This window comes from Sturnira hondurensis, unplaced genomic scaffold, assembly GCF_014824575.4.
Source record: "Sturnira hondurensis isolate 20B ecotype Veracruz unplaced genomic scaffold, ASM1482457v3 Scaffold0018805, whole genome shotgun sequence".
NCBI lineage: Eukaryota > Metazoa > Chordata > Mammalia > Chiroptera > Phyllostomidae > Sturnira > Sturnira hondurensis.
Genome location: NW_028091436.1, coordinates 807,023 through 950,011, shown reverse-complemented (window position 1 = coordinate 950,011; position 142,989 = coordinate 807,023). Strand labels below are relative to the sequence as shown.

The 142,989-nt window shown below is 51.0% G+C and overlaps 2 long non-coding RNA genes across 4 annotated transcripts; one reads left to right on the top strand and one right to left on the bottom strand.

Moving 5' to 3' along the window:
* Positions 1–62,651: 62,651 nt before the first annotated feature.
* LOC119003921 (uncharacterized) lies at positions 62,652–65,017 on the bottom strand. The gene is made up of 3 exons (XR_005070077.1): positions 64,940–65,017; positions 63,311–63,411; positions 62,652–62,917 (listed from the first exon to the last, which is right to left on the bottom strand). It is a non-coding gene; the product is annotated as an uncharacterized LOC119003921 (long non-coding RNA).
* An 11,213-nt stretch (positions 65,018–76,230) lies between these two features.
* On the top strand, positions 76,231–124,513 carry LOC119003882 (uncharacterized). 3 transcript variants are annotated; one of them, XR_005070067.1, is made up of 7 exons: positions 76,231–76,433; positions 85,192–85,279; positions 105,926–106,074; positions 110,179–110,277; positions 111,764–111,921; positions 120,472–120,621; positions 124,026–124,513. It is a non-coding gene; the product is annotated as an uncharacterized LOC119003882 (long non-coding RNA). The 3 variants fall into 3 exon arrangements; XR_005070068.1 differs by lacking the exon at positions 85,192–85,279 and having other exon boundaries at positions 76,233–76,433; XR_005070069.1 differs by lacking the exons at positions 76,231–76,433; positions 85,192–85,279 and adding an exon at positions 95,233–95,797.
* The last annotated feature ends 18,476 nt before the right edge of the window (positions 124,514–142,989 follow it).

Sequence of the window (142,989 nt, the reverse complement as noted above, 5' to 3'; positions counted from 1 at the left end):
CGACCCCAGGAGCACGCGCGAGACCGTGGAGTCGGGCTAGGAGGGGCTTTCGGCCCTTTGTCCGGAGATGCGCTGCTGGAAGACTGTTCAGAAACCGAGCACGAGTGTGCCACCAATCCCTGACCCACCGAAGGGGCGTGGCCAGTCTCAGAGCCCCGCCCCTCACCCCTCCCCCAACTCCGGTTATCACCAGGCTCCTCCCCGGGGTTGATCCCCGTGGACTTCTGGAACCACAGCCTGTCTTTGAAGTTTATTAAAGTGAAACGAAATCATACGTAGTTTGTTTTGCGTGGCTTCCCGTCTGAGATCATGTTCGGGAGATGGACCGCTGTTTCCGCCTTGAGCTGTGATTAGTTCCTTTTGCTGATATCGAGGGGCACTGGTATCTTGCACGGTGTGGCGCAGGGGTTCAGAACACGTGTGTGCACTTCTGTCGTGTGTGCCTACTGTGTGCGCACGTTCAGTGGTAGAGTTCATGGCCAAAAGCCTTTCCTAGGAGCTGGTGGGAAGCTCTCTCTCCTGCCAACAACGCAGCAAACTTCCAGTGGCCGGTACCGGGTGCGTGTGTTCATCTACCTACCTGCACCCAACACGGATGCACGCCTGTTCCGTGCGTGTGGGGAGCGGCTGTGCTTCTGTGTCGATTGCTGACCTGTTTTGCTTATTTTTTCATTAGGTTTGCTGTACTTCCTTATCGGTTATTCCTGTTCTTTGCTCAGCCTAGACAGGATTTTTTTTGTAGGGTAGGTGCTTTGTACACTTCTTCCTTTTCTGTTCTGTTGACATCACCACTGGAGGAGCAGAAGTTATTGGCTTGTCTCTTTAAGGGTCGAGCTCTCCGTGCTGTGTTTCGGGAAACTTGACCTACTCAAGGCGGGGAGACGGTCACCGGTGCTTTCACCCGAAGCTGCTGGAGGTTTACCTTCTCACTTGGAATAGGGCCAGTTTTGGTCGGTGTTCGTGGGCGGCGGCGAAGAAATTTTTCTCTCTCTCCCATGAGTAATCCATTGACGTGACGCCGTTTACCGTTTACTGACCAGCTGCGTTTTCCACCTCACCGGCGTGTGGGCTTCGGGACGGATCAGGTTGCCGTATAAACATATACGGTGCATACGGGGGAAAGGGAGGCTGCATCACAAGCACACAGCATTAAAGAAATGTGAATAGTCATTCCGTGTTAATAAACCTACCCCCCCATCACCTTCTTCCAAACCTGTTGGTGACCCGTCACTTTTCACCGTATCAGCACTTCCCACATACCCCAGACAGCACACGAGTTAATCAGGCAGACTTTCAGGACGTCTGTCTGAAAGATAAAGGTCTCTTTTTTATAACATACTGTAACATGATTTTATTACCACTCCTAAAAACTTAAACAAATTCCTTCATATTATAAGATGTGCGTTTAATGTTGTTTCTTTCTTCTCTTACAACATTTTGAAGAGGTCTTTGTTCAGACTGGTATTCAAACAAAACACGTCTATGGCGATTGGTCGATACGTCTGTCCTTCAGTTTTGTTTGACCAGTGGGTTTCCCTCCCTCTCTTTCGGGTGTGTATTTGGAAGACACTGATTCCTTCATCCCGTAGAGGGTTCCATAGTTTGGATTTGGTTATTTTGAGCAGTGACTATTTCTTTATTGAACCAAACGTTTTTAAACTTATTGATTTTTTTCATAGATAGTGCAACAAAGCAGCAGTTACCTCCTTACCAGCGAGGGAAGAGTACCTTTTGAAATCCCCACTAATACTATTTAATGCTTATCTATTTGGGCAAACAATTCGTCTAAACAGATGTCCTTAGTGGGTTTTTACACAGTGGTCACCCCAATCCACAGGATCCCTCCCCGTGGTTTCCGTTACCTGTGGTTTGTTTACCCAGAGATATTCACTGGAAGATGACAGAAATAAGAATTCCTATGTTTTAAACTACACGCCGTTTCTCGTAGGTTGATGAAATCGCTGGTCCTCTGCTCTGACCTGCCCATTTAGCTCACTTACCAGCCCCCTGGTCAGCAGTCCAATTATCAGGGGGAAGGGTGGGGAGACCACGTTTATGTAGCTTGTATTACAGTCTGTTGTGATTGTTCTGCTTTATTATTGGTTATTGTTGGTAACCCCCACTGTGTCTGATTGATGGATGAAACGCGATCACAGGTGTGTCTCATTGTAAAGAACCCTTGGCACCCCCCTTGGGCATGGACACCCACCAGGGATCTCGGAACATCTCCGCCATGGGTGTGGGTGGGCACCTGTATACAAAGACTGTTCACCGGTGGCACTAGTGACATCTGAGGGGGACTGTTCCTGTGTTGTGGGGGCTGTCCTGCACTTGGTGGAGTGAGCCGCTGTGTCCCTGGCCCCTTCGCACCGTGAGCCGGGGCAGCAGTCCTGGGGAGTGCACAACCACCCTTCGCCACCACCCCCACTGCCACCGCTCCTGTTGCCTTTTTGTTCCCTCTCCTCTCTGTGTTTTGGCACCTTGACTGGTGACAGTCCCCTGAGAACGAGTCCAGTGTCTTCATTTATGAAATCGGGTTACTGACAGTTGCCCTGTGGCCCTGGTAGGGCCGTTGCAAGGATCAAATGACATCCCCCTGAATCGAAGCCTCCTGCTGGCCCTGCGGGCACCGGAAAAATGCCAGACAGGTCAGCTGGTCGGCGACCTGTCTTGCCACACTGCCTCCAGCAGCGCCTTGCTCAGGACAGAGCTGGTGACGCCTTCCTTTCCAAACAAGCGTTTTGGGGTAGCCCTCGCCATTTTCCCACGAATTCCTTCTTCCCTCCTTACGCAAAAAGTAACCAACTTTTCCTCGGGACCTCGTTCCCACAGGCTCGAGTTACAGCCTGGAGCATTCTCCCCCGCAGCCCCCATCGCTGCTGCCCCGCTGTTCCCACAGGGGGCCCCTCCTGCCCCTTGCCTTCCCCACCGCTCCCCACCCCCTGTCCCTGAAACACCCCCCCCCCCATTTCCTTAATTTGTGTCTCCTCCTTCCCTCTGTTCTAACAAGAATTCATCAGATAACCTCTAAGCTTCCCCGGGTAGTTCTCTGCGTCTCCTCTGCTTCCACACTCACTCCTTCCCCACACTGTGTTTGGGAAACTAGACCGAGGGCCTCAGCACAAGTAATCTTTCTGCAGATAAATAAGGCACGGGTCCCGCCCCAGAAAAGCCTGGAGGAGACAGAGAGGACAAAGTACGTTCTGTGCCAAGAGGTCAGCTTATCACCACACCTGCACAGTGTGTGAGACTCGCGGAGGAAGCGAAAACATGTTTGCCTGGGGCCCAGTCCGGCTGACAAAGAGACAGCTGCTTCTCCTCTGACCCAGAGGGACCCTCGCACACCTGGGACAGGGAGGGATGGGGGAGGGGGACCCTCTCCCAGCTGGGCAGAGCCCTTTAAGGTGTGTGCCTCTTCTGTGGAGTTGCATGCCTGGACTTTTGTCCCCGTGGGGGGTACTTGGTGGGTGTTTTAAAAAGTCACAAATTCCCTGCAGTCTTCCAAGGACTGAAGTCTCCAAGAGAGTTTGGACTAGCCCACTCTGTGGTGACGTGCCCACCGTCGCAGGGCACCCTCCCTGTCATCTCTGGGAAGAGCAAAGCCCAGGCCACTTTCCCTGCCCCCGAAGAATCGGCGCGCTGTCCCGAGCAGCTGAACTTCATTTTAAGAAAAGACGCCATGCGGAGCTCTCTTTCGCACCAGCCAAGTCCAGTGGGGGAGACCTCGGTCCACGAGCGAGTTGGGACGGTGTATTTCACCCGGGTTGTCATCCGAAGAGAGAAAATGCCACAACTTCTTTTGCTTCTTGCTATTCTTTCTCTTTGTCTTCTTCCCTCCTGCCTGTCCTCCTCTGCTTCTGCCCCCTCCTGCCTTCCCTCCCGCTCCTCCTTCCTCCCTCCCTTCCGACCTAGACACACCTGCGACACTCCTGGCCGGATGTTTCCGGGCTGCCCACCGAGGCCCAGGAGGAAGTGGGGCCCCAGGGGGAACCATAATGGGGCCTGCGCGAAGGCTTCTAAGATTCACCCAAGTCTTCCACTTACGACTCGGTGACTTTCTAATAAAGATCAGACGGCCTTTTGGCTGCACGTTTAGGAGCAGGCCGGGGCTGCCCAGGGAGGCGCGGTAGGTTCCCATCCACTCCGCCTTCTCCACGCCGCCGGCCGGTCCACAGTGCCCAAGGGCCTGTCGCCTGCTGGGCGGAGGCCGCAGACTCCTGGAAGTCCCCCTCCCGACTTGTCACAGGATCCGAGGGTGACAAAAGGAGGCCTTTCACCCTTCTGTGCATATAATTAGCACCCACAAGATGAAAGTTGGAAAACTTGTCAGAACCTAAAAATACTTTCGGTTGCTTTTCAACCGCACATCTTTTTTCTGTGTCTGAAGCACACGGGAAGCAGCTGGAAATGAAGTATTGCATTAATTTGCAGCCAAATGTGTTAAGCCTCAGTAAACTAATACATTCTACTCATAGACGTTATTTCTTAGGTGAAGTGTGTTAGGTCACCTGTGTGCTGAAACTCTTCAAAATATTTGCCCTCACTTTCCCTTCCCACATAGCTCCTAAACCAAAATAACTTACTGTGAATTCATCTGCTCCAGTCTAAGAGCTGGTGTGTCCAGAGTGTCGGGGGTAGAAGACGGAGCCCAGATGCAAGGCATCCCAAAACCAGAGCCCGAATTATCTTGAAAATTACAAATTCGGCAGGTTATTTTTAGTGTCGGCCAAGAGGAAAGCCCGGGGCTGGTGCCCGAGAGCCCCGCCCGGTTTTCATGACTCAGGCATGTGGCCGCCAGCCGCTGCGCTGAGAAAGGGCAGGGACAGTGGTGCGTCCCGAAACAGCCTCTGTCACCCCTGGTCGCTGGGGTGGACAGAAGACCCTGCTTCCTCACGGTGACATAAATGCCACAGACGTGTCCTTTACCTATGACAGGAATTCGAACGGTGGTGGCCCTAAACTCCCAACCAAGTTCTCCAGGGCTTTTCCTGGGGGACTTATCTAAATTCTTGTACACTCAGCAAAATTTCTGTAGCTACGCGTTAACTCCTTTTTGCAGAGGGGAAACGAGTGTTTAATGTTGAGTTGTGCGGAGCAGCACGGGGTGGAAACCAGGAGCCTCGTTACTTGTAAACATTTTAAAAATAGTTCAGGAAGGGATGTGAAATTGTTGGGTAGGCCTGGCTGCCTGGTCTCTGGTTTTCCGGCCCACTAATTTGGTGCCGCCCGTTGGCCTGGGCTTCTGCGACAGAAACGTGGCCGGGGAAGGGCGTGGGAGCGTGTCCACGTCTCGTCCCCCTGCACGGCGCCGGTAGGCGGGCTTCCTGAAGCTCCCAGGCTTCCCGGGGAGGCGTCTGGGTCCCGTGGCTGCAATACAGTCATTCCTCCCAGCTGGCCTCCAAAACATGGACGCATTTTCTTCCTTTCCGACGTTTTTTGTTTTTTTTTTTTAAGGAAGAACAAGCTCAAGTCCAGAGTCCATTTTACATTTTCAAACTCAGTCACAAGGCAAGGGAGGTGACACTCAGACCACCTGAATCGTGCCTCTTGTTTTCAGAGGTTCCCACACTCAAACGCCCTGTGTTTTTATATCTGCGAGGCTGTCGGAGAAAGATACGTCACAGATAGGGTGTGACTCCCCACCATTACCCCTCAGGTGGGCATTTCACTGTGGGCTGAATCCAAAGCCAGAGCCCAAGGGCAGGCAGAGCAGAAGCCGCACGGGTCATTCGGACGTTCAGACGCAGCGCTGTGCGAGCCATGAGATTAAACCGACTGGGAAGTGTCGCTCAGAAAGGCGCCCTGAGTGGAAGGCAGCCCCCCTTTATTCTGTGGGAATGCTAATTTGGAAGAAGCCCCAAGGAGCAGCCCGGGGCTAAGACGCCCTGTTTTTCAGGGGCCCTGGGAGGTACAGAAACTCCAAGGACACCGCCTTGCTGAAGAGCAAATGGGACCACAGATGGGGAGGCGTTTAGGGATTGAACGTGGAGGGCGCTGTGTCTATCGCAGCTTCTCAGGGCGGCAGACTCGGTGAAATGCACGCACCCGGGGGTTTCTTGGAATGACGGGGTGGAAAAGGGAGCTTGCGGTCATCCGCATGATCTCACTCACCCTGCTACGGTTCCAGTACATTCCCCCCGAGTAGGCGACATGGGGGACATAACATTCGCTGTGGCAGTAACCATGTGAGTGTCGTGACGCACTGGGATCTAGGTGGTTTGGGTTTGACACCGATGAAAAAAACCCAATGACTTCCACGGGTGGTTCGGTTGCAGGAAGACTGTACCCTCCTGCGAGAGGGACGTGACAAATACCCCAAATGTCTACGACACAGAATCGGAGGAAGGGTTTGAAACAGTTTGGAACTGTTGTTTACCTAGAGAGGAAAGGCTAGAACAAACACTTCCTAGAAAAGCCGCCGTAGAGGAAGGCTTGGAAGGGTCAGCGCGGGTGCCATAACATAATAACCACTGTAGATGGTCCCCGAAGTTCGTCCGAGGAAGCCGAGGTAAGTGGATTCCGTGTGTGGGCGAAGAGAACAGGCAGCCCCTCCCACGGGAGCCGGCAGCCGGAAGTGGGAGGGCGGCTGATTGCTGGAGTCTCTCCTAACTGTCCAAGCAACTGCTGGTTAGGTCCATGACATTAGGTCCCGTTTGGAACAGATGCCCTCGTCGGCAAACTTCGCAGCACAATGCGAATGGCAGCCTTCAAAAGGTCAGTGCAAGCTGCCCCCACCTGAGGGTGTCTATCTGACATGATGTGTCAGGAAACGAAGAAGCAGAAACATAAAAGATGCATCGCAGTTTTCCGGTAGTTAATATTGCTAATTATACCTCTGTGTAATCCTTCACACGCTTACACATGTCTGTGATTAGACATGAAACTGAACAGGCTTCCATTGCTCATTCCACGTTACATTGGCCGTGCGGGAATGCCGAACCCAGTTTGGAAGCAGACAGATGTGGAAGGGATTACATTTTAAGCTCTCTAGGCACAGAGGTGATTCTCCTCAGCTACTGCTGAGGGGGAGGCAGGGAAGTATAAAGACGGACGTTCCGTTCCACCACCTCACCGGCCAGCAAGATTCAAGCGCGTCGGTCCCTGCTTCGGGCGAGGGGCTCCGAAGGAAGTTCGCGTAGATAAACCACAGGGAGACTAGAGGCGTGCACACTTGATCCACAGCCCGGCATTCGCTTTCGTCTGCGGGGGCCAAGTGGCTGTTAGAAAACAGGTGGGCTTCTGCTTTCAATCAATGTCCAAAGGCAAACGCAAAGACAAATGGCCCAAAAGTTCTAGAGATTACTTCCTGGCCTTGGACAAACAGAGAGGAATGGCAGGCTGCCGCTCGCAGATCCAACCGGGGACGGCTAAGTGCCATCGAACAAGCCTCTTTTTCTTGGGACTCTTGAGTGGCTTTAAACCTGTTTTCCAGGGTCTCAGCAATACACCCACACTTAAACTGCTAATGATGGTTATGTGTGAGAGGCCCATAGACATGGTCAAGGGCTCGGGAACCCAGTAAATAGAGCCACCAGATCAGTCCCGTAGAAAGTGGCAGAGCTGGTGGGCCCGTCCGTTCCCTGAGTGAGACTGAAAATGAGGCTGTTGAGGGGTGTGGCCTCACATGGGAGACACGTCAGATAAACCGACGACACGCCTTCCTGTTTGCAAAAACAATGGCACACGTCGGCAGCAGACCAGCCTTAGAATTTCCTGTTTTTCTTTCAGACTGTTGGCGGTTCAAAACACATCTGCAACACAGCTTACTAGTCCTCCACTCCCACGTGGTCCATCGAATGCAGTCCATTAAGACTCCCCGGTCACGAGTAAAGTGAAAAGGCGCGAACATTTCGTTTCAAAAAGCGACTCAGGGCTTGCTGCCTATATTTCACGGCTGGGCAGCGGGAGAAGTGTTAGGGCCCGGTCAGTCATGTGGCCGCGGGGGGAAATAAACAGCCGAGACGCCACACTGGCCGGCAGGCCGGGGCGTGTGGGTATTGGGCTTCGCGTTTCGTGGCCCATCACGCCTACGGAGTGCCTGTCGGTGGCTTCTTCTGGTGGGAAGGAGAGGAAGGCATCTACTGCCGAGGTGAAAGCCGGGTAATTGCCCAGGTAGCTGGGGTTTAGCGTCCCGAGCACGTGGAGGGTGGGCCAGGCCGCGCGCGTCAGCTACAGTTTTGACTTAGGTATTTTTACCTTGCGGCAGGCGGATCAGGGGCTGACCCCAACGTGGGGCCGGGAGCCCGCGCCGTGCGTGCGCTGTACCTCCAGGGCTGTCGCTTTCTCGGGAAGAAAGGGGACCCTCTGGATAAGTCTCTGCAAGAATTGTCCCCCTCCACCCCCCACCCCCCGTCGGGGGCTTGTCTGCTCACTCTCTTGACCACGTCTTCGCAGAGAAGTTGTTCACGTTAATGAAGCCCAGTAGGAGTTCTGTCTGTCACGGACCGTGTCTCGGTGTTGTCTCTAAAGGCCTCACCGTGTCCGAGGCCGTCTAGGCGTTTTCCGCCGTTATTTTCCAGTTCTCTAGTTCTGCATTTTTTGCACGTGGGGCTACAGCACATTTTGACTGAATTTTTGCGGGGGCCGTAGGGTCTGCATTTAGTTTCCTTTTTGTGTGCGTGTGGATGGCCAGTTGTTTCATCAGCGCCTGTAGGAGAGACGACAGGGTGGGGCAGAAGGAGGTTCACGGTTGTCCGTCTGGAAAATGATGCGGTAATGAACAACGGATAACGTGAGAATCGACCCTGCGTTTTTTGGACTGGCAACCCTAAGCCCACCTCGGCCCCGCCCCGCACACGCACTTCGTATCCGCGCCCTGCTAATGGGGATGCTGGGGTCTAGGACATCTGGAATGGATTTTGCCCCCCGCCCCGAGCTTTACATAAATAGCCATTATCTGACTGAATGATTTTAGGGGTTTCGGAGGCCGGGATTGTCTGTGGTCTCGGCGCAGCAAATTTGGACGAAGATTACATCCCCATGGGCGATTTCTCGAGGGAGAGCAGTTTGAATCAAAGAGGAAAAAAAAATACCTGGCCAAACTCTTGATCAAAACTGGCTAATGATAATGGCAGCCTGTGGGAAACCCCAGGCGAATGGCACGTATTTCTCTAACGACGGAGTCGGGGCTGTTATTGCAAACCGGCTCTTGTACTCCACCCCCCCCACCCCACCCGTCTCTAAAACCTACCCTGCTTTGTCACGACTCTGGACGCGGCAACGCAATGAGAAGNCATTATCTGACTGAATGATTTTAGGGGTTTCGGAGGCCGGGATTGTCTGTGGTCTCAGTGCAGCAAATTTGGACGAAGATTACATCCCCATGGGCGATTTCTCGAGGGAGAGCAGTTTGAATCAAAGAGGAAAAAAAAATACCTGGCCAAACTCTTGATCAAAACTGGCTAATGATAATGGCAGCCTGTGGGAAACCCCAGGCAAATGGCACGTATTTCTCTAACGACGGAGTCGGGGCTGTTATTGCAAACCGGCTCTTGTACTCCACCCCCCCCCCTCTAGACAAGTTTCTCAGGGTGGGTTGTGGGGGAGTCCTTTCTCCTGAAACCTATCCTGCTTTGTCACGACTCTGGACGCGGCAGAGCAATGAGAAGGTAAAACCAAGGAACGAGGTGGTTCGGACAGACCTTAATACAAAGGTTACCGGGAGGTGTGAACACTCATCGCCCTTTGTCCAAACAGTTCAAGAACGGTCGCCTCTCCGCCTGAGAGAGAAGAGGGGCAAAGCCGTCCTGACGATTCCATTTGGGGGCGATTCGATGTCCTTTAATCTCTCCGTTTTAGGAAGATACCCAAGAAGAACAGCGATAAAATAAGCGAGCTAAGATCGCAGGAGAACTTTTCATTTTAGATAGCGAATGAACCCTCATTTCACCGTTTACACCGCGCAGGTGATTCGTTCTGGGAGGCACGCCGTCTGCCCGGCAGGGAGCGGCCCAGCCCCCGACGCAGGGGCAGGGAAGAGGTCTGGCCACCGCCCGGCAGGAAGCCAGGAAGAGCCCTCGGTCTGAGTGTCGCGCGTCTGCCGATGCGGTCGGACCCTGAGTCCGCTCTCGGTGAAGTCACATCGCAGTTCAGAGACCCGTCGTGGCCGAACACCCCCCACACGGTTTTCCTTCCGCCTTTGTCCACCCTGCGCATGTGAAGCCGTTTTTGTCTTGGATGGAATACAGCATCCCACCACGATCAGCGCGGTTTTGACGCCGCTTGGCAGATGAGAAGTGATGTTCTGCAGGGCGTTTTGAGGCTGTCTGAGGACATTACAGGTGAGAGAGGACAAAGCCGTGTGGACTTCTAGCCGGCCTCTGTCACACTCCACCTCGGGGACATCACGTCCCCTCTCCGGACATCACTTTCCTTGTCCATAAAATTAGGGGTTGAACCGCGAGCCCTTTCAGAACGTCGTGCTAACGTGGTGCGCTGCTCCAGATTTTATCCTCTTCATTTCGTGCCCTGATTTCCATCTGCCTTTAATCCTAATATTTTCCCCTGCCTCTCCTTTGATAACGAGTGTACCTTCGTTTTCACTTGAGCCATTGGTGAAGCTGTTGAAGGAAACAGTGCCCGGTGCCTGTCACCCGGCCCTGGGCCGACAGTGGGTTAGAGCCTGACAAATTTGGGCGGTTCCTTCAACCCCCCACGGGGAGCTCGTGGTCACGTGCCCACCACTCACTCCCTGCCTTCCACCTGCGAGAACTTCCGGAGAAACCCAGCAGGTGTTTCTCAGAAATCGATGGACCTCTCGTCGTGTGCTGCCCCAGATGCCACCCGACTCGGTCACAACCGGACACTGCGGCGTCCGGTGGTCTCGCCCCCACGGAGTAGAGATCGTCAACCTGGTCCCAGCACCTCTGTATTTATTAACAGTGTGACTAGTTATTAACAAGGGAAGCACATTTCTATGACACACTCTACTGATTTTTGACCCATGGTGGTGAGTGAGGAACAGAGAGAGAACTTGAAAAATACAGTCCCTACCCCAATGTTCTATTTTGAAAATAGTGAAAATGCAAACGTCAACAAAACTCAAGAGACCATTTCGTGGGGAGCGTTCTCCTGGAGTCGTGCACTGCAAACTTGCGTGTAGCTGAGTGTAGCTTTCTGTGTTCATTTCTGGTGGGGCCGTAGGCGGTGAGGGTGCGGAGACATGAGCACAGGTGTGTGCGGCTCGGCCCGTGGGAGTGACGGCCCTGCACAGTCCTGTCCCTGGTGCTCCGGACTGTGTGACGACTGCTCTCTCTCCCCTTGGAGTGGACATCCAGCATCAGCAGGCCGCTGGCTTCTCTGTAAATGCCCCACTGGAGACGGAGCCTGTGGACGCCCCCGCCCCGGGGGCAGCCCGGCCTCGTGCTGGGCCCCCACTCTGCTGTCTCGGAGGGGCCGCTGTGGTGAGACAGACACACAGGCTGGGGCAAAGGTGGGTTAGGGTTGTTCATAGGGAACACCACACCATAGCTGATAAGTAATAATGCAAGGACGGAGTGTGTTTCGAGTACTCCCACGTGGAAACCCACCTTGGCCCCGCCCTGTGTAAGCAGAGCCCCCCCTTAACGATCTGTACTGTCCTGTGAGAGACCAGTGGCACCCAACCGTGTTTTACAGTTTCAGAAGGGGTGTTAAGGGGTCTGAACTGGGTGCTGCTCTGGAATGCTCTTTGTGTGGACAAATTAAAAGTCCTCCTGAAGTGCTGCTGTACTTTAATCTCAGCAAGAAATTCCCGAATCTTATCACGTCGTAGAATCTTTGGCGTGTCGGCCGGGCAGGGACAGACACGCAGGCGATTCTGCCTCCCGTGGTCTCCGCATCGCACCGGCTTCTCGTTCTTACTCCTCACAACCACCGCCGCTGATCACTGTGTGTGTGTCCTGGGGGAGAGGGCTAATTCGGAGCCATAGAGAGTTCAAATCATCACATACAAAGGCTTTCTAGTTTGGCTTCAGCTGGGCGAAACCCACCTGTTTGAAAATGTCTTGGAAACTAGTCATAGAAATGGAAAGAAAGCGCTCTCGACCCAGCAAAGACCACAGGAGGCAAGCCTTCTGTAGCTCCTAGATTCATGAAAGATGATTCAAATAAAATTTGCATTTTAAAAATCAGCAGGTAAAACAATTAGAGAGCCCAAGGACTGTTTAGAATACTCTATAAAGAATTAAAATTAAAATTCTGTTACAGCCCAGGCCTGTGAATAGTTCATTTCTTCAATTAGTAATTTTAGTTTTAGATGAAAATTTGGGGGGCATGTAGAAGAAGGCTTGTTTTACTAAAAATAAGATGCTGAAATTCTCTAATTTCTTATAAAAATTTAAATTTATGTCTTCATGTTTGTCAATCCAATTTTATCTTCTGCTCTCAGGTCTATATTTGCTCCTTAAAAATAACACATTTATCCATAAAGCACACAATTTACAGCCTAATTATATTAAAATTCTATTCAAGTTAGCCAATAGATAAAAATAAATCACTTTTTATTTTTAGAAACATGTAAAGAGTTATATTTTCCAAAACAGCAGAACAAGTAACTGTCTCATTGTGACTGTGAGAGAGAAAAAAGTTTGTTTTCATTTTGGGTATTATCTGCTGATGCTTGACAGTTGCATTTTTTTTAAAAAAAATGAGACTTTATACATCCAAGTTCAAGTCCCAAGAGATACTATCAGCCTGAGCAGCCCAGCGAGCAAGTATTTGTGAACTTCCTTCCCAGCGACGGGTTGCAGAGAAAGGTGGAAGTGGTGAGAAACCGTTGAACCAGCGGTTGAGAAGGTAGGTCTTTGTGGTGCTGATGGGAAACAGTCGTTAGGAGGGGCGGCCTCGCCACACAGGAAACACGGAGGCCCTTGAAAGAACCGTGTCCAGCTGCGGAGAAGATTCTACACCGATAACACTTGATAGCTGGAGGGAGTTTGTACAACTCCACTGGTGACCGAGGAGGGGGGAGGTGCACGGGGGGGTGCAGGGAGAGAGGAACCCAAATATTTTAAAGCCGCGAGAGCTACTCACTGTGCTTTTCACAGAGTGCAGAACTACGGGTCTTCCCAGAAACGGTGTTTCGCGTAAAGACCCACACTCGGTCATTTTGAGAAAGCAGAGGAGTGTCAGTGGGGCACTGAAAACCAAGTCCACAAAACAAAACAAAACTCCCGTTTTGTAATCCAGCTCTTCCTGAGTGCCTTCGAACGGAAGTGGTTGTTAGAAATAATAAAACTTCTATTTTGTAGATATTATGTTATGGTATGTGTTTATTTAAACACGTGGTAGGTATTAAGAATAAAATAAATGCAGATACTTACAAGAAGTGCTAACAATAACAGAGTGGCTCTCTTTCACTCACTTACTGAGTATTGCCTTACTTTTACTCAATGACACTGAAAATCCTGTGAGCCTGGAACAACAGCCCACGTTCTCCCGGTGAGCACACAGACCCGACGGGGCCGACGCTCTTGACCGGCGTCACGGGACTGGGGGCTGGGATCCAGGGATGTGGAGTTTGTGTTTGTTCAACATAGGTGGCTATTGCCACTAAAATATTTGGAGCCAACGTCAAAATAATTACATTCTGGTTTCGTTGAGTTCTCGCTTCTATTTTGAGTTATTTTTTCTCCCAGTGTTTCACAGCTACCCTCCGCATGCATCCTCCTATTTCACCCCCAGAGAAAAGTTTGGAAACGCTCTCCCAGAAAGGCGTGGCTACCGGTACCGTCTACTAAATTATTACTCTGTTTTTAAACTCTTCCTCTCCCATAATATTTTGACATACCAGAGCGATTTCAGGTTGAGCGCTTTGAAACTAGACATGCTCCGACAACGCCACGATGGCTGCGAGTCAAGGGCCCGCTCGCATGCGATAATTACGTGTTTTTGCATGGAATGTGGGGGAGAGGAGCAGAAAGCAGAGAGGCACCTGAGGAGTGGCAATGAACCTCGGGAACAGCTTGATGCAGGGGCCCTTCACGATGTGCTGTTCATCCGGGTTCAACTATGTCAGTCATTTGCGCAAGCACTTCGGGTCCCACTCCCGGGGTGGGGGCAAATCCCCAAGGCAGACCCCCTGGTCTGTGACCTCGGACTTGAGGCCATCCCCATGCACAGAAAGCTGTTCTGTGTATTCTTTCTGTCTTCTTACCCGTTCAGTAGATTCCCTGTTGGGAGGTGCTCTGGTCTAAGAAAGCCACTCCCGTGGACTTTGTACTTGGCCTCCAGAGCCTAAGCAGAAGGGCCGTCCACTCGCCCTTCCCTTCCCCTTCGCCCTGGTCTCCTTCAGGCAGGGGACCTGTGACTTGTGTGCATGCTGCACCACCAGGCCACCTCTCACGAGCAGGTGGCCTGGCTCACCCACTCCCGAGTCCCCTGGCACTTCCCGTCACTTCCAGTCCCTTCTCTCACACACGACGACAAGTTCGTGTGCAGTCCTTTCCCCATGGAACGGTGTCTTCCTGGTCCAGACTCTCATTGAACTGACATCAGCTTAACAGACGATTTCAACGACTTTCTCATCGACTCTGTATCATCTTTGCTGACATGTGTCTAGGAGCCCATTTCTGTGTGATGGACAAGCATGCCCCAGTCCCTTGGGGGTGCGTTGCCAGGCTGGCTCCAGTGTCCTTTGATGGCCAGAGAGTGATGACAGAGCGGCCTCAGGAACAAAGCTTTCTGCTGGGAACAGCGATGCAGGGACTATGGGATTCGTGTCTGAAACTTTCTGCGAGTCCGTCCACAGTTGCTCTGGCGTCTCTTCCTTTAACGTGGCTCCTTGGGGTTTTGAAATGTCGCTGGTTCCCAGGATTAAAGCATCAAAGGACCACCTGCGCTATCTGGTGCTCTCATTTCACGGCTCAGGGGAGTGCTGCTCGGCCGGGATTGGCCAGGGGGTCCTGCTGTCCTCTCCCTTCCAGAACACTGTGCTTCATTGGTATGGCCGAGAGTTGGCCTGGTCAACGAGGCCTGGGTGGCAGAGGCTCAGGTCAAATGGAAAGTGAGTGGTGAACGTAGTTCAGATGCCCTTTGAATGTCCAACGGATCCTATTTCAGGAGGAAAATATGACATCAGTGAATTTGCTCAGGCCTGAGAGGTAACGGTTGGACCTGCCCATCCCCACCCATCCACACCTGTTCCGATTTTGAGGGCTCAAGACCTGAACTGTGTTTGGGGGTGATGACCCTCCTCTGGTCCCATTGGATCCGGAGGGCGACTGCTTCCAGAGCGAACCCCCTCAAATCACTTGATAGAACCAACGCAAACTCCTAGGGAGGGACTGGGCGCGTGCAGCTGCGTGTTCCTCTCCTCAAAGAGCGTTTCCGAGCTGCCCTGCAGGTCCTGGGTGTCGCTCTCCCCCTGCACCTTCCGACTGCTGCTCTGTGGGTGACCTCCCTCGGCCAAGCTCTCTTCTCCTTCCAAAGGCTCTCGGCCCCAGCCTTTGAACCCCGGGGCTGTTTGCTCTCAGACTCCTGCCTGGGGTGTTTTCCGAGCTTCTCCTTCAGCAACACTCACAGGAGGACTCCCTGGAAAGGTAGGGTTATTGTTCAAGTATTTAACTGGTTGAGCTAAAACACATACTCCTTGACATCCCCATTGTTGGGTCAGCTGACTTCAAGGTAAGTTCGGCAGCAGAGTGAGCGTGCCCCTTGCTCTCCAGGACACTGACGTTCAACCTCAAACTCAGTCACTCTCTCAGTCTCAGAACTGAAGGGATTTCATGAAGGTCACCGAGCATCTGTTGTTTCAGTTTTGAAAGGGAAGTTGTGATATGAACTGAAATATTTTGACCAATTAGATAAGATTCGTGCAAGCCATCAATTCTATAAGATAAATGAGTAATAGCTACTGTAAGTAAGAATGTATACATATGTTTCTTTGTGCTCACTTGTCTCGACAGGCTAAAATTTATTAAAAACTGTTTTATTTTAAATACCATGTTCTGGACATCTTAAATCTGTCTCCCGTTCACATTTACTTAGGGTTTGCATGCTATTTCATGGATGGGGTTACATTTCAAATACTGCTAAGCGTTCCCATGACTGTAGCATATCATACACAATGTTAATACTTGTAAAGGTACTTTTAATAAAATATTATTTTCAAAAATATGATTTTTATGTCAACATTGGGGCTGCTATTTGTTTGTGATTTTTTCTGAGTGCGAACAAGCATGTAGCTCTCGTTGAGAGATGAACCCACTTTTACCTCCTGGTAGAGAAGGTGCTGAGACATGAGGATGTGCTTGGAGGAAATACTCCAGGGGGTCTGAGATCACAGTCCCTGGTTGTGAGTCTGCTCCGTCCCAGAAGACACAAATGGTCACACCGTGACTACGTCTCTGTCAGGACGTCACCAAGTATCATTCTGACTGGTAAGGTTTAATGTCAGCCGCGACCGAGTCTAAGGACGTGTTTTCATGGGCACCGCGATGACGCTGTTCTAGCTGTTTTCTATGATGTTGCTGTTGCCTGGAAGCTTTTGGATTTTCAAACTAAAGCAGCCAGAAGAAATACGTGATGCGTTTTCCTTAAAGAGATAGCCTGGCAGGACTCGATTCTCATGCGTCAGCCAGAGCCCTTCAGATTTAAATTTCGGTAACGCAGGATGAGGGCAGAGAACTGGGCAAGGTGTTGAGCTGAGAGGCCCTCGCTGTGGGCACCGAGTCACACGCCTGGTTCAAGTGGCCAGTGGTGGGAAGTCCTGCGAGGCTGCCGAGAGCGTGGGAACTGGCCCCCGAGGAGAGAAGCGTGGGGAGAATAGGGAGGGGCCACGTCACAGCGGCTTGTGTGGCTTGGGTCGTGGGTGAATGGTTTCTGGGGAGAGAGGAAGGGCGGAGGGGGCCGAGAGAAGAATCCAAAAAAGCTGTCTTTCTCGTCGCTGAAATAATTAAAGAGGCATCACAGGAAGGTGGGGACCTCACCCCCCAGTGTCCCGCGATGGCAGTGGGGCACTCCCTGAACGCGCGGCTCAACCTCGACGACATTTCTGGGGTGACAGCGGGGCTCCCGAGAGAAACCGTGAAGGAGACCACACTCTCGTTTGTCCCTGGGCCTACTGCTGCGTCCCCAGCTGCCACTCGGGCCAGTTCAGGGCAGGGGGCCTGGGGAGTGTGCCGTCCGTTTTCACCGCAGGAGCAGAAGGGGAAAGCCGGTCTCTCAAAATTCTGCGCTCTTTCAGGAGAGCAGAGATGGGAAGAGGGTGGGTGACCCGGTAGGTATTCAGGCTGCACTCGCTCTTTTTCGTGGCGCTGGAACCCGTGTGCTGCAGGGACAGCAAGCGGTGTCAGAGGAGGCTGACCTCCCCACACTTCCACTGGGCGCAGCGCCTGGTGGGTAGGCCCTGCGTCCGGTGCATTCTCCCACGCCACTGCCCCCAGAAACCCTCGTCTCGCAGGTTCCCCAAAGTCACCCCGATTTCCACTGCTGATGAAACACTTTGAGAGTCAAGGATGTCCCNAAGAGGGTGGGTGACCCGGTAGGTATTCAGGCTGCACTCGCTCTTTTTCGTGGCGCTGGAACCCGTGTGCTGCAGGGACAGCAAGCGGTGTCAGAGGAGGCTGACCTCCCCACACTTCCACTGGGCGCAGCGCCTGGTGGGTAGGCCCCCCGTGTCCGGTGCATTCTCCCACGCCACTTCTTGCAGGTTCCCCAAAGTCACCCCGATTTCCACTGCTGATGAAACACTTTGAGAGTCAAGGACGGTGCATTCTCCCACGCCTCATCTTGCAGGTTCCCCAAAGTCACCCCGATTTCCACTGCTGATGAAACACTTTGAGAGTCAAGGATGTCCCAGAGACAAAGACCGAAAAGCACCCTTTCAGAGGCAGGGACGCTGCCTGGGGGGAACTGCAGGCTCCGCTGGGCGCTCTCCGGTTTGGGAGAGGACGGGAGGACGAGAGGGGGTCAGCACCCGTGTGCCTGGGCGCGTGTTTGCCGTGACGATCTTCATCCACGCAGGGACTCCCCACGTAGTGCGCACAGTGTGAGTGTTCCGGCCATCTGGGGGGCATGAAGGAACACACACAAACAAGCGAATGATAAAGGCTGTATTCGGTATTACTCCGCAGGCCAATTTCATACTGTGGTTTCCCTGTGATGTTTGCACCAATAAATATATGTGCATATGTACAAATACATATGTCGAAGGAATCTATATTGTTTAGCTATAGTTCCCTCCAACGACTTCATAAACATCCTCAAGTTACCCAGCACACGAGGTTGACACAGAATCATTTCCTTTAGTAGGGGATGACAAGCGGGAACCAAGGGTCACCTGCCCACAAGGGCAGTGGCAGCTGCTTGCTGTTGAGCTGGGCTTGGGACCCGCTGTCTCTCTCCTGGTCAAGGGTCTGCTGGTGCGTCCCCGTCATTGACACGCAGGGAAACGTTGCCCGGACGTCCGACGGTCTAAACACAGAATCACTGGCCGGGAATCTTAGGCCTCCGTGCTTGGTAATAAAGCGTTTTGTAATAATAAAATTAAAAAAGAGAATCGACTAGTTCGTACTCTTTAGACCTCCCCTCCCCTCCCACAATTCTGCTTTCGAAACCAGAATGCGTTGGACGGACACATCCATTTTGTCGTTACCCTCGGGGTGACAGAGCGCTGATGAACAGGGTTCAGATTGGTTCAGACCTCATTGTATTTGTGCGTACGGGGTGTGTGTGTGTGTGCGTGTGTGCGTGCGTGTACACGGATCTCTAGAGGTCTGCTGGAGAGGGCAGGCCCAGCCGGCGAGAGGTGGCTGGCTGCTTATCTCGCCTGCCACGGGATCACAGGAAGTGTCTCTGTTGCAATCCTTCAGTCAGCCCAGAGCACTGTTTATGGGGAGTCCTTTCTACATTTCTTGTGTCCTTTCCATGTCCAGAGGGGGAGAGGAGCCCCCAGTTTTCCTACTGAATTTGCTTCCCCTGAATCTGTCTTTTTTGCATCGCCGCATTGTTTGTTGAGTGCCTACTGTGTGCATAGGGCTCTGCGAGGTGCTGCAGGCTGTCTCCCATCATATCCCTGAGCGTCTGGGACAGAGCCTGACACCTAGGAGGACTAAAGGTTATTTATGGAAGAGAGTAGGAATGAATATGCAACGAAGCAGGACTTGGAAGGCGTAGGCACGCTCTTTGAATTCTGAGGTGTTTGATGGCGCGGCCGGATGTGTGGTCTGGGAAAATGACCCCTGCTCAGCCGCGTCTAGGGAGAACAGTGCGCACCTGCGGTCGCCCCTCACCATCACACCTGGACGGCGTGGAAGCCTGAGCTCAGTACGTGCCAGAAGTGTCTGTTGCTGCTGAGGGAGGGGCAGAGACCCAGGCTCCAGGCACCAGGACACACGTTCATCCCTCCTGAATTCTGTGCCGGTCTGGAATCCGAGTCGAGTACACCGCAGATTTGCTGTTCGTTCCTCCCACACTCTGATGCAGGTCATGGGGGAGCAGGGTTCTGCGTCCCTGTGGCCCAGGGGGCCGGCTGCCCAGTGCATCTCTGCCCTGAGGCCTTCCTGTGTCCTGTGGCCCTGGGGACTGACTCCCCTGTGTGTCTCTGCCCTGAGGCCTTCCTGTGTCCTGCAGCCTTCCTGTGCCCTGTGGCCCCAGGGGCCAGGTCCCCTGTGTGTCTCTGCCCCGAGGCCTTCCTGTCCTCGGTGGGACCCCTCCACCTAGTGGGTGATGAGCCAGGAGAGAGAGCAAGGAACCCAAGAGTGTTGAGGCGACGGATCTGAAGATGGGGTCCATCGGTGTCACTCCTGGCCTTCTGGCCGAGGGCCCCGTCCGCCTTTGGGGTGATGCAGGAAGGAGTCTGCGGAGGGCCCAGGCGAGGAGGGAACAGGCTCACTGAGTGCCAGCGTCCTCTCCCGTGGTGGGCGACATCCCAGTGGGACCTACCCATTTAGGGGAGAGACCAAGCCTTTCAGGTGGTGCCTAGCAGTGTAGTTTAATATTCATCTGTCACTGCTAAGCTGAGAAAGAAGACAGTAAGGAGAGAAATGATGTACAGTCTGTTGGCAAACGGGGGCCGAATTCTCCTCCTCCCCAGTGACGGGAGCCGTGGTCCTAAGTCTGGGGGAGATAGAAAGGAGACCTACAGAGTCTCCTGGAAGGAAGTCCTCCACAGGTCCACAGCTATGGAAAATGGCCTAAAGTAACTTACAGTATGTGAGCATTTATAATAATCACATACACAGGCACATGTGAGTGAGCACGCACCTCGGTTTATCTGTTTCTCTGTGTATCCACACCCCCCTTGCGCCTCCTCCCCAAAGTCGCCCACTTCTCGTGCCGCTTAAGGAGCCGGGCAAGTAGGTGCTTTTCCAGACCAGGAACCATCGGTTCCGGAGAGCGCTTCGCCTCCCACTCAGAGGCAGCTCTGTACCCACTTCCAATCCAGGGCAAGCTCTCCCCCACAGTCTGGCGTTTCCCCTGGGATTCTTTTCCCCTTTTTTCTGTGGGAGGGAGAATGTGTCCCCCGGAGGCATTCTCACGTGGGGTGGAGTGACGGCCAAAATGTCTCACCCTTGCCTTCTCGAGGGTGGGGGCTCGAAGCTCGAATCTCCAAGTCCAGCGGAGTCACAGAGGGGGTCTGTGCGGATGGTCCCGTCCGGCGACCCTTCCTTTGCCCTGGGCGCACAGTGGGGTCGCGGGGGTTCGAGGTGAGTGGGTTGTATCGGAAGTGTCCTGGAGACTGGACGGCGGGGAGCGGGGAGTCAGGGGGGAAAGCCACTGCCAGTCACCAGGCAAGGGTTTGCCCCGGCCCAGCGCCTCTCTGCTTTGGCTGCCAGGCCTGTTCTGCAACTGTACCGTTCACCTGCAGAAATTTCCCCTGGTAACTTGTTTTGAATTCCTGTTATTCCTCCCTGTTGATACCCAGATCTTACAGGCGTTACAGTGAAACCTGTAAACATACTGAGATGTCTAATACCATCCCCCCGCAAAATGATTCAGATAACCCTCGGAATTAGTTTGCCATGTATTCGCTTTCCTTTCCTTGGTCAAGTAATACCAAATTTTAAGGTTTAACTGTAACAACATTCAGTGTGGAGGGAGAGGACGATGCTAACATGTGTTGTGTATTTGTGCGTGGTTTCAGGCAGTTGAAGTCAAGAAAGGCCGTTAATAAAGTTATTCTAGCAAAAAGTCGAACTTCTCCAAGGCCAAAGCTGTTGCATCATTTATGACCCTGTTGACGTGAAGTTATCATACTGCAAAAATGTTAATGAAATATCTGCACTTGAACTATAGTAGACATTTTAGTTTTATAACTTAAATTTAATGTTATAATTTAATACTTACATGTTTAAATAGTTCGAATGCCACAACTACTTACATAATATCAAATATAATAACCATTAGAAGAGCCGCTATGAATTTATCGCATTTATACATTTATCAAATATTTATTGATACCCTATTGCACCCTAAGTATTACATACTTATAATTTCTAAAATGACATATGAATCATTATAGTGTAATGGAGTTGTCCTTTATAGTGTTCAGGGAATTTTTATAGTATCTCATTTGAGTTTCAGAGGAACCAAGTGAATTTCTTTAAAAACTTCTGGAACCAAAAACTATGATCTTTTCTCCTATGTATCAGGCTGTGTCTCTGTGGAAAACCCCCAAATACCTATAACATTTCATGTAAACCATCCTCCAACTAGACCACATTATTTAAGCCATACTTTTTCCCCTCCCCTGTCTAGACAATAAGAAGTTTTATAGATTCGAGAAAGGGCAAGACTCAATAAAATCACCCCTAGGAGCTGGGTTTAACTTCATCACAAAATCCATCGTTCACTGTCTACTACATGGTGTCGTAAAAATTTTATCAGGGGAAAAAAACTGATGAGAAAAAGAGTTTCGAGCTCACTCACGGGCTCGGCACCCACTGCGTGGAGGGGCGGAGGGAACACTGCGCTCAGAAGCAGGTGGCCTGGACTGGAGTCCTCCCCGTGGGTCAACCGCGGTAACAGACACGTCGCTGCACCAGTTTCCACCTATGTGACAAAGGTCATTTCTGTTCATCATGACAATAATGGTGGGGTGATGGTGACAGACCAATAGTTATGGGAAGCTTACTTCCGGAGGGTCCTTCGCCTTGGTGCTTAAAATGTATCTCATTTAGTAAAACACTTCGTAGTGAAGTCATGGTGAGAGAGCAGACAAGTAGATCAGTGGAGCAGAGTAGAGAGACCCTCGTAAACAGAGGCAGCCGACCTTCAACAAGGGAGCGAAGCCATTGGACGGAGCGGAAGTAGTACAGATTCTCGCATCTGCCTTCCTGGAACGGACTTGCTGGGGGAGGGGCAAGTTCAATGGCGGAGTTCTCTGGTATTGTAGCACGGAGTCGAGTGTTTCCTGAGTGAGCGAGCGTATTATCTGACCAGCTCACTCTTTTAAGTGCTACAGAAGTAGTTGTCGGGAAGAGGGACTCAGGCTGCAAGACTACCTGCTTTTCTCTGTCATCTCCCGTTGCAAGCTTTTGGGCTCCATTGACTAAAGCAATCTGGGAACTCGCGGACAACCGGCCTCTGCTGGGATCCCAGCAGAAAGGACCGGGGTGTGGGAAGCTGCAGGAGAAAATACTTACTGCCTGGTAGAAAGGAGCATAAAGAATTAACTCCTAGGATGAGCCCGGTGTTCAGAAAAACAAAACAAAAGTCCTTATTTCAGAGGAAGCAATGTATCAGTTGCATTGAAAAGGAAGATGGGCTAGCATAGGAATCAGAGTAGCTGGTCTGTGAGACCCAGTGCCATTAATGTTTCAAATAACAAAGCAAAATGTATGGAGAGATGGCAACTGTTTGGGAAAAAACAAGGAATTTAAGTCCAGATCCAGCAGATACAATATACATGAGAGGGTTTCCAGAAGGAAGAACAGAAAGGACGGGCAGCGATGGAGTCGTATCAGAGACATCTCCTGGCTCGGGGAAGCAAGTCTGTGGGAGAGAAGCTCCCTCAGAGCTGTGAACAAAGTTGGTGGCTGTGGGAACCCACCTAACACATAAAATTCTCAAGTCAAAGACTCACAAACACATGAGCTCCCAAGAAGAAATAAAATGACCTACAAAGGGGCAAAGTGCATTTCGCATTGTATTTTTTATTAGTGATAGTTGAAGCAGCCAGGTGTTCTTAAGGATCCCACAATTACCTGAGATAGTGTTTATTTAAAAATATACAAGAATTTAGAAGACGTATTTCCTCAATACTCTTCATGAAGAAAATACTTGAAAAAAGACTCTCACCGATCAAAACATTTCAATAAAGAGAATGATGAAGAAGAAAGAAGGAGGTGGTGATTTATATACCTGTGCACCCATCCATCCGCCATCCAACCATCCACCATCCATCCATCCATCTATCCATCCAACCAACCACCATCCATCCATCCATCCACCATCCAACCAACCACCATCCATCCATCCATCCGCCATCCAACCACCCACCATCTATCCATCCATCTATCCATCCAACCAACTACTGTCTATCCATCCACCATCCATCCATCCACCATCCATCCACCCACCACCCACTAATGTTTCTCTTCATCAGTCTGTAACTTCATATCTAAACCGACAAAGTCTAGTGCAGTGTGCTTTAATGCAAAATGAGAGCTCTTGAAGCTGAAAGGACACACCACAAGGAGTGGGAAGACTTGGTGTCACTCTTGCAAGGGTTGCTATCTCGTCCTTGCTGTCGTGGCGAGGGAAGGGGAGAGGCCAGAGGACCCTGAGTGCCGGGTGAGGCGGCGGGTGTTGCTTTTGTCATATGAGAGTCGAGTCCCAGGTGTCTGAGTTGGAGAGCAGGAATCAGGGACAAGTGTTTGTAACAGAGTGGGAAAATATGATTTAAGTACAGACGAATGAAAGGGGAAAACAGAGAGTAGCCATTTGGCCAACTTAAAAAAGAGACAGAAAGGGAAAAAAAGAATATGGCGGGCACTCGGCATGGGTGTGTGGATCTTTACCGGTGAACAGGATGGCTTTTCCCGCTGCGGGCACGTCACCGCATTGAGCACAGAGGCAGCAACAGGGCACTCGGTGTTTATGACTCACAGCTGAAACGACTCTCGCAGGGAGCCTGGGTGGGGAAGAGTGTCCCCCAAATAAGGAAAAACACAAAGTAAAAAAGGAACAGGAGACTGGATGTTAACACCAGAACAGGTGTCATTTCGGCACCAGGGAAGGCACGATCCCAGGAGGGGCCTCGCAGAGTGGCAGGAGCCCGCGCACGCGCTGAACCTGTGCAGGCTGGGCAGCCAGCGGGCGCCGGATTCCCGGCCAGCGGGGACGAGACGCTGGTACCGGGAACTGGGAACGAGCGAGCAGAGAGGGTCTGGGCAAGGCAGGCTCCCCGGCCCGCTGGGGCAGAAGCTCCAAACGCCTCGGGGAGAGGTTTCAGGCAGCGAGGTACGTTATTTTCCCTCGCCTGTTCAGTGGCACACAACCGTGGAATGAAAACAGGTTAGAGAAAGGCTATGGACACGTGCCTGGTTGACGCACGCCCCAAGAAAATGTGCCATGAATCCGAGAAGGAAGACCACGCACGGGCAGGGAGGGCCAGCCCGGTTGGGCACAGCAGCAGGGCTGGCAGGCTCCCCTCTTTCTGTGGCTTCTGCCTCCTGCAGCCCGGGGCCTCCGCCCTCACTTGGGTGCCCACCAGGGCACCCCTTCCAGGGCACCCCCTGGAACATGGATCATCTGAAAATTCCCTTCTCTTCCCTACATTGGTTAGAAATCTCGAAAGGAATGGAACCCAATCTGATTAACTAATTACAGCGCAGATTACTCACTTGTCTTAATTCTTATAGTCAGAAAATGCAATGTGATCGCCCTTCTACCTACACAGAAAGTTGCCCTGTCCAAACTGAAGAGGCAGCTTCTATTCCTGTTGTGCTTTGAAGTTGCCCAGACTAAAATAAAAGCATATCCATCCATTCGGTTAATTGCTTGATATAAGCCGTACATACAAATTGAATTTTGTTCTTAAGGAAGAAAACTATGACGATGTAAAACAAGGGGGGAACCTCAAAATAATTTATTAGGAGAAAGGGAACAGGGGAGAGGCAGAGGTCAACTTCTGTCACGCCTCATTCATGAGACTGCGTTTATGTAAAAAATGAACAGATGGGCCCTGGCTGGTGTAGCTCAGGGGATTGAGCGCAGGCCTGCGAACCAGAGGATCGCGGTTCGATTCCCAGTCAGGGCACATGCCTGGGTTGCAGGCTGGTTCCCTGCAGGCCAACTCCCAGCAGGGGACGCACGAAAGGCAACCATACATCGATGTTTCTCTCCCTCTCCTTCCCCTCTAAAGATAAATAAATAAATAAAATATTTTAAAAAATCTTTAAAAAAATAAAAATAAAAAAAATGAACAGATGTATTTACCTTCGTGTTAGTTATTTAAGGTACCATTGGAGTCTGTTCACCTGCCAGGTGCCTGAGACCAGTGATGGGAAGGAAGATGTACTCGTTATATTAACTCCAATGACTTTAATTACGAATTTTCCTTGAAACCATCCAAAGTNAAAGGAAACGGGAGAGGCAGAGGTCAACTTCTGTCACGCCTCATTCATGAGACTGCGTTTATGTAAAAAATGAACAGATGGGCCCTGGCTGGTGTAGCTCAGGGGATTGAGCGCGGGCCTGCGAACCAGAGGATCGCGGTTCGATTCCCAGTCAGGGTACGTGCCTGGGTTGCAGGCTGGTTCCCTGCAGGCCAACTCCCAGCAGGGGACGCACGAAAGGCAACCATACATCCATGTTTCTCTCCCTCTCCTTCCCCTCTAAAGATAAATAAATAAATAACATCTTTTAAAAAATCTTTAAAAAAATAAAAATAAAAAAAATGAACAGATGTATTTACCTTCGTGTTAGTTATTTAAGGTACCATTGGAGTCTGTTCACCTGCCAGGTGCCTGAGACCAGTGATGGGAAGGAAGATGTACTCGTTATATTAACTCCAATGACTTTAATTACGAATTTTCCTTGAAACCATCCAAAGTGATATAAAAATCACAGCCTGGAAACAACGCCATTAGACACCAGTATGTTTCTGAGGTGCTCATTACCTGCTGTGCCTTTTAAGTGAAAGAGAAAAACAAAGCGAGTTTTCGGTGGGAGACAAAGGTGAGTTCTTGCAGATGTACGTGGGACAGAAAGGGGAAATTAATCTAGGTCCTCGTCACGGCCACGTGGACCATGAGCCTTCAGGGCGACCGAGGCCGGGACACCCAGGGAGAAGGGCCGCCCCATGAAATGCTTACAACCTGTGCTGTTTGCGCCCGAGGAGCGGCCCGGAGCTGGGGGCAGGGGTCCCCTCCCGAGAGGCGGCAAATGTGGGTTCATCCTTCTCCCGCCGCCAACTTGCCGGTGGCCCTGGGTGAGCAAATTCCTGTGACTGAACCTCAGTTTCTTCAACTGTGAAATGATAGGGTTGGGCTGGAGAAAAACTATGGTTCTCTTCAGCCCCTCAGTAATTATGGTTACAGGGCCATGGCTAAGTAGAGACATCACGCAGCCTTTAATTACCGGCCGGTGACTGGAGCGGCAGCCATATGGAACCTTTTTAGCTGTCCCTGATGCATAATGGGACAATAGCCTGTCGTTTCAAAAAAAAAAAACCTCCCAAAGCATTTCTCATGCTTGCCATTCAAATCTGTTCCCCAAATAAACCAAGAGTCCTTTTTCATTGTTTATTACTAATAAGCAATACATCTCCTTCTTGAATAGTTTTCCTCAACAAATAATCTCTAAATATTTGATAAATTTCTATTCAACAGGAGCAGGGAGCATTGGCGTCTGAATCTTTAGAGTGTATATTTTCTATCTCAGCTCCACTACGTCTACTTATTTGCACCCTCTGGAAATACCTCGCTGTGCTCCAAACCCCACCAGCCGAATTACCACCACTCTTTATTCTTGGTGAGAAGAAACAGAATTATTAGAGCTTCTTAACAAACATACAACAAAGTCAATCTGTCCTCTGGTGTGGTCGTCTTCTCGGCAAAACCTTTCGTGTTTCCTTTGGGGGGGGCGAGGGGGGGAGGAAAGCCAAAACCATGTGGTTCCTCTTCGCTGTAACACACACTTTTCTAAAATAACAAAAGTCACTCAGAGCTCTGCCCGACCGGTGGGGGAGAGCCAGTTAATTGGGATCAGTCTTTCCTTTTACAGCCGTGACTGTCCATTTTCACTAAAGAAAGCCGTAGACGCGGTACGAAGAGCACCATGACTTCGCCTCTTCAGAGCACCCTGAAGCGCCCCCATCTTTTCCCCTTTGGGGGGTCCCCCTGCGTGCCGCCTGTGAGGGGGGCGCGCCTCGCTTGAGTGCCGTATCTCTCCCAAGTCAACATTTGCACACCGGCCCGCCCAGAGCCGCGTAGTCAGTGACTCGGGGAAGGAACCCGTCATTTCCTGTCTCCGAATATTGTAAATCCGTTCATTCTTGTAAATTTTCTTCCCCTGACAGCTCCTGAGGTTACATGAAAGCCCCTATTTTGTCATTTAAAATCCACATTTTAAATGAAGACTCTGAGAGAATACATTTCCGATAATTTTGCGAGACAGGAGGCTCTTATAGAAGCATAGGAAATTCTAAATTTGAGATAATTAAATTTTCTGGAGAAGTGAAAATAATATGTTATATGAAAGTATAAATTCTCCCTCAGTCATACTTCAAAACATTTAAAAAGTACTATTTGCTCTTATCAAATAACAGTTACTGTCTGCCCATCAGTAAGTTAATTTTTTAAGTGATGTTTATTTCCAATACCCCTGAAGTTACAAAAACCATAGAGCGCTTGACTTTGCTTGCTTTTCCGAAAACAGACTTTGTGAGAAGAAGCTGATAATCACACAGTTGGGTTGGTGAGCGCCTTTCGAAGCTTATTTTATGTACTTGTGTGTTCTTTGATTTTTTTTTTTTACATTTTCAATTAAACACAGTTTTTAAAAGTAACTTGAAAAGACGTTGACAAGGTTACTTTTAAATTCAAGTACCTCGCTCCCACTGTGGAGGGGCCTTTTTTTCTCCTAACCATCAAAACTGAGTTTCTTCCTCATAAATGTTATTTTATAGATCCTAGAATATTCCCCACTGACATGAACTATCTGTTTCGGATCAGATATCAGATACCGAGGATGAGTCTGTGCCTTCGTCCCCCCATCTCTCTGCCTGCACACGCGCGTGTGACAGGCACCAGTGGAAAAGCTACCAGCTTTGCGTGTCTTCCCATGGGCAGTTCACAGGTCAAATGCTGAGTACGCATCATCTCATGTGTTACCCCGAGGATCCTTATGAAGTAGACATTCTGAATTCATTTCTGTGGATGGGGAAGTGGGAATTTGAGTAGTTGCCAGTGGCTACCACAAATGGAGGAAGCAGGGGAACTTTCGGATCGGTAACGACCGGGCAGCAAGCCCTCTCTGCCCTGACGCTTCACTCCTTCCTTCACACACACCTGCTGCCTGCCAGGCGACATGTTTCCGGTTGCGTGTGACCGACAGTGAGTGTGGACCCCCCCACGTCCAGATGGTAACAGCAAAGACAAACATGAGCCAGGGCGAGCCTAGGGTCAATGGCTGGAGGAGGGCAGGTACTTTAGGGTGGGTGACTCCCAAAGATGCTCCGGCCAAGCTGCCGTGGAAGCTGAAATTTGCATGTTGCAAAGGCCATGAGCTGAGCTTGGAAGACGAAGAAGAGGAGGCAGCCGGAACCACACCACAGAGGAACATCTTGAGAGATTCTGGGCTTTCAAAGGCCAGAACTAGAGCACCGTGACCGTGGCACCTCCAACTGGGGCAGGACCCTAGAAGACCAGGTGAGAGAGGATGAGGGACCATGAAGAGAACGCGACGAGCCACCGAGCGGCGGGGACGCACCCTCGGCGTGGTGGGAGATACCAGGTACTTGACGTCGCGAACGGTGCCCTCAGATGTCGTTTTTAAGGGATCCCTCCAACCGTTCTCCAGGAACATGCACGCAGGAGCGGAAAGCAGACAAAAATCAAGAGTCCTAAGGCACAATACATCCACGTGCAGATTGGGAGGTGACGACGGCACACCAGCTTTTAGATATTTACCTTTTTACAGGACACACTCATTGTCGTGCTAATCCTGAAACGATCGCCTTGCGGAAGAGCTCAGCTGGGAGCTCCTGCGTTTACAAATCCCCCACGCGAGGACAAACGGTTGAAAAACACAACGGAAGATACTTGCTGAAGATTTCAGCCAAGAGCATTATGGGAGCTTCTATACAGGAATGTAGGACTTAATGGGTTCTGTGAAATGCCGTGTTATGACTCTTTTTGACAATAGCGTTTCACATGCCAGGAGACGCAGACTTCAAAGTAATTTTACAAAATGACAACAGAGACTCCGGCAGGTAAACACGCCGTGGACGTGGGTGGATTTCAGAGCTGTTTCTGAATGCTAATAGTATGGTGCGGGCTGGCAGGAAGCGTTTCAAGGCATGACTTTTTGTGCGGCTTTTATTCGTTTTATCTATTCTAGAGATTTTGGGGATCCAGAATAATACTTCCCAATGTCTGATAGCAAAAGATCACCCCCTCCTAGTAAAACAAGCTGTCTGTAAATAACTTTGAGAACAATTTAATATCTCTCGGTAGACTGGCACTTGCTGCTATTAAGACATTAGCCTGTTGGTGTGTATGTAGATTTGGTCATCACACATCTCGGTACAGGCAGGCTGGTGCGGAGCCGCACAAGGCAAATACAGCAATCAGAACGGTGAATCGGAAACGCAAATAATGGGAGGAGCCCAGCCCGCCCAGTGGGGGGCACCTTGCGGGTTCATGACCTACTTCACACGTCTCAGGCCTTGCCCTGGCTGGTGTGGCTCAGTGGGAGTGCCATCCACAGCCAAAGGGTTGCGGGTTCGATTCTGGTCAGGGCCCATACCTGGATGAGGGGTTACATCCCAGTCTAGGGCACATATCGGAGGCAACCAATCCGTGCTTCTCTCCTGCACGATATTTCTCTCTCCCTTCACTTCTCTTCCTCTCCCTCTAAAAACAATGAAAACTGTCCTGCAGTGAAGACCAGAAAAATAAGTCAGGGTACACCCCACGTGGCTTCCAACACCACCCAGATGTTTAGCGAATAACTTACCTTCCGGGGAAGGGAAGTTGCTCGATGAATAATCATTGTTTGATCAACTCTTTGGGCGCTGAGAGTTTGGGTTTCGTGTTTGGACACGTGGGATTGCACGGTAAACAAAAGACATGATTGACAGGACCAGCCGGAGCAGGGGGGCGGGGATAGAATCAGGCTGCAGGTAGAGGGGTGAGTTTCAGAGACAGAAAACGGCCCTTCTGCCTGCTGCCCGGAGGGATGCAGGGGAGAAGGCAAGAAGATAAGGAGACATCGGTGGTGCAGCAGAGACAGGGCGGAGAAGCCCACAGAGGCACCGCTGGGCTCCTGAGCACCCGGGGAGCCCCCAGACTGCCGGGAAGGGCCGGATCCCAGGCCCCCTGTGCAGGCCCGGGCTGGGCTCTCGGTTGCGTCCTGACTGAGGAAGCGAGGTTTCCATACTGCTCACGAACAGCGGCCGGGGCTTCCCAGTGCGCACGGCAGAAGTCGGTGTCTGCTTGGGCTCCCCGCTCAGCGAGATTTACGGAGGGCCTACCCTGTGGCATATGGCAGAGTTTTTTTCATGTTTATTTTATGGCCAGAAAAGTAATATTTACCCTTTGTGAAACCCTAAGCAAAAAAGAAAAATGAATAACATATCATTTGCCCTGGCCGGGTACCCACAAGCCAAGGTTGCGGGTTCACCCCGTGTCAGGGCACATGCAAGAAACAGTGATGGATGCCTCAGTACATGGAGCAACAGCCCCCCACCTCTTCCCCCTCCTCTGTCTTTGTCTCTTCTCTCCCCTCCCTTCCTCTCTCTAAAATCAATAAATTAAAAATACGGATATCATTTCATCAACAAGTATTTCCTGAGCCAGGACACAGGTTGGGCCCTACCCTAGGTCTGGCCCATAGTTACAAACGGACGTGATCCTCACCCTCCAAACCTTTGTCGTTCTGTGGGGGTAACCAAACCGTCCCCGAACCCCACCTCATCGCCCTGCTCCCTGGTAAACACACAGTAGTTTTCTGTGTAGTTTGCAAATCCCTTTGCGGATTTGACATCGTTTGCGCGGCTTTATCACGCTCTGGTAGTTACATTATTCATCTTCGAGAAGCGCAGTTAGGGTCGCTGCCTGCTCTGTTACGAGACTAATTTTGGCACTTTCGACGAGGATGGCCGAGGAGGAGGTAGGGCTGGAGGGGGTGGCGCACGTGAGCCCCCTCTTTGCCACAGGGCCTCACAGCGGCGTAATCCCACGGACGCCTTTGCGAGCCAAAGCCTGTTCATTCCGGCAGCCCGTCACCGTCCGGATACCTACTCTGAGCAAGAGGGGGTTCTTAATACCGTTCGTCTACCAGAGAACATGTCCACGAAAACGTGATTTTGGGTGGAAAAACAAAACCTGTCGAGAAGCGCTAGCGGTAAATATTGATTGTGAAACCAGGACGCTCCCGGTGAAGAAGGAAAAGGCAGAACTCAGAACGGGAAAGGAGGGGCGGGGGCGGGGGGTCGGAGGTTTCGGCTGCTCTGGAGGCTCCTGGGCGGTGGCGGTGGCTCATTTCCTGCCGCTGCAGCCCGAGGCTGACTTCTGAGTCTCCTTCTTCCTGCCTGGGGGCCGCCGGCCTCTTTAAAGGGACACCAACGTGGACACGGCCTGCCCGGTGTGTCTGTGGGAAACGGGGCATTTGCACGTTGGAGAGCATTGAACATGGGTACAAAAGATAGAGTTCTACAGATTTGTTTATTTTGGGTTCTTGTAAATCCTTCCATCCTTTATATCCCTTCAAACTCCCATTAATTTTTTTTTTAAGTCCTGTCTGCAGAAACGAGGGCACAGGGACGGTGACTTCGGTGACCCTGCTCACAAGGTAACAGAGGAATGTAAGAAGTAGCTCTTGTGTACATGACTGATTTATGACAACGGTGGGGCCAATGGCTGAAAGACGCAGGAGGGGACCCAACGACCCTGAGTTCCATGGAGGGCGCTTTGCGCAGACACCCTCCAGTCCTCACAGAGGAGCGTGTCCACGCGTTCCGGCGTCGGCTGCCGGTGGAGAGGGCCCTGCTGAGAGGTGGGCGTTTTCCTCCCAAAGTGTTTTCAGAAGGGACTTTACTGACGTTTGGGTCTTACTGTCCCCTTTCTCCAGAGACCTCTCTGAATGTCTCTTGCAAGGTGGGCCATAGGTGTGGAGAAGAGGCTGTATTTGCCCTCTCTGGGTGCGCTGGTGGCCTTCAGGCATCTGCCCACAAAATGTTCTCTCACCCTCTGTGTTGAAAGACGAGGATCTCGGGGACAGCGACGTGAGGCTGTCTGGTTCAGCAGTTTCTTCCCTGTGTCCTTCATTTACCCAGCACCAGCGTTGGCTGGGCTCGACCGTGCATGACTTGGGCAGGGGACAGTAAGGCACACGGGGAAGCCCGGCGAGGATGTTAGAATGGGAGCCAAAGGGAAGGACAGCCAGCCGGGGCGCAGACCAGCAGGGAGGGGAAGGGGTGCTGAGCGTGGAAACGCCAGGGGTTGTGTCACTGCCCGTGGTGTGTGTTCCTGAGCATGCGAACAGAATGTGCACAGCGCCAGCAGCAGGCCAGGTGCACGTGGGAAGCTTCTGGGAGTCCATCACCTTGTGGTCGGGCGCCGTCTGAACCTCAGGTATGCAGGGGGGACACAGGCGGGCATCTCTGCAGCGCCAGTCGGCAGGCTGGGGAGCCGGCTTTGCTACGAAACACCCGCCAGCTTGCCCGACATGGGCCACCGTGGGGGAAGCCTGGGTCCCCAGGCACGTGGTTCAGAGGGAGCACAGCCTTTGAGTTAGTGCAGGGCAGGGTGGCCGGGGCACGTTCTGGAGACAGGCGGCTCAGGCCCCAAGCCTGGTTCTCCCGCTTAAAGCATGACATTCGGGAAGTCAGTCCCCGACCTGGACCCTCCGTCCTCTGACCTGAGACTTGGGGACACCGAAGTGCCTAAATGATGACTGCATGGCCCTGACTGGGGAACATAAACGCCTGAGGGTGTGCCCTGGCCCACCGCCTCTGTCGGTGTCCTCCACACCCTCCTCGTTCAGGAACGTGTAGCCTGAGTGTCCCAGGAGAAAGGGAATCCCTCTGACGTGGTGAAAGCAAACCCCGCGTACCTGTCACACTGTGCAGGACGGTTTATTCTTCAAGAAAAAACAATAGTTCGGCAAGATCCTCTTTAATAAAACCAAACGAATGGCAACCTGAGGAACTGAGTTCGCTTTAGCTCCTGGAGGCAAGAGAAAGGAAGCAACGGGACTAAACGGGACCCCGCCCCCGCTTTTTGAAAAAACACCACGCCCTAAACCCAAGGGCTCAGTTCTGCTTGGGAGGGGCAGGGCCAGTTCTAGCAGTTTCACCTTTTATTATCGGGGCCCCCAGAGCTCCCCCACTCTTCCAATAAAGGGGGAGGGTTTATTTCGGAGAAGAACCCGTGTCTGCTGAGCGCGCAGCCAGACTGCGACGGGGCCAAGGGAATTTCTATTCAGAAACGAGGTTCACACCGCGCCCCTGCCAGGCAGAACCGCAAGCCCAAAGGGCTTCGCTGAATTTGGAAACCGCAGCGTTCAAGTGTCTCTGAATCTGACAACGTGAACCAGAAATGAACCAGAGTCGCGTATGAACAGGGAGCTCTTCCATTCCGACAGCCGCTAGGACGAGATGTCACTATCCTACATTTCGGGAGGTCAGACGGAGGTCTCCGTAGGAGTGAACTGAGGTCGACATAGACAGCGAAGGCGGTGATGTCCCAGGATGAGGAATCCCCCTCGGGGGTGCTCTGGAGGGTGTTCCGAGTGAGTCGCGAAGTAGAAACACTGGAAATCCTAGTGAAATTGGGGGTAAGAATACAGCCGTGGCTCTCAGGTGTGTTCTGTCTGCGGTGACGCGTCCAGGGTGAGTTTCCACGCCACCGCGAGAGCCCCTGATGCTCGGCGCCCACGGGTCACGTGAAATCCGAGCCCAGCTCCACGGCTCTGAGAGGCAGCATCGGACCACGGCGTGGGGGCTGCTGCCTTTTCCACATTTTTGAAATTCTGCTGAAAGCCTTCAATTCCCGAGAGGAAGCATCGTGGTTTATTCGTAGAGCACACCTTCGCCACATTCGTGCCGCCGCACCCAGGTCCCCATGTGAAATCTGTGAATTTCCCTTTCCCAGGGCAGAGATTTCGGGCTGAGTCGGGAAAAGTCAAACGAACTGCTAACGCCCTCGTGACGCCCTTAAAATGACTGCGGCACCGTTGTGTGTAANGTGGGGGCTGCTGCCTTTTCCACATTTTTGAAATTCTGCTGAAAGCCTTCAATTCCCGAGAGGAAGCATCGTGGTTTATTCGTAGAGCACACCTTCGCCACATTCGTGCCGCCGCACCCAGGTCCCCATGTGAAATCTGTGAATTTCCCTTTCCCAGGGCAGAGATTTCGGGCTGAGTCGGGAAAGGTCAAACGAACTGCTAACGCCCTCGTGACGCCCTTGAAATGACTGCGGCACCGTTGTGTGTAAATGCAAATAAGGCGATTTCCAATTTCAGTGCACAGGAAAGTATAAGACGCCGCATTGCGTATAAGTTTTCCGACAGTGGACGGATGGGGCCCTAACACCTGTGGCCACACCGGATTCCACTAACGCACAAGCTACAAAGGCAAGTTAATTTGGAGCCAAGTCGAAGGGGAGAGTAATGTGTTTTCTGAGAGGGAGAAACGGCCAGTGTTTAAAAATCACTTTCCTGTCCGAACCCCCGCTGAGGGAAACCATTTGGTTCACGGTGCGTCTCTTCCCCTTTACAGCGCGGACCCAGTGCGCCCAGGGCGGGCGGGCTACCGGGGCTTTGTCTGCTCAGCGTTCCCCTGTCCTGGGGCATCATCGCTGGTAGAAACTCGATTTTAAAGTGGGGGCTTCTTTTCCACGTTAGATTGTTTCTGTTGAGTTCAATTTCTGATTTGGATAAAGAACATTTCCGCCAGAGTTCAAATGGCATCGAAAAGGTTTAAAACGCGCCTGCACCCCCTGGAAGTAAAGATTCAACACGGACACCAGTGCGGTTTGAGGCCAGAAAGACTGAGTTTGGCCCACATCCCGGGAAAGCCGAAACCCTAATCTTTCTGTCCCACGTCGACCCCAGTCCCAGAAATAATTCGTCCTCGTGGTCCATCGACACGAACACATCGTGAGTTAGTTTGGACCATGAATTCGAACTGGAGACAGGCCCATGACTCTGGCTTTCTCTGGTGATCATTTCTCTCTCAGTTTCTCCTCCCGTATATGAACTTGGCACAAAGAACCTAAATTAAACCATACTGAGTAATAGGAAGTAATGGCGGATAATTTTTTATTGCTTCATAATTTGGGGGGTAAAAACATTTCATTTTAGGGTTTAGAAAGCATGGTGATATTTTCGTTACCACAGTATAATCCCTTTTCCTTCTAAGGACTTACAAAACGCAGATGATCAAAGTGACGGTAATATGTCCAGAGGCAAGTGACATTGATCTCGTTGGAGAGGTACGATTTTATTTATGGCTATCCATTGATTTTTGTTTATTTGGTGCATCAGTCAGGGCGCGTCAGGGCAGGCCCACCACACGCTGATCTGAACAGGCAGCATTCGCGAGGAAGAATTCTGAACCGCAAGAGGGCTGGGGGGGTGAGAGCCTCGCCGTGGGCCGTGAAGGGAGTGGAGAGAACACGAGAGGAGTAGCCACTGCCTGTGGGCTGAGGAGAGTGGGGACCAGTGGGCACACCGTGACACAGGTGAGAGGCAGGGGACAATGGTGGCTCCTGTCCACTTTGAGGTCCAGGGGCAGAAGAAGGACAGGTGTCGAAGCAGGAGGTGTGCTGAGGGACTGAGTGGCGGAGTCTCACCTCGCTTCCCTGACCATCCCTCTCGGCCTCTGTGGCGCTGTCTTCCTGTCCCTCTGCATTGCCGTGGACTCCGCTTCGTTCGTCTCCGCTCTCTCCTGGGGGTCTGTTTGTCTCCTGTGGCCGTGGAACCCAGTAGGATAACACGGGAAAGAACTGAGTGGAATTCCCAAGAGTTTAGGAGAGTGAAGCTCTAATTTTCCCCACATCTAAGATGGAAGTGAGGATGTTGGCATCACTCAGCACACATCTGTTGAAGTAAATGGAAATGTGTGCTGAGCAGACAACATAATACGTAAAAAACACATATTTAGAAGTACGTAAATGTTGAAAGTGGTGACGCTTGGGATCACAGGACTGGAAGGATGAGCTCCCAGAGAGACAAGCGGGGTCACCCGGGATGGGAGCTGGGCCATACCATGACGCTTCTAAAGGGAGGTTGATTTCAACCTGGAATCCTGTGCTTTGTGAACCAATCAGAAAGGAGAGATGGAAAAGCCAACTTCAGATCTATCAGGTCTCAAACTACATGATCATGCACTCCTCCTGGGGNGAAGCTCTAATTTTCCCCACATCTAAGATGGAAGTGAGGATGTTGGCATCACTCGGCACACATCTGTTGAAGTAAATGGAAATGTGTGCTGAGCAGACAACATAATACGTAAAAAACACATATTTAGAAGTACGTAAATGTTGAAAGTGGTGACGCTTGGGATCACAGGACTGGAAGGATGAGCTCCCAGGGAGACAAGCGGGGTCACCCGGGATGGGGGCTGGGCCATACCATGACGCTTCTAAAGGGAGGTTGATTTCAACCTGGAATCCTGTGCTTTGTGAACCGATCAGAAAGGAGGGATGGAAAAGCCAACTTCAGATCTATCAGGTCTCAAACTACGTGATCATGCACTCCTCCTGGGGGGGATAAGCTTTACCAAAATAGTGGCGCGAGTGAAAAAAAACCATAGATACTAGAATCTTTTTCTGTTTTATTTTGATAGAACTTTTATTTCTATTTTCTCTTTCCTCAGTCTCCTGATTACTAAGTAATATATATATACATTACTGTGATCGATGGCTTTCTATGATGTCACATGGAAATGAACACTTTTGCACCACAAAACCACATGCTCGCCTTTCCTCTCTCTCTCCTCTCAATAAAATTCTATCAGGAATCACAATTTCACAATTTTCACTGAAATTACACTTTAGTGTTCCCTTTTCATGCCTCTGACGATCACTGCTTTTTGTTATAATCTTGAGTTGTTGATTTCCCTTTAAACTCAAAAGCATGTTAGCTTGATTCTTCTCAAGAATGGAAAGCACGAACAGTTTCTTAATGTAGAAGGAGGCGTCCCGTCCCAGAAGACACCAGGGGCGGGTGCCAGAATCACCGCCACAGGCCCTTGACCCCCGGCCCATCCAACTCCAACCAGACCACCAGGCCCCTTTGTAATGGGTCACGGTCACACATCTCCATTCCGGGTGTGAACAACTGCTTTCTCGTCTCGAAAGGGGACAGCCCTTTCACAGCTCCAGTGGTCCCCACGCCCGTCTCCAGGCCTCGTCTCTTCTCCACCCTACTCTGGCTGCTCCGCACCCAAGACCTGGATCCGACAGGCCATTGTTGTCCCACGTGCACGGGCCTCCTGCCAGGAGCACTTGGACTGGCTGCGTCTCGGACCGCAGGGGGTCCCTAATGTCTGACCGAGCAGCCGTTTTTTCCCGGGAGCGACACCCTGTGACTTGGTCAGATGTGCCCTTCTGTGCGTGATGGACGCACAGCGACCAGGTGCCTGGGAGTGGCCCGTCGGCTTTTACACAAAACGCTTCAACCCTGTTGAGTGCCCGTGCTGATCCCCATGAACTGAGGAGTCTTTCAAAGGTGGGGCCACGGTGTTCCGACCACCACGCGTCTGGTGCTTTGTCAGAAGCCTGTGCCCGGCAGACGATGGTTTGGGGTTACCAATGACCTACAGAAGTATTCTAAAACTATTTATTTTTAACAATTGATTCAGAAACAGTTAGGAAAAGTCTAGTTAAAGTGTCCCAAATATGTTAGAATGAAGAACTAAGTACTTCTAAAAAATTCAGTTTCGTGGGTGATGTGTAGTGGGCTTTTGTTCCCAGGATGACCCACTACATTAGGGGCTACGGGACGGAGTGTATCTGTTTCAAAGTTTGAGACCCTTATATTTTAATGCCGGGATGATTTTTCTCAGCCCTCATCCTTTTTTGTTCTGTTTTTCTAACTCTGTTAAACTTTCTCTACAGTTCCGGAAGGATAGTGATGGACAAATAAGGACATCGGCTGGATTTCCTTTTCTTGGTCACTCATTCTTCTTCTCCTGCCGTACCTTCCCCCTTGGCCGAATATATCCGCCCTCAGGTTGGAGGAGGAACTCTTCTCCAAACAGTGCACTTGGCCTTGTGATGACAGACACAAGGCCAGTAAGAGGAAACTGAGCATTTTTGGGTGCATTTGAAAGCAGCTGTAATTGAAGAAGAGTTGGCGTGCGGCGTGATGTTGATTTCAGGAGGACCACGTCATTGTTGGACCTTTGTATACCCGACGGGGCAATCACTGCCTAGGAACCAGGTGTCCCCACGAGGAGTTGTCAGGATCGAAGGACCACGTGCTGGCGCTGTGCCGTAGGGCTCCGTGGATTGTCCAGCATCTTCCCTCCGCGACTGGGTCGAGTACACGGCTTGCCGCTTCGTGGGACTCTGTGAGTCGAAGGTGTCCATTACAGGGGAGGAGAGAATTTTTCACTCCGCTCACTGTAAAACCTTGTCTCTAAAACCAGTGGGAACCAAGCCCGCGGTGGCAGGCCAGTGTTGAGAGGAGACATGGAAGGTGCTGGGGGTGTGGCCTTTAAAAATTAGGAGGTGATTGTGGAATTCTAGAGGGTACGGAACGCACAGCCATTCCCAAAGCGAGTTCCACTACCCCACCAGATACGAATAAACTGGGACAATGCTTTCGGAAATACCAGATCGCAAACTCTTTGAGATGGGAAAGCGTTTGCCTTCCAGCAATGAAGGGGTGAGCAGCCAGTCAATAATATCAATAAAAACCATCGATCGATGACCATTTAAAACATGTCTGCACCCATTTTCCCTATTTTATAAACACCCACACTGCGTACCATCTGCTGATTTATTTTAATTCATAAAAAGACTGTATTTAAATCCAAATGGAAGTGGCAGAATCAGAACAGAAGAGAGAGGGCCGGGGAATAAACTGAATACGTTTCAGATATGACTTCTAAAGGCAGGCAGTGTAAAGGCTGTAATTTATTGGAAGCACAGAACTCTTAAACCCAGTAATTACAGGCCATCTGCTGGGAGCACAGCGCCGCTAAAGCACATTCATTGTCCTGTAATATTTCCCGGCCCCCCCAAAATACGCCTCGTTGCTGATACTCCATTCACACTGCAGAGCCATTATTAGCTGCTAATTCAGACAATCAGGAAAAAGACAACGAATGGGTGACCTTTTCAGCAACGTCAGTGCGTTCTCGAGAGGGGGACTCGCCCTCCAAGGTCAAGCCCATGCAAACAAGGGCAAAGCTCCTGGCTTAAGCCTGAGCAAGGCCCCTCCTCAGCCTTCTGGGAAGGCTGAGAAAAACCAGCCATCCGTGACGCTTTCCGTAGAAAAATAAAAAATTCCCTCTGTAATTAACACAGACAATTCGGTCATGGACAGTCGTGGATACGTTCAAACCGTTATTTCTGTTTTACTCCAACCTGTGAGAACGGTTAAGAATCACACCGATCGGAGCCAGAAAACACAGTCACTTCTCACGGCAAAAGGGTGGGAGTTGAGCTGACGGCTCCTGAGGGGGCCCCTTTCGCAAAATATTTCCAACCCTGTCTGCCAAGCTAACGCCCCCTCCTCCTTCCTGCCTCTCTGTTTCTCAAGAAATTTGAATTTTGAAAGACATGTGGTACTCTTGGCCTTTTGTAATGTGGAATGCATTAAGAGAAAGCCCATAAATAAACGCTCACATGTTCTCATGAGAAAGAAAGCAGACACCTTGAACTGACCTTCTCGCCATCGGAGGGGCGAGGGAGCCCACCCGTCTGGGGAACAGAGCAGGGGAAGCCGCGAGGGTCATTGTGACCGGGACACTCTCCCTGTGCTTCTGGGATATGAGGGGCAGGTTCTCTCTGGGGTGGTCCCGTCGCCAACGCAGGAAGGAGGGAGAAGAAAAATGGGTCGGGCCGGATGGACGCCCGGTCAGGAGTGGGCGAGCCTTTCCCCCAGTCTGCGAGTCTCCAGGGAAGGAAGGGGAAATGCACACTGATTTCATATCAAGTCCCCGGAAGGAGAAGTGATTCCCTGGGCGACGTGACACCCTGCAGACTAAGAGCCACAATGTTGTCGAAATGACAAAGCTGCTCATCCACCTAAACTAACTTCCATGTATGGGAGCTTCACAGTCTCCTTGCTTTAAAACTTCTTTCTTCTTACGGATTTCCGTGTAGCTACAGGTGAGGATGTGACCGCTGGGCGCGCTGTGTACATTCATTTCCCGTGGTGTGCCGTTCTTCCGTCAACCCGTGTAAGGCCAACCATTTCCAAAGTGTCTCTGTCGTATTTTTTTTTCATGTAAGAAAGCCCCCAAATAGGTTGTGCAAGCAATTCTTTGTACACGTTTAGCTCAAGTGTTGAATTTTCACTATTCCGTCGTCACCCAAAATAACACAGAATTCGCCCCAACAAACCTCACACCACCACGCGTGGTTTCCCGGCAGCTTGCGCGGCTCTCAGGGGCCCTGGGCGCAGGAGCAGAGACGCTCACGTGAGAAGACGTGTGGGATCGCAGACGTACAGACTCGGAGACTGTACTCACGCCTGCACACGCCGCAGAGGTGTGGGGAGTCCGGGGGGGGGGGAATGGGCTGGGGAAGCAGCCCCGAGAGCTTGCTCCCCAGCGCTTGATCGAGGCACCTAGGGAAACAGCAAAACAATAAAAAATAAAAAGTAAAAAATAAACATGAAAGAGGGATGCTCCAAGTCAGCCTAAGATAACAACCTCCCACCGGGAGATTCCCGGGGTCTCTGGGCAAAGCTCCGTACAGAACAGACTTGGAAAGTAACGATCGATTGTCTACAGATTGGACCCTCGCCGGGGGCTGGTCATCCATGAGGGTCCCTATGAAGACTCTGTGATGCAGTTCAAGGGGCAAAGGAAGGCCCTAATGTAACTTGAGTTCCTTTGCCACGGGGGTGGGAGAACACCCTCTGTGTCGCACGTGCCCCACATGGGGTGCATTAGCGCCTGTCTCCTGCGAAAGCCCCACGTGCTGCTGGAGGCGGCCCTGACGGCCACCCAGAACCTTCTGCAGCGCAGAGCACGGACCGCGGGCAGTTCTCCAGGTCTCTGTCCCTGTGGGGTGGCTCCAGGCAGGCAGCTTCCCTGAACGCAAATGCCCTCAGTCCGTAGCACCACGCGGTTGCCTCGTTCCAGGCTCTTCACCTCTCACGTTGATCCACACTTGCACACATCACACGTGCATTCCCGTTGTCACCGCTCCACTGAAACCACGCTGGCGCAGTGAGGCTGAGTGTTCTGGTTAGAACCGGGTGGTAAAGGGGGCCTTAAATATCATGCAGATGGCAAGCCCTGCTCTGAATGGACAGCCCGGAATGGCCTCGGCTCCAAAATGGGCAGGATCCGGGCACGTTGGGGTGTCTACCTTCCGAGGGACGGACGGCAGGGCACAGGGTGGGTCAGACACCCGGTGCCCAGAGCGCAAGGCGTGCGCGTGGGAGTGAGGGACCCCCGAGGGACAGGAGGCCCTGCTCCTCACTTCCCCTGGAATTACCGTCCACTCGTGAGTGTGGCTCGGGTCCAGGGAGCACCTTTTCGTTGCTGAGTCAGATTCGTGGGCCTCCCCCACCGCCCCCGTCTCTGAGAAGCCAATGTGGGCATCACCCTCCTAATCGACGCACACGCGCCCTGAGAGACGCAGCAGAATGACCGGAAGCACAGGTCGGGGGGGCTCTGCTGTCTGGGGTTCCAACTCCGCTCTGTCTACACCCCCGGCCCCGAGCGGCTCACCTCACACTCCTGCGTCCCCAGCCCTGGGCTTGCCCTGATCCCCGTCACGCACCAGGTGGGAGGCGCGACGCTAGGTTTGTAGAGTATTTAGAACAGTATCTGTCTCGTGATAATGGGCCTTTAAGTATTTTAAGGACTCCACGGACAGAGAAGACCACTTGGAGCTGCTCCGTGGATCCAGAACCCATGTTCTCCTCATTTTGGGGGGCTCTGAGTGAGCCCCGCCCTCTGTCATGAGGCACCGAGAGTGGGGGGTACGCATGGGTTTCAGACCACAGGAACCTACCTGACTTTGGAACCTACCAAACTCACATATTTCTGCAGTTTGATTTCCATTTGCTCTTGGCAAAACACACATTTTCCCCCGTGACGAGAAAGACTCAGAAGAGATAACTGGATATCCAATACCCATCTCTTGCAAAATAGCACTCCGATGCAAGGAAGGTAAATGAACCAGGCTCTCGGTGATTAAATCTCTGTGAAATACACAAAGAGACAAACCCTGGGAAGGGCGAACAAAAGTGCCGTAGAAACCCGTGTCCAGCCGAAGCCCTAAACCTCACTCACCAAGCTCCCGAAATACCTTGGGCCTGTTTCCATGGGCGCTTGGTGGGGCCGGGCAGCCCGTTCATTACTTCGGGGACATTTAAACACATTTACGTGCCCTTGGCTTTCGCCTGATTTTATTAAAAGAAGAAACCCTGAGTGGGTTTATTTTCATATTTGCATAATGAAAGTATTAATATCCATTTAAAGGTCAGTCCTGGAGGTGCTCCTGCCCAATTTAAATGATATTTGTGTGCCGGGCATTCAATATGTCCGGTGTGTTTTCTGACAGTGGAATTAAATTGTCTAAGCTATTCTGAACTTGGCCCGTGCTCGGAAACGACCTGAAGTTCAGTGCCGAGCGTTTAGGGCGTGACTATTTCAGGAAAGAAATGAATGCGTTGGCCCGTAGCCTGTATCCCATGTTACCTGGGAAATCGCCTGCCACAGGCCAAGAAGCGTATTTTTTCTTAATAAATGGTTGTACGAAGTCATGATGTAAAGTGCAAGGACACGAAGACGGGGTGAGGGGACTCTTCCTCCCGGGGGAGGCAAAATCCCTGGGAGGGACTTTATAGTCTTTTCCATTTTTGCCTTCTAGAATTTCTTTAGTAAATAAACTAACAGTGTTCGAATTAAACCCCGCCTGCGTCCCTGCAGCGTCCATAGTCCCTTCACGGCAGCCCGTGTTTTTCAGCCGAGGCACAGGCTCCAATTCTCAGCCCAGCTCAGGTGAGAGTCGTTCTTCCTGTTCTTTTTTCCCGTAAAAGATCCCACGAACTCTACATGGTTATAGGTTATGTCTGTTTAGGAAAATTTGGTGGGACTGAAGAGGTAGCCGCCCGTACAACATGACCCTCCCAATTTACCCTACCCAGTTCTCTTCCAGTCATTGCCGCTGAAAAAATTAAAGTAAAAATAATAGGAACCAAGGCTGACATTGGGTAAGTGAACCTATTCAAATGAGGAAGGGCTGCAGAGGAAACACGATTTTTAAGCGAAATTACCATTTTGTATCACAGGACCCATTACTGCCAACTAGTTAGCACGGACCCAACTTCAGTAGCGTGTGATGGCAAAAAAGAAAAACCTCCCCTTGTGAGATCATTTTACTACATATTTACTTACAAAATGGAAACACACTTCCATCTGTTAATTGTGTTATTCAAGTAAAGCTTTTGGAATTACTCGAATTGTACTGTTTTTTCCCGACAGGTAGGGTTGTTCTTTGATCCGCCTCGTAAACTAGACCCGCAGGGATTTCATGACACTTTTGAGAACCAGTCTCACGAGGCTCATTCTCCAAGTGCGATCTGCTTGCATTGTAGGGACTTTGGGTTTCTGTTCTCACCGGGGACCCAAAGTGGCCAGGGGGCCGGTGCATAGGCTGAGGTGGCCCCGGGCCCAGGGGCTCGCTGCGGGAAATGCGGACAACGGTGAGCAGACCCCAGTCAGTGGGAGAACTCGGCGGAGTCAGAGAGGCGTGCCCTGGGCTCCGGTGCCCGCTCTCCAGGTTCCTTTCTTCACCCCCCACTGTGCAGTCTTGGGAATAATTCTCACGTTAAGTCTGAGTCTTAGAGGAAAACTCGTTGAAAGGAAGTCTACAAACATCTGCTCGGGAGAAATGAGGCCGCGGGAGGCTGCCTGGGTCTCCAACGGGCTCAGGAGCCCCGTGGTCCAGATGCCACGGAGAGAGAAGTGAACTCAGCAGCTCTGACCGCACAGCCCTGCTGAGAGAGCAACCTCGATAACAGGGGGTGAGCGAGGAGCCAGGCTCGTGTGGCAATGGAGCCCCACCGAGCTGTGACGGAATCTCCACGCACGCAGCGTGGATGCAAACATCTTTGTGGAGAAAGTGTCTAAAAGCAATAATTACTTACCACCTCTCAAACAATGTCAGAATTATTCCCTAATTAGAACACATTGGCAGGGACAAATCTTGTGAGCTATTATTGATGCAGAAATTCAGAAAGCACTGGGGGAAAAAAAGCACTAAATTTTATCCTGGGACAGGTTTACTGCCTGTACTGGAGGGCAAGATCCGCTCTCCCCAGAGTATGAAAGTATGCAGAAAATTGCATAATGTGTGTGCACGTGCTTGCCTTTCATTTTTCTGAAGTTAGTTACTGTTGGTTTAGTGTTTTGCACACTTCTGTCCATCTGTATTTACTGTGATAAATATCTGTTCAGCAGACAGTCTGTGCCAAGCACGTGTCAAGCACCAGGAATGAAAATCACTGATGTCTGCTCCGGGAAGCGCTCAATGTGCTCGACACAGACAGATCGTGAGCTCGCACGAGGTTACTCTGGGGTGTGCTGGAGACGCGACAAGATTTCCGGACGAAATGTTGTGGGGACACAAAGGAGGAAACGACCCTGATGGGACGAGAGGGGAAGGACCTTCCAAGCAAAGAAGAGCTGCGATGTGGACATTGAGGAAGGGAGAACGGGCCTCGCACTCTAGAAAGGATTTTGGTGGGAAAGATCTGAGCGATTCTTTAGCTCGCTTGCATCGTGTTCAAGACGGAGACCCCAAGGCTGGGCGCTGCCCGGAGACGGACAGAAAAGCCAAGGGCAGTCGAATCCCGGGACCTTGGTTTCCAGGCTCCTGGACTCTTCTCTTCACACAGGACTCTGTCCCCAAATCCGTGTCCCTCTTCTCAGGTCTCACCTCCATGTCCAACCCAGGCCCCTTAACATATGTTCGTTATTGAACAGGAAATACTTAAAAATCTCTGTTTACAGGTGGCGATGATTAAAGCCAAAATCTAGAAGGGGTATTCTTTGTTCTTCTTTCAAGGTACCCCATGTATTTGCTTCACCCACGAGGAATTGCGATATTGTTTATCTGGACACCAGTTATTTGGCACAGAGCACGGTGTCAGACAACACACCTACGTGTGGACTGACAGACGCCCTTAACTGACCAGTGTTATCTATTATTTAAAACGTTCCTTGACACCCATACGCATCTGATGCCTGCTTCCTATACTCTGGCAACTTTGAATCGTGCCTTTTGCCATTTGGTCAGACGTGTAAGTGTCCAAAGCACCAGAGGTGTGCCCATTGGGAAAGTGTGGGGTGGCGGTCTGTGCTGAGGCTCACGGTCCCAGCGTAAAGAGCGGGCGGAGCTGGGGAAAAGGTCTTCCCTCGGTGGCCTGTTACTGACGTGCAAATTCTTCTGCTCCCTGCCGTTGCCTTGGTGGAGTCCTGTTTGTTCTCAACTCTATAGAAAACTGCCCTCAGGGTGTTCGTGGGCCTCCGCATATTTCAAGCATACGCTTGCCTTTGGACGCTCCGCCTCTCCAGCCCAGCAGACAGCGACCTCGGCGCCCGGGGGTGGAATGCGGCCGTGCTCAGCAGGCAGGTAGCATGAGCAGAACATTGCAGCCGTTGAGATTTAGTGTTTTTTCCTGTCACCAACCGATACCACTGCAGGCTGGAATTGGGAGTTTATGACCCAGGTGACTGTGCTGTTGATCAAATGTGTACGTACAGAAGGTTTTAACAGATTCACAGAACGGAGTGAAATGGCCCCGCACATTATTTGGACCATTCGAAATAGTGACATTAGTCTGGCCATATGGTGATCCAATGGCCGTTATTAGCTGCTCATTAATTAGCTGGTATAGTAGCAAGCACGTACAGGTCGACTTGGGAGAGCTGCAGAAATTGTCCTTATTACGTTGTCCCCGCTGTCTTTCTAAGTAAGCCAGTGAATACGCTTTTCACATACCTGATTTCATTACTGCTGGGACTCCACTTGCTCTATTAATTAAATGCCGATACAGTTATCAATATCAGTGGAGGCACTTTGATGCCCGTGTAATCAATACCGCTGTCATTTGAAGGTAAGCTGGAATGCTTATCTCAGATCACAGAAACCGTCAGATCTTACAAGGGCTTCTCTTGGTTGGCGTAAGGGGTGGTTTTTATTTTTTTTCCTTTTAATCATGAACAAAAAATGGTTTAGCCTGTTAACAATGATTCTGACACAGAGCACCTCAGAGCATCTGTTGCTGCCCCACTTTATTCTGGCACATTGATTAAGCTTAAATGTCCATCTTCACATTTGAAATGCTAGGGAATCCGATGGGAAATGAAATGTGGTGTCTTTTGCATTGAAAGTTTTGTGCACATTGAAACCGAAGAGAGGAGTCATTCCCACTTCCTGCGGAATTACTTACACCCAGGACAGTAACCACACTAACCGATGTTCCCCTTCAGGGAAGTGAGGTGGCGGGGGTGGGGCGGGGCACGGCCGTGTCCTTGTCCTCTTCTGAGGGCAAAAGCGATCACTCAACCCCTCCACTTGTTCCCGTTTGAAAACTAGTGTGGGGGGATGTCTGTCAGTTCTGGGGGAACATAAATAATGAGGCCTTCCTTGGTTGGTTGTGTGAGGATGGTGGCCGTTCCAATGCGAATAGAAACCCTGTTTTGGCCCTGAACTCCCCACGACCCACCTCAGAGCCCCTCCCGAACAGGTCAGAATGTAGATGTTTTGGAACCAAACGCAGACGAGCCTAGACGGCCCAGAATTTTGACCCAGAGCCCAGGTCTTCACCAACAGGTGGACGCAGGGTCTCCTTCCACTCGGCGGGCGGGGTACAGCATTGGAGAGAGATTCCAGGGTCTCGGTCTTTTTGCCTCCGGTTCCGTCGGGGGAGGACACGGAGAAGGCAGCTGGGACCTTTGCTCTCCTGTGAGTGTGTGGGCCCGAACGCCCGCCCTGCGTGGGCTGCGGACCGTCACACAGTGGATGCACCGAGAGCGTCTCTGGCCGGACCGGGCTCTCGAGGAACCAACGCTTCCTCGCAGGGGAACTCGTGCGAGATATGCCCGTCCACGCTCATCACGCGTGCGTGCTCACAGGGCCGAGCTCCTAATACATTCTTCCCATCACGCAGGTAGTCTCATAATGCTGATGTATAAAGACATAGCCCGGTATTCTCTCCAGCTTAATGATTTTACTTCTTTGGGTATAAAAACATAAGGAGTATAGGCGTACCGACCAAGCTTTAAATCTGACTAAAGAAACTTCAGGGGCTTCCTCGTCCATTTGGAGCCGAGCTGATGGTCTCTCCCTGCGGGGAGTCAGTCCCTGTGGGTAGGGCAAGGGACACCTGAAAGGGCGACCACGCTGGACCGTGTGAACACCGTGCAGTGTTCTGTGACAGATTTCAGGGGCGTGACCTTCAGCTGGTTACTCTCCAGACGAAGGGGGAAGAAGAGGCCTGTGAGACGCGAGATAAAACAGAAAAGGGGGGAACGGTCACCGTAAACACCCCCTATTTCCAGATGACCTCTTCAGGCTTGTTAATGGCCACGGTTTCTCTCAGCCCAGCCAACGACACAGCTCCAACGTCCACGTGTGAAATTCACACGTGCGCGATGCCACATCTGGGAAAGGGGGGCTTGGCGGGGGGAGGGGGGCTTTGGGAAGTCGTCTGCGAGCTCAGAACCCTCATGTCACCAGCATCACAGAAACGCCACTCTCCATCACTTTGTGTTAGTTACAATGTGAAGCTCGGAAGGCAAACTTCTGTCCCAGCTGGGAAGCAGTTTTTGTCTCCATTTCCCCTCTGCTGGCGACAGCCCTAGATTGCTCCCATTAGTGTGTAACAGAGAACAGTTATTATTGCGGACATCCAAACGGCTGACCTTCTGCCGATGAGGGTCTCACCATATATATGTCTATGGACTTCGTCTATGCACAGGTGAGATGAACTTCATCAACGCTTTTGCTGTTGACCGTGTCCTGTGTGTCGTGTGGATCTGCCGCGAGGAAAGACACGGAAACCTTTTTTGAAATGGGCGCTTGTGTTTGAAAAGTTTGGAACCAGGAAACACCCCGATGGCCTTGGCAGTACGTCGCTGTGAGAACAGGCAGAAATGTCTATGTAATTCGTTTTTAATAAATGCATGTTGAAAGTAAATACGAATAAATTAACTCCAGTCTCCTGCGCTTCCCACGCACTAGGTATTTCTGCTTTAACGAGGCCTTTCGAAGTGAACTCCAAGCTCCGAGGCGTGTCCACCTCCTCCGGCGGTGCCGTGCTGGTCTCTGGGTAATGGAGTAGCGAATGGACACTTTCTCTGAGAACTGGGCATGATTTGGGGGTGAACCTGCAGAATTCATAAACTGAAGAATGTCTTAAATTTTATATAACATAAACTGTAGCTGTGTAGCTGCGTGTATATATATATATATATATATGTATATGTGTGTGTATGTGCGTGTGTATACGCAGTAATACAGCTACAATTTTAAACTGGAAATTGATTTTAAAATCACGCTGAGAATCAGCCAAACTTCTGTGTCTCCTCCTCATTTCCAGCTTTGCTCATCACTGCACAGTTGTCTGCTCCTTCCCGGGTGTCCTGGGGGGCGTGGACACCTCATGTCCCGTGCAAGGACTCCCCGGCCTTTGTGGAAACTTGCACAATGACATGCGTGTGTGGACACCCCTGGCGTGATGTCTACACACTTGTCATTTAACCTTCACCAGCACAATTTTAAAGGGCAGAAAAAAACACTCCCTGAAGTTTGGATTCAAAGCAGAAACAGCTTCACACATCGACACTTCTCTTCCTGTGGGTGGAAAAATCCCGTACAGCAGATGCTCCAACCGCAGAGAGCATCGGACACGGTGCTGAATTCAGTCTTCTTTCACGGGAGTTGCGGGGTGGGGGGGCACACCTTCCCAGCAATGCCAGGCCCCCCAGAGACACCTGGCTTTGCTCCTCCCAGGTCTGATAAAATGCTGACGTGATACCTATCCAAGCACTTTTTCCTGAGCACCTGCTACGTAACCCGGGTCACCTCTGTGCGAGGGACGTTTGTGTTCCCGGCTTCCCAAAGGAGGGAACTCGACCTTTGAGACGTTGTGTCATGTGCGAACGTGAACGGTACCTAAGGGACATATCAGGAAGCTATGCCAGGTGGCCTGGTTCCGAAGCACACGTTTGGGCCTCTTTATCACAATGCCTGCTCGATATGTCCTGGGTTCGAATCTCCAGCCTCACCCGTGGCAATTTTCCAAACCATTTTTCTGTCTGGTTTGGACTCTGGTAAGTCACTGTGCATTCTACACGCAGTGACTGATGGCCCGCTCGGTGTCCGGCGGGACTGGTTCTTCTGGCCCGATAAACACCTGCTCTGTGTTACTCTCACATAAAGAAAACAGTCGACTTCCTTTTTAAAGGCCACACGTTTGTGTCCTTCCCATATTTTCTGAAATCCAGCAATAAAAGATAATGGATATGAGCTGAGCGCACTGAATATTTATGGCAAATTCTGAAAAGAGTACACTTTACCTTCTTAGGTTGTCTAATTGAGATGCTATAAATCACAACTGTATCAAATATTTTAGCCATAAAAAGGGATGTACTGGTGTCCTTAAGAAGGTAGCTTGTTTTTCTAATAGAATGATCCTTTATGATTTTATTAGGAGTTTATTTACAGAAGCGAATCTTCTTTTCTTTTTTCTGCTAGTAAAGTGCTTTCAGAAATAAATTACTTCAGTTCGGGTGTGATGGATGGAGACGTTAAGCGCAGTCTGGTGAACTGTGCCTCATAAGTCGTAGTCACTTAATTTTCTGAGGAATTATCTCATAAATTTTGAAATTGGGCAGGGGCTGCTAAATATGGCCACGTTTGTCATCCCGCGGTAAATGGGCACGTTGTGGGGATGCTAAACGGAGCCCGATGGGTCTGCGGTTCTTCTCTGCCGGCAGTTTTCCGTGTTTAATTCCGAATGGGCGCCCCGCTAACCCTCCGAGTTGGATTGGCCCGTGGATCCGGTCTCAGCGAAGGAAACAGGCAGGTCTCCGGGGCCCAGGAGAGAAGCCTCTTTCAGAACCGTGGCAAGTGCCGCGGTGATGGGTCCAACGGTGACCCTCCCAGAATGATTGACAGGCCACGGTGGTCTGGATCTCCCAGGTGAGCTCCAGCTGCCAGAGTCGGAGGCGGGGGTGGGGGGGGCTTCAGGAGGCTGTGACCGCAGATGTCAGCTGGAGGCTGCGGTGTAGGGACTGGGACACCAGAGTCAAGCCCCAGCCCCAGCGGCTGCCTGGACCCTGGAAGCGGAGTCTGGCCATCGCCACTCCACTCCCACAGATGTCCCACAAACCGGAGACTTGATCCCGATAAGTCAAAATCCTCACCACCACCGTGGTCCCCCGCCTTCCCCAAAGCTAAGTCTGGCATCTCCGTGAACTGTCAGCAGGAAGGGGCCGCAAACCTCGGTCCATGAACTTCAGCCTCTTGGTGTGTCTAGTTTGAAAGGCGTCCCGGCGGCTTCCTCCCACACCCGACCGTTTGGGCGCCTCGGACGGCGGTGTCTGTGTGTCTGGCTGGCTTTGCAGATGATACTCCTGGCGTTTAAAAACTCAAAGCTTCCCAAACTGGGCAAGGGATGAAAAAGGCTCTGGGACTAAAATAGGGGTTGAAGATACCACGAAAATAAAAGCAAAACAAAGAGGAAAACAGCAGCGCAAAGCCTTTCCCTATTTAGAGCTACTCGTTAGTGGTGGTAAGATGTAAAAAGTCATGACAATTGTTTAAACAGAGGCAACCATGTGGACTGCCCAGGGGGATCATCTGAAATGTGATTACTTACCCCACGGCGTGTTGAAATTCGGTCGAGCATTCTGGACCTGTCCGTTCATGGTCCACCTTGGAGCCCATGACGCTGAGTTCGGTTCTTCAATCTTAGCAGATCCTTTATGCAGTACACAGCCGGCCCTTTTCTCTCGCTTGCTTTACTGTGAGAACACAGTGTGTAACACATGGGACATACAACATACGTGTTGGCTGTAGCATCAGGAAGGCTCTGGGCTACCAGCAGTTGTTGGGGCGGCGTGGGGGGGCGTCCAAAATTTTAAGAGAATTTCTATGGCGTGAGCAGTCAGTGCCGCTAACCTCCATTGTTGAAGAGTCAACTCTCATTTTTCTGACTGAAAAATGAGTACATCTTCACCAGAAATAGGGAAAATTGAAACACACGTTAAATAAACCAGACGTCAGCTCTAACTTTACCATGTGGCGATAGCGTCCATCAAACGGTCTTGTCCTCACATATCCACTTGCCTACATTTTGCAAACATGAGATGACTTCACACTGGTCGATGTGTCCCTCCACATCTGGCAGATTTCTCAGAAAAGCAGGGGACACAAAGTGACAAATAAAGGTAACTACAGGTTCATGTTATCCATCTTAAGTAGACGATATTTATGGAGTGAGATAACTTCGTGAGATGCTCATTGCAGGCAGGCATCCTGCTATGTGTTCCATTCGCCTGGTCCTGTTGCCCTTGCCTGTTTGACACACCTGTTCACTGTTCCCATCGCACGCCCGCGCCGGCAGGTGGGCTCCTGAGCGCAGGGCAGGCTCAGGGTGCCTGGTCATCCTGCGAGCGAGGCTGCCTGGGAGCAGCGCCGGCCAAGCCAGTCACCTGGGCTGGGAGACGAGGGGTGTGTACTCTCTCGTAAGGAGGGCAGGGACTGGGAAGTTCAATCCACGCTCGGTGCTTTGGAGGAAACGTCTTGGAAGTGGTAACACACGCTGGTTAATACTCGTGGTTGCCAACGAGGCAGCGCGTGGGTCCCCACTTCGCAGACGAAGGAACTGAGTCTCCAGTGCGTTACGTGTCTGGCGAAATGCCGAGGTCGGCCCCTCCGTCCCGTCCCTCTCACCTTCATGAGGACGTCTTTCCAGCTCACCGCCGAGTCGATGGGCCACCCAGGTTTGTGTCCCTGTGAGTGCCGAGCGCAGTGGCTTGCTTGTGGCATTGATCGGTTAGATTATGTGAGCCGTAGTAGCTCAGTTCTTTGTCAGCTATTCGCTGACCATTCATCTGGACCCGGGGGCGTGAATGGTGGTGGACACCGGGGATGCATCCACGCAAAGACAGCTTTGTCTTCGTTGCCTCTACCGGGAGTGGGGATCACTCCATTCCCGAAACCCAGAATTGTACCCCCTTTCTCTCGCGCGGTTTGAGATGTCCTGGTGAGTTTTTGTCGCCCTAAGTAAAGTTGCCCACAGACAGGAGTGTCGGAGGACATTTTATCGTAGGTGTGATGGACCAAGATGGGAGCCAGAGGGAGACTCTGAGAGCCTTCTGTTCCAGGATGCGTGGGGGTCCCTCCCACAGAGTCACTTTTGGGAGTTTATAGTTCCCCCCCGTCTTTCCAGCCCCTTCCATGTGAGCCTTTACAGCGGCAGTCCTTCCAGAAAAAGGTGATTAGTATTTCCTTCCGGACCCTTGGAGGTCAAGAGGAGGAACTTGTGACTGTGAAGGTGGACACGGGCTGCCTTGGTGCCTCGAAATGGCTGCGTGTGTCCTGCATCAGGGTCAGGAGCCATGTGCAGACTGGGCACCCGTGGCTACCCTGTCACCCCGGGGCCCCAGGGGCGGAGCGCCTACGACACACCCCTCCACAGCGTCACTGCCTTTGCGTTTCTACCTTTTCTGCCTCTGGTCTTTCTTCGTGGCTCACAGTGGCTGTTCTTCCGCGAGTGCTTTCTGCATACATCATCTCCACAGTCTTTTCGTCTGGTTCATGCTGCCGTCAGGCCACCGTGTCCCAGCTCCGTCCCAGAACGAACATTTATGGAGACCCAGTGGACGTCGGGACTCGGGAAGAATCAGACGTGGCCATTACCCTGCACACACGGTGTGCTCGTTTCAAGCTCTCACTCCGTCCCTTCACTGCTTCGCAGTGTCCCCCGTGGCAGAGTCCCACAGATACAAACAACTCATAGCTGCGCTTGGTTCCGGTTGTCATTTGTTAAATTGGTCACCTTCAAACTTTTTAGTGCGAATATTTCTGATGAATATTCAAGCTAAGATAAACACGACTAATGAAGAAAAATCACCGTTCCAACTTTGAGATAAAGTCACGGCATTCTATGTCAAAACCAAGATTTCAGGCAACTTGGAGCTTGGTCAGAGGGTTTGGGGGAGAAGGGAGAACGAGGTGGTCTGACACGGTATCGCCAGGTGTCCCCTGTCCCCTCCCCCGTCGTTCTTGTCTTTCCTTGTGGAGAAAACACCCCCCTCCCCCAGAGTCAAGGTTAAGTCCTCTGGTATTCGTGGCACGCCAGAGGCTGCACCACCCACATTCCCTCTTCAGAAGGAAGTAGAATGTCAGGAACATAAACAGAGCTTCATATATGCTTAGATGAGCTTAGTACGTTTACAAAGGAAACCAAACATTAATCTAGGCTCTGCTCGACGTCACTCTTAACTTGGATAGATATAGAAACAGAATAGCCGTTGGAAGCTGAGTCGATTTTATGTTTCATATTTTACCTGAGAAATAAATGGAACATTTGCGTTATACTTACACATATATCTACATTGACCTCAATATAAAGAGGATTCATATTTGCCCTGTTGCATAATCAAAAATGCCGTTCATCTTAGCTCAAAATGTATTGCAAGGGCCTGCCCTGAGCACTTCGCCGGGGACTAAATAAGGAGCAAACAGCGGCACAGTCTTCGCCGTAACGAACCTTCGAGTCCACAGTGGGGGCAGAAATGAACTCACACACGAAGGCGGGAGGAGAGAACGCCGACATGCGTGCCGCGAAGCACCCTTGATCGGGGGTTCCGCGTCCTGGTGGTGGGCTCTCAGCACGCAAGAGCGTCGCTCTGGTGCAGGTTTTGCAACACAATTTCCTTTTCGTTCTTCTGTGTCCTTTTACAATAGTTCTAATGTCTTACCAGTCGAATCTACAAGCACTGAATAATTTTGTCCAACACACCCAACAGCGGCCCTCAATGCAGTGACCCTCTTGTTCTCCTGGGTGTCTTGATGGTAAAGATGAACTCGGCGCAGCCTTAAAGCCACGCCCTAAGACGGCATTGAGCAGCACCTGTGGAGGAGAACGGGGCTGTTGCCCTGGTCGGTTAGCATTCTAAATGTGACAAGCACATAAAATAGGTCCTTTGTAAAAACATTTTATTGCCCCGAATTAACTCATTCGAGGGTGACTCTATCCAGCTACTTCTGTGGCAACCGCGGGGAGAGTGGGGTGCGGAGTAACCCCCCCCCAGAGCTGAGTGCTTTCCTCTGGCCGAGCGAACTCGGGGAGGTGAAGCCCTCTGTCCCCTCCCTGGGCAGGTGGCAGGCACACCAGGGACCTCGTCACCTATCCGTGCTCCCTTCCCTGTCTCTCTGTGTGGATTTTACCTAATTTCCTGTCTCTCATCCTTTATAGTATTTCCTTACCAATTTCACCTTTGCTTACATCCTCTATGATTTGGCTTATCAATGCTTTATACTCACACCCATGGGGTGCCTTTATGTTCCTGTCTGTATTTTGGAAAACACCGGGCAGCCCCTCAACAAGACAAGGAAACACGGACTGTGGGTGTGATGGAAATTGCGGGCAGGGGGCCAAACAGAAGAGAGCGGTTCTGAGAAAGGCACCTGGAGACCTGCTTCGGGGGACCCTGTGCTCTGGGGCAGGTGCCCACTGCGCATGGGTGGGGGTGGAGGGGAAATGCCAGGAGCTGTGAGCCAGGCAGAGACCCCAGGGCGCTGGGAGAGGGGAGACGTCCAGTGACCACCGTGGAGGGCACGAGCTGACAAAGCAGGCTTGTCACCGAGCGTGGGAATAGCTCTACAGATAATACAGTTGATTTATTTATGACCTGAGGAGGCAGGATCACAGGTTTCTCCTATAATTTAGAAGATTGTTGTGAGTTGCTCAACTTCTTCGACCCCAGAGGGCCTCCACGGTTACTCGAAGTCGGCCAATGGGAGCCAGGCAGTGAGCAGGCTCGGCCCGTCTGTCTAGTTCCCGGCTCCCCTGAGTGACAGTTTCCAGGCCACCGCCCGGCAGGCCCAACATCTCCCATCTCGCTTGAAATAAATCTACTCCAGAGTCCCCTGCCAGCATCCGGGGTAAACAGAACATTCCCACGGGATTACTGTGGAAGCGGACCATGCACCCTTCCCCATTTTTTAAAGTCAAGTCTGGCTGAAGGTGAAGTTGATTCTTTGGGGGTTTTTTTTTCTTCCATATTAAGATGAATACGTTTCTGGCATCTCAGCTCTATTGAGTGTAGCCCGCTTTTGAACTCAACCGAACTAGCCAATCCTTCGGGGGACTCAGTACTGGTGCCAACCATCGTGCCCCTGTGCCCTGGCGAGGGCAGCGGCGCTGATCAAGGCAGCCCCCCTCAGCATCGCGCCTGCCTTCCTTGTTCATGGACGCAGAATGCACGCAGTTGCTGGAGACGGGCCTCCGGAAAGCAGCGCCTGCTTGCCCGCCCCTCCTGCGGAGAGCTCGCGGTCAGCCGCTGCCCGGAAGCGTCGGCGCCCATCCTCACAGCCTCTCTCCGGTGTCAGAGCCCCCAGTTCGCACAAACGGGTGGCGTTTGTTCGCACAAACGTGAATGGCGGCTCTGCTTTCCCCACTGTTTTATGGGCTTTGTCTGGGGACTTAGGCCACAGCCACAGCCAAATTCGCGGTCTGGTGCAACATTTATAGCTTCCTCTTCCTGGTTAGTTATTAATTGAATATTTGACCCTGTCATTGTAAAACATCTGAGGAGCCCCTATTGATCACAATGGAAACAACGCAATCACTGTTTCTAGGTGGGTTTTTTGCCCCATCGTGGTTTATTTCCCCCAGGGTGAAAACCAATTTAATCCTGAATTAAATTGCACCCACATTTTCTGCTCAGAAGGCAGAATCTGTGTGACCAGCCGAGCAAGCTTCCAAAGTAATTAGTTCTCCCCCGGCTCTTGCTCCTTAGTGGGTCTCCATTTGACCTAAACCCACAAAAACCCAGCCTTCCTAGGCCCACGTGGCTGCCACTGGAGGGGAAGCCCGCCCTTCTCCAAGGCTGCCTTGTACCATCACCTTCCTACCCAGAGCCCCAGGGTGCCCAGTGCCACCCGCTGCCTCCTCGTCCGTGCACGCCCTGCCTCCACTCTCTGGGCTGAAGCACCTGGGCCCTGGCAACGGCCCCACCGACTGGCAACCCCTGATCCCCTCCTGACGCAGGGCAGCCTGAGCCCGCTCCTTCTGTGAGAGCACACCCAGTTTCAGTTGTCTGGTTTCTGTCTTTGTCCACTTTCAGGTTAGTGCCCCAGAGGTAACACTACAGCTTACGTGAGGCAGGGAAATAAGAAGCAAAATGAAACAGGAAAAGGAGGGGTAGCCTCCTTGAGATCTTACCATCATTATCATAAAACTCATTTTTAAAAATTCAAGGAGAGTTCACTAAACGTCTGCTTCCTTCCAAATCCTGGACCCGTTTCCGTGTGGCTTCTGGAGCAGAACCCAGTGGGACCCACCACCCTGACAGGGGCTGAGCGCCACGCCGGTCCCTCTGACAGCCATTCCGTCTGGCGTGGCCCCGGAACAAACCCCTCTCTGCCCCTCCTCGGCCCCGGAGCACGGGCTGACCTCGGACGTATCGAAGGCTGCCCGGTTGGCTTCTCCCAGTGGGCTTTGGCCAACGGGGCTCATGGGTGGAAGACCAGGGACAGGAAGAGGCAGAGATCAGGGGCTTCGGAAAACCTTGTAGGTTCCTTTAACTCTGCGCACACCCTTCGCCGGGAGTTCTCAGACAAACTGAGTTGTGTCTGTTCCCAGCCAAGGTCATGAACGATGCATGATGGTTCTGGTCGGTTCCTGGCTTGTGGTTCAGCTCAGGCTAACAAAGGTAGGGGGAGCCTTTCCTTGCGCTTGTTCAACACCGAAGTGCGTTAGTAATTCATCTCTGTGCTCCTGAAATGGGAACAAATGTTAACGCGATTAATTTATTTATGACTGGAGGAAATACGGTAATAATTTATAGCTCTTCCCCCCCTCCCCAAATCATGACACCTCTCTTAGGACAAGTGGAAATGTGGATGGCTCTTTTTTACTTTTGTTCAAAATAATACATCATGACGTTTGCACGTATCTTTCAAAGCTTAAGTGAGGCTTCCTCGAGGACTTCCACTTTGGTGTTGAGTACAATGGTTTCCGATTAGATTCCTCCAGTCAATACAGCTCATGTTAGCGTGGCCCTGCTGCGCCCTGGGGCTGTGACCAACGAAACCGCCCCAGTTCTTGCCCCTCGAGGAGTTCGTGGCCCGGGGGACAAGTAAGCCTGGAGCAGTAAACACTTCATTACTAACTCGGGTGGAAAAGAGAAAGAACAGGGTGAGCTGAGGGAATGAGAGAGGAAACCCCTTCTAAATAGGGTGTTTGGTTAGCCCCCGTGAGAAAGAGACACACGCTGAAGACCGAGGGGAGAACAGGACCTTCCTTCGGAGCTGGGCAAGCGCATTCTGTGCGAGGAGAACCAGTGAAATTAGGCAGGTGGGGTCTTAGGGCCTTGGGGTCTTAGGTCTGAGAATACAGAAGGCCAAATGGCCGGGGACAGGGAGGGACAGAGAGCCGGGAACCCGGACGTGAGCAACCCTGGAAGTCATGGGCTTTATTGTCAGCACGTGAAGAGGGCCTTGGGCGGGGTTCGTGAGGACAACAGCATGACCTGGCTGACGTTGAGGTGATGAACCTGAGCGTTTTGTGAGGGGCATCAGGGAGCCAAACAAGTGTGTCCCCTGGGAGGGGAGAGGGGACAGTGGAGTGTCGGGGGTGGGGAGTCACTGATGTCCACTCTGGAGAGCGTTGGCCCCCCCCCACCCGGTGGCTTCGGTGGGAAGAGCAATGCTATCATTTCATCTCTGAGGTCGGGCGGCGGCTGTGATCTTGAGCTGATTTCCGGGCAACGGTGGGCTTCCAGCTGGCGGGGAAGTGGCTGAAAGGCTGGTGTCTCAGGAGCCGTACATGGTGGGGGGTCAGATGCCAGCATTTCCTACCAGGCGCCTCCAAGGACAGTCTGTTACTCCATGTCCTGGAGGCGCCTGGGATCGTCCCTCCCTGCCACCGGGTCCGTGCCCCATGCCGGGGCAAGCCCAACCCTGCGACCGTATTTAAATTGCAGCCTCGTCTTCCCACCCCTCCCACCAGTCCAGTCTTGCCATGGTCTGTCCTAAATGTTACAGTTCCCGCATCTCTTCAAAAGTGTCTGGGGAAGGGGGGCTCAGCTGCCTCACTGGAATTCTGGGCAAATTCTCTGTCCCTCCCTCCGGGTGCACCCCTGTAGGGAAGGTGCGTGCTAACCTGGTCTGCCTCCCTTTTGGTACTTCCGCCTCCGTTTCCCTCTCTGGCTCTCTAAACACCCCTGGATGTCCTTTTCTTGCTGTTCTGATACTACATAAATACAGAGATTTTTCCATTCGTTTGCTCCAGTTGGGATCATTCCAAGTGCCAAACTCATGTCTCACTTGACATAGCCTCGTAAATCAATGCCTCAGAAGCATCTCAAACTCCATCTTTATATTTGCTCTCCCTCTGGTCACCCACCAAAGCCCCCCAGCCTGTTCCTCCCTGAATTTTGTCTCTCTGAAAATGACACCAGGACAAGCCCGGCCGTTCAGCCGTCGATTGTAATGACGCTTTGCCTTCTGACCCGCCAGAGACAAACGGGGACACTGCTGTGACTGCATTGTCAGGGATCACCCAGAACGGGCTCGGTTTTCTCCGTCTCATCATCTTTGTTGCCTTTTGCTTTGGCTCGCTTCCCTCCACCAGGAGCCGGAGGAGACAGAGCCCCCGGGCGTGCAGGCTGTGGACAGAAGCCCCCGTCCACCCCCAGGGAGGGGTAGCCACGAGCGGCTCTCCCCTGTGGCGGATTCCAAGTTCATTCCCTGCTCATTCCAAGTTCAAACCCACTCAGAGGGAAGGAGAGTGAGGGACCCCCTGGTCGTTCCACCGCGTGGCCGGGCGTCCTGGGATTCCGTGGACATGTGAAAGTCTCCGCCCTGTTTTTTCTTTGTGAGAATATCCAGGTCTGCCAGAAACAGCTTCAAACCCAAGCAAGATCAGCCTTGGGCCTACGGCATGTGATACTCACATTCCTTCCCTGCTCCTTGTCAGAGAGGAAGGAGATAAAGTCAAGTATTTCCATTGCCTGTGCCTGTCCGTGCAAAGCAACTGGACAACAGCCCCTGACCCAGCCCCGCACAGATGGAGGGCAAGTCCACAGGGTTGCCCTCACCTGGCCTGTGCCTGCGGAGTCATCACCAAGATCTCGTCAGTTTAAGATCTTGCCATCCAGGCCGAGTGACTAGAAACAAAAATGTAAAGGGCGAATTATATTTGGTTTTAAAAATGGGACAGCCAGAGTATTCTCAGGAGCGAGAAGAAGCTGGCGTGGGTTTAAATGAGAATAACCGACAGAGCCTGGGAAGGTTTTGGGGGGCTTGGGGGAGCTTTTGCTATTTGAGAACATGAGGGGTGCTCATCTAACCTATGATTTAACTCCAGGTGGCCGGGCGGTCCTGGCTTTTGTAGCCCTTACATTTACAAGCGCCTCAGATTCCCGGGAAACCGATCACCCTCTGAGCCCCAGTAATTTGGGGGATGGTCTGTCCCCCCAGAACCACGTGGGATCTAACTAGTTTTCAGTGTGATCTCTTTTCAGAAAATGTCTTCCTCTGCGTCCCCAATGGGCAAGTTTTCCCTGTAAACCAAAGTCTCCCGGCTTCTTTTCGGTCATTTCTCACCTGCTTCCCCGTCACTCTGCTCAGCCTTCTCCGGGTGTTATTCTCGCCCGTGGTCAGGAATTCACAGCCACCCTGTGAGTCTCTAGTTTCAGGAACGTTTCATTATCGACCCTTCACAAAAACCTGCACGACTCTGTTTCTTAATTCGTGCGGAAGCATTTCCACCCTCCGTAGGTTTCCCCCAAGTTCCTGGAGGCACTTTGGAAAGTTCTCGCAATGCCTTCGTGCGTAACTCTTCTGACCGTTCAATTCTGGGCGTATTTAAAACAAGAAGGACTTCCTCCTTTTTGTCCCACGGCAGCGTGAGCCCCTCTGACAGCAATGACCAGTCCCGCCCGGACGGAAGCGGGTCCTGGGGGACGGGCCCCTGGAAGCACGCCGAGCAGCACCAAAGCTGCCCAGCCAAGCCCCGTCACTGCCCGCGTGCCTTTGCTCTGCTGAGATTTAAAATAACCAGATAACCTCTTTTGTCCAGTGTCTTGTAATCCTCACCTCGAGACATGTTTACTGATTTTAGAGCGAGAAGAAGAGGAAAAAAGAAAAAACAGAGACAGAGAGAAGGAGAGAAGCATGGGTGTGAGAGACAAGCATTGGTCAGCTGCCTCTCGTACGCACCCCGACTGGGGATCGAACCCACAACCTTTTGGTGCGCAGGACAATGCTCCAACCCATTGAGCCACCCACTGCCAGGGCTAATGTGCCCAACCTTATGGACAGGAGGGTGGTGGGGTACATCCAAGTAAAGCTACCTCCACCACCTGACATTGTTTTCTCTCTGGAAATGGTTCCCTCATTTCCCCAAATGCAAAGTTGGATTCTAAGTAGTTTCATCTGTCTTGCCATGGCCTTGACTGTATACTGTTAACCGAGAAAGGGGGGAGCCAATGAAGCACACACTAGCCCGCAATTCGTGGCCCTGTCCAACCCCCCAAGTCCCGAAGGGCTGGACTTCATTTTCCGACGTGGCCCCCGGGGGTGGGGGGCAGGCTCACGGGGAAGGGTCCCGGTCACTGGTTAGTTATGTTCCACGTGAAATGGAACCTTCTCGTCATCTTGGTGCAGTTCCTACCTGATGGAGTTTCAACAGCTTTTTTTCCTCTTTCTCCTGCTCATTACAGAAGAGACATTACGAGGGCTAAAAGGGTCATCCATTAACTGAATGAGATCCAATTATGGGGAAGCCAGAGCGGCCCCCTTGGGCGAACCGAACAGCCCCGCTCAGGTGATCCCGTGAGCACACGTGTAGAAGCCTGAAGATGTTCGTTTTTCTCCAAGATAATTTAATATATGGATGTCAGTGGAACTCTGATGAAAGGCCCCGTCCACTCAGTCCTAGATGCCAAGTGACAAGAATTCCTAGGAAAAAAGTTCTTACCATCAAAAAAATCATTTTGTAATAGATACCCACTATAGGAGTGCACATTCAGGAAAGACAAAATTGTTTAAAAGAACTCAAAGGATGGTTTTGGGCTTTCCCCTTATATTCAAATTGTCCTTAAATTTCAGTTACTGGCATGAGTATTACGGGGAAACCATGGTCTCACACAAATTCTTAGAGAACCTGAACTGATACATTTTGGATATAGAAGTCATACATCATCCTGAGTGATCACCAAGACCCAAGTAGACACTGATGCACAGAAGTGCACAGATACACAGCAATGCACAAAAGTGCACAGACACACAGTGATGCACGGAAGTGCACAGACACACGGTGGTGCACCCAGAAGTGCACAGACACACAGGGATGCACCCAGAAGTGCACAGATACACAGGGATGCACCCAGAAGTGCACAGACACACAGGGATGCACCCAGAAGTGCACAGACACACAGGGATGCACCCAGAAGTGCACAGACACACAGGGATGCACCCAGAAGTGCACTGATACACAGCGATGCACAAAGGTGCACAGACACACAGTGATGCACCCAGAAGGGCACAGATACACAGAGATGCACAAAGGTGCAGACACACAGTGATGCACCCAGAAGGGCACAGATACACAGCGATGCACAAAAGTGCACAGACACACAGTGATGCACCCAGAAGTGCACAGATACACAGCGATGCACAAAGGTGCACAGACACACAGTGATGCACCCAGAAGTGCACAGATACACAGCAATGCACAAAAGTGCACAGACACACAGTGATGCACGGAAGTGCACAGATACATGGTGATGCACCCAAAAGTGCACAGATACACAAGGGTACCCACTCTGGGTACCAGAGACCCAGCATTATTTATATTTCTGTTTGAAGTGTGACACATGTGGAATGTGCTATTTCAGCTGTAACCTTTCTAAAGTAAAATATTACTTGAAAAAAAACCCCAAGATGTAAGTGGAGCTCCAAAAAACACCACTGGAATCCTTTTTATGTATCTGACATGTATGAATTTCCCCCCAAAGTGTTATATTCAAATGAATAAGCCAATGACAAGTAGATATTTACTGGAAATGAAAAAAATAAGTTTGTTTTCAGTTTTGTTACAAATCAGGCAAGAAGTATCATAAAACTTACCTCGAAAGTATTTTATTGTAAACGCTTTTTTACAGGGACATTAGAAAGTATTGGGTTACAGCTCCCAAACCGTTGGAAATACTAATGTGATAAGGGAACACCATGGCCAGAGGGACGAAAGTGCTTCCATAAGGCCTCTTCTCAAAGCAGATTCCCCTGGAAAACAGCCAACCCCCCCGCGGAGTTCCAGGCATCCCTGCGAAACAGGACACTGAGCCCAGCGGGATGGAAGGCTCCAGACTCATCCGGTGCTGGTCAGAGAAGATAAAGACGTTAATTACAAACAAAAACCGAGTTGGGTGGACCATTCGGAGACCCCGTTCACGCTGAACAGCTTTGCAGGAAGGAGGCCCTTTCTGGGCAGGACATTTGTGTTTTCGGTGGCCCCCGGGGGCTGGAGGGAGAGGACACCGGCTTAGCCGCTCAGTTCAGCTGCATCACCCCTGACAGCCTACGGCCAGATTGCCCCCTCGCCTGTCCTTTGGGCTGAAATTAAACAGGAATAGCTGGAGAGCGTTCCAATCTGTTTCTCATTAGGGCAATATGATGGTCTTCAGACAGACGTGGTCTCTGTTGGACGGATAGTGTCTCAACCCCAGCCCTGGGCCTCCCCCTACCCCAGGGTCACTTACGACATCCATCACCTTTTCAAGTTTGGGTTTAGGGCCTGGGGGCGGAGGGCTGGGGGCAGTAGTCCTGGTTTTGCTGCCTCCGTTTTTCTCCTGGTGTTTCCCCACTCCAGTGTCTAGGGGAGAAAGGTCAGTTTCAGCTTTTGCATTCCTTGTTTTAAAAGCCAGATACTGGGATCCCTGCCTCCCTTCCTTCCAGAGGAAAGAATGGTTTCCCCATTCTTTCTGGCTGGGCATGAGTCTAGTTCCCAAGCTCTTCCTCTCCTCTCTGTGCTTTGTTACTGGGATGGACTGAACCTATAGACACTTCCTCAACGTCACTCTGGGTTTGCAGGCAGCCCCACCTGGGCATCCCACCTACTCTTTTTCAAAGCTCAGGGTCTCCCTGCCACCCCTGTCGGGGGCGGGCTTCCACGGTTTCCATTTCCACTGGACAGTCATGGGGGGACGTCCGGTTCCCAGCTCAGCATGGGAGCTGCTGCGAGTTCTCCACTTTATCTGTTTTACAGCAAGTCAAACGCTGGGCAGACTCGACGATGAACATGTGTCGTCGGATGCAGAGGGGCGAATGGTGGGCCCCAGAGACACAGGGGAACTCAGGGAGTCAGAGCTTACAGGGGCAGCAGCGTGCCGGCAGAACCCCCCCCCACCACCACCACGGGAACCAGAGCTGGGGGGAGGGAATCCTGAATGAGAATCAAAAGGTTCCGTAAGACTTAACAACTCCAGCGGGGCCCCATCACGGGGGCCCCACCGTGCGTGACATTTAACTCCTGGAGCTCAGCCAGGTTCACCCGCCCCTCATCACCCCATTCGAAAGGTCTCCCTATAGGCTGCCCGCTTCGAAAAAAAACATCGTAAGGCATTGCAAAAGGCAAAAATACACAATTCCAAGAGACAGAGCAAACATCAGAATCAGATACGGCAGAAATGCTGGAATTTTCAGACCAGGGCTTTAAAACAACAGTCATTAACATTCCAAGGGCTCTGAAGGGGAAAGCAGACAGCAAGAACAGATGGGCAATGCAAGCGGGGAGCCGCAGCCCTGAGAAAGGCCCGAAGAGAAATGTGGGAGGTCAAAAGCCCTGAAATGGAGCCGGAGGACGCCTCTGAGGGGCTCGTGGGTGGACTGGCCTCCCAGGCCGAGGAGACAATCTCGGAGCGTGGAGCTAGTGCCACAGAATCCTCCAAAACCGAAAAGCAAAGAGGAAAAAGACGGAATTTTAAAAAAACAAACACACCAACAGAACAGAATATTCATGCATTGCGGGACAACTAGAAAAGGTAGCACACAGGCAACGTGCGTGCCGGAAGGGGAAGAAAGGGAGAAAGGAACAAAAGAAATATTGGAAACAGTAATGACTGAGAATTTCTCCCAAATTAATGTCAGATGCCGCACCACAGTTTCAGGGAGCTTGGAGGATGAACTGAAAACAAAACAAAATAAAAAGCAAAATTAAAAAAATAAAAAAAAAAACCCAAACCTTCACTTGGGCCTATCATTTTCAAATCACAGAAAATCAAAGATAGAGAAAAAAAATCCCGAAAGAAGCCAGAGGGAAAATACATCTTACATGTTGAGGAACAAAAATAAGAATTAGGTCTAACTCCTCAGAAACCTGGTGAGCAAGTAAAACAACTTACAGCTTGGAGAGAACAAAGCCACCAAGCCAGAATCCTGCACCCGGAGAAACAGTCCTCCGAAAGTGAGGAGAAACAGAGACGCACAAAAATGGAGGGGGTGCGTCTCTAGGAGACTTGCCTGGCAAGGAGCACTAGAAAGTTACGACATTTATGCCCTTGTGGCCTGTCCTCTCTTCTTGCTGTTAGTTAGTATTTCCCTCCCTCTTTGTCTCCAGAATGGCTCTCACTCCCCGACTCAGGGTCTCCCGTGTTCCTCCCGCCATTTTCTGGGGTGTCTGAGAGATTCTCTAATGCCTTTTCCACTCTTTGGGGACACACCCTCACCCCCCTTCTCTGCTGGGACAAACCAAAGCCAGGCAGTCCTGCTCCCTGGCCTTCTGACCCCCCCCCCCGCCCCCGGNCTCACTCCCCGACTCAGGGTCTCCCGTGTTCCTCCCGCCATTTTCTGGGGTGTCTGAGAGATTCTCTAATGCCTTTTCCACTCTTTGGGGACACACCCTCACCCCCCTTCTCTGCTGGGACAAACCAAAGCCAGGCAGTCCTGCTCCCTGGCCTTCTGACCACCCCCCCGCCCCCGGGCTCCCCTGATCAGCCCGCCCTGTCTCACTCTGTCCCACAGCACACACCGCGCCGTACACCAAGCAGAGGTTAATGGCAGTTTCTATCCTGGTTTTTTCCTGCCCCAGCCGTGTTATCAGGCCTTTTTGCCTACTGAGACACACAGTCCCCAAGGCCATATTTACTCACCACCGGACAAGGACAAATTCCACCGGCAAGGCACACATCACACAATGCAAACACCCCGGTGGGCCCCGCAGCGGGGTCTCGCCCAGAGCAGCTCCGAGGCTCTTTGATCTTAACTTTTTAGTTTAAACCAGTTCTGGGGCCATTTAGTCTGCATTTAAAACACCCAGGGGCCGGTCAGGCCGCAGTACCTAGGAACGCTCCATCTCAAGGCTTACTAAACAGAAATTAAGTTTTCTAAGGTATAAAGAAACTGAGGTTTGTCAAAGTAAAACGAGAAATCTGTAGACAAGCAAAGCCCGAATGCACGTCCCAACAGGAAGGCGAATTACACCAGTTCAATCCTCATGCTGCCCCCCGAGCTACTACTGCCCTAGAAATAAATGAACAAATTTGATTTGAATGTCTTACTCTTTTACTCAAAGCTCCAAGCCCTTCATTTATAAACCACTATAGCCTTTTCTGTTTTCTTTTAGACCATCTGAATCTACAAATACCCCTTCCCTGAAGCCTTCTTTGAACCTGCCTAGAAAATAGTCACTCCTGTGTGGGGGCTCCTCGGAAAAGCACGTGACAGAAGAACACGACCTTTCCTTATTGGGTTGGTTTGTTATTTAACTCTCTGCAGAGCGCTGCTGGAATTTTTTTTTTTATGGCACATAGATAATTTCTTACAAAGTCAAGTAACTTGACGCAGGAAAAACTGAACATACGCAACCACAGCGAGCAGATTCGCAGCAATCTGCTTTGAAAGTCTGGTGTAAAAGTGAAAAACCTCTAAGGGCTGGCGCTGACGCCCGCTGGGAGGGTTAGCAAGCGCCCCTGCGCGCCCTGCCCCCAGCTTTCCGGTGACGTCACTCAGTGCCGTTAGCAGATTTGCGTCATAGCAGCTTTGCGTCATAGCAGCTTTGCGCCACGGAAATCAGCAGAGGCGGTGAACCGGGGCTCGCTCCCGGCTCCCCGTGCCCCCCTCCCAGAGTCCCACACTCCACGAGAAACCCTGCTTAAAAACCCACTCCCCACGCACGTTTGGTGTGTAATCAGCCTCATCACCAAATTTGTAGTCGGATCATCGGATTTTATAAAGGGCAAGTCTCAATTCACAAGTCTCGTCGGCTTACCTTTCGGGGCTGTCGCCACAAGGCCTAGAGTTCAGCTCAACAACAGATTCAGCGTGATTGATAACATGATTCTTAATTTCAAAATCAATATTTTATATCTTTCTTCTGGGAGAAGAGTGGGGGAAAGCTCAGAGGAGAGTGTACACCCAAGTGAAACATTATTTATAAGGATAAGTGAATGATTTGGATACATCAGGAAATATTATGTAGCGCTGCTATTATTTTTCACTTGTTTTCATTGCCCCTTAACACCACGCGGTGTGGTTCGGAGACCAATAGAGGTCATTCGCGTGCCTGTCTCGTGGCTGCTGTAAGTGACAAATCGCCACAATCTTAGTGACTTAAAAATAGGCATTTCGTCACAGTTCCAGAAGCCGGGGCCCTTAATCAGTGACACCGGGCCAAGATCGCAGTGCCAGCAGGCCACACCCCTCCAGAGGCCGTGCTGAGGAGCCCCCCTCTCCTCCAGCCCCCAGGGGCTGCTGCCCCAAGTGAGCCAGTCTCTGCCCCCCGCCGTGTCCCCATCACTTTCCTTCTGCGTGTGGCAGGTGTCCAGGCCTTGGAGACTTTGCCGCGCCCCCCCCCCCGAATAATCTCGAGACGCCCCATCTGGAGCCACGGAATCACCCCTCCGCAGAATGTAGGCATCAGGGTTTAGCATCAGCCTGCTTCTCTCACCCCATTGCCTTGAGAAAAATTAAATGCTTGCAAACGTCGATGCCAAGGAAGGCTAGGTGTTTCGGCCGTTTTTCAGAGGTGCGCACAGAGCTCCCCAGTCTTGCCAAGTGTTCACGGAGTACTAGAGGCGGCTACACGAGAAACCACGAGAGAGCCGTCTTACTGATACCCGTGGGCTTATTTTGATTGTGTTTCAATGTCAGCCTACCCAGTTCTCATTTTCATGTTTGTATGTAAAAAATATCTTGTCTTTTCCTTCCACAAGTACCGCGCAATAATACCCCGTTCGTTTTTTAAGTCAGGTTAGTTATTCACGAACAAACACATTTCCACACTCACCTTTTGGTAGGTACTTTTTTAGTTCTTACCTGAAGATTTTATGACAGCCGTTACCAATGACGTATTTATTTAAGTTCCAATACACATAAATCAAATGGATTTGCCTAAATTCCTTATAATCGCGGCTCCAAGTCACACACTCTTAATGGGAATGTTTTCTGCTGAGTGCCAAGTACGTCCTCAGCGTTTCACTCCCGTCTGGAAAGAGTAACCGCACGCCGTCCGCCAGCACAGTGGGTCCGAAAGGCCCGTGGGCACTCCTACGGTCTTCCTCCGGCCAGTGCTGCACGCGCAGTCACCGACACAGGAGTGTGTCAATGGAGAAAGTCCTCACGCGACACACAGTGCAGGGACTGAGTGTCCGAATTCAGACATGGTGTTCTGTTGAGCCCGGCACGGCACATAAGAGGGGACAGATCTTTGACCTTGCTGTATTTGTGTAGGCCAAGTGACCAGACAGGGTAAGCCTTTCAATACAGGATAATGGCTCGTAGAAGAAAAGGAAGCATATGAAGACCCATAAGACGTGGTTAGGGACTCGTGTGCCTACACGTGCAGGAATTTTTTAAGATGACCATTTTCCTTGAGGGAGTGAGAGAAGGCTTTCTAGGGAGAAGGGTCGTCGGCGTTTAAGGAGCAAAGGAGAGGGGTGAGGAGGAAGAAGAGGACTGCATTGTTGGGGGGCGGGGTGAGGCTGGCCTGACCTGCTTAAGAGGCGGTGGGAAGCCAGGTTAGGGAGAGTACGGGCTGTACCAGGAAGCCATACTGCAGCGCTGGGGAGAAGCCCAGGCACCGGAGCGCGTGAAAGGCAGGCAGACGTGACCCCATGTGCTGTGACAGGGGACGGGGCGGGGGGGGGGGCGTGACGGTCATTGAGAAGGAGAGCGATGCGCTGGAAATAGTTGGTAATCTGCATATAGAAAGAGTCTAAAGAACACTGATCGAGTGAAGTTGGGAACTGAGAAAAAGATTTCTTCTGAAACAGACGCTTTAATGCAAAATTGTGACAGTCTCCATGTAAATAACATAAGAGGAAAAAGACTGCGGAACATCGATTTGATGCCTCACTTAAGCAAGAGAAAACCTCCAACCTCCATTATCTCTGCTCTAGTTCCCCCTGCCTTGGACCTTGCAGCTGTTAGCCTCCCCCCCAAGAACAGGCTCGTTTTTCCGCGTCGATTGTTTGCTCGTGAGGTACAGCGTTTAACAGTAGGACAAATGGCGCCTCAAAGAGATTTCAGCGCTTTTAGAAGTCCCTCTAAACACTCTTTAATACGCCGTGGATTAGAATATCATGAATAAAAAATGACTGAAATGAAATTCAGACCCGCAGAGGGTAACTGCCGTCCTCGTCATCTGCTGAAAACACGGCCCCGCCGAAGAAATCGCTCTCCGCGTGCACACAAGTTTGTAAATTGCAATCTGACCCCATTGTGGAAATCTCAATAGTCATCCGAAACGTGCGGAAGGACCCATTTAAAATAATTATGTTGATTCTCCGTTGCGCATTCCAATGACAGGCTCAGTTCACAAGCTGGGGATGGGAGTGGTGCACATGCCGTAACACCGGGATGAAAAGCCCAAGTCAGAGAGCAAGCCTATTGTTCATTTTTTTAGATGCACGTAAGAAAAGCATACCTCTGCAACGTAAGAGGGCGAGTCAGAAAAGCAAGCACACCAACCGAAGTTGTGTGTTTATTTCTGCATAGTTACTGAGAGTAGAGATAAAATTAGCCTTCGTTACAATGAAAACTCCTTGGAATTCTTTTAGGCTAAGAAAAATAAAGTCATCCCCCACTGCAATGAAGCAAACGCCTTATTTGGTCAAAGCAGCATGCATAATTTAATTAGATGCCCTAATATTCTGGAAAATGGCATTAAAGGGCAGCTCAGATGTATTTATTTACCAGTCCCGAGTTGTAGAGACATCTCGACGGCAAAAAGATGCACGTCTCTACGAACACTTTGTGATGGCAGCGTGCCTGCTCAAGAGGACAGGGGACCCTAGCCAACTTCTCCTCCCCTAAAACAGCAGAGCAGATCGGACCAGGAAGGGAGGGCTGTCGGAGCTGGGAGTTAGGGGCTGCACATCTCACCACTGGCACCTGAGCGGAACTCGGTCTGCGGTGCCCTGGACCTGCTACCGGTCCAGAGGACATGGCTTTGAGAGGGGAAGGCAGAGGCAGAAACGCGCTGGTGATTGAAATTCACTGGGTGGATGAGAAGTTGGGGTCTCACTCTGGCTTTCATGAGGCTAAGCGAATAAGAAAAGTGATATCTTTTTATTTCTAAAACGCTGACTGTTGCGGGGGAAGCTTCCATTTAGGGTTGGAAGGGAGAATCAGAGGTGAGCTCCCTCTCTCGCTCAGGAGCTGATGTGGCCCCAGTTCAGGGAGAGGACCCCTGGAGGGGCAATGATGCAGATGAACTAGGAATGTTGATGGAAAACTCCCCCAAAGAACTTCAGCGAAATCACGGAACGGACTCGCACCAGAGAACATCAGAGAGCTAATCCCTGAGACGTGCCTGCAGGGCCTGGTCTCGGCGGCTTGGGAAGCGTGTGAACGTCCACGGGACGTTCACATGCACGTCCTGGTGTGCACGCAGGACCCCTTTCCTAACCGATGCTTTTTACTGCTTATTCGACAGCTTAAAAGTGTTAAGCTTCCCTCACAAAACTTCCTTTGTACATTATTAATCCACTTTAATTTAAAATTTTATGTTATTAAAGGAGACTGCATGGGAGTAGGCAATCTTCGGTTTGGTAAGATCTAATTCAAGACAGTGCTAATGTGAAGCCTTCGGGTATTGACTTTCTTTAAGTAAAGCATGAAATAATTTCTTTCATCCAAGACAAAATGTGGATGGCAGATGCTTTTCAAAGGGTTTAATTAATGACCTCAATTTTCGACCACCCAAGAGTTGGAAGTGGCGTGGGGAGTGAATGTAGTTGCAGTTCAGAAGCACTGTGATGTCTGGTCGGCCTACCAATTTCCCTAATTGGAGACCTCCACGGCCAACTCGCCGTGTCTGTGAAAAAGCCACGTGCCCACCCAGGGGAAGAGGCTCGAGTCTCGGAGCGCGCAGGCATCCCCGGGCCTTCTCCATTTTATTTTCTAGGGTCAACACGATAATTTCTCTAAGTGAATAACCTTTATGGTGCTTGCTTTCATGAAACAGACTCTCCAGGCATTTTCATGGCATGAAGAATATTTTTGAAGCTAAGTTAGAAAAACAAACAGAAACCTTTGTAAGAAGATGACCCAGGAAGAGTAAAAGAATATTCAGCAGAAGTGTCCATGAATATTTATGACGCTCCAAATAGGGTGACACGTGCTTTGACCTTGACACGCCATGGTGTTACGGCCACCTGGATGCCCAGTCTACACCGAGGGAGCTAGGGCCCCTTCGGTTAATCACAGGTGTGGCTATCAGAAGGACTAGAAACACGAAAACCAGAGCACAGTAGAGAGTCACTTGGGGAGACTACTTCGTGAATCTCCCATGGGGTTCTTTTACCAAAATGTTTCTCTCCAGGTGGTCATTGCCTGGAGTTTTCGCCACCGGACAACCAGGTGGATGAACTCACTTGCGTGGACGCTGTCAGGCTGAACACCTCCACTGAGAGGTTCTCTACGAGATCCGTCCAGCAGACCTTTCATCAAATCTCTCGGTTATTCTCAAACTCCCTTCGGCGTGGAGACAAAGCTAAACCACGCTCTATATCTGAGCCAAAATAATAAAATAAAAATCCAGAGCTGAGCGGAAGCCGACCAGAGTTCAAGCTGTAAATGACAGAGACGCTCCAAAGCTGGGAGAGACACATAAGGCAGGGGAACCGGAAAGGGGAGCCGCAGGGTCGTCCGGCTGCATTTCTGTAGGTTCTGTTTTGCTCTGAGGCCTCTCAGAAAATCAGAGCAGCATTCTCATGGCCCTGGGATTGAGCAACAGCAGGAGGTACCTCATGCTGTCAGGGGATGGAGCTTGGAGGGTAAGAGTCCACGGCAGAGGAGAAAAAGGAACAGGGTCCTGGGGCCAGGGGGGTGGGGGTGGGGTGGAGGCGGGCTGTCTCATTGCAGGTGATCAGAGAAGCCGACTGGGTAGTTGCTCTCCGATTCTGTCCTGATCTTACCACTTCTGAGTGGCCTCCAAGGCAGCACCACCAAGGAGACGGTTCTAGAGACAGACAGAGAGTCCATGACCCCCCTCCCCCTTGCAGATTCTGTCTCTGCATTCGAACAAAGTGCAGGTAATGGAGACATTTCCTGCCCACGTGAATGTGGGCAAAGCGTGGCCGTGTGGGGTCTAGATAGAAACCCTCCGAGGATGTACTGATCAGTGAAATTAGGACTCTGATAAAATTATCTAGCCCGGATCGATAGAATTGTGTTATTTTAACTTGGGGCCAACTAATAATGGTGCTTTGTTTTGGTAAATTTAATTCTCAACATTCAAGCCTCTGTTTGTAGGTTCGTGCTGACTACACAGATGGTTCTGTATGATTGGGAGAAAACAGGACATATATTTTTGCCTTTCATCAACTCAGACATTGGACATTGGGAGATTGAAGACAATAGTAGCTCAACTATTTTTTTCCTTTTCCACACAGAAAATGAAAACCAAAATAGCGAGTTTTTTAAAACTTTCTTCTATATAAATCATACGCATACTTGGGAAGTCCTTTATGCTGAAATGTTTAACTTTTACTTACTTGTAGGAAATGTGGTCTACATGCTCAAGACAAGAAAATAAACCAAGAAAACCCTAAAGTACTTTAGTCACTTAAATGTAAAAACCTAACTTCATAAAAAGGTTTGTCTCTTACAGAGTTCAAAAAAAAAAAAAAACAACCCAAAGAGAGAGAGAGAGAGAGACTCCTTTGGCGTGTTTGGCTCCACTTCCAAAGATCTGACCGCACACCCTAATTTGCGCCCATTATAAATTCGGCCCCGTTGAGAAACTTCCTGTGCGGTTATCTCTCATTCTCATCTGATTCCAATTTTCCCACCCAAGTCTCAGACCACCCATGACAAACAAGCAAAATTACTCCCAAGAGCGAAGTTTACAATGTGAAAGGCGGACATTTCTATGCGTCCTTCCTTTTAGAGTGCGAGGTCGAGGCCAAGTTAGGAGCCTGAACATCATCCAATTGGGATGGACATCCCACCCGTTTGGGAAGTCCAGTTCTGCACTCAGGGAGGCTCGTTGTTGAAGAGGCGCTCCTTCAGAATGGTGAAAGCAGCCACCCCCCACCCCCCCCTTGTGTTCACTGCGTCTCTCGAAGGCGTCGTTTTCTCCCAGGCTGGGTTTCATCCTGTGTTGTTTTACTGGCTCAGCGTAGCCTACGTGCACAGTGCACAGTGCGTAGAGAGTCCATGCCCTGTGCGGCGGTGGCCCACACCCTCATGTCACTCCCCACTCACTCACGGCTCACCTGGAGCAATGCCCACCCTGCAGGCTCCGGTCAGCGTCCCGAGCAGGTGCACCGATTCTGTCCCTCACGGTGCATTTCTACTGCACCCTGTCCACAACGAGCTACGTCTAGAGACCCAAGTCGTGTTACAGTCGCCTGCGGTACTCGGCACAGTGGCCCGCTGCACAGGCGTGTGGCCCAGGAGCAGCAGGCCCTGCCGTACATATTGGGAGGTGTGTGAAGTGCCCTCTGTGCGGTCAGCGCAGGGACAAAAATCACCTAAGGACGCTTCTCAGGACACATTTCTCGGGACCTAGTCCCATTGGGGAGTGGTGCGTGACGGCGAGGAGTCGGGAGGTTGGTAAGAACAGAGCGGGAAGCACCTGGAGAACTCCAGGCAAGCGAGCGCCGCGATGTGTTCATGATTTCAGTGCCTGCCGCTCCGTGGAGCATGCCAGGGTGGGCGTGAGCGTGCGTGCGGAGCCAGAGGGCTCCGAGAGCTGAGTGCAGTAATGCACGGGAGACACTCGTGGTTTGAACGCACACAGCAGCAGAGGGCCTGGCGAGAGGCGATTGCATTTAAGGCCCATTTTGCAGTAAGCTCCCCGCCATATTCAGTTATGAGTGGAATGGGAGGGTGTGGTCGTCTTGGCCTCGCTCTCCAATGACACATCTGTGCTCTTGGTGACCTTTCCTGACTCTCCTGTGGCCGCCCTTCTGGGTCTGGGCCGCCTCTCCAGCCCTTGGCCCAGGCTCCATCTGAATTGACCACTAAGCCAAGGTGAGTGACAGCTCTTCAGTTTCGAGGTCTTCGTCATCTGCGCTGAAGTCGGGTATGTCTTCCGTGGCCATCTTCGTCTCCTCAGTGTTGAGACACAGTTCTGCTCTAGCGTGTCCCTCCTGCACGTCCATCAGAAGCCATTTCAGATCATCACTGCTCTCTCCCAGGAAGATACAGTCACCTGTACATCCTGAGTTGGCCGGGGGGGGCGGGGGGGTACCAAGCACCATTCACTGAAAGAAAGAAAGAAAAAAAAGGCAAGCACTACAAATGGGCTTCTAATCCACCCAGGACTTGCCTAACCTGCCCTGGCTCGCCCTCCCTGCAGTCACGTCCGCAGCGGTCAGACCGCTCCAGGGTGGACCAAAGTTCCTCTGCTTTGCACCAGGTTGGGGGAGGGGGCCACCCAGGCAGCTCCCCCAGGGCTGCTGTGCCTCCAGGCCTGAAATGAAGCTGTTGGTGCCATTTCGGGAAGAGCCCGTGCTTGTGGGCCCCATCGATGGACGGTTTCCAGTCTCAGCCAGTGGGGGACCTGTTAGCCCCAAACTAATATGCTGGGGGACCCCTACAATATGAGTCTTTGACTGTCCCTCTAGCTAACGCCCGTTTACTGTCCAATGTGGGGGTCACTCCGTGGTGTGATCTGGGTCTGAACCAAACACGCTTACACAACAAGAGTGATATTCTCATGTAGGCTGAAATATTCAAATGTGTTACGCCAGAAAAAACAAAAATAACAAATCCTAACTCTACACCACAACGAGAATCCATATGGGGTGTAAAGAGGGAGAGAGTTGGTTTGAACAAGAGCCACCAGCTCCCAGCGTGCTGGGGCTACAAACCCCATTGCCCCTCTGCATTGGGGCTCAGAACAAAGCAGACAGACAGCAGTCCGGCGGACGGGGCTGGGTGATGGAGGGTGCCTTCCCCACCTGGCACGCACAGCGGGAAGGCAGCTGCGGGAGACACGCATTACTGTTTGGGAGAACCCGTCCTCGTGAAAAACGTGGGCATGAGCTCGGTTCCATATGGATTCATATCAGGCTCTACGGTAACAGTGCAGGGTCCATGCCCGTTGGTGCCTCCAAGAAATGGAAGTAATAAAACTGAGTCTCTAGGTTGTTGTGACGATTATAAACCCAGCTCCCAGTAGGTGTGCCAGAGAGAGCCAACTGCTGCTTATTTCAACATCCCCTCTGTTAATTTGGGGTTACAGAGTTAATTTTAATAACTCGGTGGAGACGTGCAGGTTAGCACAGTTTCATTCGACCCAGCCCAGCGGGCTCCCCTTTCACCCGGGGAGGGTGGGGGCTGATGGCCGCCTAGGAATTTACGCCTCTAACCCTTTCGCCTGCGCCAGAGATGGCTTGGACTCCAGTGAATAAAGTAATCTGGAAATCCCTGAAAACAATACCTCCTGGCTGCCGGTTTTACGGACATTCTGCATTACCCAAAGAGATACAATAAGAATGACTTTGGGAAAAATCCTGTTTCCTCTTGATCTCGTCTCCGCTGAAGCCCTTGCTTTGACTTACTTGACATGGCTGCCTTTTAATATTCTCCCATTATTTTCCCCCTGCCTTTCCCACAATGTAATTGCTACTTGAAAAAGTGAATTCCGTGTCTAGGGTCACTAATGAACAATTTAGAACTAAGCTGTTGGTTTAGGGCTGAAATCAAACTTCTGCAAACACCGAAATCCGAGCGGAACTCGCATCCTTAAGAAAAGAATTGCGTTTGTCCCGGAAAACAGGACCGAGTTCCGCCGAGGAATGAGAGTTTGCTTACAAAGTTAACCGAGGAAGGAAAAAAAAAAAATCCCAAACCCACAACTGTGTCTTTTTTTTTTTTTTTCTGACAAGCAAAACGGGCAAATCACAGTACGAATGCAGGGCAGAGGGGATAGGAAGGGGGGAAAAAAATCCTTGAAAAAGCTCAGGTCCCAGTCCCCTCCCCCACCGGCCCCTGCAAGGGCAGCTTCCCTCCCTTTCCGCACGAAGTCTGCCTCGGTGAAATCCTACAGTCATTCTTCCACACATAAAGGACAAATAAGCCCAAGGGGCGGCCCTCCATGCTTTCAGTTTTAACTCCTCGCCAATGCGCGGCGCAGGCAGAAGGCCTGAGCTGGGTGCCCGGCCAATGGGCGGGCGGCGTGCGCCCCACGTGACCCGCCGCCCCTGCCTTTCTCGGGCGCTGCGCCGGAGTTCAATTCAGAACTGCGGCCAGTGCAGCCCTCGCCGGAGCGGGACGCCGGAGCTCCGGGCCGCGTCGCGGGACCGACCGGACCGAGCCCCCCCACCCCCACACCCTTCCCCCCGCCGGGAGCGGGGCTCTGCACCTGCGGCGGGCGCAGTCTGGCTCCGGCCCCCGCGCTGCCCCCGGGGACGCGGAGCCAGCGCCGAGGGCCATCTGCAGACGGTGAGTGCGCCTTCCTCCCCCGCCAGCGCCCTGGCTCCGAGAGTTTGAGGTCATCCGCACCGAGTGCTGGGCGGTTTCGAAGGCTCCCCTTTCCTGCGCGGGGTCGGGAGGGTATATCCCAGGGGCAGGGAGTTCTCCGGGGCCCAATTGTTGCTTGGGGCGGGGAGGGAGGAAGAATGGGAGAGAAAGTCGGGCCCTGCATGGCGCGGCCGCGGGCGCCGCGGTCCCGGAACGGAGCCCCCGCGTGCTGCTTTGTTCCCAAGGAGAGACGGAGGCGCACACGCGTGCCCGCCCTCCGCGCCCCGCCCTCCGCGCCCGCCGTCCGGGCAGGTCCGCCCTGGGCCCCGGGGAAATAAAAGACAAACTTTGCTGACGCCGCTGACCAGAGCCCCCTCCAGGCCCCCAGCCCTCGGGCGGTCGTTAGGATTCGCGGCGAAACGCGGCCGAGGCACTTGGGGCGAAGAGCTCTTCCATTCTGAACAATGGCTTCAGGCCAGGGCTTCTTTGAATTTATTTTTTAGCCCCCACTTAGCGCTTCGTAGTAACAACGATGGAGGCCGAACTGGTTTCGGTGTTTTCGCCCACAAAACGTACAGTCAGGTCCTGGCAGAAATGAAGGGGGGGGGGTCCCAGACGGCCAGTGTGGAGACCGGAGGGAGGAGGCGGCTTCCGTCCCAAGACCCAGCCTTCCCTGTAGAAAGGTTTTTTTTTTTTTTTTTTTGAAATTCCGAACAGGGTGGAGTGAGGGGGTGGGGGTGGGGAGGAAGCACGCGGAAGCTCCTTTATGGAAGAATGCTGGAAGGATGAAATAATTTGGGGTCTCTTCTCACAAACAGGCAAAAAGGTAGCCTTCAAGTTACGTTCACGGTAAGATTTTTTTGGTGGAGTTTCAAACAGAAGCAACCTACAAAGCAGGTTTTTTTTTTTTTTAATTTATAAAATATTTGGAATCAAATGGGGTGGGGGAAGGCGGGCCACTGCTTTTCTTTCACGTGCAGCGAGCGTAATCCAGCCATGTTTGCGCCTTTACTTCTGGAATCAGCCAAAGCCTTGGAAAGTTATCGGCTAAGTCTGGTAAGAAATTAAAAGGCAGACCAGATGGACGCGGTTGTGACTGATGAAGGTTTCGAACAACAAAGCCCCGAGAGAGAGAGAGAGAGAGAGAGAGAGAGTGAGTGAGTGTGAGTGTGTGAGTGTGTTTGGGAGGAGCCGTTGCCCTCCTCGTTTTTAAAAGAAGGATATTAACTCCATCAATTATTGAAAGGAATTATTCGCAGGCTCCAGACATAACTAATTACGGCTTCGAGAGCTCCGCCGGAGCAGAGCCTGGGTGCTCTAATTATAAAAGTCCAAGACGTTAGGATTCTTTCTTTCTTTCTTTTTTTTTTTTCTTAAAGAGGACCCGGACACACATTTTCACATAATCTCAGTGAAATACACCATTTTTTTCTTTGTCTGCTCTCACGTTATCCCCATCCCCCCCAGCCACCACCACCAACCCCCCCCACTCCACTCCCCCCCACTCCACTCCCCCCTCCCCTCTCCACCCCCCCCCCCGCATGTGGGGACACCTGAAGGCGAGACACGTAATGACCGGCAGAGCTCAGCCGCCCGGCCTCCAGCCAGGGCCCCCACCCCGCGGCCAGCAGCCTGCACGCAGTGCCTGCCCTGCCCGCCCTGCCCTGCCCCAGGTCCCCGCTCCGTGCAGAGGGGCTGGGAGTCCGGCTGCGGAAAGATTAAAGACAATATCCCCTTTCTCTTACCCCAGACAGCCTGGGCGCTTAACCCTTTCATGGCCTCGAAAGGCAAGACTCCTTCCCGCTCCGGGGCAGCTCTCAGGGGACCCCGCACACGGTAGAAGCGCGCGCTGCTCCCTGGGCAGCGAGGCGCGGGCACAGACCCACCCCAGACATCTCAGGCTCCGCCGTGTGGCCCCAACCGGAGCTCGGCCTGCTCGTGCAGGGAGGCGCGTTCTTGATGAGCTGGAGCTGTCTGAAGTCTGGAACAAGTCGAAGATCTGGGGAAAGATTTTTGCAAACCTTGCAGAAGGTTGTGCTATTTCCTGACTGCTGTTCTTTAAGCAGCCCCCCCCATCTCTCTGTCTCCCTCTCCCTCACACACACACACTCACACTCGAGACACACTCAGCCAGGCAACCCTATCATGGTATCGCAGAGAAACCAGGTTTGCTGGTGATGTCACCAGAGCACTTCGCCTTTGTGGGCGCCACGCGCACCCCCCTGCTCGCCAGGGTCTGTTGGGTGTGTGCTCAAAGGAACCTCACGTGGCTGCGGGGCCACCCGACCCCCGCAGGAAGGGACTGTTTTGTTTGCAGCGCGCTCTTTCTCTTTCCTGAAGATGCGTTTGGGGGGCAGTGCGGACATGTTTTTCAAGGTTGTACCTCGCCAGGCAGAGTTTGCTGGTTCTAGGAAGCCTTATTAACATGCAGGCGGAAGACGGGAGAGGTGGCTGAATTTCAATGGCCATGCACAGGGTGCAGGAACGGTGAGCGCCTTTGAAATCACTTGGAGGAAACGCTCCAGTGCGGCCCGATGGGTGCGAGGACTTGGTGATTCTTACTCGCATTTAAATTTTTGCAGCCGTGAAAGCTTTTTGACTATTTCTGCTTAAGGAGAGGTTACACACAAATGATTTAAAAGTAATTCTGGTTTCATGGACTCTTGTTTCCATGGTCGGTAGGCTAAAATGTTATGTGCTGGGGCAGCGTTTGGATTTATTTTCAGGTCTGTTTTATGGGTCTTACACTAAACAGTTCTCTACAAAACAAGTGTTCACGTTTTAGAAATATGTAGATTTAAGTACATTGTTTTATTTTACTTAAATAGAAAAAGTTTAATAATTTTACCAAAACATATTACCGTATCTGAGATGTAAATATAAAACAACTGTGTATACAATGTCTCTTAATTACCGAGTTTTAATGTATACATAAATTAATCTTCATTCATAAAGGATCGCTGGGTATACTTACCAGTTCTCACATACCAATTTCCTGATATATTATTTTCTTCATATTGCGATATTTGCCCCAAGAACTTCTTTCTCACATACTTACAAAAGGATTAATTTTGAAAGGATTACGAGGCAAGCATACAGGGACGGCACAATTTTTACTGCACGCAGTAATGAGATTAATTTTGCTGATGGATTTGTGCAGTTGTTTTCAAATAAGTGAGAAGGGTGTTTTGTTCTTTTTTGCTCTCGTGTTCCTATTGAGAAAAGTATAGAGCTTAAAGAACGGAGACATTTTGTCCTTGGGGCGGGGGAGGGGGGAACAAGCTACACGAGTTAGGTGACATTCTAAGGAGGTAAGAAAGCCATGTGGTCGAACAAATAACTTTGAGAAATTCTGGGGCCTGATGCAATGTGCTCATAAACAGTTTTCTCGTCATCCAGTGGGGCTCTTGCTTGGGGATGAATTATGCAATTGTTTCATCAGAGATCAAAAACGAGGGAAGAGTTAGACTTCCAATTTCACCTACTTTTTGAAAACAAACCACGGCACTGCCCACAGGGAACACTCATTACTAAAAAGGCATGTTTCAAAGAAAACAAGATCACGGACTGATCGAAACAGTTGAACTACGTAACGCCCATTTGGAACAAATGGTTTTTCAGAGCCCGATGAGGAAGAACAATTTGCTACAGTCCAGTCCATTCTCCCCACACAATAGTAACAATTTATTGGAAAGGGCTGAACAAAGTAAATACACAAAAAACAGCCAGTGATGTATTCCGCCAGGGACCTATCAAGATCCTCTTGTTCCATGTGTTAGAATACTTAGTCCAATTATTTATTTATCTGAAGACTTTAGTTAAAACTACACTCTCGCTCAGCCCACGTTAATAGTCACATATCCTATTTGCATGTAGTACGTGCAGTATGTAAAAATGCTTATTTAAATATAGCCATATGGAAAAACTAATCATTGGTATTGTCTTACGAGCAGAGTTTTTTTTAATGCTCTAGAGTTAGGATATTAGCATATTTTAATACAATGAGATTTGGGAGCGGCCATCAGCCAGCTGTGTGTCTGCCGGTGGTGGGCCTTGCTCTGACGGTGGCCACATTAATGTAGGGAGGGTGTGATTATTGCAGTTGCCTTGAATCAGAAAAAAACTGAATCCTATCAAAAGACACGACTCTAATTTGGCAAAGAGTATAAAATGTTCTTTTTATTAATATCTCTCTTTCTTACCAGGATGAAGCTGATTTCTAAAAGTGCACTCACAAGCACATTTTCTGTTTGTGGAGCAATTAGGGCTCCCCAAAACTTAGCCTGTGGGCACAGGGCCTGAAATTGTTTCCGGTGCGTGCGGTCGGCCCCTCCGGCCCCTCCGCACTGAGCAGGCAGTGGGATTGGGGTGGGGGGCGGGGTGGGGGCTGCAGCCTCAGTGAGCAAAGGCTGTGAGCTGGTTTGGCTGCTTCCTGCCTCAAATGGTCGTCTCCCAAATCACGCATGTCTGTGAAAACTATCAGGTTGTTCTCACAGTTTTCCAAAGACCCAAGGCCCTGGTGGTACCATGAAGGCAATGTGTTTGCACAGTGATGGGACATTCAGCTGGGTTCCAGGGGGCTCCTGCATCCCAGACCGGGTGTGGAGGTTCAAAAAGAAGCGTTTAGGTTATTTCACCATCAAGGGATTAGGGGTTGATTTGGGGCCCATCTTTTTCGAGAGCCAGCCCCGCGGTTCAGCTGAGACAGCTTCTCTGTGCAGCTCTGACCAGGTGGCCACGTGCGCCTTTCTCATTTAGATGAGGCGCCTCCTTTCAATGCCATCTTTCTTCTTGACCCGCTTAAAAATTCCAGCGAATGAAATCAGCCCAGGATTTTCAATGCTAATTGGCCATGTGCAGGGGGGAGGGGGGAGCTCAGTGGCAGCATTGTGAGGCTGGCGGCTGCAGGGGTGACCCTGCGTGCTTCCCCTGCTGGCCGGCCTAAGCTCATGGACCTCGCCGCCTTTGTATTAATATTAATAGGGCCCCGTGCAAACTGTTGGACTTGGCTGTTTCTGCCGTGTATGATCACAAGTAATAAGAAAACAAAGTCATACACTTCCAGGGCCTCCCGACTAGATACAGAGAAAGCAAGTCATTGGTTCAAAGTACGTGAGCACGTTGGCATCGTGATCGAGTCCAGACAAAAGCCCGGTGATGCCGCATTTCGTTTCCTTGTAGCTGGAATAAGTCATCACTTTTGGAGTGTCTATAAATACATACATACTTTTACCTACACCGTGAAAACGGGCAATACCTAAGATTCTTGGTCCATTATTTGCATAGTCATTATATAAACAAAAAGTCTCTGGGGATTTTATTTGGTCTTGGATTAGTAAAAAAATGTCAGGGGTTTAAGGAGATAAACACGGCAGCCTGGTGCCTGGCCTCTGCAGTAAGACGGGGTGCACCCGTTTGGGGCTGTTTTCTCTCCCCTGCAAGTTCTGGACTCTGATAATTTCCCCCTTGTTTGTTACTGCAAAGACTCAAAAGATATGCTCCTTTTTAAAAAATTTAAGAAACGTGACATTGTGAGATGAAAACAAGGTACCCTTCTGATACATTATTTTTACCAGTAGAGACCTGCGCTGCAGCTGCCTATTTTAAAAATGTATGATCGAGATGAGGAAAACCTTCAAGTTGGGCCTCGCAGCAGCCCTGCCTCTAGTTGGAATTCCTCGTCCCTCCCCCAGTTAACGTCCTGTCTCGGGACAATCTGCTGGGCGCCAAACGGGGTGTCCCACCGGGGGCCTCGCTGGTGCGGATGCCTGGGAAAGGCGTCTCATGACTAGCATTGGTGAGGGTTTCTCTGCATCCGGACTACACCAGATGAACGTGCGGTTGCCCGTGGCCTTCACAGCTGAGAACAAGGCCTGTTCTCAGTCACCGCCGTGGGACCACGGGTAAAGAAGTCCGTTCTTTATGAGCTTTGGGAAATTTACGTTTCTGACTTTGTCCTGTGTGTGTCCCTGTGTGCATGTACACACACCCGTGTCCATTCATGTTACCAAAATAGAAGAGCTCTCCTCATGCCATTAAGAATGTGTTGGTGAACACACCTCACATGTTTTCCCCACTGATTTATGGATGATAAAAATCCACCAGAAAACTGGATATGTGGCAATGATTTAGTCTTGTTTTACTGCCCCAAACGCACAGGACATTATTTCTCAAAGAAATCGAAATGTAAACAGAAAACCTAAGCATAATACCAAGTCTAAGGTATTCAGTTACACATATTTTTACCTTGGTTTTACTCCTGTAACAACAGATATTAATTAGCAGTGAGTCTAGCCCTGGACGTGGGAGGGGATGGACGATGGGGTCTTGGGGAAAATTGCAGAAGTCGCATTGGCACCGCGATTGCAGCTAAGATGCTCGCAAAGAGACGTAAATGGGGGAGCTCGGAGCCTCTCCAGGGTTCTCTGCCTTGGTCTTGGCTCTGTAGGAGCACAGATCATCCCAAACACCCAGGGGGCTGTGATGTTTACATCCGTCTGGGGTCTCGGTGGGGGGGGTCGCCGGTGCTGTGGCCTGGGCTTCGCAGCTGTGTGCGGTGCCTGCCCCTCCTGCGCCCCTTTCCTGTCCCGGGGACTCCGGCGATCCATCGGAAACAGGGTCTGAGACACCTGCTGGCCCCCTTCCCCCTCCCAGGACACCCTCTCTGTTCCCTGGCTCTTCCTGAAGGGATCTGCCAACCCCCACCCCCACCCCGACCAGCAGGCACACCTGCTCCTGAGGCCTCCCCCCCCCACCCCCGGGCGCTGGGTTCTCAGCCACAGCTGCCTGCGTACGGCTTCACCTCGCCCTTAAGTGTGCAGCTTTGGTTCACAGTCAGGGCTGCATGTTTTTTCCACATTCTGCATTTTTAGACTGTGAAGGAGGTGGTGCTAACGGAGCAATCGTGGCCTAGGTGTGAGGGGCAGGCAGCGACCTGCAAATGGGCAGTGAGCTCACACTGAAGTCGCCGAGAAAGACTGGACAGCTCCCCCTGGCGCTGGCCGACAGGGGCCGCCTCGGGGTGGGGCCCGAGGGAAGCTGACTCGGCCGATTCCCTGCAGGGAAATGGCTGTTTTCATGTAAAGGGCCTAACTTCTCTGTGCAGAGCTGTTGACCCAGAGAGGGAAAAACACCCCATCTGTCCAAAGGGACGCGTCCATAGGAATATGAGAGTGGACGGTACTCGGCAATCCAGAGTGAGGAGACCGGTCGGGAAGTCGGTCACAGATGTTTGCGGCACACGCGCGTGGATTGTCTGGAAGCCTGTCCGTGTGACTTCGGCGTTTGGGGGAGCCACACTGGAACGGATAATCCCATTCCAGGTCTTAGGTACTAAAGTTGGTGGCTTAGAAACATGCGTGGAACAGACAGAGTTCCTGGTGTTGGGATGGTCACCCCGTGGTCCTGTCACCGTCGGTCACCTGTCAGGATATTGCTGGGGTGGGGGGTGGGGAATGAGGTGCTCAGCCACTTCCCCAAGGGCCTCTGGCCCTGGAGGGACTTGAAGATTCAAGCTGACCGCGGGCACTAGGGTGAGGCTGAGGGCAGAAAGGGTTAAGGCTTCAAACCTCTGTCGCTGGGTGGGGTCGGGGGAGCGGAGGGAAACCAAGGGAAAGGGGAAGCTGCTGGTGATTTGCTTGTGTTTGTGGGTTACCCACCTCTTGAAAAGGAGGAACCAGAGCTGGGAGGTGACTGGCAGGGGGTCCTGGGGCTCCTTCTGAGTCTCCGGGCCCGGCCCGCAGTGCTTCTGAAGGCTCCCCTTGGAGCTCTGCTCCCCTCGCCCCTCCCTGTTCCAGGGGCAGCATTTTTTGCAAGTGCTGTGAATTCCTGAGCGGACAGAGGGCGCTGAGCTGCAAACCAGCGCAGCAGAGATGACGCCTGCATTTGCAAAAAGTTAAGATCCACAAACTTCCATCTTCTTTTACGATTAATAAACGGTGAAGGCAGTTCAGATGGTAGCTGAGGCTATTCAGGTGCAAATTGCATTTAAACAGCCGGGTGTGGTGGCCCTTAGGATGAACCTTTGCAGGAATTTTCACAATGGTAATTTCTGTCTAAACAAATTCTCTTGGACATGAATTTACAAAAGTGTCTTTAATGATTTTTTTCTGATTTTTCACATACACACTCTAAGGTACACATGATGGTCTCATGTTCTGGCTTTGAAAATTAATTTTACTTTAAAAAGTTGCATTAACTACGAGAAGAAAACACAAAATGCTGTAGTATTTTACCCTGAAATATAGTAAAACATTGATTTTATCTTTTTGCTGAATTTTCTTTAGCAATTCTCTAAATGATATAAATTTCCCCCTTTTAAACACATATTTTTGGACTCTGAAGAAAATGAAATCTCTAACTTACGAGGGAAACAAGGACCAAAGGAATCACGTATAAATGTGTCATTTCAGCCACAGTTAACAAGTAGGAAGGAATTATTTTTAACTCACAGATATTTCAGACCACACCAAAAAGATGTCTTTATCCTGCTTCAGTTAACTTCCCTGGTGGCAGAAATGAAGAAAATAGACCCCTACCTCCCTCTTACTAAGATTCTTTACAATTTTTAAATTCTACCCATGTTCACCTTACACAGAGGATTGGTCATACGGTTAAGTCATTACATTTTAACGTCTCCATTGCTCCCCTTTTACCGGTTTCATACATGAGCACATGTTACAGGGAGCTTCACGCCTGCATGTTAATTTTCATATTTCTTACTTTCATGGTGTCTTGTAAGGATGCTCATTTTGGAACGCTCCGAGGAGCCAGAACAGCCCCCTTTGGCTCAGGGCTGAGAAGGTACCGGCAGCAGGACAGGTGAAGAGGTGAGTGCCACCAGCAGGCGTGGGCTGTGCCTCTTCTCGGGGAATCGCGGCTCTTGGAAAGGAGCAGACTCCTTCCTGAAAGGGGGGTTGAGACCCACCCAGAGCCGCATGCGGATGCGGTGTCACCGGGGGTTGGCACAGACCGTGTGGTCATGTGTCGCGGCCACAGGGACCTGAGGGCGGCAGAGCAGAAGTTGGCGTGGGCACCTGGCTGCCCTGTGTTTTCGTAACATCTACGGAGGGAAAACTCTAGCTCCCCCCCACACGCCCTTTGCCAGTTGGGCAGCGATACCTAGAGATGCCAGCTGTCCGTCAAAAACTAAGTCAAGGTCTTGATGCCTCTTTAAAGGGAAAAGGTGCCGCCACGGTCCCTCGATCAGGCGCCTAAGGTTGCTCACCACCTGGGCTATTTCCAGCCCACGTCTGTGGACTAGAGGCTATTTCAGGAGCGGACAGTAGGTCACCACTAGGAAGTGCTTGCTCCAGGCGATGTGTAGGTGGACGTTGTCCAGTGGTGAAGACAGACGGGTGCAGGACTGTCAGGTTCACACCTGAGGACCGTGTGCCCTCAATCAGTGTGATGTCTGATCTTTTATGTTAGGTGCAAATAAAGATTCCATGACTGACCACACGGTTTCTTAAAGGAAACAGTATTTTTGGATGCAGCTTCTTTAGATCTGATTTCTTCTCTCAGGGCTGTGCACAACATGTTCATTCAAAGACATCGCATTTTCACCCCACAAGTTGAGGGGTGTGGAAAGCCGGTCTCTAAAGGCTCCCCTCTTCCACAGACACAAGACACCCACACTTGGCCACTACATGTTCACAGGAGTCCTCTCCATCTCTGCTGCTCATCTCCTCCATTAGCCGTTCGGCTCCCCAAGCTGCCTAAGATTAACATGTCTGTTTCTCATGACAGTCCCACCGCAAGTGGGAGCAGCGCTGGGTAAGGAGTGAGAAGATGTTTTACTCGTGACCTGGGTGACACTTGACCTCACCAGCAGTTTAGGGAGTCAGGGCTGGTGGGTCTCCCAGGTCCTGGGACATACCTCTCTGGGGTTCACTGAAAGTGAGACGATTCGTGGGTCGCCCCGTCCCAAGAGCTCAGAGCAGTCCAGTGTCAGAGTGGTCCACGGTGGGAACCTGTGGTCGCAGTGACACTGATTTCCGGACTAGTCCTTTTCAGTATCGAGTCTGCACCTTTCACATTCCTTCATGTAGAAACCCCGACTGCATGTGCCCCCCAGAGCGTGTTCCTCATGGGAATCCGACTTCCTGCCCACGTCCTCCTCAAAGTGTCTTAGGGAAACAGCTTAAGGAGGACAAGCTCGTTCTGAGGATGCGCTTTTCCAACAAGCCACGAAGGGCAGGAAACGGCCCAGACGCCTCTCTGTACAGGCCCTTCCTGACTCGGGTACCTGGGCAATCTCGGTAATGGTCTGGGGCCGTGGGGCCGCTCAGCAAAAGGGGGGGTTCACCGCAGGACAGACCTTAAGGGTCATCACTTAGGTCATGTGACTGCCGGGGGCGGTCCCCTGAATGCTGATTTAGACATTCACGCCAGCAGTTTGGAAGCAGGTCCTAGAGATGTACAAAGTGACTGTATTGCGAGGAAACACGCTTACTGTTTTTATTACAGGGAAGTTGGCCACTGAGGGATCTTGCCAACGTTGTGACCCTGAATTTTAGCAATGCAGAGTTACTCAGGTTTCTGGTTTATGAACAAGCTAGGTAAGTCATAAATTCTTCTAATTCAGGCCCAGCTAATCTGTAATGGCGGAGTATGCGTCCCGAACATCCGCAGGGAGCGAGTGGATGAACAGAATTTAGTGTTTCAAATGTCAGAAGCCGAGATGATATTAAAAATCCAAAAATCAAGAGTACAGCCTGGTCATGGGCATATAGGGAGGAATAATAAATACAGAATGAATCCCAAAGACGCACTTTCTATATGAAGTTATAACTACATGGAGACTTTTTTCTACTAAAGTCTGCACAAAAGGTTTAATTTCTTTTCAGAAATTGTAATCAAAAACTATTCAGATCATGTCAATAAAGCAGACAATTAGAAACTAATTTCTTAAACTTACTTGTCCACCCAAATTATCTCTGGCTCTAGAATATTGTATAAACAAAGAATAGATGCAAATGAAGCTGCTTTTGTAGATCCCACAGCACACAGAAATCCAGCCACCAGGGTAGCTGTACCATGAAATGGGGGGAGTGACTGTCATTTTCTCCATCCTCCTTTTAAAAAAAATCGTTTTGTTCAAATAGTCGTATAAGCCCACCCATGAGATGGGGGGAAATGAAGGAGAAAACTGAAGGATCTGACAGCAGATGATAGGGAATCTAGAAAGTAGACTCTTAACTGGAAATGTGAAATCATTTCATTGAAATTCATGTGCATTTTCGGAAGTAGTTATTTCAGGTTTGGGTGTTGTGTGTCCTTGTGGGAGCTGCGATACCTTGTGGACAGGCGCACATTAATAAACACCGGGATATTATTCATGGTGACGTTTGGCCTTGGTAGAAAGAACCTTAATTTCGTAAGTGCTGTCGAGGGTAAATTGAATTTATGCATCTGAATTTTCATTACAATTTTTCCAGTGGGGGGGTAAACTGAGGAAGAACTGACCTAGCAAATAGCAGAGCCTAAGTGCGCAAAATAAAATGCATCAACATTTTTACGATCAAAGTGAAAATTCCTTTTCTTTTAATGTAAGACATTTATTTATAAGTCACACCTCAGAGCTCCAGAGTTTGATTATCTAGTCAGTGAAGTCATACTATTCAACTAGAAAAGGGCCTTCAAGTTCATACGCAGACCAAGAAACGGGCCCGCAAAGCGAGAGGCCCTTGGTCCACATTCCTGGGGTCGATGATCTGGACGATAGGATTCTTTCCCTCGCTCTTTACAAATGGCGGGATAAAGGGAGACCTACACAGATGAAAGCACAGTGGTGCCTTTGGTCAATCACATTAGTTCTGATAAAAGTCCAGCTGCAGATAAAACAGAGCCCACTTGGTTTAATGAGAAACGTCAAACCCCTCAGAAGCACTTGGCCTCCTCACTGGCCAGCCTTCCGCACACGCCCTGCCTGGCTCCTGCCACTGGGGAGGTTTATTCCGTGCACCTTCCAGTGAAGCTCAGCGCTGGGCACGCAGCATCTAGTCTGCAAATATTAAAAGGTGGTCTGTGTCCTATCTCCCTGTTTCTGGAAACGAGGGAACCTAGGAGTAGACTGGCTGAGTAGCAAATTCAGGGGTGCCCTGACGCCCGTCGGGTGGGGCTAGCATTTGGACCCAAAGACCAGCCTCACCTTCGGCATCGAGTGGCTTTTCTCCCATTTTCTTGCTGAAATAGGCTGTAACATGGGCGGGGAAAACGTACGTGCAGTGAAGCATTTTATGAACGTGAGACTTAATTTTAGAAAGGATACCGTGTTGAGTGAAGATAAAGATACAACCAGGCAAAAGCCCATGTATTACCCTTGTTTATGTAAACTTTCTGTGCACTGAAAACTCGAGACAGTCACAATAGCAAGACCTGACCATGTGGGTCATGCACCTTCGTTTTCACACCGACTGTATTTCTTTGAAATCAGTTTGTCCTCGGTCAAGGTCCTTATGGCTCATGACTTGCCTCTTTTCTTAGCTCCTTTACATAATCAACATATCCAGCTATTCCATCTAAACTAAAGTCAGGCTTTCGAAAGTAACCTAACCTGGCGGCATTTTCGTAAATGCAGTGCACTGGGCTGCAATGGCCGCCACCCTAATGAATGCAGCCACCAATCAGTCTTGCGAGGGACGAGGGACGCAGGTTCTCAGACTGTTACAATGTAGCTCCTTCCTAAACCTCTGAGTGTGTTGGAGGCTGCCTCTGAGGGGGTAATTGGACATGAACCTAGTCTGTGTTCTCGGGGTTTACAAAGAAAGTCTGTCCACGATTGTAACATTGGGCCCGGGTCTTTGCAGAATTAAAACCCTGTGCTTAGCAATCTCGCACCTCTCCATACCCCCCCGCCCCGCCATTTCCCCCGGTTTCTGCACACGACCGAAACTTGTTTTGCTCGGAGCCCTGGCTGTGCTCACAAGACCCTCTCGTGATTCTTTAAACAACTGGACGTTTCTAGATGTGAAACTCTCGACTCAAAAATCAACTTCTTTCTTGGAGAAGAAATGTTAAGTCATTGCCAGAAAGTTTTCTTGTTGGTTCTCAGTTTTCTACAAAGAAAAAAAAAATAGTTCTCTCTTTTATGTCAGGTAGTGAAACTCGCTACAGAAAATCATCTATGCCACAAACAAGAGGAAAGCTTTCTGTTTTTCATGTGCCACAGTGGAAGGAATTGCTACTGTCTATGTAGGGTGTTTTATTCTCTTGAAATACCCTTGAAGGCGTTCACTACACTTAAAAACACGCGTCTGGCGTGTCTCGTGTGCAGTCTCGGCTGCGGTGGTGCAGGCTTTCACTGAAGGTCAAGAGCAGCATAATAACAAGTGACCGGAAGCTACTGTGGCAGCTTCCTGTCTGCAGGATCGCTCTGAAATCTAAGGAAGTTTACAGTAGATGGGAAATTGTCTCAAGTCCTGTGGGCTGCCCTGAAGGAGGTTACTGTGTATCAGATAAGGTTTTATTCCTAAAAATCAAGTTCTCTGACCCGTCTTTCAGATGCTACTGCACAGCTGTTGTTAAGGTTTCCGAAGGAACTTTGATTAGGAAGCTTTTGTAGTTGACTATTTGTTCATTGTTTACACCCAGTTTTCTGTCCAGCCTTCATGGACATGTGATTTTTTAATTATTCAGCAAAACATTCATGGGTTATCATAGTCTCTTCTTTTTACCACATGTAAAGAGTAAAGGTAAACCAACATGATGTCTCTAGGAGGAGAAAGAAAAAGATGCTGAGCAAAGTGTGTAGCCCCTGGTCGAGGAGAAACGCTTTCTCTTCACTGGGTTCTTGTTTATTCTCAACACGACGGCTGCGTGGGACGGAGGGCATCGGAACTTGAGAAAAACCCATTCCCCACCCTCGAGGTGTTCCCTAATTAAGTTGATTCAAAATGGAATAACACTTACATTGCTCAAAGTAATTAACTTTTTTAGAAAATCAAAATAGAGGCTGAAATTTAAAAAAAAAAACTAACTTTCTATCTGGGAGAAGAACATTTTATGCAAAACATCTTAAACTTGAGGGTAGCAACGTACAAAGCACTCAATCCAAAGTGAGCAGAAATGTCAAGGAATTACATTTTCAAAATTGTCCTTATTCAGTCATTTTCTAGGATGATCTTCACACTGAGGACCAGAGCACTTTAGAGTTGTGACTACATGAAACAGAGTTTATTCTGGTGTTATTATGCATGCGCTAATTATCACATTATTCATAACCTACTTTGCCCATCCCTGTAAATACACTGAACTCTCAGGATTGCGAAAGCGAACACTGGGTGATGTCCAGTATAACTTTGGGATCATTGTTTCCTTTGATTCCTTGAGTATTTAAAAATGGGGACCTGAGGATTAACCAGATATATCCGTTCGTTTTCAGAAAAAGGCGTACCTGCATTCACGTGGCTCAGAGTACTTCTGCCCCCAGTGACTGCCCTGGGCGTGGACGGTTAAAATCCCAACTCACGGCTGCGACCACGTTCTCTGGGGTTGTGGGGCAGGTGTGTGTCCAGAGAGGAACAGCAGGTGCCTTCTGCCGTGGGAAGAAAGTCTCGGCTGACCCACAGGCTCGGGGAGGAGCCCAGATACCTTTCGGGAGAGGCCCCAGCATCTTCCAGTGCGTGGGTGTCGCCCCGCACGCGCCCCACGCCGGTCTCCGGGAGTGGAGGTAGGCTAAGCTGGAGCGCGGGAGGCTGTGCTCTGTCGGGGGCGACTCGGCCCCCCTGTCTGCTTCATCCATGCTGGCCACGGGCCTGTGCTGTGCTTTCGGCTTCGGAGAGCCCTCCCAGGTAGTCTGTTGCACGGACTGAGCACCAGAGCGCGGTGGCCCCCAGGTTCAGTCCAGGGTGTGAAATGGGTGGGGTTCCCAGAGGCCCGAGGTCAGGCCGGTGGAGACAGTGCTCCACCACACTAACTTCTGGAAGGATCTGGACTGTAGCTCATGGCATCACTGGGTTGAGAGTCGTTGGCCAAGTTGACAGCAGGGCTTATGTTTCTCGGACGCTTTCTCTTCCTCACCTTAACCCCTGCCCTCGGCGGCATCCCTGTCATCACCTGCGGTCCTTTCTCTGTGCAGGAAAAACGGGGGTGGGGGCTTCTTTTGGTGCGGACTCCTCCACAGCCAACCTGACGGGTGCCTGAGCCAGGTGGTGGAATCCACGTGCTAGAAATTGCTAGAGTGTGCGTCCTTGTGGGGGTGGACCTCAGAGGGGACCTGCCAGGCAAGATCACGACTGGAACTGCTCTCTACAGAGAACGGTGCTCCAGGGAGGGAGCGGAGGGGCCCTCTGGGACCCCGTGGGGGCCGTGGGGCACGCTCCCTCAAACACGTGGCGGGGTCACCACAGGTAGCCCCAGCAATTCGTCCTTTTCTCGCACTTCCGTGGAAGTGGCACTCGGGTGTGGGTGGGGGTCGGCTCTGATGCCCCCTGGACGCTCCCTGGGAGTGAGCGACCCCGTTTCCCGCTTGCTCAGCTCCTTCCCTGCCCGGGAGCCTCCTGTGTGGAGGTAGGTGGTTCTTCAGGGCCACCTCCGAAGTGCCGACTGTGTCCCACGCATGGTCTCGATCATGTCCTTTAGTCCACGCGGTGTCCCCACGCCTCCTGGAGGACCAGTTTCCAGTTGCCACTCCATCGCTGCCGTTTTTATTGGGTGAACAGTATGAGTGTAGAGTGGAACCAGGTTTCATTGGCTGAGACAGGGAACGAGAGGGGAGAGTTGTGTTTTACTCTTGGTTTCCGTGGGTTTTCTCACGGGGGTGACACACTACCTCTGAATTAATGGGGGCTCAGGAGTTACCTGGGAAGCGGCCCCCTCTTCCTTGGCGCCGCCTCCTCGGTCTACGAGGCACGTGGAGTTAAAGGTTCGCAGCGGTTGCGGACGTCAGCCCCGCCAGACAGCACCATCGCGGTGCGAACACTCAGAAAGGGAAATCGTTCGGGCTGTTTGCCCCGTGTGTGGCCAAACGCATGTTCCCTGACAGAGCAGAGGCAGGCATCACGATACAGGTGTTTGCCATCAAAAGTCCCAATCTGTATTCATTTGATTTATTATACTAATTTAGCCACAGATTACCATTTAAACGCAGAGAAAATGAAGTGTCAGCGCAACTCGACGGAGAAATTGATTTAGGTGGTTTAAAGAGAAAATAAGATATCACATCGGGTCCCGCGCCGCTCATGGTTCTGAGTCGCAATTAAAAAAGAAAATGGTGTCTCATCATAATAATACAAAACGTGGATAGAATACGTTGGCAATGCTTTGTTTTCCTGCACAAGACAAGCATCCGTGCTTTGGGTGGTGCGGCTGCTCAAGGCACGCGGTAAACGGCGCCCTCCTTCCCGCCCAAGTGCCGAGATAGAGCAAGAAGTCAAGCAGGCGGAGACCGTGTCTCCTGTATTGATTCCTGTTGCTGCAGGTCAGTTTGGAGAGGGTGGCGTGTACCCCCAGCACGGGGGCTGATGTGGCTGCGTGGGGAGGGTCGCCCGGGACTGTGGGTTGTGCGGGCAGACCAGTCCCTGGGGGGAGAAAGGGAGAGAACGGGAGGCAGGGGGGAAACGCAGACACGGGGAAGGGGGGGTGAGGGAGAGCAGCCCACTCGCCTGGCGTTCCTTCCGAACTTGCCGACGAGATGCCTGCCTGGGGTAGAAGGAGTAGTAAGGCAGCCCAGAGACAGCGGTACGATCGCTACGCAGAAAAGTCTAGGGCAGAAGAAACTTCTCTCCGTGAGGATGTGCGTAAAAGTCAGTAGAATATAAAGTAGGTGAAACAATGAAAGACAGCTTTAAAGTAAAAGAATCCCATCTTTGATTCTTTAAGTAAATATTCACGAAGAGAGCTAACAACCTACACAGCCATGGTGGTGTGGGGAGGGCTCCCCACAGAGGAGAATTGTGAGCGAAGGCTGGTGCGATTGCTAGAAACTTCCATGGAGAGCCGGGGTGAAGAGCGCTGGGAGGTGGGCCCCACAGGCATGTGTCCGTCGCTCCCCCGGGACTCGGGGGTGGGTTTCCAAACCGTAAAGGGCAGGGAAGGTCGGTGCTCCCCCCAAGCAGCCCTGGCGACCTTCTGTCCCCCCGCCTACCACTCGGCACTAGCATCGCCGTCGAATTGAGCATGTTCTTTACGATAAAGGATTCCATTCCCCAGGTCTACAGAGGGTCCTTCTCAAACTGCCTCCCTGTCGTTAGTACGAACATAAATACACAGCGAGTGTCTAGGAAAAGCATTTTGTTGTATGAAGAGTCCTCTCACCCAAGGTTCGTCTTCTACCAACACTGAAAAGTCCTGCGTCATAATCTCAAGCCGAAAATATCTGTAGCCAAGTCACCCCAGGAAGTGGAATTAATGAGGTTTTTTTGCAGAGGGTAGAAACGACTTTGCCCACCGGGTTGGTGGGGGCCGCCCTCCTCTTGGTCCTCTGCTCGGGCAGATGTCCGGCCACAGCAGCCTTTTCAGAACTGCCCTTTCGGGGAGGGCGGCCTGGGGAGGGTTTGCGACCCCAGGGACGGTCTCACCCGCGGAGATGAGGGCAGTGCCCAAGGAGGCCAGCACACCGGGCAGAGTCCCCTGCAGCTTCTTGCTCTGAAACGGGAGGCGGCGTGTGAGGGTTGCCCTGAGGAGTCACACGGGCGAACACGTCTGAAGGGCTGGTGGTATCACGGACACTTTGTATTTAAAGCTATTGGGTTGGCGTTGAGTAATTAGATTATGTGGGTTTTAAGTGTGCGTTCCCGAGAGACCGGGTCTATACATGGCCCTGGGCGTCCACCACCCAAGGTCAAGTCTTCCGTCACCATGTGTTGGACCCCTTCGCTCCTCACTGACCCCCACCCCCTTCCCTCCGGTCACCTCCACACTGTTGTTGGTCTGTGGGCTTCAGTTTTGCGTCCCATGTGAATGAATGAAATACGGCTCTTACCTTTTTCCATCTAACACGTTTCACTTAGCACGGTGTTCTCCAGGTCCGACCATGTTGTCACAAAGGGCTGAGGAGTGTCCACCTTCCTATGTCCATCGGGGTTCTCCATGGAAACAGGTGACACTACGTGCGTGCGCGTGTGTGCATGTGTGTGGAGAGAGCTCAAGAGAAGACAAGTGTTTATTTTCAGGAGTGGCTGTACAGGGAGGCACACCTCTTGCCCTATAAGCAGAGATCTGATCCTCCCAACACACTCAAAATGTGACCAAATGTGAGTAGCACAGGTCCTAGTTAAACTGACTGTGAAGAAGATTTTAACATTTATGCTATTTTTTCCCTTTATTTTCCTGCAAAGGCTCAAGGCCTAGTGCCTAGATGTAGCTGTTACTTATCGAGTATCGTAACCTGCCTGGGTTATTGAGGATTTCTTTTTAAAGCCACGCAACTAGAGAAAGAGTAGAAAGTCCTCATTTTCCCCGTGCGTGTGGCCAGGTGTACACGCACGTGCGGGGACAGGGAGGCCGTGTGCACGTCCGTGTGCGCCTCCGCGGAGAGCCGGAGCGTGTAAACATCCAGCGCCCGCGGTCCTGCGGCATCCTGGGAACCTATTGTTCTGCTTTCCATGTGCCTCCCGAGTGTGCCGGCGCAGTTTCCTGCCATTGAACTCGCTTCCCCTGCTCTTCTCGGAAGGCCCAGATGAGCCCAGCCCGAGCGCCTCCGCTCTCCGCTCCTGCTACCCCTTAGTAGCCCCGCTCTGCCCCCTGGGTTGTGGTCTTTTGCCTGCGGAAGACTGGTCCCCCCACCGCTCAGCGTGCGGTCTCAGTCCCACGGCTGAGAAGTGCATGGTTGCTGAAATGTTGAATGATGGGGAGAGACTCAGAAAAACCCTGTGGAAATCCAAGAGCCTGTCTTGGGATGGAAGTAGCTCTAGCGGTTCTGGGGGTATGAAGTGTTTGCTGTCTAAATCGTAGTAATGAAACGGTCCCAGTTGTCTTTCCAAAAGCCTTAGGAACTAAGGGAGAGCAGGTAAACGTTGTTTGATTTTATTACATGAACTGCGTTTCCTCTTTCCTGTGACTTCACGAATCTGTGCTCACTCCACAGCCCACACTGAAGGCCATGATTGCGTTCATAGACCGTAATGTGGACTGTGTGCCGGTATCAGTCATTAAAAAGTGCAGAGAAAGCTCATCAAGGAGAAACCTCAGGAAATAAAGGGGTGACATGGAACAGACCTGCCTTTAGGAGGCGTGGAGAGGACACGACCGCGGGGCACGGGAACGGCGGGACCCTAGCCTTTGGTGCTTCTGCGCCTTAGAGACTGACCACTGTCCAGTCTTTTATTCACACCTGTGTTCTGAGCACCGATGCCTGGAGTCCGGCGCCCCGAGGAGACGGTGGTAAACAGACAGACAGTAAACAGGTACAGAACCCGCAAGGGGCGAGGAAGTCAACTAGGGCATTTTCTATAAAGTGATCGGGGGACCCCTAGGATAAGGCCACAGGTGAGCAGAGCCTTCAGTGAAAGGGAGGCCGGAGCAGCAGCAACGCTCAGACGAGGGCTTTCCAGGCACAGCACGTGCAAATGGCCTGGGGTAAGAGTGTATTAGGTGCTTGGGGAAGTGTAAGCCTGTGAGACTCAAAACCGAGTGAATGAGGGGTCAGTGGCAGGGGACTCTGAAGGGGCTGGGGAACATCGTGTCCGGCTTTGCAGGACATGATTGAGACTTGGGGCTTGGTCCTGAGAGGGGCGGGAATCTGGGAGAGTTGTGGCAGGAGACTCGATGTGATCTGCCTGCAGCTTTACCAGGGCTGTCTGGCTCCTGAGCAAAGTGCAGCTGGGGTGGGGGGTGGTGTGAGCAAGGAATGAGGAAGGGGTCCACTTTGGACCATGTGCCGATAACCCCTGCAGGAGACGCAGGTGCCTTATGGTAGGGACCTTGCGGTGCCCCCCAGAGGACGAGGTGACAAGTGGCTGGTTTCTGGAGATAGCTTAAGTTAGAACCAAGATCACATTGTTTTTTCAGATGTTTATGAAGTAGGACTCTACCAGGTGGAGATGGAAGATAAGTCTCTTTTCTTGGGGGGGACCCCAGAATACCATATTTACAGAGGCAATTATCCTGACTTGTCCACTGGGGACCTCGCGTGTTAGGGTCCCCCAGACCTGGGGGACCAAAGTCTAGCCAGGCCCCAGAGCTCCGAACTGCTGTCCCTGTCACTGCGTTTCTTCTTTTCCATACTAGGAGGAGTTTTGATCTAAAAGGCTATATGTGAAATATTTCAAGCGTAAGGAGAATTCGGTGTTGCCTGAACGGGCAGTTAGCCTCATAAAAAAGCTATCAGCGGCGTTTCTGTTCAGAAGCTCAGCGTGGGGATTTTAGCATTGCTTTGAATTTGGGCCCCAAACAACGATGCAATAATCCTTATTTGGGCAATTTAGGAAGCACACAATATGGAGGGATCCTTGCATTCACTTAGGGATATGTTCTGCGTTGCCTTGTTAATACGTGTTCAAAATATAAATGTTCCTAAAAGCATACCTGTAGGTAACTTTTAACACCATTCCTGGAGGTAGAAAACGTAAGTTTATTATTCTCAGTCCTCACTAGGCACGCACTTACTCACCCTGAAAATGCTGAAAAGTGTCTAACTCACCCCTGCGTTTACTCGTAAACGTGAGCCAGCCGGCTGGCGAGTGGGTTCGTGGTGACGATGCGGCTGTGTCAGGCGGCGGTGTCGCCGGATCTCGCTCCGCGGAGCCCTCTCCCTTTCTGTTCTTGAATAATCTCGGGGCCTCCGTGCCGCTCTTCTGCGCAGAACGCTGGAGTGCGAGGCAGGTGTCCGTGTCCTGATCAGAAAGCAGGACCTTGGCATTCCGCAGTCTTCCCCCCGCACGTGTCTGAGAGTCACTGTGTCCCCCAAGGGTCTCCGTTTCACCCAGGGCGTGGTCAGGAGGGTCCTCCGTGTCTGTGGGGAGGGAGCTCGGCCATTGGGCAGGCGGTTCTGGCCCCTCCTCCAATGGGAGCCTCTTCCGCTCCCGCGCAGACGTTAAGGGAACCCCTCTGGCCTTGGAAGATGCTGTAAGGGATGCGTGTGGTTCCGCTGTGGGTCCAGGGATATATTGTCTCAGGGTTACTGATGCTTAGCCCCATCCTTACGGAAATTAAATTCGGGGACAGTCAGCTTAAACCCTGATTGCATGTTCGAGATGTTTGCAAGAATATGTAAGAGGAGAAATTGGCGTGTACTGTCCTTTGTGTCTCCTGTTTAGCACTGTTTGGTCCCTTTTTGGCAAACGCACTAAATGTTATGAGGGAGTAGGATGAAAGGGCTCTTGGGTAGTTTTGTTAGGTCCCTGGGTCTAAAGTTTTCTAACTCATTAACGCACACGCACACACACACATCGCCCCTTAAAACCACAAATATCTCAAAATATTTGTTTATGAAGCTAATAATTAGCATTAGGAATATTTTCTTATAGAGCTTTAAGACTATAACCAAATCTTCTTAAAATTATAGTAATATAATGTAAAAAATAGGGAAGTTCTCCATTTATAATGTTTTGACAATTCTATAATCTTCACAGTTAGCAAGAGCTAATTATTAGGAAAAATTTTGCTGCATTACGTATAATTAAAATTGTGTATTATGGTGAAGGAAAAATAAACATCGAATGGTTTTGCTTAACATCCATTCTAAAAGGAAGAATTTTTATTATATGAAACTGTAATTTAAACTCATAGGTTGGCTTGATGGCTGTTTATTGACATAGAATTTACGAGGAAAAAACTGTGAAACATACCCAAGACGGGGAAGATCTGAGGTTTTCCTGTTTGTTGAGTCTTTCCCCCAGAGACAGTACAATATCGGCCGTGGACTCCATCCAGGCCTGTGAAATGCAGGAGGCAGGGAAGCCAGGGCCTTGAGAAAAACCAGGGTGCGAGTTCCTACGTAGAGAACGGGAGACACTGAGGGAGAGCCCTGAGTGTGGAAGACACTTAATGGGGGAAGGAGGGGCGACAGGAGCCGGCTGAGCCGATGCCTGGGCTTGCCCAGGATGCCACCGCCCGTTTGTCCCACTTCAGTGAAAGCGCAGGGAACCTTTCGGAGAGGGGGCCCCGTGTGGAGTGAACCGCGGAATGGGACGGCACCAGTGCCTAAAGGCTGCGCGCTCGCTGCTCCAGTTTTCTTCCAGGGAGAACTTGTGTCCCGTGTTTTGAAAGTCTCAGTAAACCTTTTTCCTGGAAACAGGTAAAATCCAACGAAGTTCGTGGGGCACACTTAGCTTTTCTAAGCGGCCTTTACGCAAATTCTTAAAAAAAGAATTTCTTAAAAAGTTGGGAATTCTTTTAAGCAGTGTCATTAGCATGTTTTATTTAAACTGAAAATGTAACTTGTACTTAAAAACGACTTTATTCTTAAATATTTATAGATTTTGTAAAGTAGAACTAAGCTTGTGGGAATATATGAGAGAGAAAGCACACTCTCCCTGTTAGATCCCCCAAGAAACTCGTGCTTTTACTTTCTGAAGTGAAAATTGAGCAGCATCGTTTCCCCTCTAGCAAAGCAAATGGGGTTTCTTTTGAAGGTGGAAGGGATGGGAAAGGAAGAAGAATAGTAATTGCTTGGCAGCGATAGTTTACCATTTTGCTCTTACTGAAGGCAAAGAAAAAATACTTTAAAAAAGATTTTATTTAGTTATTTTTAGAGAGCGGGGGAGGGAGGGAAACGTCCATGTGGTTGCCTCTCACATGCTCCCCACTGGGGACCTGGCCCACAACCCAGGCATGTGCCCTGACTGGGAATCAAACTGGTGACCCTTTGGTTCACAGGCCCGCGCTCTAACCACTGAACTACACCAGCCAGGGCTGAAGGCCAAAAAAATTTCTTAAAAAGATGACTTTGATGTCTCAGGCATGATCTGTTGTTTACAACAGAAGAGTCAGCATCCCTAAGGGCTGCAGACCACGCCCCTGTCCACCCTGACCTACACTTAACCCTGAATAAAACAATCTTAACTGCTGCTTCCACGCCAGCCCTGTCCCAACCACCACTTACTCAGGCGTGGCTGCGCACACCCCGCCCTTTCATCCTCACGGCCCTGCTGCCGGCACGCCACTATGAACGCAGTAACACCCGCTGCTGGGTCTGAGGTGTGTCGCAGGGGGCGGTGTTTGGGAAAATGTCATTGACCCAGACCAAGATGTGCGGACTGCCGCACACAGGGTGCGGGACTCCCAGATCCGCAGGCACCCACGTGGGGCTGGAAGGGCGCCCCTGCTCCCAGGAGCAGGGACTGGTCTGAGAGCTGTACCTGAGGATGACCACGCAGCGGGAGGAGGGGCAGTCGGGGGTGCGCAGGGTTTGGAACTGGGGGTCCTGCGTGGGAGACTCGGGCCATCCCCACAGGTTCCTGGGCTCCCCAGCCAGTGGAGGACAGGTCCCCTGCTCCCAGCTGGCAGGCCGTGTTCCAGGCTGGGGCTGGACCCTTGCTAGGCACCAAGCAGACACCAGGGGGCGCTAGAGGGGTAGGAGGCAGGAAGAGCGCTCCAGCTTGCACTCCTGTTTGAGTTCTTCTCTAAAGTGCCCTTTCGAGAATATTTGCAAGGGGCTAAGTAGACAAATAAACACATACACCATAAAGATAAAAAGACACATATATACATAAATAAAAATTTAGAAGTAAAAGGACAAAGTCGGGAAGTCGACTTTCAGTTTCTCTTGAGGGAGGTTTCCTAAAGGCCCATAGAAACCAGAAAACGGGTGACGAAGAAGCCGCCCAGCACCTTTGGACGTGACGGTCACAAAATTGACACAGGCTGACCTGGAACTTTGCTTTAGTATACGTTTTAACCCTGGTCAGAGCATTGGTCCATGCCTGATATTCGGCTGAGGTTCGTGGGTGTCACTTATTTTTTGCTCCGATCTCATTTTTAAGACAGGAACCTTAGTGCGTACTTTGCCACACACAGGAGATGAAGCACTGACCCCACACTTCTGCGCGGGACTCCCAGCTCCTGCCCGTGGGTCCCACCCGAAGGTGCACACCTGCCGCTTTGATGGAGCCGGAGAAGGGAGGGGGCCGCTATCCTGGCCCAGGGGCTGGTAATTCCATTCGGCACAACCTACCTGAGCAGCAGACGCCACCAGCTCTGGCGGCGGGGGGGGGGGGGGGGGNGGCGCGGGGGGGGGGGGGGGGGGGGGGGGATCTGGGGGGAGTGTCATTCCCCACTGAACGGGTGGCCCCTAGACTCAGCAGGGTCTTTTTGATGGCCTGCTTTAAGAGCAACTTCAAAGAGCTTGACAATCTACCTGTAAAAAGGGTTGTTTTTAAATTGGCTGCTCTTCCTTGTTTCCACAAAAACTTGTTTAATACTTTAAAGTCTATGGTTTATACGTAAAAGTCTTCAAGAATCCTTAGCTAAAAAGTTTATATTTCCCAAAGCATTAGTTTGCTAATGGTGTAATTACGGCATTAGCCCTGCAGGGCATTGCGTTTCTTCCCGGAAGAGCTAACAAAAGAGAGCTGTGGTGCTTTTTTTGTTTTGTAATTTAGGATTCGTTAATATGCCCCCTTTTTTTGAACAAACACCACGTTGAAGGATCCCTGTGACCCTAATAACCAGCATATGCAGTGCGTCCCCTTGGGCAAAAACCCAAATCAGCCCTTGACATTTCGGCCCTTTAAGTTTTTACATACTTTCCTTATTTCTCCAAGCTCACTAAAATTTTACACCTTAGTGTCTTCCTTTCACTTGTGATAAACAATCCTCACACTGATATTTTTTCCATAAAATTGTGGGTTTTTTTTAAAATGTATTTGGTAGGCTCCAAATTTTCTAACAAATTACAAGAGTCCAGAGCTAGGAGTTCTCATGCTCACGTTTCTTCATGCAAGTACCCACAAAATAGGAAGCAGTAAATGCATTTTTACTCAAATCTAATCAGCTCTGAGCATAACCCCTCTGCTTTGCATTTGTGTCTGCTGCAGATTTAGCTAGAAGAAAAAAAAGGGAAGGTGTGCATTTCAGCAGCGAGGCCAGTTCTGTGTGGATGGACGGGGTCTGAGAAGTAAGGGCTGCTGGAGTGTGGCCGGTGGGCGATCGTACGAAGGTCATAATTACAGTTTTCATTTGAGCACCTAACATGTCATGTGGTGTGCTGGAATATGATAATGTGATGTTCCAGAATGACATGCCTGTGATTTTGTAATGACAGTTTGTGGTAAAGAGGGGGCGCTTTTGTGCCGCACCCACTCCGTGCGTTAGATACAGCCAGAAGCCTCTGGCCCTGACTCCCAGGCCCCAGTGCCCTCACTGGTCCGGCTTCGAGACGTCACTTCCTAGGGGCTTCCCAGCAACGCTCGCACCTCGGGCCACGGGAGGCAGTTCAGGTTTCTCGTCAGGACCCTGCGATCGTCCGCCCCCGGCCCTTTGGCAACACCACAGTGTGTCGCAGAGCACAGGCAGGCCCCTCCGTCACTGTCACCCCGCCTCACCTGCTCCTCCCACTACACCGGAAATAAACATTTTGGGTTCATCTTCCTTGGACGTAGTAAACGTTTTTCACGTTGAAGGGTCAAGGCGTGCATCCTGGAAACTTCATTTTAAGCAGCAAACTGTGAAAATCCTCTGAAGTCACACTGAGCTCAGGGTTTCTAGGGACGCGGGAAGCGGCACCACAAGTCAGCCTGCTGTGCGTAGGGGCTCCAGGGCTCCACGGGGGGCAGAGACATGCCCTCCCGTCTGAATCTCCGTGAATCTCCGTCTGGGGCTTCGTGCGCACGTGTGTGGGGCAAGGTGCGTGCCCCGTGATCCTTCTTGTTGAATTAATGACTGGCATGTAATTTGGCTAAGGTCTCAGGAATATGCTTCCCCCACCCCTAAAGCAACACCAGACGCACCCCAAGGTCACCCTCTCTGGCCTTCGCATTTCCAGGAGTGTGTGGCCAGAGCAGCCTTCAGAAACCTCCTAATAATTTTTTAATAAGGAAAAGATTGTTCTTTGTCATGTCCACTTGACTGCCTGGAAAAGCTGTACCCCAGGAAATAAGGGTTTTCTGCCTGATGTTCAACGCACATGAACAGCCTGAGACCACGTTCACATAGTGGCTGGTGGGAGAAATGACTGCATTCTGCAAGTATGTACTTAAATGGTCAGAAATCACCTTGAAATGCGAAAGGAGTGACCGTTTTCCGTGGTGTTTTATGTGAGTTTTGCCTGTGGACTTGGGCACCAGGCCCCTTTGGGGGTAGGTATGCACAGCGCCTCCCTGGCCCACTCCCACGCCTCTATGTGCGTGCGTGCGTGTGTGTGGCTGTTTCAGTTGTCAGCAAATGTCTGTTTACCCCACTTCCTGTTATTAATTATGGGAAACGGGTTTTCTTGAAATACATTCAAGATTCTTTTAACACAGCCAGAGACTTAGGGCAAGATACTGATGAATCCTTTCTGTGTATCCGAAGCCGGAAACCAAGTTAAAATACATTGTTGTCTCACAAAGCTTACACCTTCTTATCTCTCACAGAAAAAAAACTAAAAAGACAGAACTAGAAAAACAGAAGCAGCAACCTCTTGTCCTATTCCTAGACCTGCAGGTGACAAAGTTGGAGACTTTCTTCGTTGGACATGACAGTGAATGGAGTGATCACGGTATCAGTTTTGAACTCTTTTGTAGCCCAGGAGAATGTTTCAAACACCAAGGCAGTAAGATACATTCTAACGTGAAGGCGACGCTGAAGAGACAGCAACAGTGACCTGATCACCAGCGTGTCACAAAGCTTTTCCTGTGGAAATGTCTGGTCAGCTCATCTTGCTGTCTGTGACAGCGGCATATACACTTGCGTGCATTAAAGTCACGGAGGAGCCAGAACATCTGGAAGTTTTAGAAGGAAAGCAAAATAGTTTGGGGGGGGGTTCCAGATTTAAAAACTGCAGATGTTTAATTGGGGCTGTCAGTCAGGGTACGAGGAAATGAGGGCAGAAAGAACCAGAAGCAGCCGGTGGAAAATTAAACCAGCTGCGTGGGCCCAGGCCAGGCTGAGAGCCATGAAACTCGTAACCTAATGCGGAGAGGGGCTTTCTGCCCTGAGATCTGGAAATGTTACCATGTGCAATTTTGTAAATGAGCCATTTCCAAAGAGTCTTTTTCATGAGAGCCCCGTAAAAGTTTCTCCGACTCCCCCCGCTCCCCGTGGTCATTAGCATGGGGCAGTCCTCCGAGTCCGGCTTTCATCAGTGAACAGCCGCCCTCCCTCCGGGCCCCTCTGAGACCTTCGAATACTGCTGAGTGGCCAGAAATGACAGGAACAGAAGGGCCTGCCAGGCCCCGCCCCCACCCCAGTCTCCACGGCCCCGGATCTGCCAGGACTCGCTGGAGAGCAGCACCCACAGACAAAGACAAAGACCCCGTTTTTCTCGGGGAAAATAGGTGGCATGTGCACGTCGCCCAGGAGGAGCGACGTGAGCCGACACACGTGTGTGACTTTGGGGGGGAGGGAGCCACGGGCTGCGAGTTTCAAGGAGGCTGAAATTGCATCTGATTGCATCAAAGCCTAGCAAATGTTGTTGAACCTAAAAGTCCTTTCAGCCTGTAGAAAGACATTCAGTGGCGAGAATTTTTTTTTAAGCACATGGTGAAAAAGATCTTGAGCTCAGCAGAAAGACGTTGTTGCATAAAAATGAACCCGGCCTCCCTTCACTGGGTCTGCAGAATAAAGGGAGGGAGCAGAAGAAACCCTGATGAATCAAAGGATTCAGCAAGATAATACATCCTTGTGAGCGTGTTTCCTAGAAAAGGATGCCGCTCCCAGCAGCCCCAGGCTGTCGTTACTGGAGAGGCAGCGAGGGTTTATGAGAGATGCAGACCTCAGCATCTGGGCCCTGCCAAGCAGGCGGGCTGGAGCTTGTGAGCCCAGGGCCCTTGGCGTCTCGCGGGGAGGGCTGTCTGCTCGGCCTCCACGCCAGGCTAGGCGAGTGGGTACAAAGGCTCAGGGACAAAGGGGAGCCGTCGCTCACCCCAGAAGGGCAGGCTGCTCTTGCCTGAACTCACATAGGCCAGGACGACTTTCAGAGATGAAGAGGCAAATATGTGGGGAAAGAAAATGAGGAAAAGGACTTGGTCATTAACTCATAGCATAGCCGGAAGTAATGGGGTGGGGGGAAGGGAGAAAGCTTGAAATAATTAATTTAAAATAATCTTTCTTACGCAAAGGATGGGTCTTCTCCCGGCTGCCCTCTGAGATTTGTGACTCTGCTGTGTGCTTATATTCCTTTACTTTTATCCACATGTGACGTAGACTCTGTTTTATGTGAGGAGGGACTTTTAAACAGCAGAGTTCTGTCAAAAGTTTTCAGTGGATGGTGTGATGGTGTCTTGTCCCCTTTGCATCTAAAATAATCTAAGTGCAGCAAAGCGTTCACCTGTTCGCCGTCAAATGGGGGCTTGACTGAGCGCCCGTGCAGAAGTTTGGGGACCTTGTTTGCATGCCTTTGGGAATCTCTGAGCCTCAGTTTCCCCATCTGAAACGAGTTTTGCCAGTCCCAGGAAGTTCTTGACCACTGATCTATGAGAGCAGTGTTGCCTCCTAAAGGCGAGCGGCCCGTGCGTGGGAGGAAAGGGCAGAACTCGGGCGGCGTTTGGAGCCTTCCAACTGTCAGGCGGGGCTCGAGGCAGCAGCCCTGATGCGTGAGGACGGCCCTCTGGGTAAACTGGGTGACGGGCCAGTCCAGCACCACAGGGTCGTCACCACTCGGGCCAGTTGGTTGCTGTTCCTGTGGCCTTTTCAGAGCGTCTCAGCCTCTGTAACTGCAAGTCTGATTTCCTTGTGAATTGCATGTCTTCAAGTATATCTGACCTATTTATTTATATAGCCCTTTGTCTGGACAGTGTCTCTTCCAGTAGTTTTTAAGCAGAATGCCAGGATTCTCTAATTCTTTAGTAAAAAGGAAAGAAACACATTTGCTTGCCTTCATTGAGTCTAATTGAAAGGGACACAAGTTGCTTAATCACATTCAAGATTTTCCTTTAGAAAATTCAACTATTATCACGGACTAGAAAGATGATAAGACGATAACGTGGTATAATTCAGATAGATTAATTAGTCTCCTTAGAGAAATGATTAAAGGCAAAGCAAATGTACTTAATATGTTTGGCAGTGCAATCTAGATTTGTCTAACAAATGCATGACTATGAGTTAATAGTTTCAAACCTTTTTCCACGTGGGAGATGTGTCCGAGTGAGAACAGATTTGACCATTAATGACGCGGCCAAAACTATTGTTTCATCTTTTCCTCGGGCTCCGGTTGCTGTCTTCCCAGACCTAGTGAACGTGGGGTGAACCCAAACAGTGTTTTCTGGGGCCAAATTGGTAGCCCTAAAAGGAAAACGCTAGGATGTGAAAAGTTGGCAGAACTATGAATGGGCTGGATTGGAAAACATTCCCCTGAAAGGATAAAAATCACTTTTAACCTCCGTGAATGGCAATTTGCTTAGAGTGACCTGAGTTTCACGTACTATCTCCCTTTTTGTTTTGTTTTTTTCCGACAGGGATATTGGCAGAATCACCAGCTAATCGGTCATGGAACCCGAAGGCGGTTTCATCTGCACCTTGGACAGCCGTCCCCCAAGCGCTGGAGAGAGAGATGGTTCGCCTCCAAACACAAGCGTGCTCTGCCCGAAACGTGGGCTGGGCTCAGGTGCGTCGGTCCCCTCTCCCGGGCCAGGTGGCATGCTTGTTTGCTCTGTGCAGACCACCGCCCCCCACCCTGGCTCTCTTTCTTTGCTTTTTCACGGAATGCTGGCCAGGTCACCGAGACGGCCCTGTGGGGGGACACATAAATACACTTTGGGGACCGCGGGGAGCTGGGGCCATTATAACACTGTTTCAGTGCCACTGAACGCGACACAGTGTCAGATGATATAGCCTTCGTCTTTGCTCTTTTTGAACATAGCAGTAAAAGAACGCAGGAGCTCTCCGTGGGCCCAGCCCATCGGCGCGCGTGCGCAGCAGGTGGGCAGGCCTTCGGGAGGCCCTCTGTCCGGTCTGCCGGGCCTCGGGGCGGGTTTGGAAGGATGGCCTGCAGCAGGCGATGGCTTTTAGTGGCGCCTGTGACCCTCTCCATTACGAGAAGCTGTCCCGCGTGTCTTCCGTGCCCCTTCACATCCCGGCAGGGCGTTCTTCCTCATCGAGGGTTTCCAGGACAGGCTTCTGCTTCCTTCCGTGTGGAGAGCGTGTGGGGGTGGTCCCCCAAAGCTGCACGCAGGTTTTTTAACAAGAAAAAAAAGACAACCTAAAACAAACAAAAAACCCCCACAACTTTGCCAAGTGGCCAGACAGACTGGAACGGGGGGATTATAGGTAAGAGAGGAAATGACGGGTTGGAAGCTGTAATTTCTTTTTCTGCGGTGGCAGCCGCGGCTGGAGTCGGGCAGTGAAAGGTGTGGGCGCTCCATGGAGTCTGGGGAGAAGGTCCCTCAGGTTGTCCTGGGGGTCCAGGCCCCGGTCTTACCCCGCTTCCCCATGCCGCGCCCCCCACCTCCCATATACCCCGTGTCTGTCCGGGACAGTTGGGTGTCCTGCTCTCCCTCCTCCCCCCTGATTACCTTTCTCACTTTGTTTTTTTTAAACGTGACTTGCTTGGCTCCAGACTTCAGCCCATGGTGCGGACTGCGTCACCGCACCCGAGTCTCGTTCATGTTTAAACGTGCTGTGGCTGTAGACGTTCAGAAGGAGTCCCAGCCCAGAATGATGTCAGAGAACGTGATGTGATGCCCCTGTGGGAGTCAGAAAGCCCAAGGTGTGGACGGTGGTTTGTAGGACGAACCAGCCGTTACAGTGACATGTTACAGTGACAGAGCCACCAGTAACATGACACGTGGGCGCCTGTCTAGCTTACGTGATGCTCACTGTGATCTGGGCCTTTTGTTTGAGTTTCACTAACGAGAACAGAGGCACCAGGCTGACGAGAGCAGAGGGAGTCTGTAGTTCGGCTCTCGTCAGAATGGTGCGAAGGCAGCGGCAGAAAAGCCTGTTCAAGGTCATTCTGCCTGCTCGCCCGCGCTTTAGTTTTGCCTGTACTTAGGCCAAGAAAATATTTTCCCAGAAACTGGTTAGGGATGTTTGAGAAGAGATGTAATCGTTAAGATGTATATGCGATGCCATGTAACTACCGTGCGATAGAAATGCCTAAGTGGAGCTCCCTCACCTGAAATACTCCACGTTGCACTGAAACGCACAGATTCCAAGGGACCTTGAACGTGAACTCGTGCCATGTGTGAAAACCTGCGACGTAGACCAGGTCAGTTTAGGCGGAAGATGTGCGCTTCTGAGTGCACGGGAAAGGTCTCCCCGCGGGCCGTCAGGGGAGCCGTTGAATGTATCGGCTTTCAGAGGGAACGTTAGCAGCGGGGAATAAGTAAGACCTGGCGGGGCGATTTTTCACAGAACTCACAACAGCACAAGATGAGCTCTGGCCCTTCCCACAGACAGTGGCGTTACCTGTGCACTACGCCACCGCTCTCCTGGGACGGTCCCCAAAATACCAAGGACGGAAGGAAAGAACCAGCATAGAACCTGGGCCGTCAACCTGCAGACAGGCCGAAAACCATGCATCTAAAATACAGACTGTCCACTAGTTTTTATAGGAACAACAAGGAGAGAATAGAGGAGATACTAACTTGCTGTGTTTGCAGTGCGTTGTGTGTGTGTATGAATATATTGAAAGGAAGGGAAAACAATAGGCGCAAGGAAGTCTGGGAGGCAAGAGAAGTCCTTGGAATCCAGGAATGAGGGAACCTTAACACTTAGACCGTAGGAAAAATACACTACACTATTCTTCTACCCGTGGACGTTGTTAAATAAACCAGGAAGTCTTCGCTTGATTTGGCTGTCACAGAAAAAGCTACGTGACCGATTCCGATGCATTAAATCATGAGGGTTTTCCTGTCTGGGTCTGCCTCCGTCAGTGCCCAGTGAGTGTGCACGGACTCCCAGGGGGAGGACTGAGCCCTCCTCCTGTTTAAAAAAAAAATGCCTGTGTGTCATTTTCCTGAACTACCAATATTTTGTTCACACTGTTTCTTAGTCATCCTCTGTCCACCTGCCAGGAAAGAAATTAATCATCCTCCCTCGTTGAGGTTCCCCCCCGCGAAGTGTGCAATAGCTCGTCCCGATAGATTTTGTAGCTTTTAGGGGCACTGCGAAACCTTACCAATTCATATTGAAACTTTGGTGAGGTCCTATGAAATGTGAGATGCCAGTAAACGACAGAACCTCTAGTGTGTTGAACAAATCATTCAGGATTCTCTCTCTATAGATAGATAGATAGATAGATAGATAGATATATTTTCAGAGGTATTCAAGGTTGTCACCTGTGGCCATGGAGCCACGCACTGGACACCTCGTGGTGACATGTGGGTACAGACGATGGTGTGACAGGTACTCTCTGCGATTGTGCCGTTGGGAGTTCCTTGGCCTGAAACAATAGGCCAGATTTAACAAGACAGGCATAATATTCTTTTTTTTTTAATATTTTATTTATCTTTAGAGGGGGACAGGAAGGAGAGAAGGAGAGAAATATCAATGTATGGTTGCCTCTGCCAAGGACACACAATGTACCGTGTGTCCCCTGCCGGGAACTGGCCCACAACCCAGGCATGTGCCCTGACTGGGAATCGAACCGTGATCCTCTGGTTCACAGGCCCATGCTCAATCCTCTGAGCTATACCAGCCAGGGCCTGTAATATTCTTGTCCTAACTCCAAAATTCGCCAGAGCGAGGCAGACGAGGCTTAGAAGTTGCCCGCGATGGTTGATGGCTGTTGAGTGGTCCCCCGTTCGTTAGCTCAGCGTGAGTCAGAAAAGCGTGGCCCACGCTGCTCCCGCGGCCCAGGGAGAGCCCAGCAGCTGGACAGGACAGGGTTTCCGAGGCGGAGGAGAGGGCAGGTCCCTCTCTCTGGGGATGAGTCTAGAACCGACCGTTGGTAGGTGGACCGAAGCGTCCACTGTGCTGTTCAGCTACAGAGAAGAGTCAGCCAATGTCCTGTGCTCAGCACTGAGTAACTGAGAACCTCAGAAAGCAAGGGATTGTTCAGTGAGTCTCAGTAACTTGTGCATGAATGTGTCTTGGTTTCGCCCGTGAAATATGCCCATGTCCCGTCGTCTTAAAAATTCTCCTACAGAGACTCGGCCCCTTGTTCCTCACCGCGGCATGAAGACCTGTAGAGGGAGGGCTTGGTCCCTTGCTGACGGGCAAATCGGCCTCCTGGTCGCTCTCCTCAGACGCTAATAAGCAACGACAGCTTCACGGAGAGCTGCTTATTAAATCTGTGTCGACACATTATCTTCTTTTTATGACGTGGGCGAGCCGTAGTGCTGGGGCACGCAGAGATGAACCTCATTATTTGCTTCTTGTCTTTGCAAGACCCGCATTAGCGGGTGACGTGTCCCGGCACTCACAGACGCCCTGGGAGGCCAACAACACTCCTACACAGCTCAGTGCTTGGGGCCCGTCCCTTCCCACAGGGGCGGCGCCCACGCCCACTTCCTCCCCACCATGACCTGCGGCTCACGTGTGCGTCCCCAAAGTGCTGACGTCAGCGCTGGGCCACCGAGTTCAACGGGGGAGGGTGAGCTTGTGATAGCAGAATTGTGTCCCTGCCTGCCTGCCTGTAATTACCTCCCTGTCCGTGCAGCCCTGCCATCTGGGGACCCTGTCACAGTAGCAGCCATGGGTCCCGTCTGTCCCGTGGCAGGAAGTCAGCTCCACTTCGTCCTAATTGTTTGGTTCTTTTCTCTGGCAGCTGCAGAAGCTGGGATACGGAGAGCACGCCCCTCGGCACCCATCCTGTTTGGGACCCGGACACAGAAGTGTGACCTGTCACAGTGGGAAGCACTGGCAGGTACTGCCCTTGGTGACACCCCTCCGTGCCTTGGGGACCGATTCCCAGTCCCCCCACGTTGAGTGAGGAGTGTGTTCTTTGAGAATGACACCAGCTTCTGTTCCTGGCCCTGGTTGTGTCCATGGTGTAGTCCCGATTCTGTCTCTAATTTTCTCACGGGCTTATGGTGTAAGAAGCCCCCCCCCCCCCAAAGATAGGTTCCCCCTGAAGTATTTTTGTAGAGAATTATTTGGTTATTAGCTATTATTAAAAGCATGTNTGATTCCGGATGTCTCCCCCCCCCCCCCCCCCCCCCCGTTTTGGCTCACATGGTGTCTCCGTCATTAGGTTTTCAGACACCCATCCGATTGCCAAAAATCAGGAGATGCCCAAAAGTCCTGCAGAATTGTTGAATGCTGAGCAAAACCAACTAAGTTGGGCTCCCTCGATGCCTAGAACAATTTCCTGGTTTTGGGCTGGTAACATCTACATATGTTTATTCAGAATGCTTTTATTCCTTAAAAATGGCATGCCAACTGAATTAATCTATCTTTAAGGTGGCTACAGATGCTAATTATCTTTATTTATAAGAGCATGGGTGCATTTTACTCAGCAAATGAAGAATGGCATGAATTTTCCTAACACCCTACGATTACCTTATTAATCAAAATTATGACCGGTGAGTTGGGGCCGGCTGGCTGTGGACCGGGCCCAGGGGCCCTCGGAGTCGACGGGGGCACCTCTGCAGAAAAGCAGTGACGAGATGTTTAGTTTCCAAATTTCTAGTGATTTCCTCCTTCCCACGCATCCCCCAAAACCCAGGGGCGTTCTCCACGATATACTTTTATTTGCCTTCACCGCCAGTTTAATTCAGTCCCTCTCTGTTTAATGATTTCTTCTGGAATGTTACGCTCCTGGTGGTTCAAGCCCTCTCATGATTTGATAGTTGATTTCAAATAATTACGATGCCTTCTGTTCCAGTGCCCATAGTCGTCTCTGGTGTCCTCTTCTGGTTAGAAATGGTTTGACGCTCTTGCCCACGTGTTTTCAATGCTGCTGATTCTGTCTGTACATACGCATGGGTCGGGTTTATTGAACTGCCCCTATGGAAACCAGCAGACGTTTTACCATCCCTGTGTCCACGGACTGTTTTGTTAGCCACGAAAGCCCTGTTTGCTTGCGTAGTCTTTGGTTCGCCTGCCTTCCCTGCTCCAGGAGATCTTGTCAGGAACTCAGCCTCGGGCTGATCCTTGCAACCGTTAGCAATGTGGGTTCCAGGAAAGTGTCAATGCGAATTTTTTAAAAATGAATTTTGAAGACAGACATGAGAGATCCAGGGTCTTGTTTGCTGTCCTTCCCTTCTTACCCCTGTGCCCTGGGTCGCAGGAACTTCTGCATTGTCTTGGGCTGTTCCTCCAGTTTCGTAGAGAACTTTTTAGAATCCGTAGCAGAGTTCATTTTTTTTTGTATCCTGGCATTTTTACACACCACTGTTTATATTTTGCAGGGGTTTGGGCGACGTGGCCGTCGTGGACTCTCCGTTCGCCCGGAATCCCTCTGCAGCTGGGAAGCTCCGCTCCTGTCGCCAAGTGGGGGCTTGCGTCACGGGGCCCGGTCCTGAGCTTTGGGAGGTGCGGCGCTGGAACCTTCGTCGTCCTGCCACAGGTGGGTGACTCGCACGCCGGGAGCGCCCCCAAGGGTGCCCACTCGGAGGGCTTTCCGCTGAGCGCACCGCACTCAGACGCGCGGGACAGGCTTCTCTGTTCAGAGGTTGCAGGTTGCCTGTGGATGGGCGTTTTGTGAAAATGTCTAAGGCGATTGGATGGTTTTACTTTGTTTCCAGAAATCGTGCCAACTGAGCTTTTAAATATTTTCATTAACTTTTAAAGTCACTTCTCATGTTCCAGAGAATTCCCAGTCAGAAAGAGAGGACTTTTAGGAATGTGTGATGCCGCAGTATAATAAAATATGTCAAGGCAGAAAGAAGAAAAAGAGGCAGACGAGGTGTGCAGGCGGCAGCTTTCCTTCATTCGCACCCGAGTCCAGTTGTTGATGCCAAGGTTCCCCACCCGAGAGCATAGGTTCCGCAGAATAACAGTGTCATTTTGGGTCGTGAGACAGGCTGCTGTCAGTCATCCCCAAATTGTCACCCAGAAGACAAACTAGAAGTCGTCCTGAAGTATAATGAGATGAAAGAGATGGGGAGAAATGATATTTATAATATTAGATTCAGTCTTGGCAAAAATAGTCCTCACTCAGTGCCTACTTTTTAAAAAAGTTATTTCTCATATTTAATGTTAAAGAAAAAAGAATCAAACCATAAACACTGAAGACCTAAGGTTCACTATAACCTGGAAATACCACTGGCATTCTGCAGTCCGGAGACAACGTGCCCCGTGTGTTTCTGACCCAAATGTCAGCGGGACCCATGGGACAAGGGACCAAGAGTGGGCACAGGACCGGGGCTCAGCCCTCTGTCTGGTTTCAGAGAACGAGATGTCGTGAACTTGCTGAAAAACTCCCAAGCAGAGCTTCCTCTGAACGTGTACCATGCACCTTTGAAGTCATAATTTAAAGCCCTCGAGTGTTCACATGTCACCGTGTTCCAGGGAACTGAGAGGTGCGCTCAGGACAGGGTCCCCGCGATATTGCACGTCGTTGCAGCGCGTGTCTCGTTACAGATGGTGCGTGGCTGCATTTCCTCCTGAGTCAGACACACGTGTGTGCGCATGTGTGTTTTGCTAAGTCTCAGAAACAAAACATGCCCCGTTCTTCAAGGAAAAAAGGTATACAAAAGAGAGGAAAACGGCAGTGTTCTTCATTTCTAAGCTACAGGCGCTGCTGGATGGCTCACACGGAGACATTGGAAGTTCACGTCTCATCACTGTGAACCCAGATGTGGGTATTTGGGGCCCATTTTTGGAGCGCTACAGTCATAAAGTAACCTATGCAGTCATAAAGTAACCTAAAATAGCAATGGAGGACACTCCGCCCTGCTGATACAATACACTTTGCTTTTTATGTGGTGTTAACAAAATGATTTAGGTGGAAAACGAAATCTGTCTTAGCTCGAGACAGGAGCACAAAGACGTCTCCCCTCTGGACACGGGCTCCGGCAGGGCACGACCAAGGGGACCGTTTTATCTGCATCGAGATTACAGACCAAAAGCACTTTTGCAAGGCTCCCGTGTCCGTGATCGGGCTTACGTGTCTTGGATGGCATCTAAATTACAGCCTTGCGGGGCCCGGCGGTCCAAACACCGCGTCAGTGGCGGGGACAGCCTGTTATNCGCTACAGTCATAAAGTAACCTATGCAGTCATAAAGTAACCTAAAATAGCAATGGAGGACACTCCGCCCTGCTGATACAATACACTTTGCTTTTTATGTGGTGTTAACAAAATGATTTAGGTGGAAAACGAAATCTGTCTTAGCTCGAGACAGGAGCACAAAGACGTCTCCCCTCTGGACACGGGCTCCGGCAGGGCACGACCACGGGGACCGTTTTATCTGCATTGAGATTACAGACCAAAAGCACTTTTGCAAGGCTCCCGTGTCCATGATCGGGCTTACGTGTCTTGGATGGCATCTAAATTACAGCCTTGCGGGGCCCGGCGGTCCAAACACCGTGTCAGTGGCGGGGACAGCCTGTTATAATCTGTCAGGGCGTCTTATTTCAAACCTCTTCTCTCTCGGGCTTGTCCTTGTTCTCTGCTGGTAGAAAAATCAAAGTATCTTTCAGACCAGGTCTGGGAGTGGCCTAGGCAAGCGGAGGGGGGAGGGGAGGCACGTTTTGGTTTATATTAACTTTGTTATTTAACTAGTGTATAGATTCCCCCCTTTTTTCTGCGTGTCCCCCCCCCCCCGCCCACATTTTGTTTATTTGATTTTTAAGCATGTCGATGATGGTGGTATATTATTATAGACACATTAAATGGTGGTCAAGAATTAGAGAATTATAGGCAAAATATTGTTCTCTCAAAGGGAAGTGGTTTATGTTACACTGATGTATAATAGAGTTATTATATATAAATTAACACTGTTCTCCGAATTCTTCTATAGCACACAACACAGATTGTGTTTCAAATGTCAACAGAGAGAAAAGTTTTCATTTGAAGACGTTCTTTTGGAAGAATGTTTATTATAATGACTTAACAGTAAAAACCTCCTAAAAATTAACGCTTTACTTAAACTGTTCCTGCAGATATAAAATTGAGTTGTTACATTCTTCCAGAAGTAGTGAGCATTTTCTTAAATACAGATAGGCAGAAATATATGATCAGTTATTTAATACTTTCATACAATCCAATGTTATATATATGTATATATATGTATATATATATATACACACACACACATATATATATATAGTTATTTTAAAAGCAAAACATATTTTGTTTAGGAGCATGCATTAGATTAGTAACTGATGGATGACTTTGTTTTCATGCTCCAAACATACAACACGAGACTTCATGTATTTTCCAGTAATTTAAATTATTTGAAAAATGTAATGAGTTTTTAAATCATACCAAGATTGAGATGCAAGAGGCTTGTTGAGAATAAGTGAGTTTAACACGCCCTTGGGACGCACTTCTGTTTATTTTTTAATTAAAATGATGCTGCTCCAGCTGAAATAACAGAGCGTGTATTACTAGAATGTGTCTTATCTGCTTTGGAAAAAGACAAGCCCTACGAACACATTAATTGCTAAATTTCCAAGCAATATGGGCATCTTTTATTCCTAGTATTTTTGGGAGGAAAAAATTCTACCTTCTGCAGGCTGCGTGCAGAGTAGAAGTGAAGGGCTCGGCAGGGGGCTAGGAGGTTTGGGGAGCGCGCTGCATTCCCCGAAATGCCCGGGGTCTTTGCATGCTTTCGGCACCAGGGCAGACACTGAGGGTACTCGTGTGGCTTGGGGGTGAGTGAACGCACCTCCTTTCACAGAATCGGGACCAGAGGTCGCCACACTGAGTTGACATTGGGAAGAAAATCATGACTCATAGAATCTGATGTAGCTCAATGGGGCCATATATATATACTGCAGTATTTTGATTTGAAGTATCTGTTTTTCTTGTATTGGAAGCAAAAAAAAATTGGAGATTCTGGGAGCAAAACAATAGAGAAGATTGAAAAACCCTCCATAGGTGGAACGGGGTTAGTTTTGTACCCACATTCTCTCCTACTCAAAACCCAGCCAGCAGGCTCGGTTTATTTCTGGGAATCTCTTCCCTGATAAACAGCAAGATCAGACGCCGCGTTGTGAACACTGGTTAATCTACCACCCTGCCGGGGACCAGAGCAGCGTGAAACGTGGCCACTCCCCCTCTCCCACCCCCACCCAGACATTCCCACTGCCAAGGCCGCCGCACACACGGGTGCAAGGTGAGTCCTTCACAAATTTAGGAGCTGCCCCCCCTCACACCCGCCTGGGCCTGACCGGNAGCGTGAAACGTGGCCACTCCCCCTCTCCCACCCCCACCCAGACATTCCCACTGCCAAGGCCGCCGCACACACGGGTGCAAGGTGAGTCCTTCACAAATTTAGGAGCTGCCCCCCCCCCCCCACACCCGCCTGGGCCTGACCGGAACAATGCCCCTTGGCGTGTGTGCTGCGTGACCCACGCACATTTTCACAGTGGCCTTGCTGCCGGCCTGAGCTGCCTTGGCAGTGCGTTCCTGTGTGGGGATTGTGTAGCTCCTTTGACCTTTGCAAAAACGGTTTTCTGCGTGGTCCCCCTAGAACTGGCCTTTCTCACTCAACATTGCGTTTCTGCACCGTGTCGACATGGGTGCATATAGTTACGTGTTCCTTCCCTGCTGCATGAGCTTGCCCGGTATGTATATACGTCCTCATTTTTTTCTTCCTTGACATTCGGGTCGTTGCAATCCAGTCACTCGGCTGTTGGGGGTGCCTTCTGCGACCCACGGGCCAAAAACACTCCAGAGGGTTCCTACAGTAGGAGTTTCTGAGCCTCAGTGTTGAGGCCGTTGCTAGAACAGGGATTTCTGGGTCTGAGTCTTCGTGCCTGCAGAAGGGCAGTTGCCTGAAAGGTGAATGCAGAGGCCGCCGTGAGCGAGCAGAGAGAAAGGCTTTCTTTCTAGAGACCTGACGAGGGTTTCTCGCCGCAGCCGTATCCGTCCTGCCCGTGCAGAGTTGGGAGCGGCTCTTGGGCCGCTCCGTAAAACGCCGGCCTCGCTAAACCAATCCTCCATTCTCTCCAGACCCATTAGACATGAGGAGGAGGAAGCCAGAAACCCTTTTGGTCACCTTAATACGGACGGCCTGCATTTATCTTAAATGTGGGAAACGGGGATTAAAGTTAAGAGGATCCGGCCAAAGCAGAGAATGACCAGCTTTCCTCCCGTACCACGTTCAGGCGATTTTGGGGGGTTCACAGAACGTGGCTCGTCTGCGCTAGGGAACCAGTGTGCAGGGGCCAGACCAGTGTGACCGGAGAGGCAGGGGGTGTCTGAAGGAGCCGAGTTCCTTTCTCCCCAACGCGCCTCTGTCCATTTTCTTCCGGGGTCGTTTCTACTCATCTTTTTAATGGGCAGCAATTATTCAGTTGACTTCCAGGTACCTGCAGGGACCTGATGGTTAGAGAAAAGAGACGGTGAAGATGGAAGAGGATGGAGGGGTTATCCAGCACACCTTTCATTCTGCAGCTGGGGAGACTGAGGCAGGAAGAGAGGGGCAAATGACGTGGCCAGTCTCTCCACTGGGGACCACATCTCCCTGCCGTCAGATGGTTCTAGAATTAACCTAAGGAAGGGTGCCCCCCGGGCTGCCGATAGAATGACGGGCAGCTATGTGGAGACGGTACAGTGGTAAGGGGGCTGCGTATCCCCCCAGGTGGCATTTTTTCCTTCTCCAGCTTTTGATCTGTCCTCCTTAATTTCAAATGTGGGGAAGTGACTTGGCTGCTCTTGAAAAAGGAGGGGGGGGTGGTGGTGTGTCCAAAGGTCTCAGAACCAGGTAAAAGTTTTATTTATTGCAAAAATAGAAGGCATGTGACTCCGTGTCCTAGGGAAAAATAACAAAGGAGGAACCCAGTAAGCCTCCCTGCTCTTCAGAGGAAACATAAATGGAGGTTTATGTGTTGTGACAGTTTGAGATCAAGTGTATTTGCCGGTGGCTTTGGGGATGTGGGAGGGAAGGGCCGACTAGAGAGAGCACTCGCTGTCCAGGGGGCATGAGAGCGTGACGCTGATGGGAGGGGACCGCCAATGCTAGGTTCTCAAATGCATTAAAAAGAGAGAGAAACAAGCAGAATAGGGGTAAATTATGTCACGAAGTATTATGAAACTGTAGGTATTGTATTACTTCTTGACTGAAACAGCACACACAAGAAACTCAGAAGATGAACCGTAAGTCACACAAGGGCTGGAGCAATGATGATGGTTTGGAAAGTTGGGACAAGAGGTTCAGCTTGACCATGAACTTGACTCAGTGCCTCAAGGAGGAAGTGAGCCCAGGAAAGGGCCCTGGTTAGGAACTGGCTGCAGGCTCTGTCTCTGTGTCCTTAGAGAACATAAGGAAAGTCTCTCAAACTTGGGAAGTATCCATTTCCTCTTCTATGAGATAAACCGACTCACTTATACTAGGTGAATAAAAAAGTCCAAGGAACTGGAAATTTAGTTACTAATCTATTTTGATAGGAAATACGACCTTAGGATATGCTTCATAATAATGGGAATAGAATGACTTTGAACAGTTGGTCAGCATTTTTTAATAAATCATTATTTTAGGAGTTCTTAAAATTCCGTTTTATGAGAATGAATGTTTAAGCTCTTCACTGAGTGGGAAAAAATTCAAATTTATACTCACTTTCCGTTAATAATCTATAACCAAAGAAGCAGAACAGATCTATTTAAAGTAAAACACATACCCTATTTGGTATCAATTCCTCATTTGATACTCTCTAAAATTAAACCACAGACTTTCATAACTTTGAATTTCATGAGGGAAAACGAAGAGAAGGCGGTTTCTGTTTCTTTTCCTTTTTTTGAGGTAAAACTGCCAGGACACGGCCCCTGCCCCTGTAGAGGCCTTCCCTGTGTGCCCCCCCCCCCCCCCCCCCCCCCCCNCGGGGTGCCCCCCCCCCCCCCCGCCCTCCCGCGTGTCTTCTCGGTTGCACTGCACCCAGGAAGCAGCTTCAGGCGGACGGATGTTTGCTTCCCTGTGCTGGGGGCTCTGGGGCTGCTGAGTAGCTAGGGAGGCAGCATGGGGCACTCGCTCCTTTCTTATCCAGCAGACGGTTTCCATTTGGGAACTTGAACTTCCGATTGCGGAAGACTCTCCTTACCTTCCCCAGGGCTTGCATCAACTACCTGAACGGACTCTGCTGGGAGTTCCAAAGCAAACGGTCAAACCGTGGAGCCAACCGTGGAGCCGGGGAGTGAACACCGCCTCCCACTTCAGCCCATTCCTGTAGGAACAAGCGTAAGGAGCGCAGCTCCAAAGCAGATGGGGAGGGACTGGTCTCCGGGACCCTTGAAAACACGAGACCAGGAGTGAGTGATGTGCAAACCGCCTGTCGGACGTGGACGAAGGCAGGGCAGTAAGCATCTCTGTGCAAACCGTCCATCTGTATTTGCTCAAATTCTCCAGAGAACGGCTCCGTCGCACTTTGAGCAACTGGCTTAGGCGGCTTTGGGAGCGGAACTGGGGATAAATGCGGGCCACCCCCGCCCTCCCACAAAGGCACACGAACTGCCCTAAAGAAGAAATGCCATGTTACGGAAAAATACACTATTTCCCGGTGTATAAATACGGTGAAATTTAGGAGACATCTGTTTTGTGTTTCTCAGTATGCCGTGTATATTTTTATTCCATTATTTCTCCTAAAATATTCCAGACTCGTGATAATGGATGTGCATCTAATTTTAAAAGTTTACTGTCCATTCCAGTAAAATTTCTTTAGTAACCACAGAGGTTTCCAAAAGTTGCGCTTCCAATACGATACTGATTGCAACCGATGGAACAAGCTGTATTTAAAGGTGGTAGGGAAACGGGCTCCTTCCTTCCGCTTGGGCTGCTGCCCAAACAGAAAGGAAAGCTGATTGGTCGATACCTCTCGTCTCCCACAGACATCTTTGACTGTTTCGTTCTGGTCCTTAATGACAAATGATAACGTGTCTGGGGGGGTGCCCCTGGCGGTCTCTGGTAGAGCTCGGGAACTCAGAAGTGCTCGTTGGAATACTGCGTGGAGCTAATCTTGTTGGTCGGAGGTGCAGCCTTGTACTGCGGGCCCGTAGAGCGGTGCGTTGTTAGGGTTGCTCTTAAATCAGCAATCACACGTTACGATTCTGTACGTGAACAAAATTGTGCACCATTCAGGTGATCNGTCGATACCTCTCGTCTCCCACAGACATCTTTGACTGTTTCGTTCTGGTCCTTAATGACAAATGATAACGTGTCTGGGGGGGTGCCCCTGGCGGTCTCTGGTAGAGCTCGGGAACTCAGAAGTGCTCGTTGGAATACTGCGTGGAGCTAATCTTGTTGGTCGGAGGTGCAGCCTTGTACTGCGGGCCCGTAGAGCGGTGTGTTGTTAGGGTTGCTCTTAAATCAGCAATCACACGTTACGATTCTGTACGTGAACAAAATTGTGCGCCATTCAGGTGATCTTACAGAACAGGGCACTGTTTAGAACTGAGAATGTGACAGAAACTTTTTAAAAGTGAATATTTAGCTCAAAGAACTCCACTGAGCCAGCTATTTTTGTTACCCCCAAAACCACTAAAAAAAGAATGGAGGAGTTTTCTTTGACCAGTTATTGCCAGAAAATAAAAGCTGAAAATAGCTGGAAGCGTAAAGTATTTTTATAGCTCTCCGTCCAGAAGGACACTTCATAACGGGAGGGTCTGCCTCCCCTGGGGTGAGGGCAGATTCTGACTGACTTGCTCCAGTGAGTTGGGAACTGTTTGAAGGTGTTCAGCCTTCCAGGTAACTATTATAATACAGTTTGTTGCTTTGGGGTCAGAGTTTCTTGTCTTGAGCGATAAGCAGGAATTCACTGTCACGTGAAGAATTGCCGTTTGGGGGGTGTGTCGAACGCAGAAGACACTGCGTGAATCAGCATCTGGCGAGAAAGCCCTGCCGAAACACGACACAGGTGTGAAAGCAGGACAATGAAATGGTCGCCCACTTCTGAGATGTGGAGGTGCTGGGAAAAGAAGGCTCTAGAATACACTGACTCACGGTGTTTCTGTGCCAGGTCCGCGATGTGCCTGCCCGTGTGACGCGATGATGCTGCCTTGGAGGGTGACCACCTGCTGGGACGCAGCATTCAGGTTCCAGGGCATCCAGCCGCCGGGGGCGCCCGCGTGGAAGTCAGCAGCTCCCACCCTGCTCCCCAGAAAGTCAGGTAAAGAGGGGACACGGGTTGGGTCTTGTTGGGCACCAGAGATTTGGGGGACAGGCAGCACACACCTCCCCAGTCCCTGCCGCCTTCAAGGAAAGACGGGGGCTCCGGCCGAGAGAGGAACCGGAAACCATTCCCGACCTTGGGGACCCATGTCCCGCAGGGGAAACGGACTAAGAGAGAGGCACGTGGGCTGAGTTCTCATTTTTAAAAAATGAGCCGCGGCAGCAGCTGTTTGCTCCTAAAGGACGTGTCTCGGGGACGGAGATCCTGCACGGGACCTGGACCCTGTGTCCCCCGGGTGCTTGGGCCGTCCTTCCGTTCCTTGTCCCTCTTGTGCCTCAGTTTAAAACCCTGCTGGGTCGATCAGATGGCCTGGAAGTCTCGGGGTACACGTCCTGTTGTCTTCTGTGTAAGTTTGGAAAAAACGAGCTGATCCTTCCACAACCAAAAAAGTGTTAGAGAGAGAAGCCCCTGCCCACTCGTCTGGTGGGCACTCGGCTGCCTCCGTAGCTCTGCTGTCGTGCGTGACGCTGCAGTGAACACGGTGGGGGGGCGCCTGTATTCTGGTGAGTTAGTGTTTCGGGGTTCTCCAGGGGAGTCCCCGAAGTGGAGGCACCGGATCCGTTTTTTGTTTTCTTCGAGGAAACTCCGTACTGCTTTCCACAGTGGCTGCACCGATCTGCATTCTACCCACTCCCGGGTTGGTTTCTCAGGGTAGGCATTCGGACAGGTGTGCGATGATACCTCACTGTGGGTTTCATTTGCATTTCTCTGGTGGTAGTGATGCTAAACATCTATTCAGAAAGTCTTGGTACCTACATACAATGGAGATGACTAAATCCTACCATTCGCCACAGCATGGGTGGACCTACAGGGTTTTCTGCTAAGGGAAATAAGCCAGACAAAGCCATGCTCTCACTGAGGTGTGGACTCGAAAGAACAGAACAAACAAGCAAACGAAGGGGAACAGACCAGGGGAACAGACCGCTGTGCGGGGTGGATTTGGGGGGCTGTGAAAAGGAGGAAGGGGACCGAGAAGTGTCGACGTGGTCACAGCGGCCACAGGGCTACAGAGTTCCGCGCAGGGAACAGAGTCGATAACATCCTGATAACTGTATGGGGCCACGTGGGCACTGGAAATCCGGGGGGGGGGGGCATTTGGTAAAGTATATGGTTGTCTAACCTCTAGGCTACACACAGTGCAGCGAGTACAAAATAATAGTTCATAAACTGTAATTGGAAAAGAAAATGAAAGCAGCTCAGTACTGAAGATTGGACAGTTTGTGTGGGAGGGGGCGAGCCAGCCCTCTCCTCCCCCTCCCCCCCCATATATATATTTCTGCATGACTTTTTGGAAGAGAGACAGAAAGGGTACAACGAGTGGTTTAAAGTTGCTCAAGTGTTCGGATTACACATTCCATGAGGCCCCGCATAGGGTGGTACAAACACGGAGTGACCGCTGAGCGGAGGAAGTCTTTGTTTTTCTCTCCTCAATGACGATTTCAGGGAACCGGGGTGCCCTGTGGTCCTATTGTTCAAGGAACAAGCCGCCCCGTTAATATTTCATACAAAAAACGCACGTGAGCTGCTGACTGAATTGTACCGAGTTTGGGCCTGTGTGTTTGCTAAAATGAGGCGTGAGGGGATGCTGATTGAGCCCTGTAGAATCCTTCTCTTTAAGGAAATGAAAAGTAGGGGAAAAACTTTTTAAAAAATCACAGGCCCTCAGGTTTGGAAAAGGTCATTAATCAAGGTTCAAAATCAATGCATGAATTCTTAAAACAATCCATACACATTGCACGGTGCGTGTTTGATGAAGACCTCATGCCGAAGTATTTCATTTCAGGGAGAGGTACTGAGTGATGTGATCTTTGGCTGGGACCCCAATCTCAGCCCACAGTCGGGGGGGGGGGGCAGCGTGGCCCCACCCCTTCCCACTCCTGGCCACTCTGGGCGAGGCTCCTGATTGGGCAAGCCCACTCTAGATCAACCTTCTTCAAGGTCAGTCCTTACAGTGGGGGTTTGGCCGGAGGAAACCAGCGTCCACAGGGCGCATCAGAACTCAGTATGGAGAAGTCTTACCAGCTCCCCCCTTCTCCAACGATAGTGTTTTATTTGATAGTAAAGCCGGGAGGAAGAGACTTGCGGGCAGCTGTGAAATTGCCACGTTCAGCTAATCTCACCTAGTTTGACCTTTCTCTGCAGACTAGAAACCTAGAATGTTGTCATAGCTATTTCAATATCGTAAGTTTTTTTCTGAAATTCCTACCGACAGGACTTTGGGATGCACTTGGTATTTGCTATTTTGCATCCGTCCTCCTCCATCCTAATCATGCAATACTGACTTTTATTACCAAATCAGTATTCACTAACGGCTCATGGGAAATAAAATTGTATGATACACATTGTCTCACACAGGTTGATGCAAAAAACATTCCATCCTGTCGATTGAAAGAACAGATGCTTGTATAATTTATGAGGCCAGGAATACATTCACAATATCTCCCAGAAATAGTAAGGCATGCAAATAACATCATTAGTGGGGAATGAAGTCAGAAAGCTTGGGAGAGCTAGGTTGTAGACTGAATTTTGAATGGAGCGTTGAAGGTTTGAAAGATGTTATCAATATTCTAGAAATACGAGAGCACACTCAGCGTGTAATGGAATATGATGTAATCATAAAGTCAGTTGATTGTGTCACGTGAAGATTAAAAACACCTGAGCCTGTTTCTCAGCGATGCATTTCTGGTCTCCTCCACCAACAAATTTTAAAGTCTACATAAGCAGGAGTTCTACCATCATTTTAAAGACACAAATACTTGTTTTCTGAGAAAAAAATGCCTACTTTGTGTTACACGCATGTTACCGTTAAGTTTCCAAGGTTCATTTCCATGGTCAATCGTAACAGCCGAGTGGTGCCTGGGACTTGGTGGTGGTCTTGGGGGTTCACTTTGAAATTATTTTGACCCCCAGCCCACAAGACCTCGAGGGGTTCACCCAGCATTCCTGTAGAGTCGAGGAGGCTGCGTCGCCTCACTGAAAATAAACCCTGCGGACCGCAGCCTGGCCTGGCTTCTGCAGTCACCGTGGCAGCGCGCTAGTGACCGCAGCTTTTCGGTATAAAAATGTTTTTATAAAACAACAAAATCTAGCTCCAACTATGATTTGAATTTTTCATTATATTCGCTTCACTCCAAACTTCATACTATCCTTGGGGTCTTTTCTATTCAAAAAGGTTTTTCTCTTTTTTCAAAAAAGACTTTCTTTTCTTGTTGATTGGTTCTTTAAATGATTAATTATTCATAGAGGAGAAATTTTCAAAGACCAGCATAATTTAACTTAAATATAAGCTCCATGGGCTTTGAGGAAAATGTAGTAACATACATGTTTTCTCTTCCCTTCAGGAGGAAGTCTCGATTTGAAGCAAAGGAACGCTGGCCTGTTTTTCTGGTACACAAACCCTTGAAACATTAAAAAATGTGGAGAGCTGATGGGTGTTTAAGAACGCGGTGATACACTAGTCTCTTTCTGTGCCGAGCTGATGGCGTGTTGATTTGATTTAAAATGACTTAGGGCGTAAGCTCGGGGACCAGAAACGATTTTGAAAGGGAATCAGCCACAGCCGTCCTGAGTCCATCTGAGTCCCCAAGGCTGCGTGACTGCAGTAGGTAATCGGGGGGCTCCTGAGTTCAGGGGACGTGAGTGACTGTACCTTTTGAGTGGAGACATCACACGTGTCCTCCAGAGAGCTGCCTGCCCGTCAGTGCACCTTCCAGGTAAGAAAGGGCACGGCGGCCTGCTGAACTCACCGGGAACATTGTGATGCTGCATTTTTTAAGGTATATTTCAAGGCGATTTGGAAAGTAATTTTACCTAGATTCTAGACCTAAGTCTGTCCCTTACATAATGAGTTTCATGCTGCCCATGGCAGAATGTCCATTATGAAGGATTATGTAGGGGAAACATGAATGGGTGTCTGTGAGGGTGATTTTAGCATCCACACTTTCTGTAGGAGATGGAAGATGGGCGAGGGGACATAACCCAGCCAGGGAGCGGTGGTCTCGTCCTCGAACTCGGCCTGTGCTGCTTCGTTTAGTCATTACGCGGAGCTGCCCAGGAAATGAGCACCTTTGAAACAGCTGCGCGTCTTGCACACACAAACCTTCATCCACGTGGACCCGGGTCGAACGGCTACACCCTGAGAAGCGAAGTTGAAATCGGCTTGTGATAGTAAATTGTGGACACATGAAGGACTGTAAGATGAGCAAACACTGTCGGTGATTCCAGGCTCTGACTAAAGGACCTTCATGTTGGAGCTACTAAGTTTCTTTAAAAAAAACAAAACCCTTCATTAGAATAAACTCTTAAGTATTTGAGGCACTGTATAGTTTTTCAACAAACAGCACACGCATATTGATGTCCAAGAACAAACACCGCAAAGATGGCTAGAATGCAGATTTCCAAATCTTTCCAGAAAATATAATTTCCTTTTAAAATTGTAAGGGCTCAGTCTCTGCCAGTTGGACTGATCTGTTTGTGAAAAATACTTTAAAATCCCTCACAGTCTCTTTGGAATATATACGGTACGGATTTTATGTCTAAATCCAGTTAATACGAATATAAAAGTCATTTTTTTCCCCATTGCCAAATAGTCCAAAGGTGGTACTGGAAATCCAGTACAGCCGAAGCAAATCCAGACCCCTTTCTCAAAGTGAGTTGTAGAGAAGTGTGTCAGGCCCATTGCTGCGCCCAGGAGCGAAGCAGCCTGTACCCATTAAGTTCAAGGCCACGCCCCTGTCCGGCGCCCGCCTCCTGGTGCGGCCCTGTTACGGGGAAGGGCGTGTCCCCATTCACGTCAGCTGTCTGCATGGCTGGGCAGGGTCTCCTCTCCACCGCCTCCTACTCAAGTGTCCAGTCCCCACGTTCACCATGGCCACGCCCCAGCTGGGCCTTTCTGAGACAGGCGGGGTGGCCGCGTCATCTAGGGGAACGGGGTGGTGCTGGAACGCTCCGTGAGCATGCGCGTCATGAGCGGCGGGAGAAGCCCTTCAAGAAAGTAGAAACGGACACCAGGATGGGGTTTCGGAACCGACACGCTGGTCACCTGACCTAACGCCACGCTTTTTCGTGATTCACTTCCGTGAATGTTAAACATGGGTTAAACTACCGACGTACGGCTCCCGCTCCCCGTAAAATGTTCGCACCAACCAGAGCGAAGGGTCCCTTTCACCGGGCCACGTCCACGCCCAGGCGCCCCCTGTAGGTCCAGGCGCCCGGAGTAGGGAGGGGCTGGAGGCGGGGCGCAGACGCCCCAGCTACGCATCTGCCCCGCGGAAGCCCGGCGGAGGCCGTCACTTAAATTAAATACGGGTCGTCAGAGCGGCTAGACGTCATGCCCGGAAGAGACAGCCGCCGCGGCCCGCAGCCCCGCGGTCTTCTATGCAGCACGCCCCATGTCCCCTTGCGCCCTTGTCGGGCCACGTTAGCTTGGCGGCGCTCACGCGGGCGCTTTCGCGCACCCTGTGACCGTCTTGGCTCAGGGCAAAGAAATGGCTATGGTTTATTTACAATCTCCAAACCATAAGCCATACCGAAATGCCGCCCGTGCTCCGCGGCCGCTGCGGGGGTAGGAATCAGCTAAAACGCGTCTCGGGGGGACGCGAGTCGGTCCGTCCCGCTGGCACGCCCCTCCTAAACTAAGGGCGGGGCGAGGGAGGTCTCTGTCCCCATCGGCCTCTCGCTGGCGGCTCTTGTCATTCCAGGGACACTATGCGGGAATGGAGACCGCTGCCATTGACTTAGAATCCTGGAACCGAGACCGGTCACTGAAAAGGGCACCCCTCGCGGCAAGCGGGACGGCTCAGTGCCGCGCATTGCCGCGCTCGCGACACCCCCGGCTCGCGGCCCGGGAATCGGTCGGGCAAACCGAGGCGGAAGTAGGAAACGGCGATGCGCCAGGAGCGCGCACGCGCGGGGGCAGGACACCGAGCCGACCAGCCCGGAGACGGATTTCTCTAGGTGGAACTCACATGTTGGAGAACGCGGGCCCCCCCCCCCCCCAGTTTCCTCGCCTCCCCGCCCCCAGAGTGCGTGGAAGCCCGAGCCCCAGCAGGCGTGTTTCCGTTGTGGAAAACAGTTCAAGCGCCCAGAGATGAGCTTTCGCTTTCAACGAGCGACACCGTGTGAAGCGCGCCCCCAGTCCAGTCCCAGGACGGATGGGAATTGCCCGTGTGCGGGCTACTGCGGTTTTACGCGCACAAGACATTTAACGTAATGTTCTAGTGTCCCAAGCGAATCCTTTTATATGCAAGAATGTTCCGTTAATCGTATTCTGCAGAAGACCTCTAGGGAAGCATTTTGGGGAACAAACCGAAATGCGGCCGTGCGGTGCCCTCCAGCTTTGCCTGTTGGTAGGCCAAATGCCTCCTTCGCGCTGATGCCAGTACACAGTTCAGTCTCTCGTCACTGCGTCCCGGTCCCGCAAATGCTCGCAGCTGCCGCGGGAGGTGGGCGGGCACGACAGGAAACGGTGGTGCGCCGACCTGGCGCTCGCGCCCCCGGAAGGCAGGATGCCGGCCGGCCAGGCGCGCGATGCTCTCCGCGGTCCTCCGAGAGCGGCAGGCAGCCGAGTCCGGGTTGGGGGGCGGGGGGGACACTGTCCGAGGAGCGACGCGGCAATGCCTACTGAGAAGGAGACCCTCGAAGGAGTTTTGTTCAGTCGGGAAGAGAAATCGCTCGGTTCAAAGGACTTCGACGCAGCAGAATGCGGACTAGTGGACATTCTCAGCGACCTTGTCGCCTCTCTCAATATGCACACTCAATAAAGCGTCTTCCCGTAAAAAAAATCGGGTTCCGTGTAAACAATGTCTAGAAAGCACTAAAAATTAATGGCTTTAATATACTCTGAATGCTCAAAGCTAAGTACTGCTCACAGCACTTGGAAAACGTATTTTGATAAGTGACACATTTATCAAATGTTGGTTGGTTTTTTCAATGCCATAGGTGTTTATTTAGTAATATTTTTTAAACATTTTTTATTATTCAAGTACAGTTTTTTGCCTTTCCCCCCACCCTCCCCGCCACCTCAGCCCTGCCCACTCCTGTCCCCTTTCCACGCCCCCCCGCCTTGTTATTGTCCCTGTGTCCTTTATACTTGTTTCTGCCAACCCTTCACCCTTTTCCTCCATTATCCCCTCCCTTCCCCTCTGGTCACTGTCAGCCTGTTCGCAATTTCAGTGTCTTTGGTTATATTTTGCTTGCTTGTTTGTTTTGTTGATTAGGTTCCCATTGAGTGTAGCAATGTTATTCACAGTGACTGTTAGAAACGTTTTACAAAGCCAACTACTGAAGATTCTGGTTAATTAATGTTAAAGACAATTTTTGGTTATATTTCTTAGCAATATACTTATTTTCGTTTTTTGAAAAGAAAATATATTGTTTCTATTTTGATATTTTTGTTAAATAATTTCTAGATTGTAACTGGAAATAAGTTAAAAATCATAGATTTTATTGCACAGATATAAAACAGTGTTCTGAATGAAATATTAGAATGCGTAACGTTGGAGGGTGAACGTCCCTTCTGCGTGGAGGACAGTTGCCTCGCTTGCGCAGATGACGGCCACCTTCAGATTAAGGTCCCAAGTGCCTGTGGGCTGGCCGACCGCAGCCAGTTCTGACCGCCTTGGACGCTGGTCCCGTAGGAAAGGTTGGCTTCCTTCCTGTCTTGGTTTGGGGACATCCAAAGTGACTTTTTTAGGATTCATGATAGAAAATTACTGCAAGTGGCCCAAAAATATATCTAACTGAGCTAGTAATAATTGAACAAATAAACAGCTCACAAAGCACTCTGGGAGAAAGGAGGTAGGCAAAGCATAGGGTGGAAGTGCACAGATTTTCACACCCGAACCAGCGGGGCCTGCGTGGCTGTGTCCCACACGGAACCCACAGTCACCTTCCGAGCACCCGTGGTGTCTCTGCTGTGAGCTAAGAAAAACACGTCCAGCTGGTTCTTCACTTACTATCATTCAGGAGCTTCCTGTACTCATTCTATAACCTTCTATGAGAGAAAAGTATAAAATACTGGAGAGTAGCACTGACTCCCATGCGTTTGATTTTAGGGAATCTAAGAAAATTCTGTTTAATCGATGTGGTCTAAATACTTTATGTTTACCTACTCTAAGCATAGCAATATTTAAATGATAAGCTACTGCTTTGATCGGGTACCTCCAGCTACTTGGAATAACACATTCTCTTTGTCATTAACCATGCGATAATTCCGTCTCTGAAACTAAGCCAAGGCGAGCTTTTTTTATTTTTTATTTTTTGTTCAATGAAACAGACCTACTTCTCCCACAATGTGACAGGGAGGTTTGCCAAGCTCTTGGCTGGGAGAATCACGCTTCTTCGTTTTTACTCTTTGAAATGGCTTCAGATGCACAGAATGTAGGACCGAAAGTACTGTTGTTCGTCTCTGACCCCCGCCCCGCACTTGCAGGGACCGTGAGCTCGGCAGAACTCCGAGTGCGAGGTGGCTCTGGTGAACATTCAACGCTGTCGGTGAGTTTGGTGTTAAAGTCAAAACCATCGACCGTTGATTGTACCCTGTGGCCAACCGTCCCCTACGCGTGACCCCGGAACGTGCCGGAGACCGGACACCGGAGCCCAGAGCGGGCCGCGCCGGGACGTCCCTTCCCCGAGCAGAGAGGGCGTTTGTCTGAAGGTCACAATCAACATTCATTGCTGTCGGTGGGTTGGATTGTGTAGACAAGCTCGCTGAACAATGAATGGCACTGTGGCCCCACTTTCAACTGTCGTGGCCCCACTTTCGACTGTCGTCGCCCCGGCGCGGGCCCGGCTCCGAGGGACGCACCCACAGAAAGAGCGCCGGCGTCTCGTTTTGCAGGTTGATCTGCTCTCCGCGGGTCGTGCGTTTAAGGCGCCAGTTGAAGACGCGTGTTTGTTCTCCACGCGTCTGTGTGGTATAAATAGGGAAGCTTTGAAAAAGGGGCTCATAGTGCTTTGTGCGTGGAGTCTGCATGGAGTCTGTCACACACACACACGTTTCACCTTCCTGAACTTCGGTTTTTGCATCCATGCAGCAGGTATACCAATCCCTGCTTGATACTGTTGTTTTGAGGATACGTGAACTATTGCGTGTGATGATTCTACCGCGATGCCTGCCACTGTGTAGCGACTTCGCAGTGGTAGTAAACGCTGTCCTGTCTGTGCTAGGATCCTGTGATGCAAAGGTCCCTATGTTTCTTTACCTCAGGGCTGGGGTGTTGGTCATTTTGTTCTTCTTTTGTTTGGTTTTTCTTTATTTTGTTTCCAACTGACACGATAGACCTAGTCCTAGAAGACTCCGTGGTTTTGGTTCAGAGAAAGAATCACACCCCGGATTATACTTAACTGTTGTTCAGTTGCAAAAGGAAACATAGTTACGTAGGCTCGTTACTTCCTTCCTTACACTGGCCCGGGGATGTATACTCAGCCCCCTGGCGTCCGCTTTGGGACCAGGGTTGGGCTGTTTTGAGGGTGGGGACAGAGCGCAGCAGGGCTGCATTCGTGGCACAGATGGGCCGATGGCCCCAAACCACCCCGCCCAGTCTACAGGCACAACCTGAACAGTTGGAATTTGATGGTTCACTGGTTCTACAGGTATATATTTTAAAAACAATAGCTCAGTCTGAGTTCACTTCACTCGGATCACAGAAAAGTATAAGGACAGGGTCTGAGGACAAAATTTGTCTCCCCAGACGCCACGTTTAGAAGGAGGGCTGTATCACTGAAGTGATTTGAAACCCGTTCTTGGTCATCAGAGCAAGCCCTCTGAAAACGGGAGGGTTGGCCTGTTTCACTTGCTGTCCCAGCCTGGCACCGAGAGCGTTGCCAAACGTACCGTTGCAGCTCAGTGGACCTGCAGAGTGACCGGGTCCGGAGCGCGTCCGCTCCGCCAGAGCACCTCCGAGCCCTGACCCCTGTAACAGCTTCAGTCAGGCGCTCGGAGTGCAGGTTGAGGCTTACTGAAGGTGCAGACTTTGTATGTGTATTTTGTTTTTCTTCTGTTTTCTTTTTAGAAAACAATATACACCACAGTGGCATTCCTTCCAGCCTAACATTTACTTATATATATTTAGCATATAGGGATTCAATGACTATATTTGTTCCCATCTCCTAGACCCTTAATGGTAAGACTAACCATCCTTGCATGAAGCAGTCAGGAGAGAAAGAATGAAAGCAAGCCTCCCAGCCGTGGCCAATTTCAAATGCCGTCCGTGACCTGATGCCTTGCAACGCCAGAGATGTGGAAACACAGAGAGGGGCATCTCGGAGTGGGTGGTGCACAGCGTCTGTTCTCAGAACTCCGCCGGCGACGGGCCGCTGCCTGGTGTTACACTACAGAGGCAGTTAAACCGGAAAAGGTAACGTGCGTCAGAGGGGAGTGAGGGGACGATTTGGGTATGACTTGAATCATTTTCCCTGCCAGGGTCCATAGCGGACAGGTGTGGTTTGAACTTTACGACGAGCGTGTAAAGGGTGTCTGAGGGTGATTTGGGCTGTAAATAATTTTTGTCTTAGATGCTGACTTGGAAATCTAACCTTAAGGTAAGAAAAATTCCTCATTACAAACAGATTGTTCTTATTTCCTAAGATTAGAAATGATAGTCAGTAAGAATAGCTCCATATATTTAGCAGCCAAATGTGTATTTTCACTAATCCTTCCTTTTATATTCCATGGAGCCACGGACGACCCCATATAACTGTCCTGGGTCTTAATCACAGTGTCCGAGTCCCTCCCCATCCCAGAGACAGGCCGCTCATTCTTCCCTCTCTCTAGGAGAGGGGGCTGTGAATACTTTCAGAGTCCGTTCAACCCACCCTTCCATGTGCACATTTTCCTGAAAAAATCAACGCCAGGGAATAAGAGTAAAAGACTCCACTCTGCGCACCCAGGCAAGTCTCTCCGCCCTGGACAGACAGCTGGGGCCTCGTGCATGGAGCCCCAGCGAGGGCGCCACGTGACAAAGCCGTTTCTAAGACGCCTGGTCTCTGTGCTCGATGCTCTGACCCCGGCAAGCCCTCCTGCTGGACACGCTGCCACAGGCATTGCAAGGGCAGGAAGGGATACGGTTTAGAGATTCAAACGAGGCCAGAATTGAATTGCTTGCACACAGCAAAAAATGGGGGGGCACTGGAAGGGGCGGACAAGGCCGCTGGGGCACAGTGATGTTCACACGCTCGGCTCCCAGCCTTGCACTTCCACAACCCTCCATTAGGGCTCTGGGGCTCCGTGTCTAGGTGTGTTACTGAGGGTCACGTTCTGACCGTAACACACAGAACCCGTCAAAGAATGTGCAACCCCATGAAAATGTGTGGGATTTCCAGCCAGGACACATCTGTGTGCCTCGTGCCAGCACTGCCTGTGGAAAGCCAAGTCCAGTAATGTAATGACCGCTAATGACATTCGTAACTTTGCAGGTGACTATATAAGAGTGATCGGATCTCAGGCTTTGGCGTGCAATGTGATCGCCTGTGCTCTCCAGAAGGCCGTGTCTGTGCCCTGGACAGCACCACACAGCCCTCCAAGCACGCGGCCGGTGATGTCAGAGGCCAGGGGGCCCACACCACCTTCTCCAGAGTGCTCAGTGCCTTTGCAGTGAGCAAACACTCGGTTAAGATAGAAGCATCTCTACCAAATAAAAAATGCCCGTCTTGGCCTCACCATCTAAGACCTAAACCCCTGGGGCGGCGGGGAGCAGGGTATGAAGTTCACTGTGTGCGATTTCTTAGTTTAGGATATAAACTCATAAGATGAAAAGCAGTTTAGTCTCCCATTCAACAAGTATACATCGGGAGCCTATTTATTTATTGGACTTTCATTCAGTGCTGGGCACACCATGCGAGCATGGTCCCCACCTCCTGAGACCTTGAAGTCAGGCAGCAGAGAAAGACGTTCACCACACAGCTGCGTCATTGGAGATGGAAAAGGCTAGAGAACAAAAGAGAAACCACCAGGATGTTAAAAATGACAAAAACCATCAAAGAGGAGTCTTATCAACTCGGAAAGCCAGGGAATACATACCAGTGACGACATTCGCCGGGCCGTCCCCCGGCGGGGACGAGAGACGGGTGTGTGCGTGCCAGGCGGGGCGTCCTTGCTGGCGCGCTAGGCAGGGACTGAAACGCAGCTCTGGGTGAGACACCAGGGCAGCCCGGGTCTAGGCACGGTGGGGGAAGCTGGTTGGTTGGTCTGCAGAGGGTCTTCGGTTGCGTCCAGGAAGAGTTTCGTGCACCGCAGTCATTGGAGGGTCAAGGTCTGTGTGAGCTTGAGCTGGGTAGAGCTGGTGGAGGGGAAATCCAGTTTTGATACCGTCTGGGCGGGCGTGGCTGCACTGGAGAATCCTCCATGTACAGATGTAAAAGGGAACGGGTGACGTTGTCGGGGACACGGGGGCAGGAAAAGGAACGAACATGACCAGACACCAGAACTGGGGTGAGAAAGGCAGTTTGAGGACAGGAGAGAGGGGACCGTGCAGTGTGGTTGGAATTCAAGGTCGAAGAAGAGTGTACAAGCCGTGTTGAAAATGTCGTGTGCGGTCCTGGGAACCCGCAGCAGGGTTTTAAAACCGAAGGTGGGAGCGGAGGTGGAGGGTAGGGGGTTCTGGTCTTGTGTTTCCAAAGCCTCGCTTTGGCGACCCTGCAGGGCGAAGTGGAGCGTTTGCTGGCTGAGCTGCGGACGGAGCAGAGGAGGCACGTGCAGGTCAGAGCGGAGGTGGTGAGTTACCGGTAGGGGGCGCTGTTCCCCGGCTACTCTGGGTGGTTTCAGGATGAACGCGGGGGCGGAGTGAGGACAGCGAATAACGAGAGCACCCGCGCGCCGGAGTGGCTGGTCTGTCACGGTGCTTCGCTCTCTGTCTTGGAGACGGCGGTTGGCCCCCTCCTAATGGGCCCCCGTGTTCTCCTGGATGGACTTTGGTACCCACCTCCTCTTCCAGGGGGCAGGACCTGGTGACGCAGTTCTGACACACTGGAGGGAGTTGGGGTGATAGTGTCACCCCCGAGAAGTCACTCAAGCCTGTGTTTTCAAGTCCTGGTGGTTCTCTCTTGTGCTGTCCTGAGTCACACCGCGTGGGGAACACCTGCGGTGGAGAGGACCCAGTACCTTGCTGGTGGCCCAGGAGACCAAGGGCAACCCCGCTGAGCGACTGCGAGGCAGGAAGTCCTCTGGTCTTTCAAGTGCTCACATTCACATTCGGGGTGGCTGGTGACACAGGCGTAGGCGACTGACGTGCAGAGCCTGCTGGGTGAGCTGGTCACCCTTATTAGGTCGCTTTAAACAAAGACTCGATAGCACTCTCCACCCCTCTGCAGTGCGTACTCCTCTCCACTTTCCTTACTGCCTATTTTCCTAACATGTAGCTTTTTGCCGAAACTCGTGTGTGCAGATAGACACCACGAGAAATGTAAATGGTTTAAGTGTGAGTGGTTCTGAGAATGGTGTAAGGTGAAGGATGAGGACGTGATGTATTTGTAAACAACATGAGGATCGGAGGTAGTCCACTTCGGCAAATTCACTACCTTTAGAGAATATAAGCTCAACGTCCTAGACGGTGCCCTTTCTGTTTTATTAACATTCAGTAACTTTTAGGGAGAACTCCGGCCGTGCTCATTAGAGCAGAGACTCCGCCTCCACGCTGTTGGGAGGGGACGAGAGAAGGGCCTCCAGGGCACGCAACGAGCTCTGCCTGCCCATCGGCTTCCAACCTGCAGGGCGGCGAGAGGGAGGTGGGCCCAGGCGTTTGTCAGCTGCCAGAACCCGCTCCCCCCCCCCGCCCCCCGGCTCCCCCCACTGCAGGTTCCCCCTTCCCACTGGCTTTACTGTCACAGAGGGGAGCTCTCTGCACAGTGAGTATTATGACCGCGAAGCTGCCTGGACACGCGTCTCCCAGCTTTGCAAACCGAGCGGGACTCAGAGTGACTCATAACGCACCCAGAGTACTTTGTATCCAGAGTCTGGGGACCGGGCTCCGGTGGAATCGATCCACATAGGCCAGTCACAACCTGATTGGCTAAGGAGTCAGTGTCCTGTAAATCCATGACTGCTGATTGGCTAGGGGGCAGGATCCTGTAAATCCATGACTGCTGATTGGCTAGGGGGCAGGGTCCTGTAAATCCATGACTGCTGAGTGGCTATGGGGCAGGATCCTGTGAACCCTCGACTGCTGACAGACTAGGGGCAGGATCCTGTAAATCCTAACTGCTGATTGGCTAGGGGGCAGGGTCCTGTAAATCCTAACTGCTGATTGGCTAGGGGGCAGGGTCCTGTAAATCCATGACTGCTGGGACTGAACTCCCACCATTGAGCGCAAGGGAAAGACCTTTTTCCAGAAGACAGACGGGAGGAGGTGCCTTCGGGTCCCTGCAGACACCGTTGCCATGGAAGGCGGTGGACTCTCGGGGGACGTCGGCCCAGTGGTTTGTAAGTTATGTGGCGGGATGTGCTCCTCAAAGTAGCGTGAAGATGCTTGTTCAGGTGGTGCGACTGGGAATCAGCAAAGTCAGAGCTGGGTGCGGTCCCCACCCTGTTATGGCGCCCACGTTTCCGCGGCTGCGCAGTGTCTGGTTTAGGGGCGGACTCTTCGGTGTAAGGACAGGTGAGTGCAAAGCAGGAGAGTTCTGAGCCATCCCGCTGCCAGCGTCGCAGGACCTCGGCCAGAAGTTTCTGAAATTGGCCACGTGGCCTCTGAGAGGCTGGGATGGAAGGAGAGTCCGGGCACCCACGTGTGCACTGCCAGGCCTGGGGAACGCCACGTGGAGCACGAAGTCCTGCGGCGAAGAAGGACCACGGTCTTCAGGATGAAGGACCCCGGACACAGGAGGTGTGTGGACCCCCAAACACACACAGTGGTGAGACGTCAGCCTTCAGAGTTCCGGTATCAGCTTCGGTTCCTGCAAACTCGTGCACGCTCTTTGCACTCTGCCGAGTGACAGGCGGCTTGCGTGCTAACCCCCCGGGGGGTGCGGTGAATTTAAATGCGGGCTGTCGGGTAGGTAAGGAGACTGGGAAACTATTATTGGGCACGGTTAGAGCGAGCCGAAGCACTCAGAAGCAGCGGCGGAAAACCGGGAGGGAGGAAATGTGAGTCCGAGAGGCTTCCGGGGCGGCGCCTGCGCACAGTCCCCGTTCCTGGTCCAGAGCCCTGGACTGCAAGGTCAGTTCAGGCCCCCGGGGGCCCAGGGCTTCTCCTGCAGTCCAGCAGGTGGGACCCTGAGGCTTTTGCTGTGCTGGGGGGCGACGCCTTGTTAGACACTGTAAAGTCACAGTTCCATGTAAACGAAAAACTGTCTCCCCCGAGTTTACTCAATAGCTCCCTTGAGGTAAGATTCAAACGTGGCTGTTGCTAAGCCAGTCAGTGAGAACTTCACTTAGTTCCTTCCCTACTTCTCAGGCTTCTTAAAATCTATTCTTAAAAGTGTGTCTTACTTGGTTTTTACATAGAATCATCCGTAAACCACGCTCAAGAAATGATTTTAAAGTGTGTCGACAGTACAAATGTCTTCACATTTAGAATTGCCAATAAGTCATTCCCAAAAATCCATGCATTGCGCTCATTTTTCTGGCCCAAAGTTGGTCTAAATGTTTTTTGTGGTGGACAAGGAAGTGCTTTTCTCCTGAACTCACGTTTGTGACTTTTATTACAATTCTAACAACGGCAGCTTACAGTCTCCGTTTGCAGGGTCTTCAGGGGACCCCCTGGGTTTGAAGTCAAGGAGTTGATTGTAAATGCAATTTCTACTAATCGTTAATTTTTTTTATGAAAGTGCCGTTGACCTTTAAGATGATATGAGTGTCAGTGTACAACGTTTATGTATCTTATGAAGTGTTCACCATGCTGTCTAGCCACTGTCTGTCACTGTGCAAAGTTGTTACACCATTATTAACTGTATTTCCTAAGTTATATATTACATCCCTGAGACTAATTTATAGTCTCAGGGATGTAATATATAATTTATAATTTAAATATATAATTTATTTTTTATAACTGGAGGTTTGTACCCCTGATTCCCCTTCCCCTTTTTCGTCCATTCCCCCTCCCTCCTCCCCTTGGACTCCATTGCTTTGCTTTTTGTGTTTGGGAGTCTCTGTTTCGCTTTGTTTTGTTACACTTGCATTTGAAATCACTTTCTGATTTGCCGTTTTCCATTGGGAAGAACAAGAACCACCATTTGGACCCCCGTCTCTGGTTGGACCAGTGATCCCCTGGCTGAGGAAAACCAGCACTGTACCTGTGAGGAGAGCTGTGACTTAGCGTGATTTGTTTTCCCTGTCTTGAGAATGAGACAAATCCCTTCTCCTCTTGACTTGACCCCCTAAGCTGCCACCCGCGGTCGTCACGTCGTAGATAGGCCCCGGAACCCCCACTGGACAGCCAGAAGCCTGGACAGTTGTCCCGCCTGGAACGCCTGCAGATGTCTCGCCCCCTTGTGTCCCGGCGTCCTCCTGTGTAAGACAGAGCCAGCGAGCGCCCTCATGCCGAGGGGCTGTGACGATGAGTCGCCCAGTCATCACTGAAAATTATTATGGTTGCTACTGACATTCCTTGACAACTTTGAAGGTAGAAATTAGATGTTAAAGATTTTCCAATGGCTATTATTTTACCCCAAGACACATGGTTGGAACTGAGGTATAAACGTTCTGTGTAACGCTCGCCTTTCCCCCTGCCTTTCCCTCGCCTCGCCTTGGCCCCCTCCCTAAGTTTCCGTTCCCCACGGAACGTTCTGGGGCAGTTCATGGGAAGTCCTCGTTGCACCTCTGAGCAACATGCTGCAAACTACCCTAGGTCGATCATTGCCTACACAGCACTTTGAAATCTCTTGCCGTGTTTTTCCTTCCTCCCTGTGTATTTACAGCGACCTCTGATGTTAAGAAGCTAACTGTTACCACCTTCATTCACAAAAGTAGAAAGTGAGTTTCAAAGGGAAGTTTTAGCAGAAGGAAGAGTAGAAACTCTCACTTCTCAGTCTCATGTCTCCTTCTGGGCCAGTCTGGAAGGAGGGAGAAGATAACAATGTTTTGTTCACCAGGGAACTGGGGGGTCCCCTGGGAGTCCATCCTGGGAAAGCACCTTCCCCGGTGAAGGGGAGAGAGCCCAGGAAGAAAGAATTCGTGTCCTTTAACAGGTCTGGGACTTTGCTCCTCACCACCATAGCTGCTCATAGCTCCTCAGGCAAACACGGAATCAATTATAAAAGTGACAGCCAGATACACCAACTACGGATCAGTTCTTTTCTCCTCAAAATTGTCATTCCTAATGCCGTCTCTCACCGGCGGAAGGGTGTAGGAGAAACCACGACAACCCAGGAAGCCCACATCGATCCTCAGGAACAGGGCCGGTCCAAGGGTGTCTTAACGCGTGTGTTTCACGTTTGCGTCCGGATTTAGTGTCAAAATGAAAAATGAAAACCCTTTACAGTGAGACGATCTTGGCACATTGCTAGTTTGAGAGATTGCTGAATTGTCTCGTAGACTGAGGGTGTTGAGGGACAATGTGCTGACCTTCAGAAAAAGAAACCCAAAATGTAAACACGCGCACAGTAAACAAGCCAACCACAACCAAAAACCCCCAACACACACACACACACACCCTACAGGCATTCTTGCCTCCCTTGAAGCCCAAGGAGATCACCGCACTCCTAGCCATCAAGTCGGCAGCAGAAGAGCCTGGTGGGTTTAGTGGGCTCCCCCTGCCTTCTCGCCCTGTCTGGCTGGAACGCTGCCGGGGTGCATAGGGAGGCGACGGCAGCCGGGGAGCAGGTGAATAAACCCCGGGGTCAGGACAGCGTTGAACCACTGCTCTGCTCAATTTCTTAGTCTCACAAAACAAATGAAAGAATGGCTTCTGTTTGCCACGCTGAGTCTTTGGGCCAGGGCAGAACGGAGTGGAAGTGGATCCCAGACCTTGTGCGGAGGGGTGCTGGGTGATGGGATTTTCTGTCTGGGGGGGGGTGTGTTCCCAGAACCCCAGTCTGGATTTGAGGTCACAGAGCTCGAGCACGGGCGCGCCGCAGAGCACGATGAGAACCGAGGCCCTCCGTGGGAGGGGGGTGGTCCCCGTGGGACCTCGCGTGGCCGGAGCCCACTGTGCTGACTGAGCCAGGAACATCCTACTGGCCGAACGGAGCGGCTCTGCTCATCGGCCTGGAGACCCCTGGAGACCTGCGGTGTTTCACGCCCGATGGACCGTGGAGCAGTCCGGAGTGCTGCTCAGACCCGGGTGTCGGCCTGGGAGGTCCGGGAAGGCCAGACACACACCGTCTGGTTAGTGGCCCGGAACACGGAGCTGCTTTCTAGGCCGATGTCTGGGTACAGAAAGCAAGAGACACTAACGGGAGTCTAGTCTGTGTGTCCAAGGGTGTTTCTTGCTCTTTGGATACCTCCCCCACCCCCCCACACCGTCTGGGTCAGCGTCCCTTTTCGCATTTTCTGCTCTTTCCAGCGTTCCTTATGTCAGTGCACCCCTCAGTGGGCCTGCTCCTGTTCCTCTGTGCCAATATCCTTCTCTCCCCCACCTTTGCTTATTCCTTCTGCCCCACCCCGGCCCCCTTCAGCTAATCATCATCTTTCAGCAGACGCTTCCTGAGAACAAATATTCATAATGAGACCTGAGAAATACGGGGACGATTGCAGGAAATAGCTGCAAACCAAACGTACTTTTAAGTGGCTGTTGCATCCGGGGCACTTTGCCGGCTCCTGGAAACGCATCCATGGCAGGGCGGGTGCCTCCCCGCTCACACTGCCACTCAGACACGGGTGTGGATGCGATCAATGCTCTGTGAGGCTCTGCTGGGTGGGGCTTCTGGCCAGAGCTACCGAGAGGCAGTGGAGGACGCCTAGGGAGGGCTGACGAAGGAGACCATCTGGCCAGAGAAAATGACGGAGGGAAGCCCCGGGTGACAGAGAAGACAGCCTGTCCGAAGGGCGGAGAGGAACGGGGGGGGGGGGGGGTGGCCTCTCAGACGTGGGAAGGAGATGAAAACGTACGTCAGGAAGGACTTCAATGAAATCGGGCCGTGTCGACCACCCGGAGACTTGGTCCCAGGGTCCGAGTAGACGGGTGGGTTGTGTGCATGCCATGGGAACTCCATCTTCTAGAGCCGAGTCTGTGGGTCAGGGATGGACTGCCGGAGGCGAGAGCCCGTGCGGTCAGGAGGTGACTTCCCAAGTCCACAGGAGAAATGGTAGTGAGTCGGGCGAGTGAGTGTGAGAACAAGGAACAGTTCCAGCCGGGTCTGTGACCGTCCTGGTCGCCCGGCCCTGCAGACTCTGGAAGGAAGGCCAGAGGGGGCGGCTGTGCCTATTAGGCCAGGCAGGTGGGGTCCCTGATGGGCTGGGTCTGCTTCCCCGGCTGACGGAAGGCTTCGGGAAGGGAGAACACCTAGTTTATAACGTTCTCCGACCCTCCAGCCTGCCGAGTTTAAGCTTTTGCCAACTTGGACATATTTTTGTCTGCCTGGCCTCTTCTCCTACTGGACTTCAGTGAAACGGATTGTGCCTTGGGCAACGAGGTCTGTGCTCCCTGTAAACTTGGAGCTGTATCCTCACCAGGCACTGCCTGGGGACGGAGAACACAGCAGCCACGTCCTTGAAGAGCCACCCAAGGTCAGGGACGGAGGCAGCCTGTGGAAAATTCAGAAATTCCTATTTTTACCACCAACTGGCCTTGGGCGAGAAGGCAGTGGGAGGGGGAGAGCCCGGGCAGGGCGATTTCCCCGCAGAGCTTGNAACGGATTGTGCCTTGGGCAACGAGGTCTGTGCTCCCTGTAAACTTGGAGCTGTATCCTCACCAGGCACTGCCTGGGGACGGAGAACACAGCAGCCACGTCCTTGAAGAGCCACCCAAGGTCAGGGACGGAGGCAGCCTGTGGAAAATTCAGAAATTCCTATTTTTACCACCAACTGGCCTTGGGCGAGAAGGCAGTGGGAGGGGGAGAGCCCAGGCAGGGCGATTTCCCCGCAGAGCTCGGTGTCCTGGCCACAGACTCCCGATGACCCTGCCGGGGGTGTTCTCCTGGTTCTGGTGGTGGTGGTGGTGCCGTTGTTTTGGTCCTGCCCAAACCCTGCCTCTGAGTTCCAGTCTGTTTATCCAGCGGCCTGTGGGCCCACTGGGAGGGGTAATGCACATGACGTGCCCGAGTCGGAGCTCTGACGTCCTCCGCCTGGGGAGGCTCCGGAACCTCAGTTTGGGCGGCCAGGACCGTGGGAGTCGGACACGGCCCTGCTCACCTGCCACATCTTCCTCCTCCTCTTTCCTTTCTCGGGAAGCAGTCCTGCATTTCACCCCACCCCCACTCCCTGCTCCTTGCTACCGTCCACTCATGCTCCGTGGCTTGATTTTTTAAAGATTCCGTATATAAGGGACATCATACAATATTCTCTTCCTGTCCGACTCATTTCACTTCACATTGTACCCCTAGGTATAATGAGGTCCATCTATGTTGTTGCAAATGGAAAGACTTCATTCTTGTGGCTGAAAAATATTCCATTGCTTACCTACGGCACATTTTTTAAATCTATTCATCCATCCACAGGCTGTTTCCATTTCTTGGCTACTGTAAATAACGCTGTAATGGGTATGGGGTGGAGAGAGCTCTTCAGAGGGGAGGACGCGTTGGTGTGGTTTTGTGTTTTCTGTTCTTTAGATAAATACCCGGAAATGGAATTGCTGGATCACAGGGTAGTTTCTATTTTTAGTTTTGTGAGGACCCTCCAAACGGTTTTTCTTAGTCGTGGCGCCAGTTTACATTCTTACAAATGTTGCAGAGGGCTCCTTGTTTCCGTATTCTCACCCCCACTTGCTATTTGTTGCCTTTTTCATGCCGAGTCACGCCAGCAGCTGCAAGGAGTTAGCTCGCTGTGGTTTCAGTTTGCATCTCCCCGGTGCTTAATGGTGCTGAGCGCCCTTCCCTGTGCCGGTCGGCCACCTGTGTGGTCTTTGGCAAAACGCTCGTTCGGATCTGCGGCCCGGTTTGTCATTTTATCCTCTGGGAGTTTTTTGCTATTGAGGGGAACGAGTTCATTATTGTGGGTATTGGCCTATTTTTGGACATGTGATTTGCGGTTATTGTCTTCCACGCAGTAGGTGGCCATTCGTTTTGTGCATGGTTTCCTTCCCTGGGCGGAAGGCTTTTCGTTTTGTGTAGTTGCATTTTGAGTTTGTTTTGTGTATGGTGTAAAAAGGCAGTCTAGTTTCACTCATTTGCATGTGGCTGCCCAGTTTTCATAGTGCCGTTTGTTGAAGAGACTGTTCTTTCCCCATCGTATGTTCTTGGTTTTTTCTCACAAATTAATCGACCATATATTTGTGGGTTTGTTTCTGGGCTCTCTATGCTGTTTCATTGGTCTATGTGTTACGCCGATGCCACACTGTTTCAGTGACGATATCTTCATAACATGGTTTAAAATTAGGGACCATGATGCCTCCAGGTTTGCTCTTCTTTGTCAAAATGACTTTTGCTAGTCAAGCTCTTTGGTGATTCCATACAAATTTTAGGATTCTTTGTCTCACTTCAGGGAAAAATACCTTCAAATTTTGATATGCGTTGCATTGAATCTATATACTGCTTTGGGTAGCATGGACATTTTACTAATATGAACTTTTCCAGTCCATAAACATGGAATATCTTTTTATTTATTTGTGCCTTTTTTCATTTCTTTCATTAATGTCTTACAGTTTTCAATACAAAGATCTTTCATCTCCTTGGCTAAATTTATCCCTAGATATTTTTATTATGTTCATGTAATTGTATATGGGATTGTTTTAAGTTCCCTTTCTGATAGTTTATCATCAGTGTAAAGAGATGCACTAGATAATCATGTATGAACTTTTGTATCCTGTAAATTTACTACATTTGTTTATTCTAAAAATTTTTTGGCTCAGTCTTTAGGGTTTCTTATATGTAATATTATATCATCTGGAAATAGTTTTGCCTTCTCCTTTCCAATTTGGATGCCTGTTGGTTCCTTCTCTTTGCCGACTGCTCCGGTTAGGACACCCTACACTGGGTTGAGTGGAGTGGCGGGCGGACAGCCTCCTTTCATTTCCGGTCTTCCAGGAAAAGCCTCCGGCTCTTCAGCACCGAGCGAGCTGTTAGCAGTGGGCTCGCTGGATACGGCCTCTGTGGTGTGAGGTACGAGCCCTTCCTAACCACGTTGTTGGAGGTTTTACCCTGAACGGGTATTGGATTTTGTCAGATGCTGCTTCTTCACTTACTGAGACGATCACGTACTCTTCACCCCCTCGTGTTGTTAATGGGATGTATCGTTGGACTGGTTTGCAAATGTCGAACCACCCTTGCATCCCTGGAATA